This window comes from Cetorhinus maximus, unplaced genomic scaffold, assembly GCF_964194155.1.
Source record: "Cetorhinus maximus unplaced genomic scaffold, sCetMax3.hap1.1 HAP1_SCAFFOLD_366, whole genome shotgun sequence".
Lineage (NCBI taxonomy): Eukaryota > Metazoa > Chordata > Chondrichthyes > Lamniformes > Cetorhinidae > Cetorhinus > Cetorhinus maximus.
In genome coordinates this window covers 260,338-404,516 of record NW_027596312.1, presented here as the reverse complement: position 1 = coordinate 404,516, position 144,179 = coordinate 260,338, and the positions used below count along the sequence as shown (strand labels likewise).

The window sequence follows — 144,179 nt, the reverse complement described above, 5'->3', positions numbered from 1 at the left end:
GAGCTAAGGAGAGACTGACAAATGTATCATGGACACAAGAAAAAGGGAGTGTTAATGGCAGTGGTGAGGGCTGAAGAAGGTGCTGATAGTGGCATGAAAGTACGAAAGCAGAATGTGTGAATAGCAGAACAAGGGTCAGCACTCTGTGAAAGAACAACATGGAACGAGTAACAGATCGCACTTTTGGAGTTGGAGTGGTGTGGGGTCAGAGGGAGGTAGTTGGGAAAAAATAATTTAAAAGAGGATAAAAAGGGGGATGAAATAACGAATAAATGAATAAAAAATAAGTAAATAAAATACATTTTTATAAAGGGATTTTAAAAAGTGTGAAAATGGAGGAGAGAGTTCATGGTCTGAAGTTGTTCAACTCAATGTTAAGTCCAGAAGGCTGCAAAGTGCCTAAGCGGAAGATGAGTTGCTGCTCCTCCACTTTGCGTTGGGCTTCTTTAGAACAATGCAGCAGGCCAAGGACAGACATGTGGGCATGACAGCAGGATGGGGTGTTGAAATGGTAACCGACAGGAAGGCCTGGGTCATGCTTGTGGACAGATTGAAGGTGTTCTGCAAAGTGGTCACCCTGTCTGCGTTTGGTCTCCTCAATGTAATAGTTGCACATGTACAACTTCCTATTTCCAAAACCCACCAACTTAATCGATGCGGCTTCTCTGAAACTTTCAATGCAAATATTGATCCTTTATAAGGTGCCGTTCCCAGAACTATACACAGTCCTCCAGCTGTGACCTAACCAGGGCTTTGTATAGCTGTAGCAAACCTTTCCCTCTTTTCTATAACAGCCTCTGTAACAGGTTGTACAGCAAGAGGAATAAGATTGTATATATCGACTGAGAAAATGAGGAAATGCTTGATTGGAATAACTTTCGTTAAAAAATTAAATTCAAATCAACAGTTTAAGTACTTGTTTTCTTCAAAAACTATGTAATAATCATAGGTGCAATTCTTGGTGTCATTGGGTGAAGGAAACTATGGTAACGCTGCAGAATTTAGCAGACTGGGCACTGTAGAATCTCCTTCTCACCTTTCAATATCATTTTAATTAAATCAGTATTTTCAAAGTGAAATTGGAGAATGAGTTGAGAGGGGGAAATCGGGGTTATGCAGAGAAGGACGGAAAATCGGATGAATGAGGAGGCTCTTTGTAAAAAGCTTAGGCATAGAAAGGATGAGTGGAAGGTCCTCTTGCTGCGCTGCGCCATCTGATGATGACATTGTTGATCAGTCTGTCTCCAGCATTCCTAATGAGAACAGCCGAGTTCCATTTCTTCAAAACAAAGACCCAAAGTGCTGCTGCATGAAGTCACCGTTTAACTTTCCAGCCAGGTGCCTGCGCAGTTCAGAGGAGACAAGTAACATCCCAGATTTATCTGTAACTCAGGAAATTGAAGCGAGGGAAACTCAAGAAAATTACAATCGCCAGGGAAGTGATACCGAGTAAATTGTTGGAGGTGTGGGTTCACAAACCCTCGGATCCTGATGGACTTTATCGTAGCATCTTAAAAGAAGTGACGAGTGAGATATTTGATGTATTCGTTTTAATTTTCCAAATTCCCTATATTTGGGCAAGATTCCATGAGATTGGAAAACAGCAAATGTAATACGTTGGCTCAAAAAGTGAGAGAGACAGGAAACATGAAACTGCGGGGCAGTCAGTTTAACATCTGTCAGAAGGAAAAGGTTCGATGCTATTTTTAGTGACGTTATGGCAGGACACATTAAAAAGTTCAAGGTAATCAGGCAGAGTCAACATGGTTTTGTTAAAGGAAAATCGTCTTTGACCAATTTGTTAGAGTTCTTTGAACTAGCATATATTATGGATAATGGAGTACTGGTGGATGTGCTGTACTTAGGTTTCCAGAAAGCATTTGATAAAGTGACACATCAAGTATTTTTTGTGGAAAGTAAATGTTCATAGTGGAGGGGGTAATAGATTGGAATGGATAGAAGATTGGCTAGCTAACAGGAAGCAGAGATTAAGAAAAATGACTCACTTTCTTGTTGGCAGGATCAGTGGTATGTCAGAGGGATCAGTGCTGGGGCTTCGGATTTTTACAATGTGTATAGATGAGTTGGATGAATGGCCCAAGGAATGGTTGCTAAATATGCTGACGACAGAAAGATAGTTGGAAAAGTAATTTGTGGAGTTGACATAAGGACATAAAAAGGGACATAGATAGATTAAGTGAATGGATAAAGATCTGGTAAATGGAATATAATGTGGGCAAATGTGAAATTGTCCATTTTGGCAGGAAGAATGAAAAAGTATATTATCTAAATGGTGAAAGATTGCCGGGCTCTGAGATGTAATGGTTAGCATGCAAAAACAGAGTAAATAATTAGGAAAGCAAATAGAATGGTATTGTCGCTGGACTAATAATCAAGGGAGCCAGGGTAACACTCCGGGTTCGAATCCCAAACAGCCCTTCTCTTCCTCTTTCATTCCCACACTCTGCCTCTGTGTTTGTCGTCGACTGTGATATTTCCGCTGTAATTGGTGAAACGAGTGTGGATTGCTGTAAAAACCCGCCTTGTTCACTAATGCCCTTTAGGGAAGGAAATCTTACCTCGTCTGGGCACACGTGACTCCAGGCCCACAGCACTGTGGTTGACTCTTAAAATACCCCCTGAAATGACCACTCAATCGTAACAAAGACACATAAAAGGAATGAACGGACTACCCAGTATTTGACCAAGGCACTGGAAGCGACAATGGCAATATCAGCCCTGTCGACCCTGCAAAGTACTCCTTACTAACATCTGCCTGACAGACTAGTCAAGCAAACAGCCTGACATATGGAATCGTACCTTACAGATAATGCCTCAGACACCACCATCTCTGGGTATATCCTGTCCCACCGAGGACAGGCCCAGCAGAGGTGGCAGCACAGTCGGGAGGGAATTGCCCTGGGAGTCCTCAATGTTGATTCCAGACCACATTAAGTCTCCTGGAAAGAAGTCAAATGTGGGCAAGGAAAGCCTCGTGTTGATTAGCACGTATCATCTTCCCTCAGCTGATGAATCAGTGCTCCTCCATGTTGAACACCATTTGAAGGTGGCAAGGGTGCACAATGTATTCTGGGTGGGAGACTTCAATGTCCATCGCCAAGCATGGCTCGGTTGTGCCAATACTGACCGAGCTGGCTTAGTCCTAAATAACATAGCTGCTAGACTGGGTCTACAGCAAGTGGTGAGCGAAAAACATACTTGACCTCATCCTCACCAACCTGCCTGCCTCAGATGCATCTGACCATAACAGTATTGACAGGGGTGACTGCTGCACAGTCATTGCGGAGACGAAGTCCCCGTCTTCACATTAACAATGTCCTCCATCGTGTTGTGTGGCACTACCACCATGCTAAATGGGATAGATTTCGAATAGATCTAGACTCGGAATCCAGGAGACACTGTGGGCCATTGTACTTGAACATAATCTGTAACCTGGCACTGCATATCCCCCATTGTACTTGAACATAATCTGTAACCTGGCCCTGCATATCCCCCTCTGTACCATCCCCAGCAAGCCAGGGGATCAACCCTGGTTCAGTGAAGAGTGCAGGAGGCCATGTCAGGAGCAGCACCAGGCATACCTAAACATGAGGTGTCAACCTGGTGAAGATACAACAAAGGGCTACTTGCATGCCAAACAGCATAAGAAGCAAATGATGGACAGGGCTAAGTGATCCCACAACCAATGAATCGGATCTAAGCTCTGAAGTCCTGTGACAATCAGTCGAGAATGGTGGTGGACAATTAAACGACTCACTGGAAATGGAGGTTCCACAAATATCCCCAAACTCAATGATGGGGGAGCCCTGTACATCAGTGGAAAAGATAAGGCATTTGCCAAAATCTTCAGCCAGAAGTGCCGAGTGGATGGTCCATCGGCATCCCCCAGAGGTCCCCAGCATCACAGATGCCAGTCTTCAGCCAATTCGATTCACCCCACATGATATAAAGAAGCGACTGAAGGCACTGGGTACTTCAAAGGCTATGGACACTGACAATATTCTGGCAATAGTACTGAAAACTTGTTCTCCAGAACTTACCGCGCCCTTAGCCAAGCTGTTCCAGTAGAGCTATAACACTGGCATCTAACTGGCTATGTGGAAAATTGCCCAGGAATGTCCTGTACACAAAAAGCAAGACAAATCTTACTCAGCCAATTACCGCCCCATCAGTTTACTCTCTGCCATCAGTAAAGTAATGGAAGGGGTCACTGACAGTGCTATTAAGCAGCACTTACTTAGCCATAACCTGCTCACTGATGCCCGGTTTGGGTTCCGCCAGGGCCACTCAGCTCCTGATCTCATTATAGCCTTAGTTCAAACATGGACAAAAGAGCTGAACTCCAGAGGTGAGGTGAGAGTGACTGCCCTTCACATCAATGCAACATTTGGCCGAGTGTGGCATCAAGGAGCCCTAGCAAAACTGGAGTCAATGGGAATCTGGGGGGAATACTCTCCACTATTTGGTGTCATGCCGAGCACAAAGGAAGATGGTTGTGCTTGTTCGAGGTCAGTCATCTCAGCTCCAGGACATCACTGCAGGAGTTCCTCAGGGTAGTGTCCTCAGCCCAACCATCTTCAGCTACTCCATCAATGACTTTCCGCCCATCATAAGGTCAGAAGTGGGGATGTTCGCTGATGATTGCACAATGTTTAGCACCATTCGCGACTCCTCAGTTACTGAAGCAGTCTATGTCCAAATGCAGCAAAGCCTGGATAGTATCCAGGCTTGGGATGACGAGAGGCAGATAACATTCGTGCCACACAAGTATCAGGTAATGACCATCTCCATCAAGAGAGAATTCATTCATCGCCGCTTGATGTTCAAGGCATTACCACCACTGAATCCCCCAGTGTCAATATCCTCGTTGTTACCATTGACCAGAAACTGAACTGGACTAGCCATATAAATACTGTAGCTACAAGAACAGGTCAGAGGCTAGGAATCATGCGATGTGTAACTCATCTCCTAACTCTCGCAAAGCCATCTACAAGGCATAAGTCAGATGTGTGATGGAATACTCTCCACTTGCCTTGCTGAGTGCAGCACCCACAACACTCAAGGAGCTTGAGACCATCCAGGACAAAGCAGCCCAATTGATTGGCACCGCATCCAAAAACAATCACTCCCTCCTCCACCGACGCACCGTAGCAGCATTGTAAATGCACTGCAGGAATTCACCAAGGCTCCTTAGGCAGCACCTTCCAAACCCACGACCGTAACCATCCATAAGGACAGGGGCAGCAGGTTGATGGGAACGACACCACCTGGAAGTTCTTTGCCAAGTCACTTACCATCCTGACTTGCAAATATATTGCCATTCCTTCACTGTCGCTGGGTCAAAATCCTGGAACTCCTTTTCTAACAGCACTGTGGGTGTACCTACACTACACAGACTGCAGCGGTTTAAGAAGGCAGTTCACCACTACTTCTCAAGGACAACTAGGGATGGGCAATAAATGCTGGCCTAGCCAGCGATGCCCACACCCCGAGAATGGATAAAACAAAGAAAAATATCAGCATGAAAGATATAACAAGAGATTGGCCCTTTCTATGTATATCCTACAACAACAACTTATATTTATAAAGCACCTTTAACCAAATGAAACGTCACAAGGCACTCCCCAGGAGCATTATATAACAAAGTGTGACACCGAGCCACATATTCAGTCAGATGACTAAAAGCTCGGTCAAAGGGGGAGACTTTAAGAACTGTCTTAAAGTAGGAAAGTATCGACTTCATGTTCCAGCTAACAGCAATGGTGCTTCTCATTAGTGAAGAAGTCACCTGTGTTCAAGTTTAACAAGACATTTAGTCGGAGAAATTTTTCTCTGGTGAAGAGATCGGGAATGAAAAAAAAGCCAAATGTCCAGTTTATTGGTAGTTTCCCTGATGACAACTGACCAGGAATCGGCGCTTCCATTGGACCAACAGCGAAGAGGGTGGAGGGTTTTGGAAATTGAAAGTTACACATGAGCAGTTTGTGGGACTATTTCACCTCACTGTCAATTTCATCTTCCAGCTCACAGATACCGTTATTTTCATTGGCTGAAGAAGTCGTTTGTGTTGAACCTAAACAGGCAGTTTTGTGGTTTAAGAGATTTGAGATGGAACAAAAAGAGGCAAAGGCAGCATAGGTAAACCAGCTTGATAAATGTTTTGGTCGCTTCCCTGATGGTCTAGTGGTTAGAATTTAGCGCTTTCACTGCTGCGGCCCGGGTTCGATTCCTGGTCAAAGAATGAAGGTTTGTGGATTTCGAGAAATTGTTGAAGCAAGTATTGATAACTTATTGATTGAAAATATTTAGCAGCTCTGCCAGAAGCAGAAGAGTGAGAGTATCGCCTCGGAGCTGGAAAAATCACACATGGAACAAGTGGAGAACACAGAGGCGGAGTGAGGGAATAGCTGAAGAGTAGGGCTGTTTGTGAAGCACTGACCAGAGATGTTGGTGCGAGGCAAAATATGGGTGGGAGAAGGACAAATGTTGCTCCCTACTGATTGTACCGTCACAACTATCACTCCTAATCAATCACCCTGCTCTTTGAAAGCAGCACGAATGGCCTCTTTCTTTGCTCTAACTTTTTATAATTTTATGTTTCCCAACAACATGTGTCATTCTGACATTCATTAACCCACTCGAGCGAGATGTACTTTCTTACCTTGTATTCGGCTCTTAACAAACCAAAACACGGAGAAAATTCAGCGAAATTTTTTGTCATTTCTAGTACCAGGTTTGTCACAAGACTAACTGAAAGACACGTGAATGGTGCCAATTCCTCACTGGAGTTCACCACGTCCAAAGAGCACTGTTACCATCAGCCTGTTATGTACCTTCTTGCAGTGCATCTGCTGAACAATGTAAGCTTATCACAGCTCTGTTTTCTTCACATTGAAACACAGTGTGAAAATATGAACAATTTCAAAGCTGAACAACGTACTAGAACGTGCTCGTACAACGTACAAACGGACTAGAAGGAGAGTGTGACTGTGGATAATAGGCACTGTGGACATTCCTGTAATCAGAATCTGGGAGGATCAGGTAGCTGAGATCCTGGTGACTGTTTACCCTGCAAGATTGTCTGCAAACCTATCGCCTTGCATCTTATTTTCCCACGAACTGACTCTGTCTGCATCCAGCAGCTAATTGACCTGGGAGCTGGACACGAGACAGGGACAGAAGCAGAAAGAGATGCGACATGAAAGTGCTTTGAATTTGATGTCTGCCAGTTGCTTTCAATGGTGAATGCCTGCCTTGCAGCGATTAGTTGGAGTTTTTTCCCCTTTTTGAAAGAAGCAAGATTTTAAAAGTCCCACAGCACCCAGCGTAGGGCTCAAACCAACGACCCTGAGATTAAGAGTCACGTGTTCTACCAACTGAGCTAGCTGGGCAAGTGATCAAGGTCCGCTTCATATCCCAACACACATGGAGACACTTGTTGCTTTCAACCTGATACCTCAGCTTGTTCCGAATATCAATGTGTGTAAGGTAACCACCCTACAAAAGCCCCAAGGTTGCAATGCATTCCTCTCAATCATTAATAACATCATTCACATCTTCCACTTCTTAGCTGCACCTCCTTCCAAACATTGTGATCCATTTTCCTCAGGATTTGTTCCTGGATTTAATATTTATCTGCTTTATGAACTCATTTTGAAATCAGATTATCTTCAACATCCACAACAATTGAACTGCAAACCTGACGGACAAACAATAGAAAACAAGTAACTCAGTCAGACAAATCCCATGGCGCTCATTTTCAGATCTTCAACAGTCAGATTTTCAATACAATGAAGGAATTTTACAGTGAAAAGAAATGGAAAGGTTGTGCGATTTTTATTTGTGACTCACTCACTCGGGTATTCTGTAAATGATGCTCGGAGGTTTAGTGACCGGGATATAATCTACCTGCGTTTTCCTGAGCCTGTGCTCGGTGTATTGGGAGGTTTGGCCCCGGTTGAAGTATCTGGCGTCCCAGGGATGGGCAGTAACCCGCTGATTGAAGCTGCAGTCGCCGCTTTCTGCTGGCAGCGGGTGATTGGAGAGTGCGGGGCCGGAATATTGCTGCTTTTCCCTGTCTCACTCACTGTGGAGCTGAGGATGAGGGAATTGTTGATAGATTTGTCTGAAACCAATAATTTCTTTCATTTCTACTGGGTTAGATGAAGGTACATAGTTCGTACAAATCTTTTCTCACTATATTTGACAGAAAAATAATATTTTTCAAAAAGCTGTTTGTGTGGGAGCTCACTGGACAACAGTAGATCTGGAACCGTTTTGGGGATATTATCTTGTAGCCAACGTACCCAATGACAACCCTGAACTGCGTGACAAAGAATGCTGATGGGATGGGGGGGTGGGGGAAACAGTAAAGTCTTCACTGCTGGATGGTCTTGAATCACCAACCTTTCAGTTAACAAGAAAACACACTGACCAATTGTGCCTCAGAGACTTATATAAGTTCAGTCTACAAGGTATCCTAACCAGGGTGTCAGTGAGTCAAATCTTCAGATTGCCACTACCCAGATGACTATCACTCTCTCTCAATCTTGCGCTTCCAAAATAAAGGTTGGGTCATTCATTGTGAACACATGGAAACAGTCTGATCCCACCCACTGCAGGCACATCCATGTCACCGGGAACCAGCTCTCCTACAACCGGTGCCATCTCCCTTCGAGCCTTTCGTTGTCTTGTCTGTTACCAAGTATTCTGATTGTCCCGAAGCCGATATTAGGTCTGAATTCCTGATGTGCAGTAAGGAGAATCATTTAAATGTCTCAGATCAGTTAATTTCACTGATAACATCAGAGTCAATGTTCCATCGTCTTAAAGAAGGGAAAAGTACCTTGACTGTCTCTGCTCAGTCGGGCTGTTCACCCTTAATTCTCTGATTCCATTCCTCAAAGCGGATTTTCATTTTCTCCTTGAGTTCCCTGACCACATCTGGCAGCATCTTTGATCTGAGAGGCATAATTTATAGTTCAGATGTGATGCAGTTCCGATGAAAGTTTACAGACCTGAAATGAAAAATATGTTTATCTCTCCACAGAGGCTACCAGGTCTGCTGAGAATGCCAATATTTTCTGTTTTTATATCAGGTGACCAGCATCTGCAATATGTTGCTTTTCTTTACCTGATTAGTGAAACATACAAGATTCTGAGGGTACCTGGCAGGGCGGATGTTGAGAGGATGTTACCTCTTGTGGGAGAATCTAGAACTCGGGGTCACTTTTTAAATATAAGCCGTCACCCATTTAAAACAGAGAGGCAAAGATTTTTTTCTCTCAGAGAGTCGTGAGCTTTTGGAACTGTCTTCCTGAAAAGACTATGGAAGCAGAGCCTTTAAATATTTTTAAGGCAGAGATGGATATATTATTGGTAAGCAAGGGGGTGATAGGTTATCGAGGATAGACGGGGGTACAGATTTCAGGTTACTGTCAGGTCAGCCATGATCTTATTAAATGACGGAGCAGGCTTGAGGAGCCTAATGGCCTACTCCTGCTCCTTGTTCTTATATAGTGCTAAGGATGTGGAACCCATTACCAGTAGATTTCGAGATCCATGTCTGAGCTGAAAACGTGCAGGTAAGCTCACACTGTAAACAGATTGTTCACCAGGTGGAAATGGAAAGGGATTCGCCCAATCATCCCAATTACTGACACAGCAAAACAGTCTCGCCGGTGTTATGACTGATGCAGTTGGTAAAGCAGAGTTATTTGAAATTCCCAAAGGGAAACCTTAAACAACTGTCACAACCTATAATTTTAAGTGCTATGTTTGAGATGCGACCCTAAATTCAGGAATCAGACCACCAGCTCTCGAAGTTTTACATTAAACAAAATGAAACATTTTATTAATTTACACAGATTAAAATATATATACACATGGCTACAAATTATTACTCTCAGAACTTTTAACAAATTCCCAAACTAATCCCCATTAAGGCAACAGGAACCCTTAGACTTAGCCAGACACCAGGCAAAGCATTTTCGCCGTACAAATTCAAAATGAAGTTCTTTTCATTTGTTCCTTGTGGAGTCAACTGGAGGCTTGCAGCTGCCTTTTGATCTGACATTGCCCCTGTTCTGCACACCCAAAATGGTTATCTTGTTATACCTACTATCACTGATTGAATGCTAATTCTCATTTTCCCACCAGTCTCTTTGAACACCACCTTTTAAAAATGAAAGCCCTTTCATAATACCAATTTTATTAAAAATATAAATATATTGCTAGGTAGCTGCTAGTAGGTATCCGTTTTCACTCTACTTCTTGAATGCTCTATTAAAAAATGCAAATGCACATTATTTCTCTGATATCTCAAAACTAGCACACATCAAAGCACCCAGGCTAGCTGGCCTTAATCCAAATAAGACTCACCCACAGACTAAGCCTCTATTTTAAAAGAAAAGTATTTTCCAAAATATTATGTACATTAGCAGCTTCATGACACCGGTGAGAGGCCATTCAGATACTTCACGTGAGCAAAGGGCTTTATTCAGTTTGCCCACATGTTAACACTCCATCTTTAAAGGTTCGAAGGATTTGATCCACAATCAGAGGATTGTTAGTGGCAAAGGATGGTTTAAAAGCCACCAACTCACCCCATCTGCTGAGATTCCGCCGAGTTCAGATCTAACTCTAGGGGGTTGTTCTGCTGTTCATTACACCCAGGAGAGAATTATGGTGGAGCCCAGAGTAATTTGGTAGCTGTATCAATTGATTCAACAATTTGATGCCTTTCCCCAATGGAACCCATCGTATCTGATTACATGACAGAGGTTTCTATCCGACATTTTCGCCCTTCAATGGCGGAGCGACCACCCAGCATTCGCTGCGGGACAGAATGTGCCCTATTCTCACGAGAAAAGTTCCTTGCACATGCGCATTGTTGTATGTGCTTGGAGCGTGCGCAATGCGGTCTGTTTCATTAGCGTGCGCAGTGCTGGTCTGAGACTGAAGCTGCTCAGAGCGGGAGAGGGAATGTCGAGTGGAGCAAACTAACAGAGTTAGTGGGTGTGTGAGGAGGAATGGAGCCAGCGGAGTGGGCAGGGAGGCTTCATAAAGACACAGTGCAGGTTGAAGACCCCAAATAACAAGGTACGGGGTTTGCGGTTGCAGGGAACGGACCGAAAAAGTCTGTTTTTTTCTCTTTTGCCAGGCCCGGGTTAACGGCCGCCATGTTTATAGGGAGAGGGGGGGTGCAATGTGCAGCAGGGCGCTTGCGCGGTCATCCTGATCCAGGTTGCAGGAGGAGAGAATGTTGTGAATTTCTATCCTGGACTGACAGGGATGGATTTTGGAAACTCCTTTTACAGGGGGTTAGAAGGGGAGGATTTACACACAGCAAACTTAGACCAAGAGAAATATTTGTCTCTTAATTTATGTCCTGGATTGACAGTGATGGATTGTTTGTAAACTCCTTTTTCACAGAATCACTGAATCACACAGTGCTGAAGAGGCCCTTCGGCCCATCGAGTCTGCACCGACACGTGAGAAACACCTGACCTACCTCCCTAATCCCATTTTCCAATACTTGGCCTATGGCCTTGAATGTTATGACGTGCCAACTGCTCATCCAGGTACTTTTTAATGGATTGAGGCAACCCGCCTCCACCACCCTCCCAGGCAGTGCATTCCAGACCATCACCAGCCTCTGGGTAAAAAAGTTTTTCCTCACATTCCCCCTAAACCTCCTGCCCCTCACTTTGAACTTATGTCCCCTTGTGACAGACCCTTCAACTAAGGGGAACAGCTGCTCCCTATCCACCCTGTCCATGCCCTTCATAATCTAATACACCTCAATCAGGTCGCCCCTCAGTCTTCTCTGCTCCAAAGAAAACAACCCAAGACTATCCAACCTCTCTTCACAACTTAAATGTTCCATCCCAGGCAACATCCTGGTATATTAAATGGGAAGGATTTGCGGATTGGAAACAGAAACAAAACTTCACATTAAGATCTGACAGAATGACGTGATTCATCAGAACTTGATATTATCGGCCTCGAATTGTAAGCATTGAGTTCCAGGTCATTGCCACTCGCTGTGTAAAATTTTTTCCTCATATGCTCCCTGTAGATCTTGACCCAAATCTTAAATTTGTAATCCCTTAAATCTGTGTTCATGTAATCCTTTTATGATCAGATACTGTGAACAGCCTTTCTTTAACTACCCTATCTAAACCTATCATAATCTTGTACACCTCTATCAAATCTCCCCTCAATCTACTTTTCTCCAAGGAGAACAACCCCAGTTTCTCCAAAGTAATCTTACAACATCCCTCATCCCATTCTGGTAAATCTCCTCTGCCCCCTCTCAAGGACCCTCACATCCTTCATAATGTGTGGTGATCACTGGTTTGTACAGACCCGGATGTTCTGTGCCCGTGTGTATGACATCATCACACATCGACAGTTACACTGTGACATCATCACACACCGACAGTTACACGGTGACATCACCCCGCTCCCCGGGTATTTCCTCAACTGGGAGATTTTTCTCTGACTCCAGTGCTTCTGATATCTTTCCAGCTGCAGGCTCCAGCAGGAGAGTTTAACATTGCAAACTCTGAATTTATTTCAGAGCTGAATGTTTTTGACCATTTATCTACAATCTAGACTTTTGTGCAGTGCTCTGTTATCTGTAAGAGGTTTCATGCCTCAGGGGCTGGTGTGACTTCTTTACTGTGGATCTAAATCCATGTTCATCCATTCCTCCATTTCACCTCTGCCCCCCGATCACTTCTCTGCCATTGTCTAACTTCCTCTGTCTCTAGTTATGGGTGTATTTTAGTTCCATTTAGGATTTTACTGTTACTTCTGCCGACAGTGTCTAAAGGAAGTTTCCATCGCTCCCCAAACCTGACCATGTGCTGCTGTCTTCCCAGCTTTACCTTCCCATCTTTCATAGTCAGGAATTGTTTTTCTCGCACTATAATCCATTTCTCTTCCACTTCTGAGCTTCTGTTGACCATCAAATTCTGTATAATTGTTATTCTCTGTAATTCATTCTGCATGGCCTGAAATGTTAGCTCTGTTTCTCTCTCCACAGATACCAGCAAATATTGCCAATCCCCAGTTGCCTGTGGAGAAGATGATGTTTGACCTTCTTGAACCGCTGCAGTCCGTGTGCAGAAGGTGCTCCCACAATGATGTTAGGTAAGGAGTTACAGGTTATTCACCCAGCGATGAGGAAGGAACATTGATATACATCCAAATCAACAACAATAATTTGTATTTATATCACACTTTCAATGTAAGACAATATTCCAAGGCATTTCACAGAAATGTTGCAAAGCAAGGTTTAACACTGAGCAACATAAGGAGATATTAGGGCAGGTGACCAAAAGCTTGGTCAAATGGATCGGTTTTAAGGAGCATCTTAAAGGGGAGAAAGAGAAGTGGAGAAGTTTAGGGAGGAAATTCCAGAGCTTGTGGCCAAGGCAAATGAAAGAATGGTCACCAATGGTGGAGCGATTAAAATCAGGAATTCTCAGGAGGCCGGAATTAGAGGAGCTGAGATACCTCAGAGGGTTGTGAGGCTGGATTACAGAGATAGGGAGGGTCAGACCCTGGAGAGATTTGAAAATACGGATGAGAAATTTAAAATTTTGCTTCTTATCCTGGAGCCTTTGTAGGTCAGTGAACACAGGAGTGATGGGTGAACAAGACTTGGTGTGAGTAAGCGCATGGGTAGCAGAGTTTTGGATGGCCTTAAGATTACAGGGAGATTGAATGTGGGAGGCCGGCCGGGAGTGCGTTAGGATAGTTAAGTCTCGAGGTAACAAAGGAATGGATGAGAGTTTCAGCAGCAGATGAGCTGAGACTGGGGTGGAGTCGGGCGATGTTACTGAGTTGGAAATAGGCGGTATTGATTATGATGTGGATATGTAGTTGGAAGCTCATCTTGGGGTGAAATATTTCACCATGGTTGTGAACAGTCTAGTTCAGCCTCAGACAGTTGTCAGGAGAGGGATGGAGTCGGTGGATAGGGAGTGGAGTTTGTAGCGGGGACTGAAGATAATGGCTTCAATCTTCTCAATATTTAAATGGAGGAAATTTCTGTACATCCAGTACTGGATGTCAGACAAGCCAGGATGGTGTGTGACTTGGAGAAGAACTTGGAGGTGATGGTCTTCACATACACCTGTTACCCTGGTCCTTCTAGGTAGTGGAGGTTGAGGGTTTGGGAAGTTTTGTCAAAGTTCTGGTTTAGTTGTAGAACCTCTCCTCATCCCCTACCACTCCCACTCCCCTTCTCTCTCTGCCTCTCCCACTCCCCTTCTCTCTCTGCCTCTCCCACTCCCCTTCTCTCTCTGCCTCTCCAACTCCCCTTCTCTCCCTGCCTCTCCCACTCCCCTTCTCTCTCTGCCTCTCCCACTCCCCTTCTCTCTCTGCCTCTCCCACTCCCCTTCTCTCTCTGCCTGTCCCACTCCCCTTCTCTCTCTGCCTCTCCCACTCCTTCTCTCTCTGCCTCTCCCAATCCCCTTCTCTCTCTGCCTCTCCCACTCCCCTTCTCTCTCTGCCTCTCCCACTCTCTCCCTGCCTCTCCCTCTCCCCTTCTCTCCCTGCCTCTCCCACTCCCCTTCTCTCCCTGCCTCTCCCAATCCCCTTCTCTCTCTGCCTCTCCCACTCCCCTTCTCTCTCTGCCTCTCCCACTCCCCTTCTATCCCTGCCTCTCCCACTCCCCTTCTCTCCCTGCCTCTTCCACTCCCCTTCTCTCCCTGCTTCTCCCAATCCCCTTCTCTCTCTGTCACATAGAATTCTCTAGCCCAGCGAGTTGTGGATGCTCCATCATTGAATATATTTCAGGCTGAGATGGGGAGATTTTTGGTCTCTCAGGGAGTCGAGGGCTATGGGGAGTGGGCGGGAAAGTGCAGTTGATACCCAAATGCAGCCACGATCATATTGAATGGTGGAGCAGGCTCGACGGGGTGTCAGGACTTCTCTTGATCACTACTTATGCTCCTAAAAGAGACCAGAGTCTTGCACAGGCCCAGACCGGGTGGCAGGTTCCCTTCCCCGAAGGACATTAGTGAACCAGTTGGGTTTTTATGACAATCCAGCAGTTTTCATGGTCACTTTTTCCTCGTGCCGGCCCCACAAATTCCCAGATTCATTCAGCTCAATTTCACAACCTGCCTTTGTGTTTTTGTGGGTTCTCTCTCACTCCCTTTTTTCTGTTTTAAATCAATTCCACAGGGAATTAGAAGGGGAGGATTTGCAGTCGGGAAACTGAAACCAAACATCACATCAGGATCTGACGGAGTCGCCCTATTGAACATGGACGGACAAAGCACCGTTCACAGTGGGGAGATACCGTGGAAATGTGGGGATTGTGGAATGGGATTCAGATTCCCGTCTGAGCTGGAAACTCATCGACGCAGTCACACTGGGGAGAGACCGTTCATCTGCTTCGTATGTGGGAAAGGATTCGCTCGATCGTCCAGCCTGCTGACACACCAGCGAATTCACACTGGGGAGAAGCCATTCACCTGCCCCGATTGTGGGAGTGGATTTACGCGATCATCAGGGCTGGTACAACACCAGCGAGTTCACACAGGGGAGAGACCATTCACCTGTTCACAGTGTGGGAAGGGATTCACTCGGTCAACCAACCTGCTGAGACACCAGTGAGTTCACGCTGACAAGAGACCTTTTAAATGTCCAGACTGCGGGAAGTGCTACAAAAGTTCCGGGAACCTGATGTCCCATCAACGTGTTCACACTGATGAGAGACCATTCAGGTGCTCTCACTGTGGGACTGGGTTCAGGGAATTATCTCAACTCACTGTACACCAGCGAATTCACACTGGAGAGAGACCGTTCACCTGCTCCAAGTGTGGGAAGGGATTCACTCGATCATCCAGCCTGCAGAGACACCAGCAAGTTCACAAGTAACTCAGAACATTGAGTGGATTTTGCTGTTAGTCACATCCAGGACTGAACCATGTACATTGGAGTCTGTTTCTGCTGATGTTAGTAAATTTCAGCCCAGTTATAGGTGTTAATATTAAAAAAGTATATCATATGATAAAGTCAAATAAATCAGCTTTGTATAAAATACAGTGAGTTGAGTCTTTTTAGTGGCTCTAACACAAGTTAGTTCATTTTGAAGGACCCTCCCTCTCCCCTGCCTCCTCCACCCTCACCTCCAACAAGTGTGAGGAGCTCATGGAGCTTCTTTGTCACTAAGATTGAGACAATCCGATCAGCTGCCTCTGCTGCTTCCCTCCCTCCCACTAGCCCACCGGGCCAAACTGTCTCTAAAGTTCCCCTTGTCTGAACCCTGAACCCACATCTTTCTCCAGATTCTCTCCCATCTCCCCTCATGTCCTCTCAGCGCTCATCTTGTCCATGAGACCCACCACCTGCCCCATCGATCCTATTCCCACTAAACTGCTGATCATCTAATTTCTCCATGTAGCTGATATTGTTAATGGTTCTCTCTCTCTCCTGGGACTGTCCCTCTTCACCTTTCAATGCATCGTCATCACCCATCTGAAAAAAACAATCTCTGATCCCCCATTGTTTTCACAAACCACTGACCCATCTCCAACCTCCCTTTCCTCTCTAAAGTCCTTGTACTTGGTGTCCCCCAAGGATCTATCCTTGGCCCCTCCTATTTCTCATCTACATGCTGCCACTCGGTGACATCATCCAAAAGCACCGTGTTAGTTTTCATATGTGCACTGACAACACCCAGCTCTACCTCACCACCATCCCTGTCCATTCCTCCACTGTTACTAAATGATCAAACTGCTTATCCCACATCCAGCACTGGATGAGCAGAAATTTCCTCCAATTAAAAATTGGGAAGACCAAAGCCATTGTCTTTGGTCACCACTACAAATTCTGTTCCCTAACTACCGAGTCCATCCCTCTCCCTGGGAACTGTCTGAGGCTGAACCACACTGTTCACAATCTTGGTGTCTTATTTGACTCCAAGATGAGTTTCTGACCACATATCCGCACCATCACTAACACCAGATATTTCAATCTCCATAACGTCGCCTGTCTCCACCCCACCCCCAGCTCATCTGCTGCTCAAACTCTCATCCATGTCTGTGATACCTTTAGACTTGATGATTCCAATACGTTCCTGGCCGGGCTCTCACATTCACCCCATCCCCACACGGAATCATGAGATCATCCAAAACTCTGTGCCTGTGTGTTCTCACCTCAAATCCCGTTCACCCATCACCCCTGTGCTCATTGACCCACATTGGCTCTTGGTCAAGCAATGCCTCCATTTTAAAATTGCATACTTGTTTCAAATCCCTCCATGGCCTCATCCCTCTCTAATCTCCAGTACTACAACCCTCCTAGATTTCAGCACTCATCCTCCTGGCCTCTTTGGCATCCCTGACTTTAATTACTTCACCATTGATGGCCGTGCCTGGTGTGAAGCTTTGAAATTCTCTCCCTCAACTTCTCCACCCCTCCACCTCTCTCTCCTGATTAAAGATGTTGGTTAAAATCTACCTCTTCAATCACGGCTTTGTCCATTGACCCTGATATCTCCCTATGTGACTTGTCAGTTTTTTCTTTCGGAAACTTTTCTGAAGCACCTTGGGATGTTTTATATAAGTTGTTCCTGTTTCAGAACAACCTGTTTGTGCACAGCAAGATTCCACAAACAGCAATCAGACTAACTGATTAATCTAGTTTTTTTGGTGGTGTTAGTTAAAGCACGAATGTTGGTCCCACTGCACCAGGAGAACTCCCCTGTGGACAGGATGTGGAGTTGTTGAGCTCTCCTGAGCTGAGAGTGGAGCTGATTGAGCTGTCGGGCCTGCAGTGTACCTTGAAGAACCGTTGTCTGGGATCTTACCTCTTAATTCACTGACTCCCAGCTGTAGTTATTTCTGCAGTTAAATAGTTAACTTTGAATATCAATCCCAAGTTAAACTTTTAGCAAAATCTGCAACTTTAAATCAGCTGTAAAAGAGAAAGATAATTCATGCTAATGCATTTGGGGAGGGCAAACAAAGCTGGAGAATACACAATAAACAGGAGAATATTGGGAGGGGTAGAGGAAGTGAGAGACCTCGGAGTCCATGTCCACAGGTCCCTGAAGGTGGCAGGACAGGTGGATCAGGTGGTAAAGAAAGCATATATTTATCAGAACTCACCATACACCAGCACATTCACACTGGGGAGAGGCCATTCACCTGTACGGAGTGTGGGAAGGGATTCACTCAGTTATCCACCCTGCTGAGACACAAACAAACTCACACTGAGGGGAGGCCATTCAGCTGCTCCGAGTGTGGGAAAAGATTCGGCCATTTGAACAACCTTGTAAGACACCAGCGAGTTCACACTGGGGAGAAGTTGTTCAGCTGCTCCGAGTGTGGGAAGCGATTTACTCAGTCATCCCACCTACAGACACATCAACAAATTCACACTGATGAAAGACCTCTTAAATGCCCAGACTGTGAGAAGTGCTTTAAAAGTTCCAGTGAACTGATGCACCATGAACGTGTTCACACTGACGAGAGACCGTTCAGGTGCTCTCACTGTGGGTCTGGGTTCAGGTGGTCATCTCAACTCACTGTACACCAGCGAATTCACACTGGAGAGAGGCCGTTCAGCTACTCCGTGTGGGAAGGGATTCACTCAGTCGCTAACCTGCTGAGACACCAGCAAGTTCACAATTAACAAGTGATTGGATTTTGCTGTGAATCACATCCAGGTCTGAACCATGTTGATTGGGGTCTGTTTCTGCTGATGTTAATAAACTCCAGCCCAGTTATAGGGGTTTATATTCTGTATAAAAATCAGATGAATCAGATTTGTGTTAAACACATGGTGTATTGAGTCTTTTTTAATATTGCTAACACAAATCAGTTCCTTTTGAACATAGGAACATGTCTCAGTACATTGGAGCAGTAATGAACAAACACAGGGGAATATTGGATACAGAGTCAAAACAACATTATATTATTTTTCCATGTGACCTGTCTCAGAATTCTCTCATCAAACAGACCATCAACATGAGAGGAGTTGACATTTTCAGTCATTCCAAGAGGAAATTCGAGGCTGTAATTATCCACTGATGTTGTTCTGAAATTTTACAACCTCCCACTGTCACCAAAGCTGGCAATAGACAGCTCATTGTTCTAATTGTGTTGTAGCCTCTGTCCCAGATGTTGTTCGTTGGAGATTTAATGTTCAGAGAAAGGGGTGAGATTGGATGGTCAAAACCGCTCACAGGCTATGGAGGGTGATGTTGACTTGAATGTGCCAAAATCAGTGTTCTCCATAGGCACCAATACTTTATCCCCAGTATTAGTCACTTTGGTTGGTGTTGTCCACCTGATAGGACAGGATGTGTCCTCACGTGTCTGTTTGTATGAGGGCGGGTGTATCACTGAGTGCGGAAGTGTGTGTAAATGTGTGTGGGTGTGGAGAGGATTTCTGAGTGTGTGAGACAGACAGAGAATGCGTGTGTGTAGGTCTCTGTGTGTGGTTGTCTGTGCTGCTTCTCATTAGCTATAACACAAACCTCCCTCTCCAAGCAGACAACAAGGCTCCTGAGAATCCCATCCAGTGATGTGAATGGTACGATTCGGAGATTTTTCATCCAGGGTGAAACCACAGGCTGACTGTGTGCTGTGTAAAACCTGACATCTACACAACCAGGCCCCACTTCTCCTGGAGCAACATGAACTGCTTTCAAGATCCATTCCTTTCCCATCACCATTATTCTCAGATAGTTCACAAATTCCTTGTGTACATCATCCTCCAACACGCCTATGGTTTCCACTTTAAATATTTCCATCGGTCTTTTTCACAGAAAGCAATGCGATTGCTGCTATCACAGGAATCAGTTCTGAAATACTGTCCCTCTGATCATTAGGCTCCCTGGAGTAATACACTGATCCCGATCTTCCCACCTAACACAAATCCATATCCCCATCTGAGTTCCAGATTTTAATGTGATTGTCTAACATAGAAAACATATATCATTTAACCCATTTAAACCTGAGTCAGCACACCCGCTCCACACACACTACAAGAGGTTGTCTTGAGATCAGTTGTTCCTTTGTAATCTGGGTTGTTCTGAATGATGACAATATGAACCTTCTTCCTAACCTGTCCTAAACCTTGAAAGGGGGGAATGCGTCATTAACACATAGATGCTTCAAGTTACTAATTCTGCTTAGCCTGTCTGACATAATTAATTTAGGACTAACAGAAGGATTAGGGTATGGTCGAATGGACAGATCTTTATAAGGGGGCATAAGGGGACTTCTTGCTAATGTCGGGATTACAAGGTTAGACATTATTTTTACATTCATTTTTTTAACAATTTGCTGATTTTTGATGGAAAGGGAGACAGTGAGAAGGAGCTAGAAAGGCAAGGAGGTCAGAGGAAGTGCACTTGTGGTGTGGGGTGGGAGGGGAATAACAGAGGAACCAGCTATGGGTGCAGACCATTTCTACATAGGCATGAATGTACAGGATCGAAATTATAAACAAAGGCACACGGTTCATTCTGTAATCATCATCAATGCTGTAATGTCTACAAAATACTCCAAACGTACGGGAGAAACTTGTATCGATGAGATGTCTTTGGGGCTCTCCTGTATCCCCATATTTGTCGTTAATGTTGCTTTTCCATCACACAGCTGACTCATGTCGAGTGTCTTAGATTCTCCACAACACCCTTCTGTCGGTTCATTCACTGAAACCAGGGACTCTCCTTGTTCTAACGGTGACATTCCCTGTCTGCCCGGTTATTTCTTGAAGTCAGTCAGCCCTTGAATTGTTTGTACATTGTTTCATCATGTCCCACCCAGCTGGCCACCAGTGCAGAGGCATTGGAGGAGGATGGTTTGGTCCACGTTGTTAGAGGCTGTGGACAGGCCAAGAAGGACAATGAGGGAGTTTTCCTTTGTCACATTCACATCGGGTATCATTGGTGACTTTGGGAAGAGCTATTTCGTTACCGTGACAGGGACAGAGATCTTATTGGAGGGATTTAAACATGGAGTTCTGGGAAATGTGGACATGGATTATGTAGGTGATCAGGACTTTGGAGAGTGAAAGGAGGTTGGAACTGGAGCAGGAGTTTAATAGGATAGTGGGGTCAAGTGTTGGTTTTATTGAGGACAGGTGATGATGGCAGATTTGAAGGAGAGATGGGCAGTAACAGGAGAGAACCGTTAATCTCAGTGAACATGGGGAAAATGGGTGATCAGCAGTTTAGCGGGAATAGGGTCGATGGAGCAGGAGGTGGGTCTCATGGACAAAGTGAGCTCTGAGAGGGCAGGAAGGGGAGATGGGAGAGAAACTGGAGAAAGATGTGGGTTCAGAGCTCGGACATGGGGGATCTTTAGAGAAAGTTTGTCCCGGTGGGCTAGTGGAAGGGAAGAAAGCAGCAGAGGCAACTGATTGGATTGTCTCAATCTTAGTGACAAAGAAGCTCCATGAGCTCCTCACACTTGTTGCTGGAGGTGAGGATGGAGGAGACAGGGGAGAGGGAGAGCCCATCGAAAGGAACTAATGTCTTAGGGATAGTAAAAAGATTCAACATCTTCTATTTAATAGAAAGCTTAATGATTTTATTTTTATCCAGAACATTAACACCTATAACTGGGCTGGAGTTTACGAACATCAGCAGAAACAGACCCCAGTGAAACATGGTTCAGTTGCAAAACTCAATCACTGTAGTTACTCGTGAACTCGCTGGTGTCTCAGCAGGTTGGATGACTGAGTGAAACCTTTCCCACACTCAAAGCAGGTGAATGGTCTCTCCCCAGTGTGAACTTGCTGGTGTCTCAGAGGGTTGGATGATTGAGTAAATCCCTTCTCACACACGGAGCAGGTGAAAGGCCTCTCCCCAGTGTGAACTCGCTGGTGTGAAATAAGATTAGTTAGTCGCCTGAACCCAGTCCCACAGTGAGAGCACCTGAACGGTCTCTCGTCAGTGTGAACACGTTGATGGGACACCAGGTCCCCGGAATTTTTATAGCACTTCCCGCAGTCTGGACATTGAAAAGGTCTCTCCTCACTGTGAACTCGCTGGTGAGTCAACAGATGGGATGAATCAGTGAATCCCTTCCCACATTCTGAACAGGTGAAATGCCTCTCTCCAGTGTGACCATGCTGGTGTCTCAGCAGGTTGGATGACTGAGTGAATCCCTTCCCACACTTGGAACAGATAAATGGCTTCTCCCCAGTGTGAATTCGTTGGTGCACAGTCAGATGAGATGATCGCCTGAACCCGGTCCCACAGTGAGAGCAGCTGAACGGTCTCTCGTCAGTGTGAACACGTTGATGGGACATCAGTTCCCAGGAACTTTTGTAGCACTTCCCGCAGTCCAAGCATTTAAAAGGTCTCTCGTCAGTGTGAACTCGCTGGTGTTTCAGTAGGTAGGATGAACGAGTGAATCCCTTCCCACAGTCGGAGCAGATGAACGGTCTCTCTGCTGTTTGACTGCACTGATGTCTTTCCATTCAATTGAATCCCTTCCCACAGTCCCCACACTTCCACGGTTTCTCCCTGTTGGGACTGTATTTATGTCCTGCCAGATTGGATGATTGGCTGAAGCCTTGTCAACACACACAACACGTGTACGGTTTCTCCCCACTGTGAACGGTGCTTTTTCCTTCCATGTTCAAAATCCGATGACATTCAGGTTATGATAAACTGTGCAACTCCATCAGATCCTGATGTGATGTTTGGTTTCAGTTTCCTGACTGCAAATCCTCTCCTTCTAATAACCTGTGGAATTGATTTAAAACAGAAAGAGGGAGTGAGAGAGAACCCACAAAGGCAGGTTGTGAAACTGAGCTGAATGGATCTGGGAATTTGTGGGGCCGGCACGAGGAAAAAGTGATCACGCAAGATGCTGGATTGTCACAAAAACTCAACTGGTTCACTAAGGTCCACCAGAGAAAGGACCTTCTACACAGTCTGTGCCCATAAATTTCAAAATTGTGCCTGAACACTAAGGTCTAGGTCATAGGAGCAGGAGTCCTAACACTGACTCCTGGGGAAATCCACTTTCAACCTTCCTCCATTCTGAAAAATCATTACTCTCTGTTTCCTGTCACTCAGTTAATTTTGTACCCATGTTGCTGCTGCCCATTTTGTTCTATGAGCTATAACTTTGCTCACAAGTCTGTTATGTGGCACTTTACCTAATGCCATTTGGAAGACCATGTACACCACATTAACAGCATTACCCTCATCAACCACACTGTTAACTCTTGAAAAACCTTAAGCAAATTAGTTCAACATGATTTTCCCTTAACAAACTTGTGCTGGCTTTCATGAATTAGCCCACATTTGCTTAAGTGACTATTAATTTTGCCCAGAATTATCACTCGCAAGGCTAAACTGACTGGTCTGGAAGTTGCTGGGCTTATCATTACACACTTTTTGAACAAAGGTGTATGATTTGCAATTCTCCTGTCCTCTGTCACCACACATGGGTCTGAAGAAGATTGGAATAATATGGTCAGTGTCTCTACAATTTCCACTCTGAATTCCCTCAGTATCCTTGGATACATCTCATCCAATCCTGGTGCCTTGTCAACTTTATCAGGCAGCCTATATAATACCTTCTCCTTATCAATATTAAACACCACAAGTGTTTGAACTCCCTCCTCTTTAACCATGACCTGTGCAGCATCATCTTCTTTGGTAAAGACAGATGCCAAATATTCATTTATACCTCATCCATACCCCCTGTCCTAATGGGTAAATCACCTTTGCATAAATCCCTAATCAGCCCCTGTCTCCTTTTACCGGCCTGTTACTAGGTATCAGCCAGAGAAAGCGTTTTGATTTCCTTCCATGTTAGCTGCCAGTCTCTTCTCATACTCTCTCTTTGCTTCTCTTACTTTCTTTTTCCAATTTCTCTCTGAATATTCTTTCTTTATCCTGTCTCTCGGTTGTATTAGCCACCTGATATCTCTGTTAGCAGACTTATTCATCTTCATCTTAATCTCTTCTCTTATTTAGTGAGCTGTGGATATGTTAGCCACACCTTCCTCATTTGTAAGAATATGTCATTACTATGTCTGATCTGTTTCCTCTTTAAGGCAGCCCATTCCTCAATTACAGTTTCTCCTGCCAACCTTTGATTCCACTTTACTGGGTCAGATCCATTCTCACCCTATTGAAGTTGGCTTTCCCCAGTTAACTATTCTTTCTCCTACAAGTAATCTTTGCCCACAGACAGACAGGCCAACTGTTTACCTTCCAGATTTAAAGGCCGATGATATTCAGGTCCTCACGAATCGAGTGACTCTGCCAGATCTGAATTGATATTCGATTTGAGTTTCCCATCTGTCAACCCTCCTCTTCTAAGATCCAGTATCAGAAATTTACAAAAACACTAACCGTCAGTCGAAGATAGAAATTGAGAAGAGACAAACATTTCTCTTGGTTTGAGTTTGCTGTGTGTAAATCCTTCCCATTTAACCCCCTGGAAAAGGAGTTTCCAAAATCCATCCCTGTCAGTCCAGGATAGAAATGCGCAACATCGTCTCCTCCTGCTACCTGGACAAGGATGGCCGCGCATGCGCCCTGCTGCACATTGCCCCTGTGAAGATGGCGGTTGTTAACTCGGGCCTGTCTCCGAGAGGAGACGCGGGTCAGAATTGTCTCCTCTCCATTCGGTGTAACCGCAGGACCGGTAGCTTCTTATTCAAGATATCAGACCTTCACAGGGTCTTCATGAAGCCTCCCCACCCACTCCGCCGCCTCCATCCCTCCCCCACTCACCGGCTCCTTTTACTCGCCTGTGTTCGCCATTTCTCAGCGACTTCCACCAGCTCCAGCTACAGATGGTACTGCGCATGCTCCAGTCAGAGTTCGCAATGCGCATGTACCAGTCACTGTCAGCTACTGCGCCTGCGCGAGGATCGCCTGACGTGAGCATACATCACATTCTTCCCCCCACTCAATCCTGGGTAAACGTACCGCCATTGAAAGGCCTTTTCTGATAAGATAATTATGTTTTATGATCCGATGATGATTGGCGCCATAGGGCCAATATATAAAATTATTAATATTGATATGGCAACCATAGTGCACGGCCCCTCCACCATAGTTCTGTCCTTGGTGTAATTAACAACAGAACAAACCCTGACAGTTAGATCTGAACTCACTGGACTCTCAGCAGCGGCGCAGACAAGTGATTTTTCTTCCCATATTATGACTACTGAAACTCTGTCTTGTCAGCTGGAATGTAGCAATTGTGGATCTAATCCTTTGACCTTCTAAAACTGGAGTGTTAGCAGGTGGGCAGTGAGCAAAGGGTTGCACACATGAAGTATCTGAATGGTCTCCCACAGGTATGACTGTGCTGCTGTGTCAGAAAATGGAATAACGAGGTGAATCCATTTCCACATTCAGCTGGTGTGATTTCATGGTGTGATTTTGCAACATGAGGTTCAGCTCACACTGGGATCTCAAACCCTTCTCAGAATGTGCTCTGCATTCTCAACCACAGTTAGAGAAAGGTGGTGCTGTAAATCTGAAATAAAAAAACAAAATATTGGAATTTTGAGCAGATCTGGCAGTGTCTGTGGAGAGTGAAAGATGTATTTAAATTTCAAGGCTGTGACTTTCCATCAGAACTGCACTGCATCAGTGAGCAGACCTGAAAACTTAACTCTATTTCTCAATTCACAGATTCTCTTGGATGTGCTGAGTATTTCCATGATTTTCTGCTTTTATCTCTGATTGAAGAAGTTGCATATGAATTGTGCATTAGATTTATTGATGACTAAGGTATATTTATTCTCAACAATCTCCAAGTGGAAAACTCTTCCATTTGTCTACCCTGTCAACCCCTTTCATTATCTTAAAGGCCTTAGTCAAGTCATCCCTCACTTTCTTTTCCAGAGAAAAACTTTTCAATCTGTTAAATCTTTGTGAATTTGACATATTTTCCAATTCTGGCATCATTCCAGTAAATCTTTTTTGCACCATCCCCAGTGCTTCGCTCCTTCCTATAATATGGAGGCAGAGCTAATCTGAGCATCAAAGTCACATTATCCCAAATTCCTGTATGTTGTAAGGATCATTATGGCTTCGGGAGAGGGGACTGTGATTTCGAGCTGTTATTCACCACCCCCTGTTTCAGCCATTCTCCCATTAGCTGAAAATAAGATTAGATGAAATGAGCAGACCTAATGAGCCGGTCTGTGACATAATGAATCAATTACAAAGTTGTCTCTCAGCCTTACAGTGAAGCAGAGGGTATTTTTCATTCTAAATTTGCTAATTATACCATTAAGAATACCTGTCAGAGAATGACTAGATTTCAGCATGGGGTCAGTGTAAAGCTCATTTAACATGATTACCAAGCAGCGAAGAGGTGAATTTGTAATTCACATGCACCTTGTTTGTGCATTTCCCAGATTAATAGTTGCACTGAGTCTGTTGTTCTCTATCTTGATATGTTCAAGGTGGAAATCCATAAATATTTGGGCACTAAGGGATATGGTGATAGGATGGGAAAGTGGAGTTGAGCTGGAAGAACATTTAATGGTGGAGCAGGCTCAAGGGGCCTTTTGGTCCAACCCTGCTCATATTGCTTGTGTTCTTATGAAAATCACTGTGAATCATTTCCATTCAAGCACAGCAGATGCAGCAGCACCCGTCCACCTCCTCCCTTCCCTCATTCCAGGGCCCAAAACACTTTCCAAGGGACACAGTGATTTACTGGTACTTCTTGCTATTCAGTATTGTCTATTCACTGACCACAGTGCAGTTTTCTCTACATTGAGGAGATTAAATCCCAATTGGGTAACTGCTTTGTGGAACATCACCTTTCAGTCTCCAAGTGTGACCCTGAGGTTCTGGTCATTTATCAGGTTAGTCTCCACCCACTCCCACTCTGACCTCGGCCTCCTGCACTGTTCCAATGAAGCTCAATGGAAGCTCAAGAAACAGCAGCCCATCTTTCATTGGACACTTTACATCCTTCTGGACTCAACCTTCATTTTGACAATTTCAAATCATAACCACTGCTCCCATTTTTTCTGACAGTAGGGTCTGGTAATGGTTCTTCTTTTACCATTTATCCCTCCTCTGGGCCTGTCTGTTGTTTATCCACTTGTCCCATTAGTTTATTTCCTTGTCTCATTATCACCCAATGCTGCCTTGCACCATCATCCCCTTTGTCATTTAATCACGGGTTCAGGCTCGGACAAGGAGAATCTTTAGAGATAGTTTGTCCCGGTGGGCTAGTGGAAGGGAGGGAAGCAGCAGAGGCAGCTGATCGGAATGTCTCAATCTTAGTGACAAAGAAGCTCCATGAGCTCCTCACACTTGTTGTTGGAGGTGAGGATGGAGGAGACAGGGGAGAGGGAGAGCCCTTCAAAAGGAACTAACTTGTGCTAGAAATATCAAAACGACTCAACTATTCATCACGAAGCTGATTTATTCCAATTTTATACAGAATCTGTAACTGGGCTGGAGTTTATTAACATCAAAAAGGAACTAACTTGTTAAAAATAGTAAAAGGTTCAACGCATTGTGTTTAACACAATGCTGATTTATTTGACTTTTATCTAAGTGGGCTGGAGTTTATTAGTGTCTACAGAAACACACTATAATGAACATACTTCAGTCCTGAATGTTATTAAGAGCAAAATCCCATCACGACAGTTACTTGTGAACTTGCTGGTGTCTCAGCAGGCCGGATGACTGACTGAATCCCTTCCCACATTCAGAGCAGGTAAATGGCCTCTCTCCAGTGTGAACTCTCTGGTGACTCAGCAGGATGGATGACTGACTGAATCCCTTCCCACATTCAGAGCAGGTAAATGGCCTCTCTCCAGTGTGAATTCTCTGGTGTCTTAGCCGGTTGGATGAACAACTGAATCCCTTCCCACATTCAGAGCAGGTAAATGGCCTCTCTCCAGTGTGAATTCTCCGGTGCAGCAGCAGGTTGGATGACTGAATGAATCCCTTCCCACATTCGGAACAGGTAAATGGCCTCTCTCCAGTGTGAATTCTCTGGTGTCTTAGCCGGTTGGATGAACAACTGAATCCCTTCCCACATTCGGAGCAGGAAAATGGCTTCTCTCCAGTGTGAACTCTCTGGTGCAGCAGCAGGTTGGATGACTGAATGAATCCCTTCCCACACCTGGAACAGGTGAACGGTCTCTCTCCAGTGTGGACTCGCTGGTGTGCCATGAGTTCAGATGATCGTCTGAACCCAGTCCCACGGTGAGAGCACCTGAACGGTCTCTCATCAGTGTGAACATGTTGATGGGACTTTAGTTCCACAGAACTTTTGAAGCACGTCTCACACTGTGGGCATTTAAAATGTCTCTCATCTGTGTTAACTCGCTGGTGTCCCATGAGGTTGGCTAATTGAGTGAATCCCTTCCCATGCTCAGAGCAAGTGAATGGTCTCTCCCCAGTGTGAGTGCACCAATGAGTTCCCAGTTCCAATGGGGATTTGAATCTCTTCCCACAGTCCCCACATTTCCATGGTTTCTCTCCATTGTGACTGCATTTATGCTCCGTCAGGTCAGATGATCGGCTGAAGCCTCGTCCACACACAGAACACGTGTACGGTGTCTCCCCATTGTGAACAGTGCTTTTTTCTTCCATGTTCAAAATCTGAAGATACTCAGTTTAAGATGAATTAGGCGACTCCATCAAATCCGGATGTGATGTTTGGTTTCAGTTTCCCAACTGCAAATCCTCCCCTTCTAATACCCTGTGGAATTGATTTAAAACAGAAAAAGGGGAGTGAGAGAACACCCACAAAAACACAAAGGCAGGTTGTGAAACTGAGCTGAATGAATCTGGGAATTTGTGGGGCCGGCACTGGGAAAAAGTGACCATGAAAACTGCTGGATTGTGATAAAAACCCAACAGGTTCACTAAAGTCCATCAGGGGAGGGAACCTGCCACCCGGTCTGGGCCAACACAAGACTCTGGACTCCATAAGAACATACAAAATAGGAACAAGAGAAGTCCTAACACCCCATCGAGCCTGCTCCACCATTCAATACAATCGTGGCTGAATTTGGGTTTCAACTCCACTTTCCCACCCACTTCCCATATCCCTCGACTCCCTGAGAGATCGAAAATCTCTCCATCTCAGCCGGAAATATATTCAATGATGGAGCATCCAGAACTCGCTGGGCTGGAGAATTCAATGTGACAGAGAGAGTAAGAGAGAGAGGAGTGGGAGAGACAGAGAGAGAAGGTTACTAAACAAAGCACAGGATGTCAATAAACAAAATTCAAGTGCATGGGATTGGGGTAATATCCTGTTATAGATTGAGAATTGGTGAACAGACAGAAAACAGAGAGTCGGAATAAATGTCTCATTCTCAGGATGACAGGCAGTTATTTGTGGGATACTGCAAGGATCAGTGCTTGGCCCACAGCCATTCACAAACTATACAAATGATTTGAAGGCACTCATTTAAGCAGCACCTAAATTTTCACATTCTCTTCCTTGTTTTCCTCCATGGTTGTGATCATTCCTATCTCTGTAACCTCCTCCAGCCTCACAATACCCCCCGAGATATCTGCTCTCTCCGAATTCGAGAATTACTGATTTTAATAATTCCATCATTGGTTGCCATTCTGTCAGTTTCCAAGACTCTAGAATTGCCTTCCTAAATCTCTCTGCCTCTCTACCTCATTTGCATCCTTTAAAATATTCCTTCAGACCGACCTCTTTGACCAAATTATTGGCCACCTGCCCGAGTATCTCCTTGGTTTCTAACATTTCTGTGAAATGTCTTGGTAAACTATATAACAATAAATGTGTGATATAAACACAAATTGATATTTCTCCAAATCAACAACAACAATGTCCCTTCCTCATCACTGGGTGAATAACCTGTAGCTCCTTACCTAACAGCATTGTGCGAGCACCTTCACCACACGGACTTAATTAGTAATGGGTTGAAAGGTTATGGGGTGAGGGAGGTAAATTGGAGTTGAGGCCAAAATGAGATCAGCCATGATCGTAATGAATGGCGGGGCAGGCTCGAGGGGCTGAATTGCCCACTCCTGCTCCTAGTTCTTATGTTCAAGGATCTATGGACATGCACACCGAGGGTCTGTACTTCCCAGGTCCTACCATTCATCATATACTCCCTTGCCTAGCTAGTCCTCCAGAAATGCATCACCTCACACTTTTTGGGATTAAATTCCATTTTCCAGTGTTCTGCCCATCTGACCAGCCCATCTATATTGTCCTGTAGTCTAAGGGTTTCCTCCTCGCTATTTACCACACTAGTGATTTTTTTGTGTTACCTGTGAACTTACTGATCATACCTCCTACATTCATGTCTACATCATTAATGTCCACTAAAAACAAGAAGGGATCCAGCACCCAACCCTGCAGTACGCCACTGGACACAGGCTTCCAGTCACAAAACCAACCTTTGACCATCGCCCTCTGCCTCCTGACACTGAGCAAATTCTGGATCCAATTTGCCAAAATGTCCTGGATCACATGGGCTCTTACCTTCTGGACCTGTCTCCCATGCCAGACCTTGTCAAAAGCCTTAGAGAATTCCATGTGGACTATATCAATTGAACTACCCGCATCTACACACCTCGTCACCTTCTCGAAAAATTCAATCAAATTTGTTAGACATGATCTCTCACTGACAAAGCCATGCTGACTACCCTTGATTAGTTCTTGCCTCTCCACGTGGGGATTAATTCTGTCCCTCAGAACATTTACAAAGGTTTCCCTACCACTGATGTTGGACTCGCTGGCCTATTAACTCCCTGGTTTATCCCTACCATTCTTCTTTAATAATGGTACCACATTAGCTGTCCTCTGGTACTTCTCTTGTGACCAGAGAGGATTTGAAAATTAATGTCAGGGCCCCTGCAATCTCCTCCCTTGCCTCCCACAGCACCTGGGATACATTTCATCTGGGCCTGGGGATTAATACACTTTTAAGGCCCAATAAAACCGCTAATACCTCCTCCCTCTCAATACTCATTTGTTCAAGTATATCACAGTCCCCTTCCCTGATATCTATATCTACATCATCCTTCTGTATAGTTACTCCAGATGCAAAGTACTCATTTAAAACCTCATCTACATCTTCCAGCTCCTCACACAGATTGCCATTTTGGTCCCTGATGGGCCCTAATCTTTCCCTGGTTATCCTCTTTCCCTGAATATACTTATAAAATGCCTTTGGATTTTAACTTATTTCACCCAGCTGTGTTTTTCATGCCCCCTCTTCGCCTTCCTAATTTCTTTTTTAAGTAACCCCCTGCACTTTCTCTATCCATCAAGGGCTCCTGCTGTTTTGAGCCCTCGGTATGTACCATAAGCTTCCCATTTCTCCCCCCTTATCTAATCCTGTCAATTCCTCAACATCCCGGTTTCTCTGGACTTGTTGGTCCTTTGTGGGAAAATGTTGGTCCTGCACACTATTTCCTTTTTGAATGACTCCCACTGCTCTGATGTTGATTTTCCTACAAGTAGCTGCTCCCAGTCCACTTTGGCCAGGTCCTGTCTTATCATATTGAAATTGGTCTTCCCCCAATTCAAAACCCTTATTTTCGATCCATCTTCGTCCTTTTCAATAACTACTTAAATCTAACGGAGTTATGGTCATTATTACTGAACTGCTTCCCCACTGACACTTCTCCAACTTGCCCAGTTTTGTTCTCTAAAAGAAGGTCCAGCACATCTCTTGTAGGACTTTCTATGTGCTGGCTTAAAAATCTCTCCTGGATACATTTGAAGAATTCAGCCCCCTCAAAGTTTTCACACTTGGTCTATCCCAGTTAATATTGGGGAAGTTGAAATCCCCGACTATTATTACTCTATTATTTTGACACTTCTGAGATTTGCCTACATATCTGCCCTTCTATCTCTCCCTGACTGTTTGGGGGTCTATAGTATGCTCCCAACAATGTGATTGCCCCCTTTTTGTTTTTAAGTTCTACCTATACAGCCTGATTTAACAGCAGCTCACACTTACACTGAAGATGTTCAAGGTAAAATATTGTCTTTCCCTTTTACCGTATTCCAGTGCCGTGCCAGGGTATACAATTCCGTTCGCATGGATTTAAGCAAAAAGAAATTCTAACATACCGCAAGATTCCCCACACCTTTTAAAGCACTTCTCACACTCTGGTCATTTAAAAGGTCTGTTGTCAGTGTGAATGTGGTGTCCCAGGTGGGATGATGTCCTGAAGCTCTTACCACACTGTGAGCAACTGAACAGCCTCTCGCCAGTGAGAATTCAATGTGTTTCAGCAGGTCAGTCCAAAGAGACAAATATTTCTCTAGGTTTGAGTTTGCTGTGTGTAAATCCTCCCCTTCTAACCCCCTGTAAAAGGAGTTTCCAAACACTCGGTGTAAACTGAGCTCCGGGAGTTTCTAATCCGGGTTTGGAGTCCTACACCGGGTGTGTGTGAACCCTCCCAGTCCACCCTCCGGCTCCATTCCTCTCCTGCACTCGACTCTTTCTCACCTGCTGGACTTTAAATTCCACCGCAACAAAAACAAAAATACCTGGAAAAACTCAGCAGGTCTGACAGCATCTGCGGAGAGGAACACAGTTAACGTCTCGAGTCCATATGACTCTTCAACAGAACTAAGTAAAAATAGAAGAGAGGTGAAATATAAGCTGGTTTAAGGGCGGGGGGACAAGTCGAGCTGGATAGAGGGCCAGTGATAGGTGGAGATAACCAAAAGATGTCACAGACAAAGGGCAAAGAGGTGTTGAAGGTGGTGATATTATCTAAGGAATGTGCTAATTAAGGGTAGAAAGCAGGACGAGCAAGGTACAGAGAGCCCTAGTGGGGGTGGGGTGAAGGGATTGAAATAGGTTAAAAGGTAGAGATAAAACAATGGATGGAAATACATTTAAAAATAATGGAAATAGGAGGGAAAAGAAAAATCTATATCAATTATTGGGGGAAAAAAAATCCACCGTCTTCATCCCAGTCCCGCGCCCACACTGCGCATGCTCCACTCCCAGCAGGCTCCGCCCCTCTCACTCCGAATGGCTGGAGGACCAGTTGCTCCCGCTCGGTCATCCAATCCCGCCCCTTCTTCCTATTGGTCCGGAGCTGCCACCAGTCATTTGCAGTCGGAACATGCGCAGTCCGTGGAGACAGGCGGTAAGTGAACTCAGTGTGAGCGGATTTAAAATGCGGGTTTAGCAATGACCGAATGCGGATACAGAACTGAAAATAAACCCGTGAACAGAGATAGGGCCGGCGGATGAATTTGGAAGCTTCATAAACTCACGGTACCGGCCCCAATCCCTCAATAAGAATCCACTATCCCCGGGTTTGCTCGGCGCTGCGGGAGAAAGGCCCGAGTTAACGGCCGCCATCTTTATAGGGGCAATGTGGAGATTGGCGCCTGCGCGGCCGCCATCTTGATGGGTCAATGTGCTACAGGGCGCATGCGCAGCCGCCATCCTCACGGGGACAATGAGCAACAGCCCGAGGGAGACGTTCATAAAATGTGTGTTCACCAGGAGTTTTAGATCAGCAACAATAGAATTATAAACCCACAGTCACTCAGCAGTACAGAATTTAAGTATTGCTGAGAAAAGGAGACATATTGCTGATATTTCATGTTGCACTCCTCTGGACAGATGCAAAAAACACAAATTTCTGAGCGAATAACAATTTGTGCCGCACAAGGAAAGGGTGTTGACTGGTTGGCCAGTCAGCTCTGATTGGTCAAGGCATTACCATGGAGAATTCACCAAAGAGCTATCATCCTCCATGCTTTTGTTTAATTCAACAAACAGCCCCATCCCTGGACATGCACCTTCTGTCTGCAGTGGACAGTTCCCTGTGTATGAATATATGTAGCTTCTAGCAAGCAAAAGTAAGCCACATATTGAGCCCGACTTATAATCTTTGAAATTTGATGTTCTTGCGTCTGTCCTGATGAGTACAAGAGAAAAGGTTTCAATAGAATGTCTCTTTTTTTAGCAATACTCAAGTGTCTTAAAGGGGGAAAATGTGGGAGACAGAGGGAGAGGTGTAGGGAGAGAATTTCAGAATTTGGGAACGAGGGAACTTAATGCTGGAGCGATTAAAATGGAGAATGTACAAGCTATCAGAATTGGAACAGTGCAGATATCTCAGAGGGTTGTAGGGCTGGAGGAGATTACAGAGAAAGGGAGGGGCGAGGCCACGGAGGGATTTGAAAAGAAGGATGAGAATTTTAAAATCAAGCTGTTGCTTGACCGGGATCCAAGACAGGTCAGGAAGCAAATGGGTGACAGAGGAACAGGACTTGCTATGAGTGAAAACGTGGACAGCAGACTTTTGGATGGCTTCACGTTTACGGAGAGGAGAATGTGGGAGACCAGCCAGGAGTGTGTTGGGATAGTCATTCAAGTCTGGAGGTAACAACGGCAGTGATGAGGGTTTCAGCAGCAGATGCACTGTGACGGGGTGAGGGCGGGTGATGTTACAGAGGCGATCTTAGTGACGGCACCGATATGAGGTCAGAGCCTGATCTTGAGATCAAATGTAACACCGAGGTTATCAACAGACTGGTTTAATCTCAGACTGTTCCCAGGGAGAAGGATGGAGTTGGTATCTAGGGAATGGAGATTGGAGCAGGGACTGAAAACAGTGTCTTCAGTCTTCTCAGTGTTTAATTGGAGTTAATTAGTCATCAGGAAGAGAAGCAGTAACCAGAATGGACCATGAGACTGATCCCAGGTTTAACTTAGTTAGAGAGGGAGAGAAGGAACGAAGGAAACCCAGGGAGGTTTGGAGAAACCATCTTCACAATCGCTCATTAAATCTCCACACAGTAAGTTTTGGACACAAGGTTAATGTCTGCTATTCTGTAAGGTCGGTCAGGGGGTTTCAGATTAATGTCTTGTCACGAGTAATGACTGAAGTGAATGATGAAACATATTGTTATCTTCAGTTGGACAAATTTGTAACAAAGATACAGGAAGAATTATCCAAAATTCTGTTTGGCTTCAGCACAGGGAGGAGGGAGAGTGTGGGACGGGAATTTGCAGCTTTGGGAGAAGGAGACAGGAAATAATGTTCAAAGAAATGAGAATTGTCTGCTCTGAATTTCTGTCCTGTTCTTATAGTGATCACTTTTGTAAACTCCTTTTACAGGGTATCGGAAGGGGAGGATTTACAGAGGGGGAACTCAAACCAAACATCACATCAAGATCTGACAGAGTCACTCGATTCATCAGGACCTGAATATTATTGTCTTTGAATGTCGAACGAGAAATATTTGTCTGTTCTGTCTGTGGGAAAAGATTTCAAACATCAGTGAGTCTGGAAAAGCACCGAGACACATACACCCCTCAATGAGAGTGTCCCAGTGAACTGACAGTGGAAAGAGCCTTAACCAGTTACACAGCCTGAAATAACATCACACCATTCACAGCAGGGGGACATTGTACACGTGTTCTATGTGTGGACAAGGATTCAACTGATCATCAAACCTGGAGAGACACAGGGACACCTGCACAATGGAGAAACCGTGGAAATGTGAGGACTGTGGGAAAGGATTCAGTTACCCATCCCAGCTGGAAATCCATCGACACAGTCACACTGGGGAGAGGCCGTTCACCTGCTCCGAGTGTGGGAAGGGATTCACTCTGTCAGCCAACCTGCGAACACACCAGCGAATTCACACTGAGGAGAGACCATTCACCTGCTCTGAGTGTGGGAAGGGATTCACTCAGTCATCTGAGCTGCTGAGACACCAGCAGCTACACACTGGAGAGAGGCTGTTCACCGGCTCCGAGTGTAGGAAGAGTTTCAATCAGTCATCCCAACTGCTGATACACCAGCGGCTTCACAATGGGGAGAGGCCGTTCACCTGCTCTGAGTGTGGGAAGGGTTTCACTCAGCCATCCCACTTGCAAACACACCAGCGGTTTCACAATAGGGAGAGACCATTCACCTGCTCCGAGTGTGGAAAGGAATTCACTCAGTCATTCCACCTGCGAATACACCTGCGGTTTCACACTAGAGAGAGACCATTCACCTGCTCTGAGTGTGGGAAGGGATTCACTCAGCCATCCGGCCTGCTGAGACACCAATGGTTTCATACTGGGGAAAGACCATTCACCTGCTCCGTGTGTGGGAAAGGATTCACTCAGTCATCCCACTTGCGAATACACCAGCGAATTCACACTGGAGAGAGACCATAAGAACATATGGAATAGGAACGGGAGCAGACCATTTGGCCTCTCAAGTTTGCTGTGCCATTCAATAAGATCATGGCTGATCTTCTTGTCTTTGAATTTCCACATTCCCATCTAACCTCGATAACTTTTGATTCCCTTGCCAAACAAGAATCTATCTACCTCTGTCCTAAAAATATTCAATGACCCCACCTCCACCGCCTTCTGAGGCAGAGAGTTCCCATTCGCACATCCCTCTGAGAGAAAAATTTCTCCTTATCTCTGTCCTAAAAGGGCGACCCCCTAATTTTGAAACGGTGCCCCCTAGTTCTGGACTCACCCACAAGAGGAAACATCCTTTCCACATCCACCTTGTCAAGGCCATTCAGGATCCTGTATACTTCAATCAAATCACTCCTCCCTCTTCTAAACTCCAGTGGAAACAAGCCCAGTCTGTCCAACCTTTCCTCATAAGACAGCCTATTCATTCCAGGTAACAATCTAGTGAACATCCTTTGAACCGCCTCCAATGCATTTATATCCTTCCTTAAATAAGGAGACCAAAACTGCACACAGTATTCCAGGTGCAGTCCTGTATAAGTGAAGCATAACATCCTTACTTTTATGTTCAACCCCTCTCGTAACAAAGGATAGCATTCCATTAGCCTTATTAATTACTTTCTGTACCTGCATACAAACTTTTTGTGACTCATTTACTAGAACACCTAGGTCCCTCTGCACCTCAGAATTATGCAGCCATTCTCCATTTAAGCAATACTCTGCTTTTTTGTTCTTCCTGCCAAAGTGACTAACTTCACATTTTCCCACATTTCACTCCATTTGCCAGATCTTTGGCCACTCATTCAACCTATCTACATCCATCTGCAACCTCCTCATGTCCTCTTCACAACATACTTTTCTACCTACCTTTGTGCCATCTGCCAATTTCGCTACCACGTCTTCACTCCCCTCAAATAAGTCATTGATGTAAATCATAAAAAGTTCGAGGCCCGAGCACAGACCCCTGTGGGACTCCATTCATCACATCCTGCCAATCAGAAAAAGACCCATTTACACACACTCTCTGCTTTCTGCCAGCCAGCCAATCTCCTATCCATGCTAATAAGTTACCCCCTACACCATGCACTTTTATTTTCCATAATAATCTTTGATGTGGCACCTTCTCAAATGCCTTCTGGAAATCCAAGTCCAGTACGTCTACAGGCTCCACTTTATCCACAGCGCATGTTACTCCTTCAAAAAAAACTCAAATCAATTGGTTAAACATGATTTTCCTTTCATAAAACCATGCTGACTCTTCCCAATTGCCTTGAGCTTTTCTAAGTGCCCAGCTATAACCTCCTTAATGATTGATTCTGATAACTTCCCCCCGACAGACATCAAGCTAACTGGCCTATAGTTTCCTGTTTTCTGCCTCCCTCCCTTCTTGAATAGAGGGGTTATATTTGCTGCTTTCCAATCTGACAGAACCTTTCCAGAATTGAGCGAGTTTTGGAAAATTAACACCAGTGCACCAACTACCGCATTAGCTGCCTCTTTTAAGACCCTAGGATGTAGTTCATTGGGTCCCAGAGACTTGACATCGGCAGCTCCTTCAATTTGCTCAGTACCATTTCCCCAGTGATTTCAATTTCACCAAGTTCCTTTCTCCTGTCACCTTCTGATTTGCAGCTTTTACTGGAATGTTTTTTGTATCCTCTATATTGAACACAGAAGCAAAATATTATTCATTTCTTCCACCATTTCCTTAACTACTATTAACTCCCCACTGTCACCCTCTAGAGGACCAACACTCACTTTGCTCACTCTTTTCCTTTTTAAGCACCTGTAGAAACACTTGCTCTCCATTTTTACATTTCTAGCAAACTTCCTCTCACACTCTAATTTCTTTCTCCTGATTAACCTTTCAGCCATTTTCGACTGTTCTTTAATTTCTGTCCAATCATCTGTCCTGCTGCTCATCTTTGCAGAGTTGTATGCTTTTTCCTTCAGCTGATGCTTTCCTTAACTTCTTTAGTTAACCACAGATGATGGGTCCTCCCTTTATAATTTTTCTTTATGGTCGGGATGTACTCATTCTGAATACTTTGAAATATCCCTTTAAATGTCTGCCACTGCTTCTCGATTGATCTATCCTCTAGCTTAGTTTCCCAGTTCACTTCAGCTAGCTCAGCTTTCATCCCCACATAGTTGCCCTTATTTAAGTTTAAGATACTAGTCTTTGACCCACTCTTCTCCCTTTCAAACTGGATGTAAAATTCAACCATATTGTGCTCGTTGCTACCTAGCAGTGCCCTTACTCTGAGGTCATTAATTAATCCTGTTACATTACACAATACCACGTCAAATATAACCTGCTCTCTGATTGGTTCCTGAACATGCTGCTCTAAGAAACTATCTCAAAAGCATTCTAAGAACTCCTCATCCAGGCTATTACTGCCAATCTGATACTTCCAGTTATTGTGTAGATTAAAATCACCCATGATTATTGCCGTCCCTTTATCACAAGCACACAATATTTTCTCTTGAATACTTTGTCCTACTCTATGGCTGCTGTTTGGGGCCCGTCAACCACTCCTGGTAATGACTATTTTTCCCCTACTAATCCTCATCTGCACCCAAACCGATTCTACATCCTGATCTCCTGATCCAAGGTCATCTCTAACTATTGCACCAATGCCCTCTTTGATTAACAATGCAACCCCGCCACCTTTACCCAGCTTCCTATTCTCCTTGAATGTCATGTACCCCTCAATATTAAGGACCCAATCTTAGTTGTCCTGCAGCCACGTCTCCATAATTATAATCAGATCATATTTATTTACTTCTGTGTGGGTCATCAATTCATTTACTTTGTTTTGAATGCTACGTGCATTCAGATAGAGAGCCTTCAGTCTTGTCTTTTTGTTACCGTTGTAACATCTAGTCTTGATTGTTGATTTATTCTTAGGTTTTTTCTCTAAGTCCTTTCCTGTCATTCTCTAACCTCATTTCTCATGTTACTATTTGGCTCTCCTGTCTTGACTCTACACCTTGAATTGCTACCTCTACCCAAACTTGATCCCTCACCGCTCTTGTTTAGTTTAAAGCCCTCTCTACTTCCCTAGCTATGCGATTTGCGAGGACACATCCCAGCACGGTTCAGGTGTAAACCGTCCCAACGGTACAGCCCCCACTGTCCCAGCACTGATACCAGTGCCCCACAAACCGGAACCCAGTTCTCTCACACCAGTCTTTGAGCCACGCATTGGTCTCTCTAATCTTATTTGCCCGATGCCAATTTGCAAGTGGCTCAGGTAATAATCCAGAGATTATTTGAGGTTCTGCTACATAATTTGGTACCTAGCTCCTTATACTGACTTTACAGAACCTCTTTCCTAGTTCTACCTATGTCATTGGTACGTACATGGACCACGACAACTGGATTCTCCCCCTCCCATTGCAAGTCCCTCTCCAGCCCTGAGCAGATGTCCTGAACCCTGGCACTGTGCAGGCAACACAGCCATCTGGACTCTCACTTTTTGCTGCAGAAAACAGTGTCAATGCCCTCGCTATACTTCCCCCTACTACCACTACATTCATTTTTGCTCCCCCTGTGTGAATGGCTTCCTGTACCACAGTGTCATGGCCAGCCAGCTCATCCACCTTGCACATTTCACTTTCATCCACACAGGTTGTGAGCACCTCAAACCTGTTTGACACTTGCAAAGTCTGAGGCCCCTCCACTCCTGCCTGCTCAGTCCCATTACCCGCCTCACTGACAGTCACATCCTCCTGTCCCTCACTGCTGATCAAACAGATGACCCTCTTCTAAGAGGTGTGACTGTCTTCTGGAACAAAGTATCCAGGTGTTTCTCCCCATCCCTTATGTTGCACAGTGTCTGCATTTCGGTTTCCAGATCAATAATCCTGATCCGGAATTCCTCAAGCTGCTTACACTTCCTGCAGACGTGTTTGTCATGAATCACCTTGATGTCCAAAAGCTCCCACATCTCACAGCTGCAACATAACCCCTGTCCTACCATTCTAACTTATGTTATTTAGTTAATTTACTTTAATTACTTTCTTCCCATGTATGCTACAATTTACTGTGTTTACTGAATGCTAGTACCCCTGACAACTAAAGATCAAATGCTTCTTAACTACAAGGGATGTGTATTAGATGTTTATTTAAGTAACTCTATTTTATTGCTTGTTTAAAATCTTTGTTGTTTTATTTGAATTTTAAAGTGTTCAAATTTTGGTTTATTATTGTAAAGTTATTTTTATTTATAGATCTACCTTAACTCGCCTGTCCTAAGCTGGTTTCTCACACACTGTCCCTTAGACTGAACACTTACCAACCACTCAACTTACCAGCTTCCTGTGACATCACAGTTGCCACTTTCCCCCCCACTCCTGCTGCCTCACAGCAGCTGCAACAGTGAAACAGCCCATTCCTCACTCAAATACCCGTCTGTGTTTATAGACGCTCCTCACTCAAATCCCCAGTCTGTATTTATAGGTGTTCCTCACTCAAATATCCCGTCTGTATTTATACACATTCCTCACTCAAATCCCCGGTCTGTATTTATAGACGCTCCTCACTCAAATCCCCCGTCTGTATTTATAGGCGTTCCTCACTCAAATCCCCCGTCTGTATTTATAGGCGTTCCTCAATCAAATCCCCCATCTGTATTTATAGACGTTCCTCACTCAAATATCCCGTCTGTGTTTATAGGCGCTCCACACTCAAATCCCCGCTCTGTATTTATAGACATTCCTCACTCAAACCCCCCGTCTGTATTTATAAACGTTCCTCACTCAAATCCCCAATCTGTACTTATAGACGTTCCTTACTCAAATGCCCCGTCTGTATTTATAGACGTTCCTTACTCAAATCCCCCGTCTGTTTTTATAGACACTCCTCACTCAAATCCCCGGTCTGTATTTATAGGCGCTCCTCACTCAAATCCCCGGTCTGTATTTATAGACGCTCCTCTCTCAAATCCCCGGTCTGTATTTATAGACACTCCTCTCTCAAATCCCCCGGCTGTATTTATAGACGCTCCTCATTCAAATCCCCGATCTGTATTTATAGGGGCTCCTCAGCTCCCCACTACCTCCCACAGGTCCGCTCCGCTCCAACTCCCAGCAAGGTGGAGGGATGGAGCCAGTGACTATGGAGTGGAGTTTGTAGCGAGGACTGAAGACAATGGCTTTAGTCTTCTCAATATTTAAATGGAGGAAATTTCTGTTAATCCAGTTCTCCCAGGATCCTTGGGTGCATCTCATTTGGCTCAGGTGACTTCACAACTTTAAAGTAAAAGCAAATTGTGGATGGTGGAATTCTGAAACAAAAGCAGAAAATGCTGGAAAAACTCAGTAGGCCTAACAGCATCTGTGGAGAGAGAACAAAACAGTGAGTCATACGGACTCGAAACATTAATTGTTTATTTTCATTCCACAGATGATGTCAGATCTGCTGAGTTTTTCCAGCAGCGAAGGAGGAGTGGGTGGGGCTGGATGACCGAATGGGAGCAGCTGCTCCTCCAGCCAATCAGACTGAATGAGGGGCGGGGCTGATCTCGGTTCTCCCTCATTGGCTGAAACTCTGCATCATTCTGAAAGCTGATTTGTCTCAAATTCCAGGAGAAAACTGGACCTTTCTGTTTGTGACTTTAAACAGATGAAACCCTGTGGGTGTGGAGCAGACATTTCAACATTTGTTACTGAAACGTGGGAACAGAATAAAACAACGTACAAACAATTCAAGGGCTCACTTCAAGGAATGACTAGCCAGGCAGGGAAAATCACCATTAGAACAAGTAGAATCCCTGGTTTCAATAAATGAACGGGCAGAAGGGTTAGGACAGGCTAGGGAGAAGGTTAATCCTGTCATCAGTCAGAACATCACATGGAAGCCCAGGCCTGGGAGAGGGGGATCCACCACAGGCATAGGAACAGGGGAACGAAAACAAAAAATGCCGGAAAAACACAGCAGGTCTGAAAGCATCTGCGGAGACAGAGACGGAGTTAATGTTTCGATTCCGTAAAACCCTTCTTCAGATCTAAAAGGAGGTAGAGATGTGGTGAAATATGTACTGATTAAGGGGGGTGAATTTGCCCAATCTCTCTTCATAAGACAGTCCCACCATCCCCGGAACAGGCCTGTGAACTTTCGCTGCACTCCCTCTATGGCAATAATATCCTTCTGAGGCAAGGTGACCAAAACTGCACACATTACTCCAGGTGCGGTCTAAACAAGTTTCTAAACAATTAAAGCAAGACTTTACTATTCCTGTACTCAAATCCTCTTGTGGCAAAAGCTATCATTCCCCGAGCCTTCCAAATCGCTTGCTGCATCTGCATGTTAGCCTTCAGCGACTTATGGACAAGGACACCCAGGTCCCTTTGTACATCTACACTTTCTCATTTCTTATCATTTAGGAAATACTCTGAACGTCAGTTCCTTCTGCCATTTTTCCACAATATATTCCATCTGCCATGTTCTTGCCCACTCACTAAGTCAAATCCTCCCATAGCTGCTTTACATCTACCTCACAACACATTCCCACCTCGCTTTGTATCATTTGCGAACTTGGAAGGATTACATTTGGTCCCCACATCCATATCATTAATATATATTGTGATCAACTGGGACCCATTTACTGATCCTTGTGGTAACCCACTAATCACAGCCTACCAACACGAGAATTACCACTTTATTCCTACTCTCTGTTTTCTGCCTGTTCACCAATCCTTAATCCATGCCATTGTATTGGCTCCTATCCCATGTGGGTTTATTTTGCTAATTAATATGTCAGGTCCCGGTGACTTATCAACTTTCAGTCCAATTCTTACTGATATTAATTACCTTCATCTCCTTATTCTCCCTACTCCCTTGGATCTCTAAACCTGGGAGATTTCTTGTATCTTCCCCGGTGAAGGCAGACTCAGAATTATCATTTAGCTTCTCTGTCCTTTCTCTATTCCCCAACTCTGCATGAATGGACCCTCATTTGCCTAAAGCAGCTCTTAGAGTCTGTTTTTATCTTTTCTCTAGATTGCATTCATATGCTATTCTCCCTCTCTTTACCAGTTTCCTGGTCTTCTTTTGTTGTATCTTAAACGCCTCCCAATCCTTAGGTTTACTCCCACTTCTGGCAACTTTATGAGCCTTATCTTTAAATCTTATACCATCCTTAACTTCCTTTGTCAGCCACGGTTGACTGACTTTTTGGGGGTTCTGCACCTTGAAGGAAGGTGTATGTGCTGTAAGCTATTTAATAATTCTTTGAAGACTATCCATTGCCTCTGTACATTTTAATGTATTTTCACATTCTATCTCAGCCAATTTCTCCCACACGCCTTCATAATTTCCTTTATTCAACTTTAACACCCTTGCTTCAGAGTGAACTACCTCATTTTCAAACATAGTATAAAACACTATAATATTGTGTTCACTCGCCCCTCAAGGTTCTTTTACAACAAGATTATTAGTTAAAAACAAAAAGCTAAAAGCTACTGCGGATGCTGGAAATCCAAAACAAAATAAAAACAGAATTACCTGGAAAAACTCAGCAAGTCTGGCAGCATCGGCGGAGAAGAAATCAGTCAACGTTTCGAGCCCTCATGGCCCTTCAGCAGAACTGAAGCATAGTTTCAACAAGGGAGAAATATAAATTGGTTTAAGGTGGGTGGGGGGGAAGAGACACATTGAGGGTGTGGTGTGAGCAGATAATCAAAAGATGTCAGAGACAAAAGGGTCAAAGAGGTGTTGAAGGTGGCGGTCTTTGTCTGAGAAAAGTGCTAATTAAGAATGCAAGACAGGATATTCAAAGTACAGCTCTAGTGGGGGTGGGGTGGAAAGACTAAAGGTTTTAGTTTTAGATTTAAAAATAATGGAAATAGGTGGGGAAAGAAGAATCTATATAAATTATTGAAAAAAAAGGCGGGTGGAGGGGGGGAAAAGAAACGGGGTGGGGATGGGGGGAGGGGGAGTTTAAGATCTAAAGTTGTTGAATTCAATATTCAGCCCAGAAGGCTGTAAAGTGCCTAGTCGGAAGATGAGGTGCTGTTCCTCCAGTTTGCGTTGGGCTTCACTGGAACAATGCAGCAAGCCAAGGACAGACATGTGGGCAAGAGAACAGGGTGGAGTGTTAAAATGGCAAGCGACAGGGAGGTTTGGGTCTTTCTTGCGGACAGACCGCAGGTGTTCCGCAAAATGGTCGCCCAGTTTGCGTTTGGTCTCTCCAATGTAGAGGAGACCGCATTGGGAGCAACGAATGCAGTAGACTAAGTTAGGGGAAATGCAAGTGAAATGCTGCTTCACTTGAAAGGAGTGTTTGGGCCCTTGGACGGTGAGGAGAGAGGAAGTGAAGGGGCAGGTGTTGCATCTTCTGCGTGGGCATGGGGAGGTGCCATAAGTGGGGGTTGAGGAGTAGGGGGTGATGGAGGAGTGGACCAGGGTGTCCCGGAGGGAACGATCCCTACGGAATGCCGTCAAGGGGGGTGAAGGGAAGATGTGTTTGGTGGTGGCATCATGCTGGAGTTGGCGGAAATGGCAGAGGATGATCCTTTGAATGCGGAGGCTGGTGGGGTGATAAGTGAGGACAAGGGGGACCCTATCATGTTTCTGGGAAGGAGGAGAAGGCGTGAGGGAGGATGCGCGGGATATGGGCCGGACACGGTTGAGGGCCCTGTCAACGACCGTGGATGGAAAACCTCGGTTAAGGAAGAAGGAGGACATGTCAGAGGAGCTGTTTTTGAAGGTAGCGTCATCAGAACAGATGCGACGGAGGCGAAGGAACTGAGAGAATGGGATGGAGTCTTTACAGGAAGCGGGGTGTGAGGAGCTGTAGTCGAGGTAGCTGTGGGAGTCGGTAGGCTTGTAATGGATATTGGTGGACAGTCTATCATCAGAAATTGAGACAGAGAGGTCAAGGAAGGGAAGAGAAGTGTCAGAGATGGACCATGTGAAGATGATGGAGGGGTGGAGATTGGAAGCAAAATTAATAAATTTTTCCAGGTCCCGACGAGAGCATGAAGCAGCACCGAAGTAATCATCGATGTACCGGAGAAAGAGTTGTGGGAGGGGGCCGGAGTAGGACTGGAACAAGGAATGTTCCACATACCCCATAAAGAGACAGGCATAGCTGGGGCCCACGCGGGTACCCATAGCCACACCTTTTATTTGGAGGAAGTGAGAGGAGTTAAAGGAGAAATTGTTCAGTGTGAGAACAAGTTCAGCCAGACGGAGGAGAGTAGTGGTGGATGGGGATTGTTGGGGCCTCTGTTCAAGGAAGAAGCTAAGGGCCCTCAGACCATCCTGGTGGGGGATGGAGGTGTAGAGGGATTGGACATCCATGGTGAAGAGGAAGCGGTTGGGGCCAGGGAACTGGAAATTGTTGATGTGACGTAAGGTGTCAGAGGAATCACGGATGTAGGTGGGAAGGGACTGGACAAGGGGAGAGAGAAGGGAGTCAAGATAACGAGAAATGAGTTCCGTGGGGCAGGAACAGGCTGACACGATCGGTCTGCCAGGACAGTTCTGTTGGTGGATTTTGGGTAGGAGGTAGAAGCGGGCCGTCCGAGGTTGGGCGACTATCAAGTTGGAAGCTGTGGGAGGAAGATCTCCAGAGGAGATGAGGTCAGTGACAGTCCTGGAAACAATGGCTTGATGTTCTGTGGTGGGGTCATGGTCCAGGGAGAGGTAGGAGGAAACGTCTGCGAGTTGACGCTCAGCCTCCGCGAGGTAGAGGTCAATGCGCCAGACAACAACAGTACCACCCTTGTCAGCGGGTTTGATGACAATGTTGGGGTTGGACCTGAGAGAACGGAGTGCAGTGAGTTCAGAGAGAGACAGATTAGAATGGGTGAGAGGAGCAGAGAAATTGAGACGGCTAATGTCACGCCGACAGTTCTCAATGAAAAGATCAAGAGAAGGTAAGAATTCAGAGGGAGGGGTCCAAGTGGAGGGAGAATATTGGAGGTGGGTAAAAGGATCCGTTGAACGGGGAGAGGACTCCTGCCCAAAGAAGTGAGCACGGAGACGAAGACGGCGGAAGAAGAGTTCAGCATCATGCCGAGCCCGAAATTCATTGAGATGAGGGCGTAAGGGTATGAAACTAAGTCCTTTGCTGAGCACTGAACGTTCAGCATCGGAGAGGGGAAGGTCAGGGGGTATAGTGAATACGCGGCTGGGGCTGGGATTGGAAGATGGGGTGAGGACGGAGGGACAAGCAGGGGTGGAGGGTCCCCGATGGGTGTTGGAGTCGATGAGTTGTTGGAGCTTGCGTTCCTTAGCACTTGAGAGAAAGAGAAAAAGTTTCTTGTTGAGGCGACGGATGAGGCGAAGAATAAAATGAAACTGGGGGCACGCGCAGCTTTGAAAAAGGGTGCGGCGGTGCTGCTGGAGGGAGAGGTCGAGTGTGTTCACATGGCGGCGCATGGCACTGAGTGTGGATCTCAGAATGCGACGGGAACAGCAGTCCGAGAAACGTTTTATGTCCCGGAGATACCTGTAATCCTGGGTGGGTTCGAAACAAGAGGGATGGAATTTCAGTTGAAATCCACGTGGGGTGAGTCGGAGACGGAGACAGTCACTGACACCATATCTCCTTTCTCAGTGACTGTCTCCGTCTCCGACTCACCCCACGTGGATTTCAACTGAAATTCCATCCCTCTTGTTTCGAACCCACCCAGGATTACAGGTATCTCCGGGACATAAAACGTTTCTCGGACTGCTGTTCCCGTCGCATTCTGAGATCCACACTCAGTGCCATGCGCCGCCATGTGAACACACTCGACCTCTCCCTCCAGCAGCACCGCCGCACCCTTTTTCAAAGCTGCGCGTGCCCCCAGTTTCATTTTATTCTTCGCCTCATCCGTCGCCTCAACAAGAAACTTTTTCTCTTTCTCTCAAGTGCTAAGGAACGCAAGCTCCAACAACTCATCGACTCCAACACCCATCGGGGACCCTCCACCCCTGCTTGTCCCTCCGTCCTCACCCCATCTTCCAATCCCAGCCCCAGCCGCGTATTCACTATACCCCCTGACCTTCCCCTCTCCGATGCTGAACGTTCAGTGCTCAGCAAAGGACTTAGTTTCATACCCTTACGCCCTCATCTCAATGAATTTCGGGCTCGGCATGATGCTGAACTCTTCTTCCGCCGTCTTCGTCTCCGTGCTCACTTCTTTGGGCAGGAGTCCTCTCCCCGTTCAACGGATCCTTTTACCCACCTCCAATATTCTCCCTCCACTTGGACCCCTCCCTCTGGATTCTTACCTTCTCTTGATCTTTTCATTGAGAACTGTCGGCGTGACATTAGCCGTCTCAATTTCTCTGCTCCTCTCACCCATTCTAATCTGTCTCTCTCTGAACTCACTGCACTCCGTTCTCTCAGGTCCAACCCCAACATTGTCATCAAACCCGCTGACAAGGGTGGTACTGTTGTTGTCTGGCGCATTGACCTCTACCTCGCGGAGGCTGAGCGTCAACTCGCAGACGTTTCCTCCTACCTCTCCCTGGACCATGACCCCACCACAGAACATCAAGCCATTGTTTCCAGGACTGTCACTGACCTCATCTCCTCTGGAGATCTTCCTCCCACAGCTTCCAACTTGATAGTCGCCCAACCTCGGACGGCCCGCTTCTACCTCCTACCCAAAATCCACCAACAGAACTGTCCTGGCAGACCGATCGTGTCAGCCTGTTCCTGCCCCACGGAACTCATTTCTCGTTATTTTGACTCCCTTCTCTCTCCCCTTGTCCAGTCCCTTCCCACCTACATCCGTGATTCCTCTGACACCTTACGTCACATCAACAATTTCCAGTTCCCTGGCCCCAACCGCTTCCTCTTCACCATGGATGTCCAATCCCTCTACACCTCCATCCCCCACCAGGATGGTCTGAGGGCCCTTAGCTTCTTCCTTGAACAGAGGCCCCAACAATCCCCATCCACCACTACTCTCCTCCGTCTGGCTGAACTTGTTCTCACACTGAACAATTTCTCCTTTAACTCCTCTCACTTCCTCCAAATAAAAGGTGTGGCTATGGGTACCCGCGTGGGCCCCAGCTATGCCTGTCTCTTTATGGGGTATGTGGAACATTCCTTGTTCCAGTCCTACTCCGGCCCCCTCCCACAACTCTTTCTCCGGTACATCGATGATTACTTCGGTGCTGCTTCATGCTCTCGTCGGGACCTGGAAAAATTTATTAATTTTGCTTCCAATCTCCACCCCTCCATCATCTTCACATGGTCCATCTCTGACACTTCTCTTCCCTTCCTTGACCTCTCTGTCTCAATTTCTGATGATAGACTGTCCACCAATATCCATTACAAGCCTACCGACTCCCACAGCTACCTCGACTACAGCTCCTCACACCCCGCTTCCTGTAAAGACTCCATCCCATTCTCTCAGTTCCTTCGCCTCCGTCGCATCTGTTCTGATGACGCTACCTTCAAAAACAGCTCCTCTGACATGTCCTCCTTCTTCCTTAACCGAGGTTTTCCATCCACGGTCGTTGACAGGGCCCTCAACCGTGTCCGGCCCATATCCCGCGCATCCTCCCTCACGCCTTCTCCTCCTTCCCAGAAACATGATAGGGTCCCCCTTGTCCTCACTTATCACCCCACCAGCCTCCGCATTCAAAGGATCATCCTCTGCCATTTCCGCCAACTCCAGCATGATGCCACCACCAAACACATCTTCCCTTCACCCCCCTTGACGGCATTCCGTAGGGATCGTTCCCTCCGGGACACCCTGGTCCACTCCTCCATCACCCCCTACTCCTCAACCCCCACTTATGGCACCTCCCCATGCCCACGCAGAAGATGCAACACCTGCCCCTTCACTTCCTCTCTCCTCACCGTCCAAGGGCCCAAACACTCCTTTCAAGTGAAGCAGCATTTCACTTGCATTTCCCCTAACTTAGTCTACTGCATTCGTTGCTCCCAATGCGGTCTCCTCTACATTGGAGAGACCAAACGCAAACTGGGCGACCATTTTGCGGAACACCTGCGGTCTGTCCGCAAGAAAGACCCAAACCTCCCTGTCGCTTGCCATTTTAACACTCCACCCTGTTCTCTTGCCCACATGTCTGTCCTTGGCTTGCTGCATTGTTCCAGTGAAGCCCAACGCAAACTGGAGGAACAGCACCTCATCTTCCGACTAGGCACTTTACAGCCTTCTGGGCTGAATATTGAATTCAACAACTTTAGATCTTAAACTCCCCCTCCCCCCATCCCCACCCCGTTTCTTTTCCCCCCCTCCACCCGCCTTTTTTTTCAATAATTTATATAGATTCTTCTTTCCCCACCTATTTCCATTATTTTTAAATCTAAAACTAAAACCTTTAGTCTTTCCACCCCACCCCCACTAGAGCTGTACTTTGAATATCCTGTCTTGCATTCTTAATTAGCACTTTTCTCAGACAAAGACCGCCACCTTCAACACCTCTTTGACCCTTTTGTCTCTGACATCTTTTGATTATCTGCTCACACCACACCCTCAATGTGTCTCTTCCCCCCCACCCACCTTAAACCAATTTATATTTCTCCCTTGTTGAAACTATGCTTCAGTTCTGCTGAAGGGCCATGAGGGCTCGAAACGTTGACTGATTTCTTCTCCGCCGATGCTGCCAGACTTGCTGAGTTTTTCCAAGATTATTAGTTAGTCCTTTTTCATTACATAATGCTAGATCTAAAATAGCCTGTCCTCGAGTCGGCTCCTCAACATACTGCTCTAGAAAACCGTCCCCAACATACTCCAGAAATTCATCTTCCACTGCATCAGTGCTCAATTGGTTTATCCAGTGTACATGTAGATTGAAGTCATCCATGATCAATGTATACCCTATGCTACATGCTTCTGTCATCTCCTGATTAATACATTACTATTACCATTACTATCTGGCAGGCTATGAATAACTCCAACAAATGTCTGCTGCCTTTTGCTAATGCTTAGCTCCACCCAAACAGATTCCACATTGTTCTTCCAAACTGAGATCTCCTTTACTAATGCACTGATCTCATCCCTTATTATCAGCACAACTCCACCTCCTTGTCTGCCTTTACTAAACTTCCAGTATCCATGAATATTCAGTTCCCAGTTTTTGTCACCATGCAGCCATGTTTCCATAATGGCAATAATATCTTACCCCTATAATATCTTACTATTTGTGCCTTTTGATCATCGATTGAGAATGCTGTGCGCAGTCAGAAAGAGTGCCTTTAATTTTCCCTTTTTAACATAATTCTGCATTCGAAGCAGACTCAATGCTCTGCTTTGTTTCTCCTGCCTTGTAGCCTCACTACTACTTCCTGTTACCCATTTTACTTCCTTCTAATTTTACACTTAAAGTAAGGAGGACTAGTAGAATAAATTAACAGTAACTTCACTTTGCGACACTTCTCCTAACTTTACCTTACTTTGGTTTACTTTATGACTCTATTTCACTTTGACTTGATTTAATGTTACTGCCCTATTGTTGGTGTTCCTTACTGAAATACAGGCAGCTACTTCTTTATAAATGTTATGTTTTTTTTTCTAGTTTTAAGCTATTTAAACACAATCCCTAACAGCAACTTCTCACCAACCAAGTTTTCCTGTGATGTCGCCCTTGGGTTTATTTTCAAACTCAGCCCGCTGCCCGATCGGAGGTGTTCCTCACAGGTCTGGCTGTCTCCTCTCCAAGAAGGTGAGACACGCCGGGAAGGACCAGAAGAGAAAGTTTACCTGTGTCGCAGCCACATAGGATCTCACTTGTGGCTTTGATAAGAACTGTTTTCGAACTGAGGCAGGGCAGAGGGATTCAAACAGGGAGTTCTCGGAAAAATGGACACAGTTTTGGGAGATTACAAAATGTTTAAGGATTTTTGAAAGGAAAGAGAGGCTGGAGATGTGGCGACAGCATGCAAAGATGGAAGAGTGAAGGGCTTGTTTTTATTTAAGGATGTTATAATGATGGAAGGTTTAAAGGAGACCGGAACAGTATCTGAAAAGAAAGAACCATTGACAATGACGGCAAACATGGGGAAGTTGGATGGTCAGTAGTTTAGTGGGAAGAGGGTCGATGGAGCAGTTGGTGCACACAGAAGGCATGAGAGGAGATGGGAGAGAAACTGGTAAAAGATGTGTTCTCTCATTAAAACTTACCTCTTTGACCAAGCTGTTGATCATGTGCCCCAATATCTCCTCATGTGCTTCAGTGTTAAATATTCCGGTATAATATTCCCGTGAAATACTTTGGAACGTTCTATTCTAATCAGTGTGCTACATAAATGCAATTGTTGTTGTTGATTTGGACATTTATCATCGCTGAGTGAAAATCCTGTAACTCCTTACCAAACAGCATTGTTGGAACACCTTCACCACAGTGACTGCAGCGATTCAGGAAGAAGGCCCACCAACACCTGACTAACAGACAACTGGGGATTGACGATATCTGCTGGTCTTGTTAGTGACACCAAATACCAAGAAACGAGTTAACAAAAAATCTCGGAAAAAAAGGCACTGTAGAAATACTTGTTACTAAAGCAACACTCTTAAATTGAACGGACGTTTGTCACTCTGTTCTACCACAGGATCTACCTCCTTTAACAGCCTTAAACACTGGAAATTGCTGGGCCAGACTGGGTTGCAAAGTGCTCGGGGTTAACCCCAGCAGCTTCTCCTCCAATTCCACTCCAGCTCAAAATTGATGCAACAAAAAAGACCCCCATTCAACACCCACCCTAATTTAAACCGGCTCCTAATTGGTCTGCCTGTGTTTCCAGACGCGGCTGCATGAAACAATAAAACAAAAGCAAAGCTCTGCAAGACTGGAACTGAAATTAAGAGCTAAACTGTTTTAAATATCCAGCAGGTCAGGCAGCATGAACAGATTAAGAAACAGAAGTAGGGGCTCAGGTCGCTGACCTGCCTTCAGGCTGCACGATAACTCTCGGCGATGGCCGTCGACTAATGGCGGGCAATGTTCCCACAATGCAATGCGCCCCAGAAACCGCTCTATCTAAAAGTTGTTAATTTCCTGTTGGAAGGTCGGTAGCTGCAATCGGCAGGTGGCAACTATGGCGCCGGGAGAGTCAAGGAGATGAAGAACTGCAGCAAAATACAGGAGGACGATCACCCGCCATTATTACAGAACAATAAGCCGCGCATCTGCGCTTGCGCACCCACACCAGGGCCGGGACTAACAACTGTCCCGCATCCAGAATCACCGGGACCTGCAGCCTGGAACTGGGAGTGGGAGAAGCGGGAAGAATGAGGAGAAACAATATAATCCAACACTCACAGCAACCTCCAATCCACCTCCATTCCCGGGATAGTGAGACAGAGTTTAGAAACACTCACCAACACGATTCCAGTCAAACTTCCACGAGGAAAGGGGAAGCCGTGACTGTGCCTGCTCTGATATAGCCCAGACCTGTCACTCAAACCCCTCAACTCCGCCCAGTTCACAGCTCAACCTACCAGCTTGCAGCTTCCTGCACCTTGACCCCGCCCGGCCCAGGTTTGGGACAGTCCAAGGTGAGTCCTTCGTGTGACCAGGACAGTGGGGGAGGGGTGACCTCCCGCCCTGTGCTTTGTCCCAAATGGTTCCATCTCCACCTCCCCCAAGGCCCACTAAACACTGCATGCAAACGGCTGATGGACCTTGGGGATCCTCACTGACCTGCACAGGTACATTATGCTGCTCCCCACCCCCGATACACTCTGTAAATAAGTTGTTTTTCTTTATTTCTGCTGCCCCTTCACGTAAACATCTTGTTTCATACAAGTTTTGTTTAAGACTTGTTCAATCTTGTTTAATTGCAGGGCTGTGGGGCAAAGGCAGGGACGTGGCATTAGGTAAATTGTCCCTTCAGGGGGCAAATACAGACACGATTGGCTGAACGGCCTCCTTCTTTGCTGTAACCATTCTATGATTCTCTGACTTGTCCCTATCCCGTTGCTCCATTCAAATTATTCCCAACTTCTGCTATTGTCCCTGGATCCCTGTTTAATCAAGTAATTCCTCCCCTTTCCCCTGCTCACCCTGTGCAGTGTGTGTTAGACATCCTCCGGACACCTCCCCCCACCACCATCCCGGCGCCATCCACCATCAGCAGACTTCTGCTTGTCTGGTTTTAGTTTATATTTACAGAATTGCAGGATTTAGCTTCAAACTCGCCTTAATTGAATTCAGTAAAACTGAAATATTTTGTCCCACACAACAGGATAGATTATTTTGTTTAAAGTCAGAGCGAAAAATGCAGTTACTGTCCTCAATTAAAGAAGCTCTTCATTTTATTCCGCACCGGACCAGCATCTAAAACAGTGAACATTATCCCCCAGACCGGAATACAATACAGTGAACATTATCCCCCCCAGTCCCGAATATAAAACAGTGAACATTATCCCCCAGACCCGAATTTAAAACAGTGAACATTATCATCCCAGGACCCAATATAAACAGTGAACATTCTCCCTCAGACCCAAATATAATGAGACTGGAGTTTCATGAGACCGAGACTTCTGTTATCGATGTGGCAAATTAATTTGGGACAATCTCTATCTTTACAAACTTTCACAGTCTACAATCTCGACATGAATCTGAAAATGCTGGAATTCCTCAGCAGGTCAGGCCTTCATCTGTGGCAAGAGAAACAGAGTTAACGTGACAGCTCTGTGACCTTTCATCTGACCTGAGAATATATAGAAATGTAACAGTTCATAATCAGATCAAAAGGAGACGCTTTATAGACTTCGGGAATCAAAATTTGAGTTCAACAATTTTCTATCATAATCTCTGCCCTCATTTGTTCCTTATTTCTTTGAGTCCTAGTTTTCCTTTCTTATTTCTCTCATTTTCTTCACATTGTATTCAGACTGTTGCTATCGTGCCATTCACACCTAATCTAGAAGCAGCTTTTGTGCTTTTATTAGTCCCATTACCACTCCCTTTGACCTTGCATCATGAAACCTTTTGTCAGTTAATCTTTCCCGCCCTGCAGCCTTTCTTAGACCTTTCCTTCTGTTCCTCTTCCATCTCCCCCGTTTCAATGGCTCACAGACCTGAAAAGTTAATTGTGTTTCTCTCTCTACAGATTCTTCCAGACCTGCTGAGTGTTTCCAGTTTTTAATCTTTTCATTTCATGTTTTAAGCATTGCAGTAATTTTCGTTTCTCCATTCCAAGCACTCTACCTGACATTATTAATAATTCAATTCAGTTACTCATAAATTAATTTATCTGTACTTTATGTCTTGAAAACTGATTATTTATTGAGCTATTTATCAGTTATCAGTGTCTTTAAATGTTAGAATTTCACAACTCCTTACATTTTCCCCACACTTCCTGGCACTAATATTAAATCCTTAGTGATCTTAAATGGAAGGGTCAGCCCAGCATTGACAGACCAGTCAGTTTAACCTCTGTGTGGGAAAGCATTTAGAAGCGGCAATTCAGGTCGAAATTAGGTCACTTGTACAACTTGTTCAGGACAATCGTGTTGAACTAAATTTCTTGAGTTTTTGATAAGGTAACAGAGAATGTTGACGAGGGTAACACGGTTGATGTGCACATGAACTGCTAAACGACATTTGATACAGTGCCAAGTAACAGGCTTGTCAGCAGAGTTAAAATCCATGGGGCAGAGGCAGCACTGGCTGTGTGACAGGCAACAACATGCATGGTGAACGGCTGCTTTTTCAAATTGAGGAAAAGTATACAGTGGGATCACAAGGGGTCGGTAGTCAGACTACTGATTTCTTGATATATATTAATGACCTAGACTTGTGTGTGCAGGGCTGCATTTCAAAATTTGCAAACAACACCAATTTTTCAATTTGTGTTTACAGTGGGGAGGATGGTGATAAACCTCAAGAGGACACAGACAAGATGGTGGAATGGGCAGACAGGTGGCAGATAAAATTTCATTCAGAGAGGGGTGAAGTTATTCATTTCGGTAGGAAGAACAAGGAGAGGCAATATAAAATAAAGGATACAATTGTAAACGGAGCAGCGTAATCTGGGGCTATATGTGCACAAATCATTGAAGATGGCGGGGCAGGCTGAGAAATTAGTGAATAAAACATGTGGAATCCTGGGCTTTATGAATACGGGAATAAAGTACAAAATCAACCAAGTTAGAATGAACCTGAACAAAACACTGGTTTGGACCCAACTGCAGTATTCTGTCCAATTCTGAGCTTTACGAAGAATGTGAGAGTGTGGAGGAAAGATTTACGAGAGATCGGAACTTCAATTAGGCGAGGTGAAGTAGTTTGTTATCCTTGGAAGGGGAACCGTTCTCTTGCATCTTTTCTGGATCCTCTGTCTTCACTTCCTTCCGAAATTGTAGCCATTCAGTGGCGGTGGTGTTAAAAACTTTCTTTCATGTAATGTGGGCAGGGACAGCATTTGTTGCCCTTGAAGCAAGTGCTTGCCACACCATTTCAGAGGGTTATTAAGAGTAACCACATTTCAGTGTTGATCTGGAGTCACATGTCAGACCAGGTAAGGACGGCAGATTTCCTTCCCAAAAGGACATTAGTGAACCTGGTGGGTTTTTATGACAATCGACAATGGCTGAATTGTCGCCCTTATTGAGACTCGCTTTCAATTCCAGATTTAATAATTGATTTTAAATCCCGCCAGCTGCTGTGGTGGGATTTGAACCCCTGTCCCCAAAGCATCAAGCTGGTTTTCTGGATTATTAGTCCAATAACATTCCCATTGTGGCACCGTCTCCCCCAATATATATTTTTATTTATTTGTAGCCAACAGTTTAGTATTTGTCAGTATTTTGTTCCATGTGGTTTCTATTCTGCGTTTCAGACAGTTTCATGTGCGGCCTTCTTGTGGATGTAACAGTGAGTGAGTCCATGGGCCATTTACATATTCAGGGTGAGAGGTGCTGATCCTCAACCTCTGGCGATACTTCAACCTCACAATCCTAATCTCTGGCTGCCCAGTGTAAAGTGGGTGGGTGGCGGGGTTGGGGGGGGGGGGGGGGGGGTGGTGGTGTTGGTGGGTGTGGATAGATCAGAGAATCTTCTCCTGTAACGGTTCATGGGCCTATTTAACACAGGGATTTCTAGATCCAGGATGGGTCTGGTCACACTGGCTGCCGACCTCTCTTCCGTGGTCTTGTCCGTGTCCGGGTGTCCCTGGTGAGGGAACTTGCAGTGTCCACCAGTACGCTTGATACCTCCCACAACCGGTGGGCACCTCAGGGTACAGAGTGTCTCATAGACATTGGAAACAACATTCTGGCTTACTTAGGAAGGTTCCCTTTGCTTTTGTTGGGACTTTGTTGCTGATCTGAATTTCTTTCAGTTTGATTGGACCACATGTTTGGGTGAAGAATGTACCAAAGAAACTCGAATTTTCTGTTTTGAATTTCTATCCTGTATTTACGATGAAGATTTTTGTAAACTCCTTTACAGGGTACAAGAGAGAGATGATTTGCAGATAGGAAACTCAAACCAAATATCACATCAAGATCTGACAGTGTCACTCGATTCACCAGGAAACATAGAAAATAGGAGCAGCCTGCTCCACCACTCATTATGATCATGGCGGATCATCCAACTCAATAGCCTCCTCCCGCCTTCTCCCCATATCCTTTGATTCCTTTCGCTCCAAGAGATATTTGTAACTCCTTCTTGAAAACATTCAAGATTTTGGCCTCAACTACTTTCTGTGGTAGCGAATTCCACAGGCTCACCACTCTCTGGGTGAAGAAACTTCTCATCTCAGTCCTAAATGGTCTACCCCATATCCTCAAACTGTGCCCCCTGGTTCTGGAATCCCCCACCATCGGGAACATCCTTCTGCATATAGGTTTCTATGAGATCCCGCCTCATTCTTCTGAACTCCAGTGAATATAATCCTAACCAACTCCAACTCTCCTCATGTGTCAGTCCTGCCATCCCAGAAATCAGTCTGGTAAACCTTCGCTGCACTCTCTCTATAGCAAGAACATCCTACCTCAGATAAGGAGACTAAAACTGCACACAATATTCCAAGTGTGGTCTCACCAAGGCCCCGTTTAATTGCAGCAAGACATCCCTGCTCCTGTGCTTGAATGCTTTCACTATGAAGGCCAACATACCATTTGCCTTCTTTACCACCTGCTGCACCTGCATGCTTACCTTCAGCAACTGGTGTACGAGGACACCCAGGTATCGTTGCACATTCCCCTCTCTCAATTTATAGCCATTCAGATAATAATATTCCTTCCTGTTTTTGCTACCAAAGTGGATAACCTCACATTTATCCACATTATACTGCATCTGCCATGCATTTACCTACTCATTCAGATTGTCCAAATCACACTGAAGCATCTCTGCATCCTCCTCACAGCTTACCCTCCCACCCAGCTTTGTGTATCTGCAAATCTGGAGATATTACATTTAGTTCCCTCATCTAAATCATTGATATATATGGTGAATAACTGGGGTCCCAGTAACTATCCCTGCGCTACCCCACTAGTCACTGCCTGCCTGCCATTTGGAAAAAGACCCAGTTATTCCTACTCTTTGTTTCCTGTCTGCCAACCAGTTTTCTGTACCTTTAAATACACTATCTCCAATCCTATGTGCTCTAATTTTACACGCTAATCTGTTATGTGGGACTTTGTTGAAAGCCTTCTGAAAGTCCAAATAAACCACATCCACTGGCTCCCCCTCATCAACTCTACTCGTTACATCCTCGAAAAATTCCAGTAGATTTGTCAAGCATGATTTCCCTTTCATAAATCCATGCTGACTCTGTCCGATTCTGCCACTTTATTTTTCCAAGTGCTCAGCTATTAAATCTTTTATAATGGACTCTAGAATTTTCCGCACAACTGACGTCAGGCTGACTGGTCTATAATTCCCGTCGTTGGACCTGAATATCATTGATCTTTGACTATGAAGGAGAAATATTTGTCTCTTCTGTCTGTGGGAAAAGATTTCAAACATCAGTGTGACTGGGAAAGCACCGAGACACAGACACGCCCGACTGAGAGTGCTCCAGTGAACTGACTGTGGAAAGAGCTTTAACCTGTTACACTATCTGAAAAAAACATCTCACCATTCACAGCGGGGAGAAACTGTGCAAGTGTTCTGTGTGTGGACAAGGATTCAACTGATCATCCAACATGGAGAGACATGGGGACACTGACACCATGGAGAAACCGTGGAAATGTGGGGACTGTGGGTTAGGATTCAGATCCCCATCTGTGCTGGAAACTCATCAGCGCACTTACACTGGGGAGAGGCCTTTCATCTGCTCCGAGTGTGGGAAGGGATTCAATCTCGTAAACCACCTCACTTCACCTCAACCTTTTCGCTCAGACATGAGACCTTTTAAATGTTGCGTCTCTGAGAAGAGCTTTAAAAGCAAAAGGAATCTGCTGATACACCAGCGAGTTCACATGCAGGAGAGGCCGTTCACCTGCACTGACTGTGGGAAGGGATTCACTCAGATAAGTACCCTCACTTCACATCAACTTGTTCACTCTGACAAGAAACCTTTTAAATGTTCTGACTGTGAAAAGTGCTTTAAAAGCAGAAAGATTCTGCTGACACACCAGCAAGTTCACACTGGACAGAAACCATTCAACTGCTCCAAACGTGGGAAGAGGTTCACTCAACTAACCCAGCTCACTTCACATCAACGTGTTCACTCTGAAAAGAGACCTTTTAAATGTGCTGACTGTGTGAAAAGCTATAAAAGCAAAATGGGTCTGCTGACACACCAGCGGGTTCACACTGGAGAGAGGCCTTTCACTTGCTCCATGTGTGGGAAGGGATTCATTCATCCATCTCTCCAGCTGACACACCAGCGAGTTCACACTGGAGAAAGGCCATTGACCTGGTCCGTGTGTGGGAAGGGATTCATTCATCCATCTCTCCAGCTGAAACACCAGCGAGTTCACACTGGAGAGAGACTGTTCACCTGCTCCGTGTGTGGGAAGGGATTCAGTCATTTATCCACCCTGCAGACACACCAGTGTATTCACAAGTGACTCCCGGGGTTGGATTCTGTTGTTATTGCTGCTGTTAATTACATCCAGGACTGAACCATGCCCTTTCCGACAGTTGGGGTTTGTTTCTGCTGATGTTAATAATCCCTGTAACTGGGCTGGAGTTTAATATCCTGGATAAAGGTTAAATCAGTCAGCTTTGTGTCAAACATTGTCGACATATTAGTCGAGGCATTGAATGCAAGAGCAGGGAGGTTATGATGGAGCAGTATAAAGCATTAGTTAGGCCACATTTGATGTACTCTGTGCAGTTCTGTTTGCCGCACTATAGGAAGGATGTGATTGCACTGGAGAGGGTGCACAGGAGATTCACTCAGGATGTTGCCTGGGCTGGAGAGTTTCAGCTATGAAGAGAGACTAGATAGGCTGGGGTTGTTTTCCTTGGAGCAGAGAAGGCTGAGGGGGTACCTGATAGAGGTGTACAAAATTATGAGGGGCATAGATAGGGCGGATAGGAAGACATTTTTCTCTTTAGTGGAGTGGTCAATACTCAGGGGGGCATAGATTTGAGTTAAGGGGCAGAAGGTTTAGAGGGGATTTGAGGATTTTCTTTTCACCCAGAGGGTGGGGTCTATCTGGAACCTGCCGGTGAAGCCTACATCCCATGAATGAATTTTAAAAGAAAGACAACGCTTTCATCCCAGAAATCAACTGAGTGAACCTTCCCTGAAATGCTTCTAATACGACTCTATCCATCCTCAAGATTACCCATAACTATGTTATCATAAGGTGCGAACGGTATGAGCTGGAACTTGGTATTTTTTATTTTTCAATCCATTTGCTAACAGAATCTGCCCCTCCCATCCCCAGATTCAGACAATGATTAACTGAGACTCAGTCTCTAATGGCGGCCTTAAAAGTGGATAAATCCCCAGGCCCAGGTGAAATGTTGGACTCAGTGCCTGAGGGAGTGGTAGAGGCAGGAACCCTCACAACAGTTAAGAAGTATTTAGATGAACACTTGAAACACCACAGCTTACAGGGCTACGGGCCAAGTGGTGGAAGATGGATGAGAGTAGATGGGCTTTGATGACGACCACTGCAGGAATTCACCAAGGCTCCTTCGACAGCACCATCCAAACCCATGATCACTACCATCTAGAAGGATAAGGGCAGCAGATAGATGGGAACACAATCACCTGGAAATTCCCATCCAAGTCACTCATCATCCTGAAAGGGAAATATATTGCCATTCCTTCACTGTCGTTGGTTCAAAATCCTACAAGTCCCTTCCTAACAGCATTGTGGGTGTAGCTACACCACATGGACTGCAGTGGTTCAAGAAGGCAGTTCATCACCACCTTCTCAAGCGGAACTAGCGGTGGGCAATAAATGCTGGCCCAGCCAGCGAAGCCCATATCCCATGAATGAAGAAGAAAAAACAGGGCATGAGTGATTATTGTGGCCAGTAGAATGAAACAACGTTTTAAATTATCAATACAGTAAGACCTATTCCAGATAAAAATTGTCTCTCAAACATTCAGGAAAGAATTAAACACCTTGAACATATCAAAGTGAGTCAAATTAATTTGAAGAAGGAAATAGAATCTGGATTTAGAAAATATCCACGAAGAGGATGTAGGTTAACAGAGAGCTGAAGAACGTTTAAAGTCTGTGCATAAACGTTTGTTTGAACCAGATGTAATTACAACATGTCAATAATTTAGAATTGTGTGGGATGATCAGCAGTTGGGGAGGATGAATCTAAGTCGATAGTTATCACATTTTAGCGGAAAAGTTTTGACATTTATTCTTGGTGGCAGCTCAAGTGTTTGTGTTGCTGATTCTGATCATTCTAGTAGCTTTAGTATGTTATCTACAGTTTGTCATCAAGAAATTAGGAAAACAAGCTCGTAGCTTAGAAATAGTGAGGTTAGTCAGAAATCAGTTGTGAGAAGTCAGAAAGGATATTCCCTTCTCAAGGTGGAGAGATCTGTGAGAAATAACTGTCTAATTAATCTTATAAAATCTTCAGAAATTTAATGAACATTACAGAAATAGTTCTCTCTCTCTCTCTTCCTTGTATAGGAAGAAAGATTCCTGGGTTGATTAACATAGGACAACGTACCCTTATAATAACTCATCGGGATGGTCTCAGTAGTTATGGGATGGAATTTGTAGTGGTGATTGAAGACAATGGCTTTTGTCTTCAATTTTTAATTGGAGGAAATTTCTGCTCATCCAGTACTGGATGTGGGATAAGCAGTTTGATAATTTAGTAACAGTGGAGGAATGGAGAGGGATGGTGGTGAGGTAGAGCTGGGCGTTGTCAGTGTACATGTGTAAAGTAACACGGTGCTTTTGGATGACGTCACCTAGTGGTAGCATGGAGATGGGAAATAGGAGGGGGCAAAGAGACATCCTGTTTTTAGGATGGGTCAGGATGGTGGATTAAAAGGTGAGAGGGACATTACCAGAAGAGAGAGACAAATTTGTGAATAATATCAGCTAACATGGAGAAGTTGGGTTATCAGTAGATCAGTGAGAGTGGGGTCAGTACAGCAGAAAGTGATTCTCATGGACAAGATGAGCACTGAGAGGGCATTAGGGGAGATGGGAGAGAATCTGGAGAAAATGTGGATTCAGGGTTCAGACAGTTTGTCCCGGTGGGCAAGTGGAAGGGAGGGAAGCAGCAGAGGCAGCTGATCGGATTGTCTCAATCTTAGTGAAAAGGAAGCTCCATGGGCAGAATTTTGCCCTTGGCGTGCGGGCTCGGTGGGGGCGAGTGGGGCAGTCAGGAAGCCACCCGCTGCCTGCAATCAGGCCCGGAAGGCAATTTCATACTGGGGGCCAATTAAGGCCTGCGCTGTGTGAAACGTGAGCAGCAGTGCTCAGTGCTGCCTGTGCGGGCGGGGGGTGGAGTGCGAGCTGGGCGAGTGTGACCTTTGTGCATGCACGTGAGACCGAGCTACATAATCTCCCTGAGGCAGAGAGCTGTCTCAGAGAGATGGATTGATTTGAAAAAGAAATTAAAGATTTTATACAGGTTATGAAACATGTCCCCTCATATCACTCTGTCACCTGAGCAGGGACATGTTTTTAATTAATAAGATAAAAGCAAAATACTGTAGAGCAGTACTGCTTCAAGGTAGGCATTCCTGGAAGAGAGTGGCAGTGAATTAAATAAGATAAAAGCAAAATACTGCAAAATACTTTTGCAAAAAAGCAAAACTCTGTTTGTCTCTCCAGAGATGCTGTCAGACCTGCTAAATTTTTCCAGCATTTTCTATTTTTGTTTCATGCTTTTAATTCAAGTGTAAAATTTGATTTGCTTCAGGTGACCTCGTCCCGCCTGTGGATGAGGTTTCCTGAAAAAGGTGGTCAGACCACTGATTTCTTGATATATATTAATGATCTAGACTTGTGTGTGCAGGGCTGCATTTCAAAATTTGAAAATAACACCAAATTTTCAAGTTGTGTTTACAGTGGGGAGGATGGTGATAAACCTCAAGAAGACACAGACAAGATGGTGGAATGGGCAGACAGGTGACAGATAAAATTTCATTCAGAGAGGTGTGAAGTGATTCATTTCGGTAGGAAGTACAAGGAGAGGCAATATAAAATAAAGGATACAATTGTAAAAGTGGCAGCGTAATCTGGGTCCATATGTGCACATTGAAGATGGCGGGGCAGGCTGAGAAAGCAGTGAATAAAGCATGTGGAATCCTGGGCTTTATGAATACGGGAATAAAGTACAAAATCAACCAAGTTAGAATGAACCTGAATAAAACACTGGTTTGGACCCAACTGCAGCATTGTGTCCAATTCTGAGCTTTAGGAAGAATGTGAGAGTGTGGAGGAAAGATTCACGAGAGATCGGAACTTCAATTAGGCGAGGTGAAGTTGGTTTGTTATCCTTGGAAGGGGAAGCGTTCTCTTGCATCTTTTCTGGACCCTCTGTCTTCACTTCCTTCCAAAATTGTAACCATTCAGTGGCGGTGATGTTAAAAACTTTCTTTCATGGAATGTGGGCAGGGACAGCATTTGTTGCCCTTGAAGCAAGTGCTTGCCACACCATTTCAGAGGGTTATTAAGAGTAACCACATTTCAGTGTGGATCTGGAGTCACATGTCAGACCAGGTAAGGACGGCAGATTTCCTCCCCAAAAGGACATTAGTGAACCAGGTGGGTTTTTAATGACAATCGGCAATGGCTGAATTGTCGCCCTTATTGAGACTCGCTTTCAATTCCAGATGTAATAATTGATTTTAAATCGCGCCAGCTGCTGTGGTGGGATTTGAACCCCTGTCCCCAGAGCATCAAGCTGGTTTTCTGGATTGTTAGTCCAGTAATATTCTCACTGTGGCACCGTCTCCCCCAATATATATTTGTATTTATTTGTAGCCAACAGTTGATTATTTGTCAGTATTTTGTTCCATGTGGTTTCTATTCTGAGTTTCAGACAGTTTCTGTGCCAAGTGGACGAGGTGTTTAAAGTTCATTCATTTGCCCCTTTTCCATCTCCATGTCCGGGAAAGACACAGAGAATAATGTCCCCTCATTAAGTATCTATTGACGAGACTGAGATGGACAATTCCGGCTCCCCATCTTTCTGGTGGATAATGGATGGTCTGTTACATTCAGGTTTCTCTATCATTTCATCTCTAATTTTATTGAGTTTTTATATATTTATTTTCCCTGAGACCCAGACCCAGGGTAACGGCCGCCATCCTGTTTCAGCAGGGAGCAGGGCGCATGCGTGGCCTTCTTGTGGATGTAACAGTGAGTGAGTCCATGGGACATTTACATATTCAGGGTGAGAGGTGCTGATCCTCAAACTCTGGCGATACTTCAGCCCCACAATCCTAATCTCTGGCTGCCCAGTGTAAAGGTGGGTGGGGGAGCGGGGTGGTGGGTTTGTTAAATCAGAGAATCTTCTCCTGTAACTGTTCATGGGCCTGTTTAACACAGGGATTTCTAGATCCAGGATGGGTCTGGTCACACTGGCTGCCGACCTCTCTTCCATGGTCTTGTCCGTGCCCGCGGGTCCCTGGTGAGGGAACATGCAGTATCCACCGGTACGCTTGATACCTCCCACAACCGGTGGGCACCTCAGGGTACAGAGTGTCTCGTAGACACTAGAAACAACATTCTGGTTTATTTAGGAAGGCTCCCTTTGCTTTTGCTGGGACTTTGTTGCTGATTTGAATTTCTTTCAGTTTGATTGGACCACATGTTTGGGTGAATAATGTACCAAAGAAACTCGAATTTTCTGCTTTGAATTTCTATCCTGTACATACAGTGAATATTTTTGTAAACTCCTTTTACAGGGTACAAGAGGGAGATGATTTGCAGATACGAAACTCAAACCAAACATCATATCAAGATCTGACAGAGTCACTCGATTCAGCAGGAAACATAGAAAATAGGAGCAGGAGTAGGCCATTCGGCCCTTCGAGCCTGCTCCACCATTCGTTATGATCATGGCTGATCATCCAACTCAATAACCTGCTCCCGCTTTCTCCCCATATCCTTTGATCCCTTTCGCTCCAAGAGCTATTTGTAACTCCTTCTTGAAAACATTCAAGGTTTTGGCCTCAACCACTTCCTGTGGTAGCGAATTCCATAGGCTCACCACTCTCTGGGTGAAGAAACTTCTCCTCATCTCAGTCCTAAATGGTCTACCCCATATCCTCAGACTGTGACCCCTGGTTCTGGACTCCCCCACCATCGGGAACATCCTTCCTGCATCTCCCCTGCCTGGTCCTGTGAGAATTTCTTAGATTTCTATGAGATCCCGCCTCATTCTCCTGCACTCCAGCGAATTTAATCCCAAGTAACTCCATCTCTCCTCTTATGTCAGTCCTGCCATCCCAGGAATCAGTCTGGTAAACCTTCGCTGCACTCTCTCTATAGCAAGAACATCCTACCTCAGATAAGGAGACTAAAACTGCACACAATATTCCAGGTATGATCTCACCAAGGCCCCGTATAATTGCAGCAAGACATCCCTGCTCCTGTGCTTGAATGCTTTCGCTATGAAGACCAACATACCATTTGCCTTCTTTACTGCCTGCTGCACCTGTATGCTTACCTTCACCAACTGGTGTACGAGGACACCCACGTCTCGTTGCACATTTCCCTCTCTCAATTTATAGCCATTTAGATAATAATATTCCTTCCTGTTTTTGCTACCAAAGTGGATAACCTCACATTTATCCAAATTATACTGCATCTGCCATGCATTTGCCTACTAACTCAGTTTGTCTAAATCACACTGAAGCATCTCTGCTCCCTCCTCACCGCTCACCTTCCCACCTATCTTTGTGTCATCTGCAAATTTGGAGATATTACATTTAATTCCCTCATCTAAATCATTGATATATATTGTGAAAAACTGGGGTCTCTGTACCTATCCCTGCGCTACCCCTCTAGTCACTGGCAGCCTGCCATTTGGAAAAAGACCCATTTATTCCTACTCTTTGTTTCCTGTCTGCCAACCAGTTTTCTATACCTCTCAATACACTACCTCCAATCCTATGTGCTCTAATTTTACATGCTGATCTCTTATGTGGGACTTTGTCGAAAGCCTTCTGAAAGTCCAAATAAACCACATCCACTGGCTCCCCCTCATCAACTCTACTAGTTTCATCCTCGAAACATTCCAGTAGATTTGTCAAGCATGATTTCCCTTTCATAAATCCACGCTGACTCTGTCCCATTCTGCCACTTTATTTTTCCAAGTACTCAGCTATTAAGTCTTTTATAATGGACTCTAGAATTTTCCTCATGACTGACGTCAGGCTGACTGGTCTACACCCCCGACGTTGGACCTGAATATCATTGATCTTTGACTGTGGAAGGAGAAATATTTGTCTTTTCTGTCTGTGGGAAAAGATTTCAAACGTCAGTGTGACTGGGAAAGCACCGAGACACAGACACGCCCGAGTGAGAGTGCTCCAGTGAACTGACTGTGGAAAGAGCTTTAACCTGTTACACTATCTGAAAAAAAACATCTCACCATTCACAGCGGGGAGAAACTGTGCAAGTGTTCTGTGTGTGGACAAGGATTCAACTGATCGTCCAACATGGAGAGACACGGGGACACTGACACCATGGAGAAACCGTGGAAATGTGGGGACTTTGGGAAGGGATTCAGATCCCCATCTGTGCTGGAAACTCATCAGCACTCTCACACTGGGGCGAAGCTTTTCATCTGCTCCGAGTGTGGGAAGGGATTCACTCTACTAACCCACCTCACTTCACATCAACTTGTTTGCTCAGACATGAGACCTTTTGAATGTTGCGACTATGAGAAGAGCTATAAAAGCAAAAGGAATCTGCTGATACACCAGCGAGTTCACACTGGGAAGAGGCCATTAACCTGCACTGACTGTGGGAAGGGTTTCACTCAGATCAGTACCCTCACTTCACATCAACTTGTTCAATCTGACAAGAGACCTTTTAAATGTTCTGACTGTGAAAAATGCTTCAAAAGCATAAAGATTCTGCTGACACACCAGCAAGTTCACACTGGGCAGAAACCATTCAACTGCTCCAAGTGTGGGAAGAAATTCACTCAACTAACCCAGTTCACTTCACATCAACGTGTTCACTCTGAAAAGAAACCTTTTAAACGTGCCGACTGTGTGAAAAGTTATAAAAGCAAAATGGGTTTGCTGACACACCAGCGAGTTCACACTGGAGAGAGGCCTTTCACTTGCTCTGTGTGTGGGAAGGGATTCATTCACCCATCCCTCCGGCTGACACACCAGCGAGTTGACACTGGAGAAAGGCCATTCACCTGCTCCGTGTGTGGGAAGGGATTCAGTCATTAATCCACCCTGCAGAAACACCAATGTATTCACAAGTGACTCCCGGGGTTGGATTCTGCTGTTATTGTAGCTGCAAATCACATCCAGGACTGAATCATGCTCTTTCCAACAGTTGGGGTTTGTTTCTGCTGATTTTAATAATACCTGTAACTGGGCTGGAGTTTAATATCCTGGATACAGGTTAAATCAATCAGCTTTGTGTCAAACATTATCGACATATTAGTCGAGGCATTGAATGCAAGAGCAGGGACGTTATTATGGAGCAGTATAAAGCATTAGTTAGGCCACATTTGATGTACTCTGGGCAGTGCTGTTTGCCACACTATAGGAAGGATGTGATTGCAATGGAGAGGGTGCACAGGAGATTCACTCAGGATGTTGCCTGGGCTGGAGAGTTTCAGCTATGAAGAGAGACTAGATAGGCTGGGGTTGTTTTCCTTGGAGCAGAGAAGGCTGAGGGATTAACTGATAGAGGTGTACAAAATTATGAGGGGCATAGATAGGGCGGATAGGAAGACATTTTTCTCTTTAGTGGAGTGGTCAATACTCAGGAGGGCATAGATTTAAGTTTAGAGGCAGAAGGTTTAGAGGGGATTTGAGGATTTTCTTTTCACCCAGAGGGTGGGGTCTATCTGGAACCTGCCGGTGAAGCCTACATCCCATGAATGAATTTTAAAAGAAAGACAACGCTTTCATCCCAGAAATCAACTGAGTGAACCTTCCCTGAAATGCTTCTAATACAACTCTATCCATCCTCAAGATTACCCGTAACTATGTTATCATAAGGTGCAAATGGTATGAGCTGGAACTTGGTATTTTTTATTTTTCAATCCATTTGCTAACAGAATCTGCCCCTCCCATCCCCAGATTCAGACAATGATTAACTGAGATTCAGTCTCTAATGGCGGCCTTAAAAGTGGAAAATCCCCAGGTCCAGGTGAAATGTGGGACTCAGTGCCTGAGGGAGTGGTAGAGGCAGGAACCCTCACAACACTTAAGAAGTATTTAGATGAACACTTGAAACACCACAGCTTACATGACTACGGGCCAAGTGGTGGAAAATGGATGAGAGCAGATGGGCTTTGATGATGACCACTGCAGGAATTCACCAAGGCTCCTTCAACAGCACCATCCAAACCCATGATCACTACCATCTAGAAGGATAAGGGCAGCAGATAGATGGGAACACAATCACCTGGAAATTCCCCTCCAAGTCACTCATCATCCTGAAAGGGAAATATACTGCCATTCCTTCACTGTCGTTGGTTCAAAATCCTACAAGTCCCTTCCTAACAGCATTGTGGGTGTAGCTACACCACATGGACTGCAGTGGTTCAAGAAGGCAGTTCATCACCACCTTCTCAAGCGGAACTAGCGGTGGGCAATAAATGCTGGCCCAGCCAGCAAAGCCCATATCCCATGAATGAAGAAGAAAAAACAGGGCATGAGAGATTATTGTGGCCAGTAGAATGAAACAACGTTTTAAATTATCAATACAGTAAGACCTATTCCAGATAAAAATTGTCTCTCAAACATTCAGGAAAGAATTAAACACCTTGAACATATCAAAGTGAGTCAAATTAATTTGAAGAAGGAAATAGAATCTGGATTTAGAAAATATCCACGAAGAGGATGTAGGTTAACAGAGAGCTGAAGAATCTTTAAAGTCCGTGCATGAACTTCTGTTTGAACCAGATGTAATTACAACATGTCAATAATTTAGAATTGTGTGGGATGATCAGCAGATGGGGAGGATGAATCTAAGTCGATAGTTATTACATTTTAGTGGAAAAGTTTTGACATTTATTCTTGGTGGCAGCTCAAGTGTTTGTGTTGCTGATTCTGATCATTCTAGTAGCTTTATTATGTAATCTACAGTTTGTCATCAAGAAATTAGGAAAACAAGCTCGTAGCTTAGAAATAGTGAGGTTAGTCAGAAATCAGTTGTGAGAAGTCAGAAAGGATATTCCCTTCTCAAGGTGGGGAGATCTGTGAGAAATAATTGTCTAATTAACTTTATAAAATCTTCAGAAATTTAATGAACATTACAGAAATAGTTCTCTCTCTCTTTTCCTTGTTTAGGATGAAAGATTCCTGGGTTGATAAACATAGGACAGCGTACCCTTATGATAACTCATCGGGATGGTCTCAGTAGTTATGGGATGGAATTTGTAGTGGTGATTGAAGACAACGGCTTTTGTCTTCAATTTTTAATTGGAGGAAATTTCTGCTCATCCAGTACTGGATGTGGGATAAGCAGTTTGATAATTTAGTAACAGTGGAGGAATGGAGAGGGATGGTGGTGAGGTAGAGCTGGGGGTTGTCAGTTTACATGTGTAAAGTAACACGGTGCTTTTGGATGACGTCACCTAGTGGTAGCATGGAGATGGGAAATAGGAGGGGGCAAAGAGACATCCTGTTTTTAGGATGGGTCAGGATGGTGGATTAAAAGGTGAGAGGGACAGTACCCGAAGAGAGTGAAATCTGTGAATAATATCAGCTAACATGGAGAAGTTGGGTGATCAGTAGATCAGTGAGAGTGGGGTCAGTACAGCAGAAAGTGAGTCTCATGGACAAGATGAGCACTGAGAGGGCATGAGGGGAGATGGGAGAGAAACTGGAGAAAATGTGGGTTCAGGGTTCAGACAGTTTGTCCCGGTGGGCTAGTGGAAGGGAGGGAAGCATCAGAGGCAGCTGATTGGATTTTCTCAATCTTAGTGACAAAGAAGCTCCATGGGCAGAATTTTGCCCTTGGCGTGCGGGCTTGGCGGGGGCGAGTGGGGCAGTCGGGAAGCTGACCGCTGCCTGCAATCAGGCCCGGAAGGCAATTTCATACTGGGGGCCAATTAAGGCCTGCGCTGTGTGAAACGTGAGCAGCAGTGCTCAGCGCTGCCTGTGCGGGCGGGGGGAGGAGTGCGAGCTGGGCGAGTGTGACCTTTGTGCATGCACGTGAGACCGAGCTACATAATCTCCCTGAGGCAGAGAGCTGTCTCAGGGAGATGGATTGACTTGAAAAAATATAGACATAAATATTTTTTACAGGTTATGAAACATGTCCCCTCACTGTCACGTGAGCAGGAATACGTTCTTAAATAATAAGATAAAAGCAAAATACTGCAGAGCAGCACTTCTTCAAGGTAGGCATTCCTGGAAGAGAGTGGCAGTGAATTAAATAAGATAAAAGCAAAATACTTTTGTAAAAAAGCAAAACTCTGTTTGTCTCTCCAGAGATGCTGTCAGACCTGCTAAGTTTTTCCAGCATTTTCTGTTTTTGTTTCCTGCTTTTAATTCAAGTGTAAAATTTGATTTGCTTCAGGTGACCTCGTCCCATCCGTGGATGAGGTTTCCTGAAAAAGGTAAAGGCCTCTTGGCCTTTTCGCCCGCCCGCCAACCATTAGGTTCGATGGGCAGCGTAAATTTGAATTTAATTAACTTCTTAGTGGCCTTACAGGTTTCTTAATTGTTCGTGAAATATTGCGGGACTGCGCGATGATGTCGGGACTCTCGCCCACCGTGCGTAATTTTCTGCCCCATGTGCTCCTCACACTTGTTGTTGGAGGTGAGGCTGGAGGAGACGGGGGTGAGGAAGACCCCTTCAAAGGGAGCTAACTTGTGTCTGAGAGATTAAAAACACTTGACACATGGTGAGTTTAACACAAAGATGATTTATTTGACTTTTATCCAGGATATTACTCCCTATAACTGACCTGGAGTTTATTAACATCAGCAGAAAGAGACCCCCATGAACATGGTTCTGTCCTGGATGTGATTTCACAACAACATCCAATCACTGTAGTTACTTGTGAACTTGCTGGTGTCTCTGTAAATGATATAAGCGAGTGAATCCCTTCCCACACCCGGAACATGTGAACGGCCTCTTCCCAGTGTAAACTCGCTGGTGTCTCAGCAGGTAGGATGACTGAGTGAATCCCTTCCCACACTCAGAGCAGGTGAACGGTCTCTCCCCAGTGTGAACTCGCTGGTGTACAGTGATTTGAGATGATCGCCTGAACCCAGTCCCACAGTGAGAGCACCTGAACGGTCTCTCGTCAGTGTGAACACGTTGATGGGACATCAGTTCCCCGGAACTTTTATAGCATTTCCCGCAATCTGGGCATTTAAAGGGTTGCTTGTCAGTGTGAACTCGCTGGTGTGTCAGCAGGTTGAATGAGGTGGTGAATCCCTTCCCACACTCAGAGCAGATGAACGGTCTCTCCCCAGTGTGAATTCGCTGGTGTTCAGTGAGTTGAGATGCTCACCTGAACCCAGCCCCACAGTGAGAGCACCTGAACGGTCTCTCGTCAGTGTGAACATGTTGATGGAACATCAGTTCCCCGGAACTTTTATAGCATTTTCCACACTCTGGACATTGAAAAGGCCTCTCCCCAGTGTGAACTCGCTGGTGTATCAGTAGATTGGATGAGGTAATGAAGCCCTTCCCACACTGGGAGCAGGTGAATGGCCTCTCCCCAGTGTGAATTCGCTGGTGTACAGTGAGATGAGATGAACGTCTGAACCCAGTCCCACAGTGAGAGCACCTGAACGGTCTCTCATAAGTGTGAACACGTTGATGCACGTTAGTTCCTCAGAACTTTTACAGCACTTCCCACAGTCTGAGCATTTAAAAGACCTCTTATCAGTGTGAACTCGCTGGTGCGTCTTCAGGCTGGATGACTGACTGAATCCTTTCCCACACTCGGAGCAGGTGAACGGCCTCTCCCCAGTGTGACTGCGGCGATGAGTTTCCAGCTCAGACGGGAATCTGAATCCCATCCCACAATCCCCACATTTCCACAGTTTCTCCCCACTCTGAGCGGTGCCTTTTCCTTCCATGTTCAAAATCCGATGATATTCATGTTACGGTAAATTGGGCGACACTGTCAAATGCTGATGTGATGTTAAGTTTCAGTTTCCCGACTGCAAATCCTCCTCTTCCAAAAACCTGTGAAACTGATTTAAAACAGAAAAAAGGGAGTGAGAGAGAACCCACAAAAACACAAAGGCAGGTTGTGAAATTGAGCTGAATGAATCTGGGAATTTGTGGGGCCGGCACTAGGAAAAAGTGACCATGAAAACTGCTGGATTGTCATAAAAACCCAACTGGTTCACTAATGTCCTTCAGGGAAGGGAACCTGCCACCCAGTCTGGGCCTACACAAGACTCTGGCCCACAAGGGAGGAGAGGGAGAGAGAGGTGGGAGAGGCAGCGGGTGAAGGAATACCTACAACACAACAAGAACTTTGACAAAGTCTCCAGAAACCTCAACCTCCACCACCGAAAGGACCAGGGTAGCAGGTGTTTGCGAACACCATCACCTCCAAGATCCCCTCCAAGTCACACACTGTCCTGACTTGTCTGGATGAACAGAAATTTCCTCCATTTCAATATTGGGAAGACTGAAGCCATTGTCTTCAGTCCCCACTACAAACTCCACTCCCTGACCACTGGCTCCATCCCTCTCCCTGACAATTGTCTGAGGCTGAATCAGATATTCATAGGGACATAGGAGCAGGAATAGGCCATTCAGACCGTTGAGCCTGCTCCAACATTCAATCTGATCAAAGTCCTTTCCCACACTCTCCATATATCCCTGTATGTAATTGCTCAACCTGTCATCCATTCCTTTGTTCCGTCTAGACTTAACTATCCGAACACACTTCCGGCCGGCCTCCCACATTCAGCTTCCCTGTAATCCAAAACTCTGCTTACTCACACCAAGCCTTGTTCACCCATCACCCCTGTATTAACCGACTTACAAAGCCTCTGGGTTAAGGAGCACCTCAATTTTAAATTTCACATCCTAGTTTTCAAATCCCTCCATGGTCTCTCCCTCCCTACCTCTGTAATATCCTCCAGCCTCACAGCCCTCCGAGATAACTGCACTTCTCTAATTCCGACCTGCTCAGTGTTCCTGATTTTAACTGCTCCACCTTTTGTGTCTCCGCCAGCAGTTGCCAAGGCCACAAGCTCTGGAATATCCCCCTTAAACCTCTCTACCTCACTTTCCTCCTTTAAGATAATCCATAAAACCTACATCTTTCAGTGAATTTTTGTGCATCTGCCCTGATATCTCTTCAGGTGGCTCAGTATCAAATGTTGCTTTCTAACACTCCTGTGAAACACCTTGGTACATTCCATTACACAATAGAATTAATTCATTACCATTTTAGGGTGGGCAGAATCTGTTGGTCAACTTAGGCGCTAAAGTGGAAGAGAGATGGACTATAGCGCAGGATAAACAACTCCTGAAAGATACTGTGGGAAGATAAAGCTGGGGAGCCAGCAGCACATGGTCAGGGGATGGGCAGCAGTGGAAACCTCATTTAGACACATTTGGCAGAAGGAACATGAAAATCCTAAACATAGTTAAAATACATCCATTATTAGGGACAGAGAAAGTTAGACAATGGCAGAGAGGTGATCAGGGAGAGCAGAGGATGAAACAGAGCAATAGATGGACATGGATTTAGATCCATAGTAAAGGAGTCACGCCAGCCCCAGACCATGAAATCTCTCATAGATAACAGAGAACAGCACTAAAAGCCCTAAACTGTTGATGAATAATCAAAAATACTCAACTCTGAAATAATTACAGTTTTTAAATTTAAAATCTCCTGCTGGATCCCGCAGCTGGAAAGATATCAGAAGCACTGGAGTCAGAGAAAAATCTCCCAGTTGAGGAAATACCCGGGGAGCGGGGTGATGTCACCGTGTAATTGTCGATGTGTGATGATGTCACAGTGTAATTGTCGGTGTGTGATGATGTCATAGGCACGAACACAGAACATCCGGGTCTGTGCAAACCAGTGATCACCACACATTGTGAAAGACGTGAGGGTCCTTGAGAAAGTGCAGAGGAGATTTACCAGGGTCAGGGATGAGGGATTTTAGTTGTAAGGTTAGTTTGGAGAAACTGGGGTTGTTCTCCTTGGAGTAAAGTGGATTGAGGGGAGATTTGATGGAGATGTATAAGTTTATGATAGGTTGAGATAAGAAACATGAAGATGTTCACATTAGTTGATCATAAAAGGTTTACGGATACAGACTTAAGATTTGAGGCAAAATCTATAAGGGGGATGTGAGGAACAAACTTTACACAGTGAGTGATTGAGTGATCCGGAACTCAGTGCTTACACTCAGAGGCCGATAATATTCAGGTCCTGATGAATCAAGTGACTCTGTCAGCTCTTGATGTGATGTTTGGTTTGAGTTTCCCGTCTACAAATCCTTCCCATTGAACATCCTGTAAAAAGAGTATTAAAAAACTCTGTCACTGTCAGTCTAGGATAGAAATTGCGAAGAGACAAATATTTCTCTTTGTTTGCGTTTGCTTTGTATAAATCCTCCCCTTCTAACTGTAACAGGAGTTTCCAAAATCCATCCCTGTCAGTCCAGGATACACAAAATTCTCTCCTCCTGCTACATTGACGAGGATGACCGCGCATGCGCCCTGCTGCACAGCCGCTGCCCCCGGGCCGAGCAGAGGGAGAGACCCAGACATTTCCGGTCTGTTCACCGCAAATGCGGGACCGGTAGTTTTATATTAAGGCTCTGCGGCCTGTACCAAGTGTTTATGAAGCATCCCTGCCCACTCCGCTGGCTCCATTCCTCCCGCCCACCTACTAACTCTGTTATTCTGCTGCAGTCGCCATTTTCTCACCAGGTCGCCGGCTCCGGTCACGGGACAGCACTGCGCATGCTCAGATAGGCGACTCCAATGCGCGGGTGCCAATTACGCTTCGCTGTGCGCATGCGAAAGGCCTTGGCGTTCTGGGTAGAACACCTTCTGTCCCGCTCTGAATGCTGGGTGAATGGTCCGCCATTCGAGAGCGATATTCTTGCATGTAAAATTATGTTTCATGTTGCGATGATGATCGGACGCTTGGAGAGAAAATTTAAAATTATTAATTCGATTAATAGAACAGTAAAAGTACACGGGCCATGGTACAAAGTACCATAGTTCTGTCCTGGGTGTAATTAACAACGGAACAAACCCCAACAGTCCAAGGTGAATTCACTGGATTCTCAGCAGTCCGGGTGAAGAAGTGATTTTTCCTTCCATACGCCGAGCATTTAAACTCTGCTTTGTCATTCAGAACGTGACTGTTGCGAATTAAATCCTTTGAACTTTTAAAGCTGGATTGTTAACAGGTGGCCAAACTGAGAAAATCCCTTCACAGAGTTTTCTCCAACAGATGTGACTGCTACTGTGTCAACTATTAAAGTGACACTTCAATTAAACCTCATTGGCTACAATACTGCCAGTGCGCAAAGCTAATGGAGTTTCCCCAGACAAGCGGTGGTCTAGCAAACGCAAACTGTTCACACTTGTGGTGAGCAAAATGAATTGATTTCAGCGCATTGTACATTCTCGCCTGGGATTGAGTTTATCAGTTATAGCTCATTTTCTACAATTATATTAGCAGATTGAAACATTATTTATCTGCTGGAATGTTGAAATGAGAAGGAAAGGCTGATGGGATGGGAGTATGCTAATCCTCCCTCTGATACCTTGTGAAGTGAAATGATGCCCTTTCTACAAGGAGCACGTGTCCAAGCTTCCCAGAGGGTAGTTTAAACGGTTGTGTTAACCCACTCTAACATAACTAATAGTAACACTACTTTGAACGTTATTTATAAATAATAATTTTAGGAAACTCTGGACACAGTAATGGCTCCTTATGCATTGTACCCAGTTCAGACTCAGTGAGGGGCAGTGGGAGCAGAGAGAAGAGAGTTTCCTGCTTCATGTTGACACATTATACCCAGTTCAGACTCAGTGAGGAGGAGTGGGAGCAGGGAGGAGAGAGTTTTCTGCTTGATGTTGACACATTATACCCAGTTCAGACTCAGTGAGGGGCAGTGGGAGCAGGGAGGAGAGATTTTTCTGCTTCATGTTGATACATTGTACCCAGTTCAGGCTCAGTGAGGAGGAGTGGGAGCAGGGACGAGAGAGTTTCCTGCTTCATGTTGATACATTGTTGGGAACTCGACAGAGCAGTTCTTATGAATCATGCAGCCTCAGCTGCTGATGCTGCTGAGTGCTTCCAGCTTTGTTTTTTTACTTTTAAATTTCATGATTCATCTTCTGCAATTATTATTTTTACAGATCTGTATTTCAATTGATCCCAGGCTTGTTTTCAATTTGTGATTAGTATTTTTTCTGTTTTGTGTATCCATGCACAGAATGTGAGACAGCATTTACTGCCAATCCCTACTTGCCCTTGAGAAGGTGGTAGTGAGCTGCCTTCTTGAACGGCTGCAGTACTTGTGGTGTAGGTACACCCACAATGTTGTAATTAGGATACAACCTTTCAGAGCCAATAATTAAACTTGGCTCAAATATATTAAGAGGAGAAATGAAAGCAAAATGTTACTTCAAAGGTACTGAAACATGATATTTATTCATGTGCTGATACAATTAATTGATTTATTAACCTGTGTGCGCTGCTCCACCTGTGCTTTCCAACCCATCTTTTGAAGACTCCAGCCGAGCAAAGAAAGCAATCAAATTTAAATCAGCAACCTCGAACTTTATATTCACCCCCTTTCAGAATCAGGTGATTTTTTTTGTGCTTCATACAATCCAAAGGAAAACATTTTATTAAATGGAAGTGACTTCCATCCCATCTGAACTGGATATTCGTAAGTATTGCGCACGTGTCCTCTGAAGGCTGCGGCACATTTGTAACATTTAACTGTTAAACTGGCCTCTGAGTTTAAGATCACTGCTGTAAATGGAGAAATCCAACTAAGATGATAGTTGTAACTGTTTGTAAATATCAGGCTCCAGGTCAGTAGCTGGAATTGTTTATTTTAGATTTTGTATGAGTAACACATTGTGACATTTGTTGTGTGATGTTTGATGTGTAACTTCTGGACGCTGGCTCCAATACTTTAAGCATATTTGTGAAGTTAAATGCTGGTCTGTTTTATAATGATTGGTGCACTAACCACCTAGTGTTCGTTTTCTTATTTTGAATGCAAAGTTGCGGCTGTTTTCAGGATGAGCTGTCTTTCTAGAGCCGGGACATCCGTACGAGTAATCCAGAGGCCCAGGCTCATGCTCTGAGGACACAGGTTCAAATCCCATCACGGCAGCTGGTGGAATTTAAATTCAATTAATAAATCTGTAATCACAAGCAATGAGACTATCATCAGTTTTCGTAAAAACACATCTGATTACTTATGTCTTTAGGGAAGGAAATTTGCCATCCTCACCTGATCTGGCCTACATGTGACTGATAAATAACAATAAATAAGATAAGCAAAATAAATAAAATAAGAACTAGAAAAAATGTGCTAAGTAACTGATTTCCTGGTGGTAATTTAACCTGGAATCATCATGGGTGACATTAATAATTAACACATTCCCATGACATCTCAGTTTACCAAAGTCTGTCCCAATGATGTGAATGATAAATGGGTTCTCACAATAGTGGGAGGCGAATTTATTAGTGAAGCTTCATCTACTGTACCCAATATTTCATGCTGCCTTTTATCCATTGATGCGTTTTTGACATCTAAAAGTTTCAGAAATATTACCAAACAGAAACAGACTGTCACCTCCAACAAGTCTATGTTTAAATTCCCCAAAAGAATTAGTCCTAATCTCACAGACCCGCTAATCTGCCACGGTCTTTCTCCCCTTGTCATTCCATCAACTTTTTAACATGTTCTCCTATGTTGCCCTGGTCTCTGCTTCCATCACTGACTCTGTCACTACATTTCATAGTCTCCATGGGGAAAACAACTCATCCAGCTCAGGAATAGAGCCCAAATGTTCAAGTATTTCTCCCTCGCTGTACTTCCACACACGAGGCAGAATGCCACTGACTGAGCTGGATCCTTTCTGTCCCCTCAGCTCCAATCCTACCCTGTGGAGCAGACCAACAACAATTTTCACTGATTGACATTTAATCCAATAAAACATCGCAAAGCAATTCACAGGAGCATTCCCAAAGTTTGATCGTGACCCACCCAGAAGGAGATATTAGGATGGGTGGCCAGGAACGTGGTAAAAAAGGTAGGTTTTAAGGAGCATCTTAAAGGAGTGGAGAGAGAGTGGTCAGAGGTGGAGAGTTTGAGGGAGTGAATTTGGAGCCTCGGCAGCTGAAAGTGAATGAGGGATGAAAATTAGATGAGAGCTTAATAGTGAATTGACTCTAAGTTTCTGAAATGGTCTGATCCATTTTTCAGAAGTGAGTCAAATTGCGGAGTCACAGGAAAGTATAACAAAGGAGGAGATGGTTTGACCCACTGTGCCTACAAGGGCAGTGCAACCAGTCCCACTTCCCCACCCTTTCCCCACACAGAAGGCGGTTTGACCCACTGTGCCTACAAGGGCAGTGCAGCCAGTCCCACTTCCCCACCCTTTCCCCACACAGAAGGCGGTTTGACCCATTGTGTCTGCAAGAGCTGTGCAACCAGTCCCACTTCCCCACCCTTTCCCCACACAGAAGGCGGCTTGACCCACTGTGCATGCAAGAGCTGTGCAACCAGTCCCGCATCCGCACCCTTTCCCCACACAGAAGGCGGCTTGACCCACTGTGTCTGCAAGAGCTGTGCAACCAGTCCCACATCCGCACCCTTTCCCCACACAGAAGGCGGTTTGACCCACTGTGTCTGCAAGGGCAGTGAAACCAGTCCCACTTCCCCACCCATTCCCCACAATGCTGCAGATATTCCTCCTTCTCGTCTTCCCTTTTCAAGGCTGCAATTCATTCTGTTTGCATCATTCCATTTGGCAGTGATTTCCAATAAATCACTTTCAATTTTAAATAAAACATCTTATTGCCTCTGGTACTTCGGATACTCATCTTAAATCGGTGCCATCTGGTTATCGACCCTTCATCCATTTGAAGAAGTTTCTCTTTAATTTCTCTGTCTGAACCTTTCATGATTTTAATCAGCTTAATCACAATTCCTGTTTTTCCTTCTCGGCTTACAGAAAAACAACCTCAGGTTCTTCAGTCTATGAACTAAACTGTACTTCCTCATTTCTGAATTTGAACGTGGGTTTGTATCGTCACAACCACGTTTTCTCCATGTCCCATTTGGGGGTAAAAACAAGATATTTTTTAGCTGAAGAGTTAATGGATAACAGCAGCATTGGCAAATTTTAGGGATTATTTTCTGGCAGTGAAAGAACACATATAAAAGCCTGGAACTGTGCAGCAGTCAATATCCAAGGGTGGAAAAAGAGAACATGTTTGGCTGTTCTCGATCTTCCGTCCTCTCATACAATTGTTTCATGTAGTAACTAATTACACCACTGAAACATGTACCAACGTGAGTTGCAAGATACCCTAAAGCTGGTATTAACAAGCTGAAGATTCAGATTGTTGCCACAATAATTGCAGTTGTCCTCATTCCGTTTCTGTTACTGATGGACAGTGATAAGATGCAAGGCACAAGGAATAAACTGACTAAAGGGATGATGCTGCGAGGCTAAATGTGGGTGGTAAAAGGATAGGTTTTTCTGCTTGATGTTCAAACCGGCAGAAATATCACTCCTGATCAAACAATCACAGCAGCTATTTCAAAGCAGCATGCCAAACCGAGAAGTGTAACTTCCTATAAATTTATATTTCCCAACAGCATGGTTGTTTTTTCACGCTCATTCTGCCATTTTATAATCCAATCCAGCGAAATATATTTTCTTACCTTGTATCCTGTTCGTTTGAAGTCAAGACATAGAACAAATTCAATGTGTTTTCTTGTCATTTCTCGAATGAGATTTTGGAACCAGGCTGGTTAAAGGACACTTTTATCGGTGCCAATCCTTCACTGTCTCTCACTGTTTAAAACAGGTACTGTTATCATCAGCCTGTTGTGTACCTTACATAAGAGAATAAGAACTAGGAGCAGGAGTAGGCAATTCAGCTCCTCGAGCCTGCGCCGCCATTCAATATGATCATGCCTGATCTCATTTCGGCCTCAACTCTAATTTCCCGCCCTCTCCTCATAACCTTTCAACCCGTTAAGAATTAAAAATCTGTCTATCTCCTCCTTAAATTTATTCAGCGCCCCGACGTCCACTGCACTCTGAGGTAGTGAATTCCACAGATTCACGACCCTTTGAGAAATGTAATTCCTCCTCAGTTCTGATTTAAATCTCCCGCCCCTTGGCCTCTCATTCTAGAATGCCCCAGAAGGAGAAGCATCCACTCCACATCTGCTTTGTCTATCCCCTTTAGCATCTTATATACCTCAATTAGATCCCCTCTTATCAGTGATGAATTTCTGCCATGTGTCACCTTGTCAGTTTCACAGGAGCTGCAGTGATGAGGTTGGTGGGTTTTGGAAATTGAAAGTTGTACATGAGCAGCTTGAACAGCAGGTCGAACAAGCGCCAGCTTAGATTGACAGAATCAATATAAATTGCTGTGAGGAAAACGGCAGGATAATGGAATTTGTTAAGTTGCTCTCCCACAGAGCTGGCACGGACACGATGGGCCCAATGTCCTCCTTCTTTGCTGCAGCCATATATGATTTTATACTAACAACATCATCCTGTGCACAGGGCCAGTGATCGTGGCCGAGTGGTGAAGGCGATGGAGCCCAAATCCACTGGGGTTTCCGACTTCTCATTATTCCTGGTTTTAACTCTGTGTCTACAGAGTTAATTATCGGATACATTGAATCAAATCGATCCAAACGCTCGGGAGTTTTCCAATTTCTGTTCATTCACGAAACTCGCAGTTGGAAATGGAACAAAAATGGAGCCAGGTTGGTGTGATGCTTGCTTTCTGGGTGTTTGTCTCTCCTTAGAGACAAACCCTTGTCCTCTGTCACTCTCTGTGTATATGCCTGTGTGTGTTCCTCTGTTTGTGTCAATGTGGTTCAGCTCCTCATTTTTACCATCCAAACATTATTCACCTTAGTTCTGCGGCTTCATATTAAGATGGTCCAAATGGAAAAATAACAGAGCAGTTTTCAACGATGCAAAAGGATATTTCTTTCTGTTTATTTTTGAGTGGAGAATTTTCAGCTACTAAATGCTGCATGTTACAAAGCGGAGGATGATTGAAGATTTCACATGATCTTATTAAGTAGCTGAGAATGCTCGAGGGGCCGAATGGCCTATTGCTGATCATAGGTTTGTATATTCTAATTCAGTGCCATTGCCAGTCAAGTTAATGGCTGTTTCTGCTCTGATTGTGATAGTGAGTGGCCGAGCGGACGAAGGTGCTGATCCAGGTACCTATGATTTGGGCTTTACCCCCGCGGTTGTTAAACTTTCTCATGGTTTGTTTTTGAGACGCTTCTAAAAAATCCTCTGCGCGGCCAGGGAATGGCTGATCTGTGTTGCATTTTGGTTTGGAGAATGGGGAGAGGCAGTCTAAGTTGGGTTAATGGCAGGGACTGAAAGTCTTTTTTCTCTGTTACTCCCTGTATCCATTCTATTATTTTATACAAACAACATATCAATTTCACTAAGTAGTTGTTGCCAACTGATTTCAACTGACGGTCTGCAGAATTAATTATCGGTTAGTTGGAATAAAAACTATCCAAATACCCCCTGTTTCTTATTTATGTTATCAGCAAACATTCACTAAATTCGCAATTGAAAATGGAAGAGTAATTGACCACTCCTGATCAACCAATCACAACTGCTCTTTGACAGCAGCACGCCAGGCCGAATGGCCTCTTTCTTTCCTGTAACTTTATATAACTTTATGTTCCCCAATACCACGGATGCTCTTTCCCGGTTATTCTTCCATATTATAACCCATCTATCGAAATGTACTTTATTACCTTGTGTCCTGTCCTCCTGAAGTCAAGACCCGGAATGAATTCAGTGAGAAGTTTTCTTGTCATTTGCAGCAGGAGATTTGGAGCCAGACCAGTTGAATGACAGTTTAAATGGTGCCAACCCTTCACTGCAGCTCATTGTGCTTTTGAGTGGAGATAATTTCTGTTTGTTACAAAGTGCAGGATGATCTGATTAACTAATGGAGCTGTCTCCAGATTCCGAATGGTCAATTCCTGCTCTGTTGCTTTTGTTCTATTTCAACACCAGTTAAGGAAATGATTAACAAACTTCAGCGATGTGGTAGCGTGGCCGAGTGGTCTAAGCCGCTGGATTAAGGCTCTAGTCTCACCGCTGCCAAATATTTAGCAGCCCCAGATAGACAAACAGATATCACGTCACGTTGAGTGTGCGGTGTTGTATTCTGACAGGAAGAACGAGGAGACGAAAGAAATATTGGTAAAGGCGGGATGTGGAATTATAGTTGCTGAGTTGCTCTTCCACAGGGTCGGCAAGTGAACGACCGTCTAATGTATCCGTCTCCGACTTTATACAAATAGCAATGATGTCAGAATCGGTCCTGTGTTCACGGCGGAGTGGATAAGGGGATGGGGCTGGAATCCTGTGGAGTCTCCTCACAGAGGTACAAATCCTACCGGCTCCAGTTCTCATCATTACTGATTTTGATAATATGCCAGTGGAATTAATTATTGGATAAATGGCATCAAAAACAGACAAACACTCCCATGGTTTCTTCTTTCCGTTGGTCTATGTGTGTCAATGTGGTTCAGTACCCAAGGGAATGGACATATTTTTAACAGAACAAACTTTATTCACTTTAGTTGTGCAACTTCAGATCAAAAACTATCAGGGTGAAAGGTACAAGAGGAACTTTTCTCGTTCTCTGTGTGCCCCATTACAACAACAGCTTATATTTAGATAGCGCCTTCAATGAAACCACCAAAGATGGTTCACAGGGTCATTATCTAACAGAGCCTGACACTGACACACATAAGGAGATGTTAGGCCAGATGACCAAAAGCTTGGTCAAAGAGGAAGGTTTTAAGAAGAGTCTTAAAGGAGGAAAGTGAGGTAGAGGCGGAGAGGTTTAGGGAGGGAATTCCAGAGCCTCGTTAAATGAAACCACGGTCACCAATGATGGAGCGATTCTGATTCAGAATGTACAAGAGGCCAGAATTAAAGGAGCACAGGCATCTCAGAGGCTTGTGGGGTTCGAGGAGATCACAGAGATAGTGAGGGGCGAGAGGAAGGAGGGAATTGAACACAAGGATAAGAAATTTTGAAGTAGATAAATTATTTGACCGGGAGCCAATGTCGGTCAGCGAGCAGAGGGGTGAGAGGGGAATGGGACTTCCTGTGAGTGAAGACACGGGCAGCAGTTTTGGATGACCTCAATTTACGGAGGGGAGAAAGTCCACTTACATTCCAGAACTGACATTCTGCTGGATCAGCACTGCCCTGTTTCCAAGACCAATATTAATCCTTTTATAAGGTGCGGTTCCCAGAACTATACACAGTCCTCCAGGTGTGATCTAACCAGGGCTTTGTATAGCTGCAGCAAAACTTTCCCTCTTTTCTATAACAGCCTCTGTCACAGGTTGTCTAGCACGGGGAGTTAAATTGTATATATTGACTGAGAAAAATGAGGAGATGCTTGGTCAGAATGAACTTCTTTCAAATATTCAATGTGATGTCAATTGCACAAATAAATATTTATTTTTATTTCGAAGACAACACATGAATCCCCAGTCCAACTCTCCGTGTCATTGAGTCAGGGAAGCTTTGTTAATTTTCACACACTGAGCATGGACACTGCAGAAGCTCCTGCACCTCCTTCAGCATTAGTTTTCTTAACTCAGAGTTTTCAAAAGGGGATTGGGTACTTATTTGAAATGGAAAAAAACCCTGCAGCTTTAAGAAGGAAGAGAATGATATTGGAACTAAGTGGATAGCTCTTTGAAGAAAGCACACACCCGATGGGTCGAATGGCCACCTGATGAGCTGTGTCAGTTTGCAATTAGATCAATTTCTCTGCAGCATTCCAAAATGTCCCATCCCAGTTCTATTCCTGTAAAACAGGATTTTGCAGTGCAGCAGGTCTACACAGTTTGAAATTCAATACAAGTCCCTTTGACTTTTTCTCACAAATTGTTTCTGTGGTGTAGTGACCTAGCCAGCAATGCCCACATCCCATAAATGAATAAAGAAACAAATAGTGATTATCACATTCGCTTCACATGTGCAAGGTCGCCAGCTCGAAAACTGGCAAAAATATTATCAAAACTGGATCATCTAATTATGAGAAGCTGCACAATTCCCGCTTGTTGGCAAATAATAGCCAAATACATTATCTCACAGCCATGTGACATTGGCACTTCCCCAGGCTTTGAATAAATTTCTCCAAAAGGCACGTTTATGAGAAAGAGAAAATAAATGAGACGAATTGCAGTGAGATAGTTCACACATGTGTGAAGTGTTGAATGACCTGCTGATGTGCTCTGTCATTTTATGATTCTAATGTCAGGTCATTTTTTCTGCCGCATGGTTATGTTTTTCAGCCGAATTGTACTTCCACAAAACAGGGTTTGGAAGCGCAGTAAGACTGCACGGTTTGATATTCTAAGTCAGTCCCTGTGGCTCTGCCCATTGTTTCTGTAGTGCAGTGGTTATCTCAATGCAAGGGAAAAACATTATCTCCCAGTTGTGTGGAGAAGTTGTATCGCTCCCATTCCTGTTTGTTGTTGAATGTGAACTGAATGCTGGATCTTGCAGCCACATTAGATTCGCTCTTCACCATTTCTGAAGATAACATTCAGCAAAATAAGATGTTTCCACTGGCAGCGGGTGATTGGAGAGTGTGGGGCTGGAATATTGTTACTTTTTCCTGTCTCACTCACCGTGGAGCTAAGGAAGAGGCGATTAATTGATGTGTTTGTTTCAACCAATAGCCTCATAGATCTCTATTGATTTAGATGGGGGTACATTATCGTTCATATTCTTTGTTATATCTGAAATGAATATCCATAAACAGAGCTTGGTGTGGGAACTCAATGGGCGACAGCCGAGTTTTCAACGTGAGGCTGGGGGATTTTTTTCTGGTTTCAGGGCCCCAGAACAAAGCAGAGCGTTAATGAGTGATGATGGGGAGAAAACAGTGGCAGTTTCGTCCCTGGGTTGTCTCGAACCACCAACCTTTCAGTTAACAGCCGAACGCGCTGACCAATTGCGCCACAGAGACTTAATAAAAGTACCTGCGCTCTGTAAGGTATCCTAAAGCAATGGCTCAGCGAGTGAAAGCTTCAGATTGCTGAAAAGCAATGACAATTATTCCCTATCAGTTTTACTCTTCCCAAATAAAGGGTGGGACATTCATTGTGAATACATGGAAACAGTCTGATCCCACCCACTGCAGACACATCCATGTCCCCAGGAACCAGCTCCCCTACAACTGTTGCCGTCTCCCTTCGAGCCTCTCGGTGTTTTTCTGTTACCAAGTATTATGATTGTCCCGAAGCCAATAATTCTAAAGGGGTTTCTCTGTTACACAGCGAGTGGTTAGGATCTGGAATGCACTACCTGACAGTGTGGGGGAGGCAGATTCAATCACGGATTTCAAAGGAGAATTGGACAGAAAATGCAGGTCTCCGGGGAAAACGCGGGGAAATGCAGGTTAGTTAGTTTCCAGAAGAGTAAGAGATCTCCCTTTTCCGATGGAGTTAAGGAGATTTTTTTTCCTCAGTGGGTCATTAGCCTGTGGACTTATTTTCATCAGAGGTTTGGTCATTGAATTTACACAAGGCTGAATTAGACAGATTTTTTTATAGACAAGGGGGTCGAAGGTTATGGGGGGCAGACAGGAAAGTGGAGTTGAGGCCACAACCAGATCAGCCATGACCTCAATGAATGGTGAAGCAGGGTCAAGGAGCTGAATGGCCTACTCCTGCCCCTGAGTCCTTTGTTCCTATGACCCGGGCTGAATGGCCTCCCCTTAGCTCTGATTCTCTGGCACGATGAGGTGCTCGAGGTGCAAAATGGTCAATCCCTGCTCCTGTTTGTTATGTTCTAATTTGGAGCAGTTACCACCCAAGGCAATGGTTAGTTTACCTTTGATAGTGGGAGCGTGACCTGGAAACTCATCGACGCAGTCACACTGGGGAGAGACCGTTCACCTGCTCCGAGTGCGGGAAGGGATTTACTCAGTTATCCACCCTGCTGAGACAGCAGCGAGTTCACAACGGGGAGAGACCATTCACCTGCTCCGAGTGTGAGAAGGGATTCACTCAGTTACACCACCTCCTGACACATCAACGAATTCACCATGGGGAGAGACCGTTCACCTGCTCCGAGTGTGGGAAGTGCTTCACTCAGTTACACCACCTCCTGACACATCAGCGAATTCACACTGGGGAGAGGCCTTTCAACTGCTCTGAGTGTGGGAAGGGATTCATCAGTGTATCTAACCTGCTGAGACACCAACAAACTCACACTGGGGAAATACCCTTCACCTGCTCAGAGTGTGGGAAGAGATTCACTCAGTTATCCAGCCTGCAGAGACACCAGCGAATACAAACTGGGGAGAGACCATTCACCTGCTCCGAGTGTGGTAAGGGATTCATTGATCCATCCATCCTGCTGAAACACCAGCGGGTTCACACTGGGGAGAAAACTTTTAAATGCCCAGACTGCGGGAAGTGCTTCAAAAGTTCCGGGAACCTGATGTCCCATCAACGTGTTCACACTGACGAGAGACCGTTCAGGTGCTCTCACTGTGGGACTGGGTTCAGATGGTCATCTGACCTTATGGTACACCAAAGAATTCACACTGGGGAGAGACCGTTCACCTGTATGGAGTGTGGGAAGGGATTGACTCGATCATCCAACCTGCTGAGGCACCAACACGTTCACAAGTAACTACAGTGATTGGGATTTGCTGATAATCACATCCAGGACTGAACTATATTCAATGGAGTCGGTTTCTATTGATCTTCATAAACTCCAGCCCAGTTATAGGGGGCCATTTGTATTTTTGAAGTGCTGTGTGTTAAATACAGTGTATTGAGTCTTTTTAGTACCTTTAACACAAGTTATTTCCTTTTGAAAGACTCTCCTTCTCCCCTGTCTCCTCCATCCACACCTCCAACAACAAGTGTGAGGAGCTCATGGAGCTTCTTTGTCACTAATATTGAGACAATCTGATCAGCTGCCTCTGCTGCTTCCCTCCCTTCCACTAGCCCACTGGACCAAAGATCCATCCTCTTGGGACAGGGGTGAATTGCATAGAATTTGCATCAGGAAGTGAATAAAATAGGTGCATTTCAGGGGGAAATGGATAGCTCTATGAGAAAGAAGGGAATAGATGATTACATTGATAGATTTAGCTGAGAAAAAATGGGAGGAGGCTCGAGTGGAGCGTAAACACCAGCATGGACTGATTGGGCTGAATGGCCTGGTTCTCTGCTGTATATCCCGTGACCTCCTGTGCAATCTAGTCTAAATCCATGGTATTATCTGTCTGGAAGCAGCATGGCATTAAACTGAAAACTAAAATCAAACTTTACCAGGCCATTGTCCTGACCACCCTGCTGTATGGAGCAGAATCCTGGGTCTGCTTTTGGAGCCACATCAAAGCTCTGGAACACTTCCAGCAAAGACACCCGAGGTCCATCCTGAGAATTAGATGGCAGGACAAAAATCAGAAACGAGATTCTCCAACACGCTGGGTTCAACAGCTTGGAGACCACCCTCCAGAAAATTCAGCTCCGATGGCCAGGCCATGTTCCCACATGGACAATCACAGAATTCCCAAGCTGATCTTCCATGGGGAACTGTCTCAGGGCAAACAACATCAAGGTGGTCAGTACAACCGATACAAGGACACCCTAAAAAAGAGCCTCACAAACTTCTGCATTGCAGACCGTCTCTCCTCGGAAAACACTGCAGTCGACCGGCCGAGTTCTGGTCACTACTTTATAGGAAGGATATGATTGCACTGGAGAGGGTGCGGAGGAGATTTACCAGGATACTGCCCGTGCTGGAGGGTCTGAGCTATGAGGAAATATTGGATAGGCTGGGGCTGTTTTCCCAAGAACAGCGAAGGGGACCTGATAGAGGTGTATAAGATTATGAGGGGCATAGTTGGGTGGATTGGAAGGCACTTTTTCCATTAGTAGAGGGGTCAATAACCGGGGGGCACAGATTTAAGGTAAGAGGTAGAAGGCTAAGAGGGGAGTTCAGGAGAATTGTTTTTTCACCCAGAGGGTGGTGGGAGTCTAGAACTCTCTGCCTGAAAGGGTGTAAATGATTGGGTGGTTGAGTCAGAAATTCTTGTAATATTTAAGAAGTATTTAATTACTCACTTGCATTGCCTTAGCCTCCAGAGCCATGGGCCAAGCGCTGGATAATGGGATTAGTTAGTCAGAACTTTGTGAGCAGCGTGGACACAATGGGCCGAATGACCTTCTTCTGTGTTCTAAACGTCTATGAGTGTATATGTGGAGGCAAGCACTGAAATTTGGTTCAGCGTGTTTCAAGGACCATCTACACCAAACTCAACATCCGACGTGCCCAGAGGAATGTCAGAGGTGGCACAGCTGCAGAAGTTAACCCAAGCACCACCAACAATAATATGAACGGTCAGTTCTGTGGATGTCCAGGTTGATCCCACACCGAACTCTTCAGTCAGGAGAGGACCCACAGGAAATGATTAAATCACTTACAGTTTGGGCCCTCGAACAATGAGGAGTCTACCCCAACATTATCCCTGTTCTCTGGATTGGGGAACTATACCCTGTCTGTATTACTGTGGTGCTGTTAATAAAGTCAGCGTGAGACAATCTATTGTTGTGAGCTTGATTATCTGGTGTCTGAATCCACAAGATTCACCATTTAGAGTCAACAAGATGAACGAGTAAACACACCACGGCCCAAAATACCAGCTCGATATTCCCATGAGAAAGTCTGTTATCTAACACCTCGAATAGACAGAACAGAGAAAGATCCCATCTGGAAGAAACCCTTGAATCATTTGTAAATATATTTCAAATGCTGACAGATTCCAGGTGTCAGTTTTTATCACATTGAAGTTAATGGAAGGTGAGAGCGCGGTTATTCTAGAACTATAAAAAACACTAGTTAGAGCACAGCTAGAGTACTGAGTCCAGTTGTAGTCAGCACATTACAGGAAGGATGTGATCACACTAGAGCAGGCGCAGAAGAGATTGACCGAGATGTTGGCAGGACTGGAGAATTTTAACTCTGAGGAAAGATTGGAGAGGCTGGGATTGTTTTCTTTGGGACAGGGGAGGAAGAGGGGAGATTTAATTGAGGTGTAAAAATTATGAGGGTCCCAGATAGGAAGGACCTATTTCATTTACAGAGGTCAGAACCAAGAGGATAGAGATTTAAAGTAATTAGTGGAAGGATTAGAGGGGAGTTCAATAATGCTTTTACCCAGAGGGTGGTGGGTCTTGGAACTCACTGACTGAAAGGGTGGTGGAGGCAGAGATACACAGATTTAAAAAGTACTGGGATATACACTGGATGTGCTGTAACCTACAGGATTACAGACCGAGAGCTGGGAAGCGGGATTAGACTGGATTGCTCATTTTCAGCCAGTACAGACATGATGGGCTGAATCGCCTCCTCTGTGCTATAATTTCTATGATTCTGTGGTGACAAGTGGTCCTCGTGTTTTTATCTGAGTCAGGCCTCAGCCCAGTCATTTGCCCCAAGTGTCGATATGATGGTTCAAGCGAAGAGATGCCGGATACCGGGAGCAGCAGGAACAATAAATAAAATCGAGGTGTCAGTAAATACTGATATAGTTTATTTGTATCTAGTTCCATTTTTATAAATTCTGCTGAATGTGGCCCTCACCCAGTGTCAGGATATTGGATCAGAGCCACAATGGAAAATGAATTTGACACCAGTGGGATAGACAATGTCAACCGGATCCTCAGTATCTCTGTAACCTCCTCCAGCCCCACAACCCTTCCTGTAAATACAAGGTGTTGTTCTTGGATTACACCCTGAGATAGACAATGTAATTATATTTTAACCTTTATTCTTCAAGTAAAGTATCTTCATTCAGGCTGTTCTCAAAGTTGTGCAAGATGAAACCAAACAGTGATTTATTTGTACTTCTTGCAGTTTAGTTCCTGTATTCACTGCTCACGATGTGATCTGCTCTACATTGGGAAGACCAAACACAGATTGGGTGATCACTTTGTGGAACAACCTCCGTTCAGTCTGTCAGCTTGACCCTGAGCTTCCGGTCACTTCTCATTTTAATTCTCCACCCCTCTCCCACTCTGACCTCTCTGTCCTTGGCCTCCTGCAGTGTTTCAATGAAGCTCAATGGGAGGTCGAGGAACAGCAGTTCATCTTTCAATTCGGCACTTTACAACCTTCCGGACTCAACATCGAGTTCAGCAATTTCTGCATCAACAGAGAGTTGTCAGGATCGGGAACATTCTACCTGAAAAGGTGCTGGAACCTGATTCTATCAGGAATTTTAAAAGGGAGTTGACAGGGATTTGGGATTGAGGAACTTACAGGGTTACAAATAGAAAGTGGGTGTGTGGGACTAAACACAACTGCTCTTTCAAAGAGGCAGCACAAGCACAAAGGGTTGAATGGCCTCCTTCTGTGCTCTCAGTTTCAATGATTCTAGGAGTTGGCCATTTAGCCCCTCGAGTCTGTCCCACTATGCAATCAGATCACGGCTGATCTGTGACCCTTTGTCTCCTGTCCCTTGATTTATACCTTGTGTTAGGAAGGATCTATCAACGCCAGATTGAAACTGAACATTGATCAAGCATGAACTGCTAATTCAGGAAGAGAATTCCAAACTTCTCCCAACTTTACCTGGAGAAGATTTTCCTAATCTCACTCCTGAAAGGTCTGGCTCTAAGTTTTAGACTATGTTCCTCAGTCCTGGATTCCCCAACCAATGGAAATTGTTCCCCTCTATCTACCACACCATTTCCAATTTATATCGTGAAAACTTCGAGAAAGTCCTCCTCAATCGTCTAAATTCCAGGGAATACAAACCTCACAGTGAGATGATGAATATTGGCAGAATGAATAGGGTACTCAATGGTACAGTCCTAAAGAGTGTGTAGGGACTGGGGGAACTGGGTGTTGATGTGGATACACATTTGAAGGCGAAAGGACATATTGATAGAACAGTTCGCAAAATAAATGAGATCGTGGGCTTCATAAGCAGATTTCATGTGTATAAACGCAGGGAAAATAAGCTGACCCGTTATAAAGCTCCGGTTAGGTCACAACAGGAGTATTGCATCCAGTTCGGGTCTCCACACTTTAGGAAAGGTGTGAGGGTCCTTGAGAGGTTGCGGAGGAGATTTACCAGAATGGTTCCAGGAAAAAGGGAATTCGGTTACAAAGTGAGATTGGAGAAGCTGAAGTTGTTCTTCTTGGAGTTACAGAGTTGAGGGGAGATTGGATAGAGGTGGACAAGATAGTGACAGGTTCAGATAAGGTGGACAAATAAAATGTTGTTTCCATCTGGTGATGGTACAAAGATTAGGGGGACACATATTGAAGGTTATGGGCAATAGATACAGGGCAAATGCAGGGAGGAATATTTTACACAACAAGTGGTAATAACCCAGAACTCACTGCCTACGAGCAGGCTGGAAGCAGACATGATCAATGCTTTAAAATGAAATTGGACCAGCATTTAAGAGAAATAAACATGCAGGGGGTTGAAGACACAGCGGGGCAATGAGACAGACTGGACAGCTCTACAGAGAGCTGGCATGGACTCAATGGGCTGAATGGCCTCTTTCTGTGCTGTAATTACTCTGATGCATTTGTTTGACCACTCCTCATAATTTAACGCTTGGTGTCCAGTTGTTATTCAGGTACATCTGCACTGCTCTCCCACTAAGGCCAATATAGTCTATCCTTCCTAAAGTGTGATGCCCAGAACTGAACACAGTATTCCTGTCCTGATGAAAGGTCATGTTGACTCGAAACATTAACTCTGTTTCTCTCCACAGATGCTGCCAGGCCTGCTGAGCACTTCCAGCATTTTTTATTTTTATTACAGTGGTTCAGGTGCAGTCTAACCAGGATTTTGAAAATGTTGGTGCTTTTCCCACACAATTATTTCTCTGGGTTTGAGTTTGCTGTGTGTAAATCGTCCCCTTCTAACCCCCTGTAAAAGCAGTTTCCAAACAGTCGGTGTAAACTGGGCTCCGGGAGTTTGTAATCCGGGTTTGGAGTCCTACACCGGGTGTTTGTGAATCCTCCCAGTCCACCCTCCGGCTCCATTTTTCTCCTGCAATCGGCCCATTCTCAGCCGCTGGACTTTCAATCCGACCGCCTTCATCCCGATTCCCACCCGCGTTGCGCATGCTCCAATTCAAACCCGGCCACGCCCCTCATTCACTCCGATTGGCCGGAAGAACAGCCGGTCCCGCTGGTCCTCCAGTCCCGCCCCCTGTCCCTATTGGTCCGGAGCTGCCGTCAATCATTATAAGCTGGAGCATGTGTAGACGTGAAATCAGGCGTGACGAGAGCTGTAGCGAGCGGATTTAAAATGCGGGGTTTACAATGACCGAGTGCGGACTGAGAGCTGGAAAAAAATACCCGTGAGAATAGATAGGGCTGGCGGGTGAGTTGGGAGGCTTTATGAATTCACGGTCTCTGTCCTAAACCCTCAATAAGGAACCATCCTTCCAACCACAGATTAGGCCATTTCTCCGGAAGTAGGCCCGAGTTAAAGGCCGCCAACTTTATAGGGGGCAAGGAGCAGCAGAGCGCATGTGCGGTCACCATCTTTATAGGGGCAAGGAGCAGCAGAGCGCATGTGCGGTCACCATCTTTATAGGGGGCAAGAAGCAGCAGAGCGCATGTGCGGTCACCATCTTTGTAAGTGGCAATGTCCAACAGGGTGCATGCGTGGGCGCCATTTTTACAGAGGTTGCAGACCCGGATGAATGACCCGCAGGAGTGACAATAAATCAGAGATCAGGGTAACAGTCAGAAACAACAACAACTTCTATTAACATCATACATCATCCCAGTGAGCTTCACAGGAAATCATAAAATAAAGTATAACATTCAGACACAGAAGGAGGTGACCAAAATACTTAAATAGTCGCTTGTTTGTACAGAATTTGATTATTAACGAAAAAAGAGACAAGCTGTCAAAGCTTTTCCTGTTGCACTCACCAGGACAGACGCAAGAATCCCAAATTTCAAAGGGAACCACAATTTATACTGCACGAGAAAAGGGTGCTGATTGGTTGTTGCCATGGACAATACAGCCAGGAGCTGAAATCCCCTCTGCTTTTGTTTAATTCCACAAAACACCCCTTGCCTGGACTTGTTCTTTCTGCCTGCAGAGGACAGGTCCCTGTGGATGAACATACGTAGCTTCTAGCAAGTGTACGTGAGACACATTACTAGCCTGACTGATAACTTTTGAAATTTGGTTTTCTTCCCTCTATCCTGATGAGTACAAGATAAAATGTTTTGACAGAATGTCTTTTTTTATTAATACTCAATTGTCTTAAAGGGGGAAAGTGTGGTAGACAAAGGGAGAGAATTTCAGAGCTTGGGGTCGAGGGAACTGAAGGCACGGACACTAATGGTGGAGCAATTAAAACAGGGACTGCTAGAATTAGAGCAGTGCAGATATTATAGAGGGTTGTGGGTCTGCAGGAGACACACAGAGAAGAGAGGAGGCCATTGGGGGATTTGAAAACAAGGATGAGATTTTTAAAATCGAGTTGTTCCTTAAACAGGAGCCAAGGAAGGTCAGGGAACGGGCCTAGCTGTGAGTGAAGACACAGACAGCAAAAATATGGATGTCTTCAAGGTTACAGAGGGTAGAATGTGGGAGACCAGCCAGGTGTGTGTTGGAATGGTCCGGTCTGGAGGTAAACATGGCCGTGATAAGGATTTCAGCAGCAGATGAGACACTCCTGAGACAGGGGTGAGGTCAGGTGATATTACGGAGGTGGAAACAGGCGATCTTAGTGATGGCACAGACATGAGGTCAGCAGCTCATTTCGAGATGAAATGTAACACCGAGGTTGTGAACAGACTGGTTTAATCTCAGACTGTTCCCAGGGAGAGGGATGGAGTTGGTATCTGGGAAATGGAGATTGGAGCAGGGACTGAAAACAGTGTCTTCAGTCTTCTCAGTATTTAATTGGAGTTAATTAGTCATCAGGAAGAGAAGCAGGAACCAGAATGGGCCATGAGACTGATCCCAGGTTTAACTTAGTTAGAGAGGGAGAGAAGGAAGGAAGGAAACTCTGGGACATTGGGAGAAACCACCTTCATAATCACTCATTAAATGTCCACACAATAAGTTTTGGACACAAGGTTAACATCTGCTATTCTGTATGATCAGTCAGGGGGTATCAGATTAATGTTTTGTTTCGAGTAATCACTGAAGTGAATGATCAGACATATTGTCAACTCCAGTTGGAGAAATTTGTTAAAAAGATACAGAAAGAATTGTCCAAAACTCTGTCTGGATTTCAGCACAGGGAGGAGGGAGAGTGTGTGGGACGGGGATTTGCAGCTTTGGAGGAACAAGAGAGGAAAAAATGTTCCATAGAAACTAGAATTGTCTGCTCTGAATTTATATCCTGTTCTTACAGTGATGACTTTTATAAATTCCTTTTACAGATAATTAGAAGGGGAGGATTTTCAGGCAGGAAACTCAAACCAAACATCACATCAAGATCTGACACAGTCACTCGATTCATCAGGACTTGAATATCATCACCTTTGAATGTGGATGGAGAAACGTTTGTCTGTTCTGTCTGTAGGGAAAGATTTCAAACATCAGTATGACTGGAAAAGCACCGAGACACACACACACACCCGAGTGAGAGTGTCCCACTGCACTGACTGGAAAGAGCTTTAACCAGTTACACAGCCTGAAATAACATCACACCATTCACAGTGGGGAGAAACTGTACACATGTTCTCTGTGTGGACGAGGCTTCAACTGATTAGCAAACTTGGAGAGACACAGGGACACCTGGACCATGGAGAAACCATGGAAATGTAAGGACTGTGAGAAAGGATTCAATTGTCCATCCAAACTGGAAATCCATCGACGCAGTCACACTGGGGAGCGGCCGTTCATCTGCAGGGTATGTGGGAAAGGATTCACTGGGTCCTCTGACCTGCTGAAGCACCAGCGAATTCACACTGAGGAGAGGCCATTCAGTTGTACTTCCTGTGAAAAGAGATTCAGCATTTCATCGAACCTCAAACGACACCAGCGAATTCACACTGGAGAGAGGCCTTTCACCTGCTCCAAGTGTGGGAAGGGATTCACTCAGTCATCAAGCCTGCTGAGACACCAGCGAATTCACACTGGAGAGAGACCATTCACCTGCTCTGTGTGTGGGAAGAAATTCACTCACTCATCCAACCTGCTGAGACACCAGCGAGTTCACACTGGGGAGAGACCATTCACCTGCTCCCAGTGTGGGAGGGGATCCACTCAGTTATCCACCCTGCTGAAACACCAGCGAATTCACACAAGGAGAGGCCGTTCAGCTGCACTTCCTGTGTAAAGAGATTCAGCCTTCATTCCACCTCAGTGTACATTAGTGAATTCACATTGGAGACAGGCCGTTCAACTGCTCCGAGTGTGGAATGGGATTCACTCATTTATCCAACCTGTTGAGACACTGGCGAGTTCACACTGGGGAGATGCTGTTCACCTTCTCCGAATGTAGGAAGGGATTCACTTGGTCATCCCACCTGCTCAGACAGCAGTGAGTTCACAAGTGACTGCAGAGGTTGGATTCTGCTGTTATTGCTGCTGTTAATCACATCCAGAACTGAACCATGTTCATTCTGACAGTTGTGGTTTGTTTCTATTGATGTTAATAATCCCTGTAACTGGGCTGAAGTTTAATATCTTGATGTCTGTTAAATAAATCAGTTTTGTTTCAAACTCTCAGAAAATCGAGTCCTTGATTTCTCCAGGATAAGAGGAGACTGATTGATGTCCTGTTGCCAACTGCTCCAATTTTGGATCTGGTCTCCTCTCTAACTCGAGATTCTTTCAATTCTCAGACCTTTGGTTACTCTCATGGAAACATCCCAGCTCCCCACACCTCCCAGAGAGCCTTGGGATCCAGGGAAGTATCAGTGTTAAAAACAGAAAATGCTGGAAATAACCAATACTTTTCCAAATGCCAATTGATTTTGTCCTGGATTATTGTCTCCAGCCTTTCCCCTCCATTAATGTGAAGCTGATTGTCCTGGAATTGCTGTGTTTTTGAACAGGGGTGTAACATTTACAATCTGTCAGTCCTTTGACACCACTACTGTATAAGGAGGATTGGAAGATTGTGACCAGAGCCTCCACAAGTTCCATGTGAAGGATGCTGTCTCTGACAGTGCAGCAGTCCCTCAGTGTCACCCTGGAGTGTCAGCCTAGATAATGTGCTCAGGTTTATTAATATTTCCTCTTGTTATTGATGTGGATCATTAAGAAACAATGGACTCTTATGATGTCATCCAGTCCCAGTGCGATGATGTCATCCAGTCCCAGTGCGATGATGTCATGAAGACTATTCAATACCAGCGGAGCCTTAGTGGTGAGAACAGTTTTGTTCGAGATGGCAGCAAGTCCATTACTGATAGATCAGCAAATGGAGTGAATGGGAAAGAAAGTGAGGTAGCTGATGAACATCAGGAATAGTGTTGTAAGTTATGAGGATGAGAAACATGTACAGTATATGTCCCCATCTCCCGACATTCTGCCCCCATCTCCCGACACTCTGCCCCATCTCCTGACACTCTGCCCCCATCTCCCGACACTCTGCCCCATCTCCCGACAGTCTGCCCCATCTCCCGACACTCTGCTCCTATCTCCTGACATGCTGCCCCATCTCCCGACACTCTGCCCCCATCTCCCGACACTCTGACCCCATCTCCCGACACTCTGCCCCCATCTCCCGACACTCTGCCCCATCTCCCGACACTCTGCCCCCATCTCCCGACACTCTGCCCCATCTCCCGACACTCTGCCCCATCTCCCGACACTCTGCCCCCATCTCCCGACACACTGCCCCCATCTCCCGACACTCTGCCCCTATCTCCCGACACTCTGCCCCCATCTCCCGACACTCTGCCCCCATCTCCCGACACTCTGCCCCATCTCCCAACACTCTGTTCCTATCTCCCAACACTCTGCCCCCATCTCCCGACACTCTGCCCCATCTCCCAACACTCTGTTCCTATCTCCCGACACTCTGCCCCCATCTCCCGACCCTCTGCCCCCATCTCCTGACACGCTGCCCCCATCTCCCAACACTCTGCCCCATCTCCCGACACTCTGCCCCCATCTCCCGACACGCTGCCCCCATCTCCCGACACTCTGCCCCATCTCCCGACACTCTGCCCCCATCTCCCGACACGCTGCCCCCATCTCCCGACACGCTGCCCCATCTCCCGACACTCTGCCCCCATCTCCCGACACTCTGCCCCATCTCCCAACACTCTGTTCCTATCTCCCAACACTCTGCCCCCATCTCCCGAGCAGCCTGTCTCTACCTCTGCTGAACCCACACAGGATGCACCAAGTTGAAACCAGAGGAAAGGACTGGGTGAGAAATTGTAATTCACCAAGGGTGTGCACATGGGGGTCTAACAAAATATTAAGTTTCCTGTATTTAGCAATGAAACTTAAAACGCATTGATTGGAACCACTTCCAGCTCTTGTCCATTCTGACATCCCGTGAGCCAGCTCACCCTCTCACTGGGTTCATGCTGAATGTCAATCCAGGCTGGGAGCCATTGGGTGGATGGGCAATGGGTGGATGAGTGGCTGAAGTAATGTTCAGTTCACAGGGAGGGGGATGGGGGAGGGGGGTTGGTGCTGGTGGTGGGAAGTGTTCATTCTGAAGGAGTCCCACCTGAAACAGTGACCACTAACTTATCACTTTCCAATGGTGATTGACCTGATGTTTATTTCTCCAGGTTTGTTCTGTTCAGTATTTCAGTATTTATATATTTTTGTTTTTGCTAAAACATGTTCTTGTTTTGACACTGAAACACAAAGGATTTTAACTCTGTTAAAATCAATCTCTATCGAGTACACAGGAGGACTCAACTGGTCCAAAATTCTTATGGTATCAATAAACCAAGATCCTACAAGATGTTTATTTGGGGAATTGTTTTTCTCTGAGACCCGGGACAGTCAAACTATGACCCAAAGTTCAGATTTCGGCTTTGAGCCTGGGCTATGGGGCCCACATACATGGAGCACCATTACCGGATGTCCTTCATCCCCAGTTTTAATCACTCCACCACTGGTGGCCGGGCCTTCAGCTGCCTGGACCCTAAGCTGTGGAATTTCCACCCTAAACCCCTCCACCTTTCTAATTCACTTTCCCCCTTTCAGACACTCCTTATAACCGACCTCTTTGACCAAGCATTTGGTCATCTGACCTAATATGTCCTTATGCCTCTGTGAAGCTTCTTGGGACAATGTATTACGTTAGAAACTCGATATAAATGTAAGTTGTTGCATTTGTTATTGTAATTCAGTCAGACCTGATCACTTATTGAGTCTGTATGAATGTAACTCAGATAGACACAGCTTGTGTTATAGTTCAGTGAGATCTGATCACTAACTGAGTGAGAGAGTCTGTATCAATGTAACTCAGATAGACACAGCTTGTTGGAACAGACCTGGGGAGAAAGAGGCTCTGAATTAATCACTGGATTTTCTGTTCTCCACAGTTGGGAAAAAAGATGATTCTTTCCAAACATCCAAATGACGAATCAAGTCATTAAAGATGATTTGTTGTTTTCAGCTGAATTATTTGGTAGAATTAGAGTGAAGGAGTGGGATTGACCCACAGGCTGATTCACCACTTTAAGGACAGGAAGAGAGAGAATCTGGAGAGGGGAAAAGAATTAGTAGGAGACTGGGCACTGAATCTGGAACAATGAGCAGAGAGGGGGAGGAGTGTGTGGGACAGGGATTTATAGATTTGGGGGAATGAAAGGAGAAAGAATAATCCATAGAAACTAGAATAGTCTGTTCCGAATTTCTATCCTGTACTGACATTGATGGCTTTTGTAAACTGTGTTTACATGGGATTAGAGGGAGAGGATTTTCAGATGGGAAACTCAAACCAAAAATCTTGCAAGATCTTACAGAATCACTGAATTCATAAATGATCAGCCTCTGATTATGGAAGGAAAAATGTTTGTCTGTTCTGTCTGTGGGGAAATATTTAAATCATCAGTGTGACTGGAAAATCACTGGGACACACACACGAGTTGGAATCGCATCTCAGGGTCAAACCTGACATCACGTGTGCAAAAAGTCAGGTTTACATTCAGACAGTTGTGAGGAAGAGGAATGGAGTTGGAAGCTCGGGAATGAAAACAATGGCTTTAGTCTTCCCAATACTTAATTGGAGGAAATTTCTGCACATTCACCACTGGACATCAGACAAACAGTCTGATAATTTAACAAAAGTGGAGAAGTGGAGAGAAGTGGTGGTGAGGTAGAGCTGGGCACTGTCAGTGTCCATGTGATAACTGACACTGTGTTTTCAGATGATGTCGTTGTGGGGAACATGTTGATGAGAAATAAGAGGAGGCTAAGGCTGGATCCTCTGGGGGACACCAGAGGTAACTGTGGGAGTGGGAAGGAAAGACATTCCAAGTAATTCTCTGGCTATGATTAGGAAGAGAAGAATGAAACCAGGAGAGAACAGCCCCACCAAGCTGGACGACAGTGGAGAGGTGTTGGAGCAGAATGGAGTGATCAACATTGTTAAAGACTGCAGATAGGTTGAAGCTTGTGTAAATCAGTCTAAATTTGAGAGATCTACATATACAGTTTTTAAAAAAGCATATTTTCAGGATTATTAAAAGTTTTATGAGCCATAAAATGTTTGTAGAGGAGAAAACACCTTTCTGGCTGTATATCACATCAATAGATTCTGTTGTCGATAACTGAAACCCTATTGTAGTGACTATTAAAATCTGCTTGTGTGTGTAATTGGCAGTCATTTATATGAAATATCCTGTACACGCAGAAATGGAATTTCAAGATTTTATTTAGTGAAGAATTATAGAGAGTTATAAAGAGAATTATTAAGAGTTAATTATACATGAGTCTAATTTACAATGTCGGCTTTACATTATATTAAGTTTCCATTGAGCTTAGAGCAAGTATTTAGCTGCTTGAAGTGCTGTCTGCACAATAATGATTGTCCAAACTGTCTGTCTGAAGCCTCCTTCCCCCTGCCCCACTCAACATCTCCTGTAACCCCCAGATTTTCACTCTAAGGTCACACCAAGTCTGAGTCATTAAAATGAGGCCTCACTGGGAAAGGTTTGGGAAATGCTGTATTAATAGACTCAGCACTTTGTGTTTAACACAAAGCTGTTTTATTTGCATTTTATCCACAACATTAACCCTTATATCTATCTGGAGTTTATTAACATCAGCAGAAACATACAGCAACGAACATGGTTCAGTCCTGGATGTGATTAACAGCAAAATCCACTTACTGTCGTTACTCATGAATTCGCTGGTGCATCAGCAGGTTGGGTGCCTGAGTGAATTTCTTTCCACATTCGAAGCAGGTGAACGGTCTCCCCCCGCAGTGTGAACTCGCTGGTGTCTGTGCAGTGTGGCTGACAGACTGAATTTGTTCCCACAGATGGAGCAGGTGAATGGTCTCTCCCCAGTGTGAACTCGTAGGTGTCTCTGTAGTGTGGATAACTGAGTGAATCTCTTCCCACACTTAGAGCAGGTGAATGGCCTCACACCAGTGTGAACTCGCTGGTGTGTTAGCAGTGTGGATGACTGAGTGAATCCCTTTCCACATTTGGAACAGGTGAACGGTCTCACCCTAGTGTGAATTCGCTGGTGTCCCAGCAGTGTGGATGACTGAGTGAATCCCTTCCCACACTCGGAGCAGGTGAATGGTCTCTCTCCAGTGTGAGTGTGCTTGTGTATAGTGAGTTGATAAGATTGCCTGAACCCAGCCCCACAGTGAGAGCACCTGAACGGTCTCTCATCAGTGTGAACACGTTGATGCGACATCAGTTCCTGGGAACTTTTATAGCACTTCCCACAGTCTGGACATTTAAAAGATCTCTCGTCAGTGTGAACTCACTGATGTGTCATTAGGTTCGCTGAATTAATGAATCCCTTCCCACACTTTGAGCAGGTGAATGGTCTCTCCCCAGTGTGAACTCGCTTGTGTGTCAACAGGGTGGATAACTGAGTGAATCCCTTCCTGCACATGGGGCAAGTGAATGGTCTCTCCCCAGTGTGAGTGCGTCGATGTGTTTCCAGCTCTGATGGGGATTTGAATTGTTTCCCACAGTCCTCACATTTCCAAGGTTTCTCCCGGTTGTGACTGCGCTTGTGTCTCGACAGGCCAGATGATTCGCCGAAGCCTCGTCCACACACAGAACACGTGTACGGTTTCTCCCCACTGTGAATGGTGCTTTTTCCTTCCATGTTCAAAATCCAATGATATTCAGGTTACGATAAATTGGGCGACTCCGTCAGATCCTGATGTGATGTTTGGTTTGAGTTTCCTGACTGCAAGTCCTCCCCTTTTAATACTCTGTGAAATTGATTTAAAACAGAAAAAAGGGAGTGAGAGGGAACCCACAAAAACATAAAGGCAGGTTGTGAAATTGAGCTGAATGAATCTGGGAATTTGTGGGTTTGGCACTAGGAAAAAGTGACCATGAAAACTGCTGGATTGTCATAAAAATCCAACTGGTTTACTAATGTCCCTCAGGGAAGGGAACCTGCCACCCAGTCTGGGCCTATAGATGACTGTGCCCTCCACAGGAGGAGAGAGAGACAGACAGGGGTTGGCGTTGGGGGTGGGAGGGAGAGGAGAGTGAGACAGAGATGAGTGAGACAGCATGAAAAGGAGAGGGATAAAAACAAAAAGTCTTGGAAAATCTCTGCAGGTCTGGCAGCATCTGTTGAGAGAAAAACAGAGTTAACGTTTCGAATCCGTATGACACTGTTTTGGATTTGGTGAAGTAGAGGGGATTTACATTTCTACAACTCGACCAGACCTTCCATAGAATCTCCCAAACCCTCAACCTCCACCACCTACATGGACCAGGGTAGCAGATGTATGTGAACATCATCATCTCCAAGTTGACTTGTCTGACATTCAGTACTGGATGAACAACATTTCCTGCATTTAAACACTGGGAAGAGTGAAGCCATTATCTTCCGTCTCCGCTACAAACTCCACTCTAGATCCACTGGCTCCCTGCAACTGTCTGAGGCCGAGCCAGTCTGTTGAAAAATCTGTGTCACATTTGACCCTGACATGAGCTTCCAACCACATATCCACATCATCACCAAGACCGCCTATTTCTACCTCAGTAACATCGCCCGACTCCAGCCCAGTCTCAGCTCATCTGCTGCTGAAACTCTCATCCATTCCTTTGTTCCCTCTAGACTTAACTATCCTAATGCACTCCTGGCCGGTCTCCCACATTCAGCCTCCCTGTAATCTTGAGGTCATCCAAAACTCTGCTACCCGTGTGCTTACTCACACCATGTCTTGTTCACTCATCACCCCTGTGCTCACTGACCACCAAAGACTCAGGGTTAAGAAACACCAAAATGTTAAATTCCTCTTCCATATTTTCAAATCCCTATCTATGGAATCTCCTCCAGTCTCACACCCCTTCAATATATCTGCGCTCCTCAAATTCCAGGCTCCTGGGCATTCCTGATTTTAATTGTCCCACATTCAGTGCCCCCACCTTCAGCTGCCAAGCCCATAAGCTCTGGAATTTCCCCCTAAACCTCTCAATACCTTTTTCCTCCTTTAGGATACTCCTTAAAACCTTTTGATTAAACATTCGCTCACCTGCGCTCATGTCTTGTTATGTGGCTCAGTGTCGAATGTTTCTTTATAACATTCCTATCAATCACTTTGGAGCTTCCTATTACACAAAATGTGCAATGTAAATACAGAGTGTTGTTGTTGATTTGGACATATATCACTGCCCCTTCATCATCACTGGGTGAATAACCTGTAACTCCTTACCAAGCAGCATTGTGGGAGCAGCTTCAACACACGGACTGCAGCGGTTCAAGAAAGTCAAACATCATCTTCTCCACAGGCAACTGGGGATTGGCAATATTTGCTGGTCTTGCTAGTGAAAGGACAGGGGAGGGACTAACTGATTTGCTCTTGCAGAGAGCCAGCATGGGCACAATGGACTGAATGGCCTCCGTCTGTATTGTAATCATTCAGTAATTCAGTGACTTGATGAGAAAGGACCTACACTGGAGGCCAGGGACCAACTTCTGTAACCAACACCCACCCTGATTCAAACCAGCTCTTAATTGGTCCGTCTGTGTTTCTAGACTCGGTTCTGTCAGCAACGCCTGCAATAAAATAATAGCAAAATACTGCAGCTGCTGGAAATCTGAAATCAATAGAGCAAATGCTGGAAATACTCAGCACATCAGGCAGTATCTGTGGAGTTAACATTTCAGGGTGTGCAGAATGAATTAGGGGGAATAAAAATGGTGCAGAATTTGTTGGTCAAAATAAGCACAGAAGTGGAATAGAAATGGACTGTAGCACAGGAAAAACAATTCCTGACTATGAGAGATACTGTGCGAAGGTAAAGCTGGGAAGACAGCAGCACATGGTCAGGGGATGGGCAGCAGTGGAAACTTCATTTAGTCACGGTCAGCAGGAGTAACAGTAAAATCCTAAACATAATTAAAATACACCCAGTATTAGAGACAGAGGGAATTAGACAATGGCAGAGAGGTGATCAGGGAGGGCAGAGGTGAAACAGAGCAATAGATGGACATGGATTCAGATCCACAGGAAAGGAGCCACAGAGATGAGAATAAAACTAAAAGCTCTAAATTGTAGATGAATGGTGAAAAATACTCAACTCTGAAACTATCTCACTGTTTTCAATCGGAAAATCTCCCAAAATCACAGGGTGTCCAGGGGGGACTGAGGGGGTCCAGGGTGAGACCCAGTTGGTCCAGGGGGAGAAGAAAGGGGTGCGGGGGGAGACTGAGGGGGTACAGGGGGAGATGTAGGGGGTCCGGGAGGAGTCGGATGGGGTCCAGGGAGAGACCGAGGGAGTCCGGGGGAGACTAAGGGGGTCCAGGGGGAGACTGAGGGGGTCCGGGAGGGACTGAGGGAGTCCGAGGGGAGAATAAGAGGGTCCAGGGTGAGAATGAGGGTGTTCGAGGGGGAGACTGAGGGTGTCCAGGGGGAGACTGAGGGTGTCCAGGGGCAGACTGAGGGTGTCCAGGGGGGAGACAGAGGGGGTCCAGGGGGAGACTGAGGGTGTTCGAGGGGGAGAATGAGGGTGTCCAGGGGGAGACTGAGGGGGTCCGGGGGGAGAATGAGATGGTCCAGGGGGAGACTAAGGGTGTCCAGGGGGAGACTAAGGGTGTCCAGGGGGAGACTAAGGGTGTCCGGGGGGAGGCTAAGGGTGTCCAGGGGGAGACTGAGGGGGTCCAGGGAGAGACTGAGGGTGACCAGGGGGAGACTAAGAGTGTCCAGGGGGAGACTAAGGGTGTCCAGGGTAAGACTGAGGTGTCCGAGGGGGAGACCAAGGGTCTCCAGGGGGAGACCAAGGGTGTCCAAGGGAGAAACCGAGGGGGTCCAGGGGGAGACCGAGGGTGTCTGAGGGGGAGACTAAGGGGGTCCGAGGTGGAGACCGAGGGTGTCCAGGGGGAGACTGAGGGGGTCCGAGGAGAGACTGAGGGTGTCCATGGGGAGACCAAGGGTGTCCAGGGGAGACTGAGGGTGTCCAGGGGGAGACTGAGGGTGTCCGGGGGAGACCGAGGGGGTCCAGGGGGAGACTGAGGGGGTCCAGGGGGAGACTGAGGGGGTCCAGGGGGAGACTGAAGGGGTCCAGGGGGAGACTGAGGGGGTCCCAGGGGATATTGAGGGTGTCCGGGGGGAGACCAAGGGTGTCTTGGGGGAGACCAAGGGTGTCCGGGAGGAGACCGAGGGGGTCTGGGGGGAGACCGAGGGGGACCAAGGGGAGACTGAGGTGTTCGAGGGGGAGACGGAGGGTGTCCAGGGGGAGACTGTGGGGTTCCAGGGGGAGACTGAGTGGGACCAGGTGGAGAATGAGGTTGTCTGTGGGGAGACCGAGGGGGTCCGAGGGGAGACCAAGGGAGTCCAGGGGGAGATGGAGGGTGTCCAGGGGGAGACTGAGGGGATCCGTGGGGAGACCGAGGGGGTCCGAGGGGAGACCAAGGGAGTCCAGGGGGAGACGGAGGGTGTCCAGGGGGAGACGGAAGGGGTCCGGGAGGAGACTCAGGGGGTCCGAGGGAGAATGAGGGTGTCCGGGTGGATGCTGAGGGTGTCCAGGGGAAGACAGAGGGGATCCGGGGGGAGATGGAGGGGGTTCGGGGGGAGACTGAGGAGGTCCGGGGGGAGACTGAGGGAGTCTGTGGGGAGACCGTGGGTGTCCGTGGGGAGACCGAGGGGGTCAGTGGGGACACTGAGGGGGTCCGGGGGGAGACCGAAGGGGTCCGGGGGGAGACTCATGGGATCCGAGGGGAGACTGAGGTGGTCCGGGGGGAGACTGAGGGTGTCCGAGGGGAGACTGAGGGGGTCCAGGGGGAGACTTAGGGTGTCCGAGGGGAGACTGAGGGGGTCCAGTGTGATACTGAGGGGGTCCGAGCGTAGTCTGAGGAGGTCTGAGGGGAGATTGAGGGTGTCCGAGGGGGAGACAGAGGGTGTCCAGTGGGATACTGAGGGTGTCCAGGGGGAGACTGAGGGTGTCCAGGGGGAGACTGAGGGTGTCCAGGGGGAGACTGAGGGGGACTAGTGGGAGACGGAGGGGGTCCAGGTGGAGACTGAGGGTGTCCAGGAGGAGACCGAGGGGATCCGCGGGGAGACTGAGGGTGTCCAGGGGGAGACTGATGGGGTCCAGGTGGAGACTGAGGGGGTCAGAGGGGAGACTGAGGGTGTCCAAGGGGGAGAATGAGGGTGTCCAGGGTGAGACCGAGGGTGTCCAGGGAGAGACCGAGGGTGTCCAGGGGGATACAGAGGGGGTCCAGGGGGAGACTGAATGGGTCCGTGGGGAGACTGAGGGTGTCCGAGGGGAGACTGAGGGGGTCCAGTGTGATACTGAGGGGGTTCGGGGGGAGACTGAGTGTGTCCGAGGGCAGACGGAGGTGGTCATGGGGGAGACCGAAGGGGTCCGCGGGGTGACTCAGGGGATCCGAAAGGGGACTGAGGGGGTCCGGGGTGAGACTGAGGGTGTCTAGGGGGAGACTGAGGGTGTCCAGGGGAAGACTGAGGAGGGTCCAGGGGGAGACCGAGGGGGGTCCAGGCGGAGACTGTGGATGTCCAGGGGGATACAGAGGGGGTCCAGGGGAAGACTGAGTGGGTCCGAGGGGAGACTAAGAGTGTCCGAGGGGAGACTGAGGGGGTCCAGGTGGAGACTGAGGGGGTCCAGGGGGAGACTGAGGGTGCCCAGAGGGAGAAAGAGGGAGTCCAGGGGGAGACTGTGGGGGGTCCAGGAGGAGACTGAGGGGGTCCGAAGAGAAACTGAGCGGGTGCAGGGGGAGACTGAGGGGGGTCCAGGCGGAGACTAAATGCGTCCAGGGGGTCACTGAGGGGTTCCGGGGGAACACTGAGCGGGTCCGGGGGAAGACTGATGGGGTCCAGGTGGAGACTGAGGGGGTCCAGTGGGAGACCGAGGGGGTCCATGGGGAGAACCAGGGGATCCGGGGGGAGACCAAGGGTGTCCAGGGGGAGACTGAGGGGGTGCAGGTGGAGAATGAGGGTGTCCGGGGGAGACCGAGGGGGTCCGAGGTGAGACTGAGGCTGTCCGTGGGGTGACCGAGGGGGTCCAGTGGGAGACGGAGGGGGTCCGGCGGGAGACTGAGGGGGTCCTGGGGAAGACTGAGGGGGTCCAGGTTGAGACCGAGCGGGTCTGGGGGGAGAGTGAGGGGGTCTGGGAGGAGACTGATGGGATTCCAGGTGTCAACAGAGGGGGTCCGAAGGGAGACTGAGGCTGTTCGAGGGGGAGACGGAGGGTGTCCATGGGGAGAATGAGGTTGTCCAGGGGGAGACCGAGGGTGTCCAAGAGGAGACTGAGGGTGTCCAGGGGGAGACTAAGGGTGTCCGGGGGGAGACTGAGGGTGTCCAGGAGGAGACCGAAGGGATCCGCGGGGAGACTGAGGATGTTCAGGGGGAGACTGATGGGGTCCAGGTGGAGACTGAGGGGGTCAGAGGGGAGACTGAGGGTGTCCAATCGGGACTGAGGGGGTCCGGGGGGAGACTGAGGGGGTCTATGGGGAGTCTGAGGGCGTCCAGGGGGAGAATGAGGGTGTCCAGGGTGAGACCGAGGGTGTCCAGGGAGAGACCGAGGGTGTCCAGGGGGATGCAGAGGGGTTCCAGGGGGAGACTGAGTGGGTCTGTGGGGAGACTGAGGGTGTCCGAGGGGAGACTGAGGGGGTCCAGTGTGATACTGAGGGGGTTCGGGGGGAGACTGAGTGTGTCCGAGGGCAGACGGAGGGGGTCCTGGGGGAGACCGAAGGGGTCCGCGGGGTGACTCAGGGGATCCGAAAGGGGACTGAGGTGGTCCGGGGTGAGACTGAGGGTGTCTAGGGGGAGTCTGAAGGTGTCCAGTGAAAGACTGAGGGGGGTCCAGCGGGAGACCGAGGGGGGTCCAGGCGGAGACTGTGGATGTCCAGGGGGATACAGAGGGGGTCCAGGGGGAGACTGAGTGGGTCCGAGGGGAGACTGAGAGTGTCCGAGGGGAGACTGAGGGGGTCCAGGTGGAGACTGAGGGGGTCCAGGGGGAGACTGAGGGTGCCCAGGGGGAGAAAGAGGGAGTCCAGGGGGAGACTGTGGGGGGTCCAGGAGGAGACTGAGGGGGTCCGAAGGGAAACTGAGCGGGTGCAGGGGGAGACTGAGTGGTGTCCAGGCGGAGACTAAATGCGTCCAGGGGGCCACTGAGGGGTTCCGGGGGGACACTGAGCGGGTCCGGGGGAAGACTGATGGGGTCCAGGTGGAGACTGAGGGGGTCCACGGGGAGAACCAGGGGATCCCTGGGGAGACCGAGGGTGTCCAGGGGGAGACTGAGGGGGTCCAGGTGGAGAGTGAGGGGGTCTAGGGGGAGAATGAGGGTGTCCAGGGGGAGACCGAGGGGGTCCAGGGGGAGACTGAGGGGGTCCGAGGTGAGTCTGAGGGTGTCCGAGGGGAGACTGAGGGGGTCCGTGGGGAGAACGAGGGGGTGCAGGGGGCGACTGAGTGGGGGGTCCAGGGGGAGACCGAGGGCGTCCAGGGGGAGACTGAGGGGGTTCGAGGAGAGACTGAGGGTTTCCAGGGGGAGACCGAGGGTGTTCGAGGTGGAGAATGAGGGGGTCCAGGGGGAGACCGAGGATGTTCGAGGGGGAGAATGGGATTGCCCGGGGGAGACTGAGGGTGTTCGAGGCGGAGAATGAGGGTGTCCAGGGGAGACTGAAGGGGTCCAGGAGGGGACCGAGGTAGGCCAGGTGGAGAAGGGAGGGGTCCGGGGGGGAGACTGAAGGGGTCCAGGGGGAGATGGAGGTGCTCCGAGGGGAGACTGATGGGGTCCTCGGAGAGACCGAGGGGGTCCGGGGGAGACTGAGGGAGTCCGAGGGGGCACTAAGGGGGACCAGGGGGAGACTGAGGGGTTCCAGGGTGAGACTGAGGGGTTCCAGGGGGAAACTGAGGTGGTCCAGGGGAGACTGAGTGTGTCCATGGGGTGACCGAGGTGTTCCAGTGGGAGACTGAGGTTGTCCAGTGGGGTGACAGAGGGGATCCAGGGGGAGACTGCGGTTGTCCATGGGGAGATGAGGGCTTCCAGGGATAGACTGAGGGTGACCAGGGGGAGACTAACGGTGTCCAGAGGGAGACTGATGGGGGTCCAGGGTGAGACTGAGGGTGTCCAGGGGGAGACTGAGAGGGTCCGAGCGGAGTCTGAGGAGGTCTGAAGGGAGATTGAGGGTGTCCGAGGGGGAGACCGAGGGTGTCCAGTGGGATACTGAGGGTGTCCAGGGGGAGACTGAGGGTGTCCAGGGGGAGACTGAGGGTGTCCAGGGTGAGACTGAGGGTGTCCAGGGGAAGACTGAGCGTGTCCGGGGGCAGACTGATGGGGTCCAGGGAGAGACCGAGCTGGTCCGGGGGGAGACTGAAGGGGTCGAGGGGGAGAATAAGGGGGAACAGGGGGAGACTCAGGGGTTCCAGGGGGAGGCTGAGGGGGTCCAGGGTGAGACTGAGGGTATCCGAGGGGAGACTGAGAGGGTCCAGGAGGAGACTGAGGGGGTCCAGGGGGAGACCGAGGGTGTCCAGGGGGAGACTGAGGGTGTCCAGGGGAGACTGAGAGGGTCCAGGGGGAGACTGAGGGGATCCAGTGGGTGACTGAGGGTACCCAGGGGGAGACTGAGGGTGTCCAGGGGGAGACTAAATATGTCCAGGGTGAGACTGAGGGTGTCCAGGGGGAGACTGAGGGTGTCCAGGGGGAGACTGAGGTGGTCCAGGGGGAGATTGAGTGTGTCCGGGGGGAGACTGAGGGGGTCCCAGTGGATACTGAGGGCGTCCAGGGGGAGACTGAGGGTGTCAAGGGGGAGACTGAGGGTGTCCGGGGGGAAGACCGAGGGAGACCAAGGGGAGACTGAGTGTGTCTGGGGGGAGACTGAGGGTGTCCAGGGGGAGACTGAGGTGTTCCGGGGAGAGACTGAGGGTGTCCAGGGGGAGACTGAGCGTGTCCAGGGGGAGACTGAGGGGGTCCGAGGAGAGACTGAGGGTGTCCAGGGGGAGACCGAAGCGGTGCAGGGGGAGACTGAGGGTGTCCAGTGGGAGACTGAGGGGGTCCAGGCGGAGACTGAGGGTATTCGAGGGGGAGAATGAGGGTGTCCAGGGGGATACTGAGGGTGTTCGAGGGTTAGAATGAGGGGGTCCATAGGCAGACTGAAGGGGCCCGCGGGAAGACTGAGGGTGTCCAGGGGGAGACAGAGGGTGTCCAGGGGTGAGACTGAGGGGATCTGAGGGGAGAACGAGGTGGTCCGGGGGGAGACTGATAGTTTCCAGGGGAAGACAGAGGGGGTCTGGGGGGAGACGGAGCGGGTCCAGGGGGAGACCGAGGGGGTCCAGGGGGAGACTGAGGGTCACCAGGGGGAGACAAATGATGTCCAGGGGGAGACTGAGGGGGACCAGGGTGAGACTGAGGGTATTCGAGGGGGAGAACGAGGGGGTCCATGGGGAGACTAAGGGGTCTGGGGGGAGACTGAGGGGGTGCCGGGGCAGCTGGATGGTGTCCGGGGGGATACAGAGGGGGTCCAGGGGGAGACTGAAGTTGTCCAGCGGGAGACAGAGGGTGTCCAGAAGGAGACCGATTGTCTCCAGGGAGTGACAGAGGGTGTCCAGGGGGAGACCGAGAGGGTCCGTGGGGAGACCGAGGGGGTCCGAGGGGAGACCGAGGGGGTCCGAGGGGAGACCGAGGGGTTCCAGGAGGATACCGATGGTGTTCAGGGGGAGCCCGAGGTGGTCCAGGGGGAGACCAAGGGTGTCCGAGGGGAGACCGTGGGGTCCAGGGGGAAACTGAGGGTGTCCAGGGGAGACTGAGGGGGTCCAGTGGGAGACTGAGGGTGTTCGAGGGGGAGAATGAGGGTGTCCAGGTGGAGACCGAGGTGGTCCAGGGGGAGACTGAGGGTGTCCAGGCGGAGACTGAGGGTGTTCGAGGGGGAGAATGAGGGGGTCAATAGGGAGACTGAAGGGTCCCGCGGGGAGACTGAGGGTGTCCAGGGGAGAGACCGAGGTGATCCGAGGGGAGACCGAGGTGGTCCGGGGGGAGACTGATAGTTTCCAGGGGAAGACAGAGGGGGTCCTGGGGGAGACGGAGGGGGTCCGGGGGGAGACTGAGGGAGTCCAGGGGGAGACCGAGGAAGTCCAGGGGGAGACTGAGGGTCACCTGGGGGAATCTGAGGGTCACCAGGGGGTGACTAATGGTGTCCAGGGGGAGACTGAGGGGGACCAGGGTGAGACTGAGGGTATTCGAGGGGGAGACTGAGGGTGTCCAGGGGAAGACTGAGAGTGTTCGAGGAGGAGAACGAGGGGGTCCATGGGGAGACTAAGGGGTCCGGGGGGAGACTGAGGGGGTCCAGGGGCAGATGGAGGGTGTCCGGGGAGAGACTAATGGGGTCCAGGGAGAGACCGAGGGGCTCCGGGGGGAGACTAAAGGGGTCCGAGGGGAGACTAAGGGGAACCAGGGGGAGACTGAGGGTGTCCATGGGGAGAATGAGGCTGTCCAGCGGGAGACAGAGGGTGTCCAGAAGGAGACCAATGGACTCCAGGGGGTGACAGAGGGTGTCCAGGGGGAGACCGAGAGGGTCCAAGGGGAGACCGAGGGGGTCCAGGGGGAGAGTAAGGCTGTACGAGGGGGAGACGGAAGCTGTCCATGGGGAGACTGAGCGTGTCCAGGGGGAGACTGCGGGGGTCCGGGGGGAGACTGAGGGGTGTTCAGTGGCAGACCAAGGGTGTCCAGGGGGAGACAGAGGGGGTCTAGGGGGAGATCGAGGGTGTTCAGGGTGAGACCGAGGGTTTCCAGTGGGAGACTGTGGGCGTTCGGGGGGAGACCGAGGGTGTCCCAGTGGAGACCGAGTGGGTCCAGGGGGAGACCGAGTGTGTCCAGGGGAGACCGAGGGTGTCCGGGGGGAGACTCAGGGGGTCTGGGGGAAGTCCGAGGGGGTCCCTGGGGAGACCGAGGGGATCCGAGGGGAGCCCGAGGGGGTCCAGGGGGAGACTGAGGGTGTCCGGGGGGAGACCGAGTGTGTCCGGGGGGAGACCGATGGTGTACGTGGGGAGACTCTGGGGGTCCGAGGGGAGACTGAGGGTGTCCGGCGGGAGACTGATAGTTTCCAGGGGAAGACAGAGTGGGTCCGGGGGGAGACAGAGGGGGTCCAGGGGGAGACCAAGGGCGTCCAGTGGGAGACCGAGTGGGTCCGGGGGGAGACCGAGGGGGTCCGAGGGGAGACCGAGGGTGTCCAGGGGGAGACTAAGGGTGTTCGAGGGGGAGAATGAGGGTGTCCATGGGGAGACTGAGGGTGACCAGGGGGAGACTGAGTGTGTTCAATGGGGAGAATGAGGGTGTCCTGGGGGAGACTTAGGGTGACCAGGGGGAGACTGAGGGTGACCAGGGGGAGACTGAGTGTGTTCAATGGGGAGAATGAGGGTGTCCTGGGGGAGACTTAGGGTGACCAGGGGGAGACTAAGGGTGTCCAGTGTGAGACTGAAGGTGTCCAAGGGGAGACCGAGGGGTTCCAGGGGGAGATGGAGGAGGTCCGGGGAGAGACCGTGGGGGTCCGGGGGGAGACCGAGGGGGTCTGAGGGGAGACCGAGTGGGACAGGGGGAGACCGAGTGTGTCCTGGGGGAGACCGAGGGTGTCCGGGGGGAGACCGAGGGGATCCGAGGTTGTCCGAGGGGAGACGGAGGGGGTTCCGGGGGGAGACTGAGGGGTTCCAGGGGGAGACTGAGGGGGTCCAGAGGGTGACTGAGGGTGTCCAGGGGGAGACTGAGGGTCACCAGGGGGAGACTAATGGTGTCCAGGGGGAGACTGAGGGTGTCCAGGGGAAGACTGAGCGTGTCCTGGGGGAGACTGATGGGGTCCAGGGAGAGACAGAGGGGCTCTGGGGGGAGACTGAAGGGGTCCGAGGGGAGACTAAGGGGGACCAGGGGGAGACTGAGGGTTTTTGAGGGGGAGACTGTGGGTGACCATGGGGAGACTAAGGGAGTCCGAGGGGAGACTGAGGGTTTCCGAGGGGAGACCGAGGGTCTCCAGAGGGAGACCAAGGGTGTCTGAGGGTGAGACCGAGGGGGTCCAGGGGGAGACCGAGGGTGTCTGACGGGGTGACTGAGGTGTCCGGGGGGAGACCGAGGGTGACCAGGGGGAGACTGAGGGGGTCCGAGGAGAGACTGAGGGGGTCCAGGTGGAGACCGAGGGGGTCCAGCGGGTGACTGAGGGTGTCCAGGGGGAGACCGAGGGGGTCCAGGGGGCGTCCTAGGGGGTCCAGGGGGAGACTGAAGGGGTCCAGGGGGAGACTGAGGGTGTCCAGGGGTAGACTGAGGGGGTCCGGTGGGAGACCGAGTGGGTCCGTGGGGAGATTGAGGGGGTCCAGGGGGAGACTGAGGGTGTCCAGGAGGGAGACAGAGGGGGTCCAGTCGGAGACTGAGGGTGTCAAGGGGTAGACTTAGGGGGTCGGGCGGGGAGAATGAGGTGGTCCAGGGGGAGACTGACGGTGTCCAGGGGGACACTGAGGGTGTCCAGGGGGCGTCCTAGGGGGTCCAGGGGGAGACTGAGGGGGTCCAGGGGAGAACGAGGGGGTCCAGGGGGAGATCATGGATGTCCGAGGGGGAGACCGAGGGAGTCCAGGGTGAGACCGAGGGTGTCTGAGTGGGAGACTGAGGGCGTCCGAGGGAGAGACTGAGGGGGTCCAGTGGGAGACTGAGGAAGTCCAGGGGGAGACTGCGGGTGTCCAGGGGGAGACCGAGGGTGTCCAGGGGGCATCCTAGGGGGTCCAGGGGGAGACCGTGGAGGTCCAGGGGGAGACTGAGGGTGTCCAGGGGGAACCTGAGGGTGTCCAGGGTGAGACTGAGGGTGTCCAGGGGGAGACTGACGGTGTCCAGGGGGAGACTGAGGGGGTCCTATCGGAGTCTGAGGAGGTCCGAGGGGAGACTGAGGGTGTCCTGGGGGGGACTGAGGGTGTCCGAGGGGGAGACCGAGGGTGCCCTGTGCGAGACTAAGTGTGTCCACTGGGGGACTGAGGAGTTCCGGGGAGAGACTAAGGGTGTCCAGTGGGAGACTGAGGGGGTCCGAGGAGAGACTGAGGGTGTCCAGCGGGAGATCGAGGGTGTTCGAGGGGGAGAATGAGGTTGTCCAGGGGAAGACTGAGCGTGTTCGAGGAGGAGAATGAGGGTTGCAGGGGTAGACTGAAGTGGTCCAGGGGGAGACCGAGGGGCTCCGGGGGGAGACTGAAGGGGTCCGAGGGGAGACTAAGGGGGGCCAGGGGGAGACTGAGGGTGTTCGAGGGAGAGACTGAGGGTGTCCAGGGAGAGACTGAGGGTGTCCAGGGGCAGAATAAGGGTGTCCAGGGGGGAGTCAGAGGTGGTCCATTGAGAGACTGAGGGTGTCCAGGGGGAGACTGAGGGTGACCAGGGGGAGACTAATGGAGTCCGAGGGGAGACTAAGGGGGACCAGGGGGAGACTGTGGGTGTTCGAGGGGGTGACAGAGGGTGTCCAGGGGAAGACTGAGGGTGTTCGAGGGGGAGAATAAGGGTGTCTATAGGGAGGCTGAGGGTGTCCAGGGTGAGACGGAGGGTCTCAGCAGGTCTGGCAGCATCGGTGGAGAAGAAAAGAGTTGACGTTTCAAGTCCACACGACCCTTCAACAGAACTGAGTGTAGTAAGGAGAGGGGTGAAATATAAGCTGGTTTAAGGTGGGGGCCGGGGGGAGAGAAGTTGAGGGTGGGGTGGTTGTAGGGACAAGCAAGCAGTGATAGGAGCAGATAATCAAAAGATGTCACAGACAAAAGGATCAAAGAGATGTTGAAGGTGGTGATATTATCTAAGAAAAGTGCTAATTAAGAATGGATGGCAGGACACTCAAGGTACAGCGCTAGTGGGGGTGGGGTGGAAAGACTGACAAGGTATTAGTTGTAGATTTAAAAATAATGGAAATAGGTGGGAAAAGAAAAATGTATATAAATTATTGAAAAAAACAAAAGGAAGGGCGAAGAAACGGGGTTGGGATTCGAGGAGGGAGTTTAAGATCTAGAGTTGTTGAATTCAATATTCAGCCCGGAAGGCTGTAAAGTGCCTACGCGGAAGATGAGGTACTGTTCCTCCAGTTTGCGTTGGGCTTCACTGGAACAATGCAGCAAGCCAAGGACAGACATGTGGGCAAGAGAGCAGGGTGGAGTGTTAAAATGGCAAGCGACAGGGAGGTTTGGGTCTTTCTTACGGAAAGACCGCAGGTGTTCTGCAAAGCGGTCGCCCAGTTTGCGTTTGGTCTCTCCAATGTAGAGGAGACCGCATTGGGAGCAACGACTGCAGTAGACTAAGTTAGGGGAAATGCAAGTGAAATGCTGCTTCACTTGAAAGGAGTGTTTGGGCCCTTGGACGGTGAGGAGAGAGGAAGTGAAGGGGCAGGTGTTGCATCTTCTGCGTGGGCATGGGGAGGTGCCATAGGTGGGGGTTGAGGAGTAGGGGGTGATGGAGGAGTGTACCAGGGTGCCCCGGAGGGAACGATCCCTACGGAATGCCACCAGGGGGGGTGAAGGGAAGATGTGTTTGGTGGTGGCATCATGCTGGAGTTGGGGGAAATGGCGGAGGATGATCCTTTGAATGCGGAGGCTGGTGGGGTGATAAGTGAGGACAAGGGGGACCCTATCATGTTTCTGGGAGGGAGGAGAAGGCGTGAGGGCGGATGCGCGGGAGATGGGCCGGACACGGTTGAGGACCCTGTCAATGACTGTGGGTGGTAAACCTCGGTTAAGGAAGAAGGAGGACATGTCAGAGGAACCGTTTTTGAAGGTAGCATCATCAGAACAGATGCGACGGAGGAGAAAGAACTGAGAGAATGGGATGGAGTCCTTACAGGAAGCGGGGTGTGAGGAGCTGTAGTCGAGGTAGCTGTGGGAGTCGGTAGGCTTGTAATGGATATTGATGGACAGTCTATCATCAGAAATTGAGACAGAGAGGTCACGGAAGGGAACGGAAGTGTCAGAGATGAACCATGTGAAAATGATGGAGGGGTGGAGATTGGAAGCAAAATTAATAAATTTTTCCAAGTCCAGACGAGAGCATGAAGCCGCACCGAAGTAATCATCGATGTACTGGAGAAAGAGTTGTGGGAGGGGGCCGGAGTAGGACTGGAACAAGGAATGTTCCACATACCCCATAAAGAGACAGGCATAGCTGGGGCCCATGCGGGTACCCATAGCCACACCTTTTATTTGCAGGAAGTGAGAGGAGTTAAAGGAGAAATTATTCAGTGTGAGAACAAGTTCAGCCAGACGGAGGAGAGTAGTGGTGGATGGGGATTGTTCGGGCCTCTGTTCAAGGAAGAAACTAAGGGCCCTCAAACCATCTTGGTGGGGGATGGAGGTGTAGAGGGATTGGACATCCATGGTGAAGAGGAAGCGGTTGGGGCCAGGGAACTGGAAATTGTTGATGTGACGTAAGGAGTCAGAGGAATCACGGATGTAGGTGGGAAGGGACTGGACAAGGGGAGAGAGAAGGGAGTCAAAATAACGAGAACTGAGTTCCGTGGGCAGGAACAGGCTGATACGATTGGTCTGCCGGGACAGTTCTGTTTATGGATTTTGGGTAGGAGGTAGAAGCGGGCTGTCTGAGGTTGGGCGACTATCAGGTTGGAAGCTGTGGGAGGAAGATCTCCAGAGGAGATGAGGTCAGTGACAGTCCTGGAAACAATGGCTTGATGTTCAGTGGTGGGGTCATGGTCCAGGGAGAGGTAGGAGGAAGTGTCTGCGAGTTGACACTCAGCCTCCGCGAGATAGAGGTCAGTGCGCCAGACAACAACAGCACCACCCTTGTCAGCGGGTTTGATGACAATGTTGGGGATGGACCTGAGAGAATGGAGTGCAGTAAGTTCAGAGAGACAGATTAGAATGGGTGAGAATAAATAAAAGTTGGTCACCAGGAAATCCAATGCCTAATTCAGAAGCAACGTCTTTAACCAGAGATAAAAGCAGAAAATGATGGAAATACTCAGAAAATCTGGGAATTTCTGTAAATTGAGAACCAGAATTATATTTTCAGGTCTTTCCACTGATCCTGTACAGTTCCGCTGACAAGTCACAGACCTGAAATGAAAACTATGGCTGTCCACAGACGCTACCAGACCTGTTTAGAATTCGAAAATGTTCCGTTTTTATTTCAGATTTACAGCATCGCTTTCCTTTTTTCTTCAGAAGAGAATGTAGAGCCCATTGCCGGAAGCATTAGAGGTCCAAGTCTGTGCTGGACACGCCTAGGTAAAGTCACACTGTGAAACCATCATTCAGCAGCTAATTATGGAAAAAGGTTTACTCGATCATCTGATTAGTTGACACAGCAGCTGTCACATCTGATGGAGAAAATTGACTGATTTCATGCATGGGAAGGCATTTACTCAGTTTTGCCACCAGTGAACAATCCAGCTATAAAAGTTCAAAGGATTTGCTCCGCAATAGGCGCATTCTTACTGACAAGACGGAGTTTAAATGTTTGGTGTATGGAAGGAGAAATCACTTCTTCACCTCACCTGCGAAGAATCCATATCTAACTGTAGGGGTTTGTTCTGTTGTTAATTACACCCAGGACAAAAGTATGGTAGAGGCCGATGCAATTTATTGTATCAATTAATTGTATAATTTAACTCATGACCATAAATCTGCAATTACCATCGGATCATAAAAATATATTGGATAATTAATTATATCCTCCCACCCAGCATTCAATGCGGGACAGAATGTGCCCTATCCGGAGCGCCATGGTCTTACGCATGCGCATTGAGGAGTCTGATTCGCACCTGCGCATTGCGGGCTCTTGGCTGAGCATGCGCAGTGCTGTCCCGTGACTGGAGCCGCAGAAAGTGGGTGAGAAAATGGCGACAGGAGCAGAATAACAGAGTTAGTGGGTGGGCGGGAGGAATGGAGCCAGCGGAGTGGGCAGGGAGATTTTATAAACACTTGGTGCAGGCCGCAGACCCTTAATAAGAAACTACAGGCCCCGCGTTTGCAGCGTACAGACCGGAAATGACTGGGCCTCTCCCTCTGCTTGGCCCGGGGGCGCGGCTGTGCAGCAGGGCGCATGCGCGGTCATCCTGGTCCAGGTAGCAGGAGGAAACAATGTTGTGAATATCCTGGACTGACAGGGATGGATTTTGGAAACTCCTTTTACAGGGGGTTAGAAGGGGAGGATTTACACACAGCAAACTCAAACCAAGAGAAATATTTCTCAATTTCTGCCCTGGACTGACAGTGATTGATTGTTTTGTAATCTTTTCATAGGATATAACTTGGGAATGATTTGCAGACGGGAAACCAAACATAAGATCAAGATCTGACAGACACACTGGATTCATCAACCTTTGAGAGTAAGTAATGAGTTTCAGGTCATTATCACTCATTGTGTAAAATTTTTGCTCACACCCCTCCTGTAAATCTTGCTTCATAACTTAAATCTGTGTCCCATAACCCTTTTATGATCAGATAATGTGAACAGCTTTTCTTTAACTACCTCATGTAAACCAATCATTAACTTGTATACCTCTATCAAATTTCCCCTCAGTCTACTTTGCTCCAAGGAGAACAACACCAGTTTTTCCAAACTAATCTAAAATCCTTCACCCGTTGAACCACTCTGATAATTCTCCTCCGCACCCTCTTAAGGACCCTCACATCCTTCATAATGTGTGGTGATCAGTGGTTTACACAAACCCAGATGTTCTGTGTCCATGTCTGTGATGTCATCACACATCGACAATTACACTGTGACATCAGCACACATCGATAATTACACTGTGACATCAGCACACACCGACAATTGCGCGGTGACATCACCGCACTCCAGGGTATTTCCTCAACTGGGAGATTTTTCTCTGACTTCAGTGCTTCTGATATCTTTCCAGCTACAGTCTCCGACAGGAGTTTCCAAAGCTGAAAAGAGTTAAATTGTTTCACAGGTGAGTAGTTTTGACAACTCATCTACAATTTGGAGCTTTTAGTTCTTTGTTATCTGTGTGAGGTCTGACAGCTCTGCAGCTGGTGTGACTCCTTTACTGTGGATCTGATTCTGTGTCCATCCATTGCTCTGTTTCACCTCTGCCCTCCCTGATCACCTCTCTGCTGTTTTCTAACTTTTTCTGTCTCAAATAGTGGGTGTATTTTAGCTCTGTTTAGTATTTTATGGTTACTTCTGCTAACTGCTGCCCTGACCATGTGCTGCTGACTTACCAGTTATAGCTTCCCACCATGTCTTTCATAGTCAGGAGTTGTTTTTCCTGTGCTATAGTCCATCTCACTTCTACCCCTGAGCTTATATTGATGATCAGATTCTGCATCATTTTTATTCCCTGTAGTTCATTCTGCACCCCTGAAATGTTAACTCTGTTTCTCTCTCCACAGATACTTCCTGACCTGCTGAGTATTTCCAGCATTTTCTCTTTTTATTTCAGATTTCCAGCAGCTGCAGTATTTTGCTATTATTTTATTGGCAGGCAAAGTTACTGAGGTGGAAATTGGCGATCTCAGTGATATGTAGTCAGAAGCTCAGCTTAGGGTGAAATATGACACTAAGACTGTGAACAGCCTGGCTCAGCCTCAAAGTTGTCAGAGAGATGGATGGCATTGATGGTCAGGGAGTGGAGTTTGTAGCAGGGACTGAAGACAATGGCTTCAATCTTCCCAATATTTAAATGGAGGAAATTTCTGTTCATCCAACACTGGATGTTAAACAAGTTAGGATGGTATGTGACTTGGAGGGGAACTTGGAGGTGATGGTGTTCACATACATCTACCCTGGTCCTTCTAGGGGGTGGAGGATGAGGGTTTGGGAGATGTTGGTAGAATTGCAGATGCATAAAGTCCCTTTCCTTCACCCCCTGCCTCTCCCATCTCCCTCTCTATTTCCCCCAGTAGATGCTGGTGTTTTGTATAGTCCCTGACCAGTTGGCAGGTTCCCTTCCCTGAGAGACATTAGTGAACCAGTTGGGTTTTTATAACAATCCAGCAGTTTTCATGGTCACTTTTTCCTGGTACTGGCCCCACAAATTACCAGATTCATTCAGCTCAATTTCACAACCTGTTTTTGTGATATTGTGGTTTCTCTCTCATTCACTTTTGTTTATTTAAACTATTTCCCCAGGATTTTCAATTGGGAAACCCAATGTTTCATCAGAATCTAACGGTGTCGCACAATCAGTCATAACCTGAATTTCATCGGATTTTGAACATGGAAGGAAAAAGCACCGTTCACCGTGGGGAGAAACCGTACATGTGTTCTCTGTGTGGACGAGGCTTCAGCCGATTATCTGGCCTGTCAAAACATAAATGCAGTTACAGTGGGGAGAAACCATGGAAATGTGGAGACTGTGGAAAAGGATTCAATTATCCATCCAGGCTGGATACTCACCAGCGCACACACACTGGGGAGAGGCCTTTCACTTGTTCTGTATGTATGAAGGGATTTATTGATTCATCCAACCTCCTGAGACACCAGCTCATTCACACTGAAGAGAGGCCGTTCACCTGCTCCGAGTGTGGAAAGGGATTCACTTGGGCATCCAGCCTGCTGAGGCACCAGCGAATTCACTCTGGGGGGATGCCATTTACCTGCTCCGAGTGTGGGAAGGGATTCATTCAGTTATCCAACCTGCTGACACACCAGAGAGTTCACACTGGGGAGAGGCCATTTACCTGCTCCGAGTGTGGGAAGGCATTCACTCAGTTATCCAACCTGCAGACACACCAGCGAGTTCACACTGGTGAGAGACCATTTACCTGCTCCGAGTGTGGGAAGGGATTCAGTCAGTCATCCACCCTGCTGAAACACCAGAGAGTTCACTCTGGGGAGAGACCGTTCACCTGCTCCGAGTGTGGGAAGAGATTCACTCAGTCATCAAACCTGCTGATACACCAGAGAGTTCACTCTGGAGAGAGGCCGTTCACCTGCTCCGAGTGCGGGAAGCGATTCACTCAGTTATCCAACCTGCTGACACACCTGCGAGTTCACACTGGGGAGAGACCATTTATCTGCTCCGAGTGTGAGAAGGGATTCGTTAATTTATCCGATCTGTTGAGACACCAGCGAATTCACACTGTGGAGAGACAGTTCACCTGCTCCCACTGTGGGAAGGGCTTCACACAGTCATCCCACTTGCTGAGACATCAGCGAATTCATACTGGAGAGAGGCCGTTCATCTGTCCTGTATGTGGGAAGGGATTCACTGTGTCCTCTGACCTCCTGAAGCACCAGCGAATTCACACTGAGGAGAGGCCGTTCAGCTGCTCCAAGTGTGGGAAGGGATTCACCTGGTCATCCCAACTGATGAGACACCAGCGAGTTCACAAATAACAAACAGGATGTTGCTGTTAATCACATCCAGGACTGAACCTTGTTCATTGTAGTCTGTTTCTGCTGATGTTAATAAACTCTAGCCCAGTTATTGGGGCTAATATTCTGGATAAGGACAAATAAAATATATTTGTGTTAAATATAGCATATTGAGTCTTGTTATTATCTCTAACACAAGTTAGTTTCTCTGGAAGGGCTCTCCCTCTCCCCTCTCTCCTCCATCCTCACCTCTAACAACAAGTGTAAGGAGCTCATGGAGCTTCTTTGTCACTAAGATTGAGACAATCCGATTAGCTGCCGCTGCTGCTTCCCTCCCTTCCACTAGCCCACTGGGACAAACTGCCTCTATAATGTTCCACCTTGTCCAAGCCGTGAACCCACATCTTTCATTAGCTTCTCCCCCATCTCCCTTCCTGCCCTCTCAGTGGTCATCTTGTCCATGAGACACACCTCCTGCTCCATCGACCCTATTCCCACTAAACTGCTGATCCCCCAACTTCCCCATGTTCACTGATATTGTTCACAGTACTCATTCTTCTGGTACTATCCCTCTCTCCTTCAAATCATCACACTTTCCTCAAAAAACAATTACTTAACTCTACTGTCCTTGCAAAGTATTGACCCATCTTCAATCCCCAGTTCCTCTCTGAACTCTTGAAAAGTGTTCACACCTCCCAAATCCGTCTCCATCTTTCCCAGAACTCCCTGTCTGAATCCCTCCCATCAGCTTTCTGCCCCGCAACTGCACTGAAACAGCTCAGATCAAAGCCACCAATGACATCCTATGTGACTGTGATAAAGGTAAACTATCTCTTCTCGACCTGCCTGCAGCCTTTGACAAGGTTGACCACACCATTATGCTCCAACACTTCTCCACTGTCGTCCAGCTGGGTGGGGCTGCTCTCTCCTGGTTCCATTCTTCTCTATCTAATCATAGTCAAAGAATCGCTTGGAATGTCTTCCCTTCCCACTCCCACAGTTACCTCTGGTGTCCCCAGAGGACCCAGCCTTGGCTTCCTTTTATTTCTCATCAACATTCTCCCCACAGCGACATCATCTGAAAACACAGTGTCAGTTATCATGTGTACACTGACAGTGCCCAGCTCTACCTCACCACCACCTCTCTCCACTTCTCCACTTTTGTTAAATTATCAGACTGTTTGTGGATGTGCAGAAATTTTCTCCAATTAAATTTTGGGAAGATAGAAGCCATTGTTTTCATTCCTGAGCTTCCAACTCCATTCTTTATCCTATTTCTATCAGGTCATCTCTTAGCCTTCTCTTTTCCAGAGAAAAGAGCTTCAGGGTGTTTAGCCTTTCCTGGCGATTATAATGTATCTCTTTTTGGAACATTTGTGAATGAATTTTTATTCCCCTTGGCCCTTGCGACGCCTGACAGCAGTTTCCAGTCTGTATGACCCTTCTTCAGAGGGCGTCTCTATTGGACAGAGCGGTTTCTTGGCCGCGGAGAATTGTGGGATTTTGAAAATGGGAAAAGAACGCACCATTCACAGTGTTCTGCATGTGGATGAGGTTTCAGCCGATCATCTGGCCTGGTCAAAACATAAATGCAGTCACAACTGAAAGCAGTTGTGCAAATGTTGACACTGGGAAGGGATTCATTTACCCATCGAAATTGGAAACTCATCGGAGCATTCACACTGGGGAGAGGCCATTGACCTGCTTAAAGTGTCAGAAGGGATTCACTCCGTTATCCCACCTGCAGACACACCAGCGAATTCTCACTGGGGAGAGGCCATTCATCTGCGCTGTGTGGAAAGAGATTCATTAATTTATCCAACCTGATTGCACATCAAAGAGAGCTTTTAAATTTCAAGACTGTGGGAAGTGCTTTACAAGTTCTCAGGAACTGATCCACCAGCAATGTATTCATACTGATGAGAGACCGTTCAGATGCCTTCTTTATGGGACTGGGTTCAGGCAATCATCCCACCTCTCTCTACACAAGCGCTCTCACGCTGGGGAGAGGCTGTACACCTGCACTGAGTGTGGAAAGATACGCATTCAGTCATCCCACCTGCCGAGACACCAACGAGTTCACAGCGAACTACAGTGATTGGATTTTGTTGTTAATAATATACAAGAATGAACTATACCCATTGGGGTCTGTTTCAGCTGATGTTAATAAACTCCAGCCCAGTTATAAGGTTAATATTCTGGACAAAGATCAAATAAATCAACATTCTGTCAAACACAGAGGATGTTGAATTTTTAAAAACATCTCTAACACAAGTTAGTCCTTGTTTTGGACTCTCCCTCTCCCCTGTCTACTGCATCAACACCTCCAACAAGTGTGAGGAGCTCATGGAGCTTCTTTGTCACTCAGATTGAGACAATCCGATCAGCTGCCTCTGCTGCTTCTCTCCCTCCCACGAGTACATCCTTGAACCCGACATCCTTGCAATTCTCATCCAATCTCCGACCACTCTTCCGACTCCAAAATCATGCTTAACTCCCAAATCCATGTACAATGGTCCTGGAACTTAGGGGTAAAATGACATTGTGAAAGGATTGTTCACCGGCTGATTTGTGACGTTCTTACTGACAAGACGGCGCTTAAATGTTCTGTGTATGAGAAGAAACAATAATTGTTCACACCGCCTACTGAGACTCCAGTGAGTTCACATCTAAATGTAGGGGATTTTACTGCAGTTATTTACACCCAGGACAGTTTTATGGCAGAGGACCCATGAACTTTGTTTGTCATACCAATTGACTGAATAATTTTATATATTGGTCTTGGGCTTCGTTCGTCATCGGATCACAAAACATAATTTTCTATTCAAAAAAACGACCTCTCAATGGCAGCCTGGTTACCCAGCCTTCAACAGGGGCCAGAATGTGCCCTATCCTCACAACAGCAGCTCCCTACACATGCGTATTAGGGTGTGTGCTTGGAGCATGCGCAGTGCGGCCCATTTCATGAGCTTGCGCAGTACTGGTCTGTGACGGAAGCTGCTCAGTGCGGGTGAGAGAATGTTGAGTGGAGCAAACTAACAGAGTTAGTGGGTGTGTGAGGAGAAATGGAGCCAGCGGAGTGGACAGGGAGGCTTCATAAAGACACAGTGTAGGCCGCAGACCCCAAATAACAAGGTACCGGTCTTGTGTTTGCAGAGAACGGGCCGAAAAATTCTGGATTTCTCCCTTCGCGAGGCCCGGGGTAACGGCCGCCATCTTTATAGGGGGCAATGTGCAGCAGGGCGCATGCGCGGTCATCCTGGTCCAGCTAGCAAGAGGAGAGAATGTTGTGCATTTCTATCCTGGACTGACAGGGATGGATTTTGGAAACTCCTTTTACAGGGGGTTAGAAGGGGAACATTTACAGACGGTTGAGATCTGACAGAGTCACTCAATTCATCAGGACCTGGATCATCCTTTTTTAATGCTCTGTACAAACCGTTTCCCAAACCTGCCATACTCAGTCCAGGATAGAAATTCAGGGCCTGGATTCTATCGGCCTCTGACTGTAAGCATTGAGTTCCAGGTCATTACCACTCATTGTGCAAACATTTCTTTCTCACATACCTCCTGTACATTTTACCCAAAATCTTAAATCTGCGACCCATAATCCTTTCACGATCTGCTACTGTGAACTGCTTTTCTTTACCTACTTTACGTAAACCTTTCATAATTTTGTGCACCTTTTGTTAAATCTTCCCTCCATCTACTTTGCTCCAAGGAGAACAATCCCAGTTTCTCCAATCTAACCTTGCAACTAAAATCCCTCATTCCTCGACCCATTCTGGTAAATCTCCTCTGCCGCCTCTCAAGGACCCTCCCATCCTTCATAATGTGTGGTGATCACTGGTTTGCACAGACCCAGATGTTCTGTGTTCGTGTGTGTGACATCATCACACATCGACAATTACACAGTGACATCATCACACATCGACAATTACACGGTGACATCACCCCGCTCCCCGGGTATTTCCTCAACTGGGAGATTTTTCTCTGACTCCAGTGCTTCTGATATCTTTCTAGCTGCAGGCTCCTGCAGGAGAGTTTAAAGTTGAAAACTGAAATTGTTTCAGAGTTGAGTGTTTTTGACCATTCATTTACATTTTGGAGCTTTTAGTTCTCTCCTCTGTTAGCTTTTAGAGGTTCCATCGCTCTGGGGCTAGTGTGGCTCCTTTACTGTGGATCTGAATCCATGTCCATCTTTTGCTCTGTTTCACCTCTGCCCTCCCTGATCACCTCTCTGCCTTTGTCTAACTTCCTCTGTCTCTAATACTGGATGCACTTTAGCTGTGTTTGGCACTTAACTGTTACTTCTGCTGATTGTGTCCAAACAAGGTTTCCACATCTACCCATCCCCTGACCAGCTGTCTTACCAGCTTTGTCTTCCCACAGTATCTTTCACAGTCAGGAATTGTTTTTCCTGTGCTATAGTCCATTTCTCTTCCACTTCTGAGCTTATATTGACCATCAAATTCTGCACCATTTTTATTCCCCCTAAATCATTCTGCACACCCTGAAATGTTAGCTCCACAGATATTGCCTGACCTGCTGAGTATTTCCAGCATTTTCTCTTTTTATTTCAGATTTCCAGCAGCTGCAGTATTTTGCTATTATTTTATTGCAGGCGTTGCTCACAGAACCGAGTCTAGAAACACAGACGGACCAATTAAGAGCCGGTTTGTATCAGGATGGGTGTTGGTTACAGAAGTTGGTCCCTGGCCTCCAGTGTAGGTCCTTTCTCATCAAGTCATAGAATCACTGAATGATTACAGTACAGACGGAGGCCATTCAGCTCATTGTGCCCATGCTGGCTCTCTGCAAGAGCACATTAGCCAGTCCCACTCCCCTGCCCTTTCACTAACCAGACCAGCAAATATTGCCGATCCCCAGTTGCCTGTGGAGAAGATGATGTATGACCTTCTTGAACCGCTGCAGTCCGTGTGGTGAAGGTGCTCCCACAATGCCGTTAGGTAAGGAGTTACAGGTTATTCACCCAGCGATGATGAAGGAACAGTGCTATATATCCAAATCAACAACAACAACTTGTGTTTAAATGGTGCCTTTAACTTAATAAAACTTTCCAAGGCATTTCAAAGAACAGCATGCGTTTAAAAAAAAGCATTAGAGATTAGGACTGTACAGTCAAAGCTCTCTGCTGTTGACTGAGTTCTGAATTGGCTGATTGATGGACACTGTAACCAGGTCAGTCTGAGTTTCCTCACGGTGAGTCTGCAGTGGTGACCTGAGCCTGAGGAGGATGAGAGATTAACCCTATGAAGACAGAGTAAAACAGAACAACTGCGCTTGCACAACGGCAGCAAACACAGCCTTTAAAATAAGGATGAGAATTTTATAATTTAGGTTCTCCTTAACCCGGAGCCTTTGTAGGTCAGTGAGCGCAGGGGTGATGGGTTAACAAGACTTGGTGCGAGTAGGCACATGGGCAGCAGAGTTTTGGATGACCTCAAGATTACAGGGAGATTGAATATGGGAGGTTGGCTGGAAGTGTGTTAGGATAGTTAGGTCTAGAGGTAACAGAGGAATGGATGAGAGTTTCAGCAGCAGATGCGCTGAGACTGGGGTGGAGTCGGGCGATGTTACTGAGGTGGAAATAGGTGGTCTTGGTGATGATGTGGATATGTGGTTGGAAGCTCATCTTGGGGTGAAATATTTCACCATGGTTGTGAACAGTCTGGTTCAGTCTCAGACAGTTGTCAGGAAGAGGGATGGAGTCGGTGGCTCGGGAGTGGAGTTTGTAGCGGGGGCTGAAGACATTGGCTTCATTCTTCTCAATATTTAAATAGCGGAAATTTCTGTTCATCCAGTACTGGATGTCAGACAAGTCAGGATGGTGTGTGACTTGGAGGGGAACTTGGAGGTGATGGTGTGTCACATACACCTGCTACCCTGGTCCTTCTAGGGGGTGGAGGTTGAGGGCTGGGGAGATTCTTTCTGAGTTCTCCTGCATCTCTCACTTCTCTCTCGCTTTTTCTCCCTCCTCCCCTAGAAGCCTGAATCTTGTGTAGGCCCAGACCGAGTGGCAGGTTCCCTTCCCTGAAGGACATTAGTGAACCAGTTGGGTTTTTATGACGATCCAGCAGTTTTCATGGTGACTTTTTCCTTGTGACGGCCCCACAAATTACCAGATTCATTCAGCTCAATTTCACAACCTGCCTTTGTGTTTTTGTGGGTTCTCTCTCACTCCGTTTTTTCTGTTTTAAATCAATTTCACAGTCTAATAGAAGGGGAAGGTTTGCTGTCAGGAAACTCACACCAAGACCTGAGAGAGTCACTTGATTCATCAGGACCTGAATATTTTCAGCCTTTGAACATGGAAGCAGAAAGTGCTGCTCACGCTGGGGAGAAACCGTGTAAGTGCGGGGACTGTGGGAAGGGATTCAATTACCCGTCTGACCTGAAAACTCATCGACGCAGTCACACTGGGGAGAGACCGTTCACCTGCTCCGAGTGTGGGAAGGGATTTATTAGTTCAACCAACTGCAGACACACCAGAGAGTTCACACCAGGGAGAGACCATTCACCTGCTCCGAGTGTGGGAAGGGATTTATTCCTTCAACGATCCTGCAGACACACCGCGAGTTCACAATGGGGAGAGACCATTCACCTGCTCAAAATGTGGCAAGGGATTCACTCGATCATTCGACCTGCTGACACACCAGCAAGTTCACACTGGGGAGAGACCGTACACCTGCTCTGAGTGTAGGAAGGGATTCACTAGGTCATCCCACCTATTGAGACATCATCTGGTTCACTCAGACCAGAGACAGTTTACATGCTCAGTCTGCGGGAATTGCTATAAAAGTTACCAGGACCTGAGCTTGCATCAACGTGTTCACACTGATGAGAGACCGTTCAGGTGCTCTCACTGCAGGACTAGGTTGAGGCGATCATCAGACCTCATTGTACATCAGCGCAGTCACACCGGGGAGAGGCCGTTCATCTGTTCCATGTGTGGGAAGGGATTCACTCAGTCATCCAACCTGCTGAGACACCAGCGAATTCACACTGGAGAAGGGGCTGCTCACTTGCCCTGACTGTAGGAAGGGATTCATTAATTGAACCTACCCACTGAAACATCACCGAGTTCACACTGGGGAGAGACCAGTCAGCTGGTCTGTGTTTGGAAAGTGATTCACTCAGTCATTTGTGCTGCTGAGACACCAGCGAGTTGACAGGTAACAGCAAAATCCAATTACTGTAGTTAATCACATCCTGGATGGAACCATGTTCATTGTGGTCTGTTTCTGCTGATGTTAATAAACTCCAGCCCTTTTATAGAGGCTAATATTATTGATACAAATCAATTAAATCAACTTGGTGTGAAATACAAGGTATGTTGAATCTTTTTAATATCTCCAATACTCTGCTTCTCCCCTGTCATCTCCATCCTCACCTCCAACAACAAGTGTGAGGAGCTCATGGAGCTTCTTTGTCACTAAGATTGAGACAATCCGATCAGCTGCCTCTGCTGCTTCCCTCCCTCCCACTAACCCACCGGGACAAACTGTTTCTAAGGTTCCTTCTCGTCTGAGCCCTGAACCCACATCTTTCTCCAGTTTCTCTCCCATCTCCCCTCATGTCCTCTCAGTGCTCATCTTGTCCATGAGGCCCTCCTTCTGCTCCCTTGACCTTATTCTTACTAAACTGCTGATTATCCAATTTCCCCATGTTAGCTGATATTGTTAATGTTTATCTCTCTCCTGGTAATGTCCCTCTCATCATCAAATCTATCATCATCACCCATCCTAAGAATAAACTCTTGACCTGACCATCTTTTCAAACTACCGCCCCATCTCCAACCTCCCTTTCCTCTCCAAAGTCCTTGTACTTTGTGTCCCCCAAGGATCTATCCTTGGCCCCTCCTATTTCTCATCTCCATGCTGCCACTCGGTGACATCATCAAAAAGCACCGTGTTAGTTTTCACATGTACACTGACAACGCCCAGCTCTACCTCACCACCATCCCTCTCCATTCCTCCACTGTTACTAAATTATCAAACTGCTTTTCGTGTATCCAATGCTGGATGAGCAGAAATTTCCTCCAATTAAAAATTGGGAAGACCAAAGCCATTGTCTTCGGTCACCACTACAAATTCTGTTCCCTAACTACCGAGTCCATCCCTCTCCCGGGGAACTGTCTGAGCTTGAACGACACTGTTCACAATCTCGATGTCTTATTTGACCCCAAGATGAGTTTCTGACCACATATCCGCACCATCACTAACACCAGATATTTCAGTCTCCATAACGTCGCCTGTCTCCACCCCACCCCCAGCTCATCTGCTGCTTAAACCCTCATCCATGTCCATGTTACCTTTAGACTTGACAATTCCAATACATTCCTGGCCGGCCCCTCACATTCACCCAACACCCACACAAAAATGTGAGATCATCCAAAACTCTGCTGTCCATGTGCTTTCTCACACCAAGTTCCATTCACTCATCACCCCTGTGCTTATTGACCTCAATTGGCTCCTGTTCAAGCAATGCCTCAATTTTAAAATTTGGAACCTTGTTTACAAATCCCTCAATGGCATCGTCCCTCCCAATCTCTGTAATCTCCAGTCGCACAACCCTCTGAGATATCTGTGCTATCTCATTCTGTACTCTTTAGCATCCCTGATTTTAATTACTCCACCATTGGTGGTCGTGCCTAGGTGCAAAGTTCCAGAATTTCCTCCCTAAACCTCTCCACCTCTCTCTCCTGATTAAAGAGATTTGTTAATATCTGCCTCTCCAATCAAGGTTCTGTCCATTGACCCGAATATCGACCCATGCCAGTCGATGTCAAATGTTTCTTTATAAAGTCCTGTGAAGCACCTTGGCACGTTTTGTTACATAAAAGATATTATATAAATACGTTGTTTCTGTTTCACCACAGCCAGTTTGTGCACAGTAAGATTCCACAAACAGCAATCAGACTAACTGATTAATCCAGTTTTATTTGGTGGTGTTAGTTAAAGCACGAATATTGGTCCCACTGCACCAGGAGAACTCCCCTATGGACAGGATGTGGAGTTGTTGAGCTCTCCTGAGCTGAGAGTGGAGCTGATTGAGCTGTCGGGCCTGCAGTGTAACTTGAAGAACCGCTGTCTGGGATCTTTCCTCTTAATTCACTGACTCCCAGCTGTAGTTGTTTCTGCAGTAAAATAGTTAACTTTGAATATCAATCCCAACTTAATCTTCGGAGCAAAATCTGCAACTTTAAATCAGCTGCAGAAGAGAAAGAAATTTCAATAGAGGAGGAGGAGGTCATGAAGGTGCGACAGTGGATGAGACTTTCTGGGTTTGAGCAGTTCAGCTGGAATTCCATCCTTGCCGGGTGTCTTGCCGCTTGCAAAGGAATCAATGGCCTTTTCGAGCTCAAGTGATGATGGTTCCTCGTCCAACTCAACCATGAAAGGAAGCTGCAGGAGAGAGTCAAGCGGAGACTGGGAGATGTCTGTCCGACAGGTGTACAGCTCACAGTCGTGTTCACCCCAGCGGGACATCGGTTTAATTCTGTCGCTGAGAACTTCAACATCTACTGATTTCAGGGGGACAACTTTGGTGATGGTCGGACCAAGCGCCCTCCTGATCCCATCACACACAGCACGTAGATTTCCATTGTCACAGGCAGTTTGGATTTCTTGACGTGGGCTGATCCAGTGTTTATTTGCACAGTATCTTCCTGTCTTTTACACAACTGTCTCAGCCAATTTCAAGTTACACAGTGCTCTAGCTGTTGGGTTTATGTTGTAATCAGGTAGGCTTTGCTTTTTGCTTCAATGACAGATTCATCTCTGCTGAGTAGGTCTCAAGCCAGTTTTTGTTGTGGGTTCCAGCTTTCCCAAATGTTGCTGCTGCTGGGTCAGAAATGATTGAACTCAGCGACTTCCAAGATTCAGCAATATCAACATTGATTGATGAAGCTTTCATTGATGAGCCTATAAAACACGACTTTTTTGTTTATGTTCCTTGATAATTAAATTTCACCAATATAAAATGCAATATAACAGTAGGGAAGTTTTACTGCAGCTGTACAGGGCCTTGGTGAGACCACATCTGGAATATTGTGTACAGCTGTGGTATCTTTATTAGAAACAGATATAATTGCATTGAAACAGTTCAGAGAAGGTTCACTCAACTCATCCCTGGGATGAGGGGCTTATCTTCTGAAGAAAATTTGACCTTCACCCATTGGAGTTTAGAAAAATGAGAGGTGATCATAATGAAACAGATAAGATCCTAAGGGGACAAAAAAAAAATGCTGCCAAATCTCAGCAGGTCTGACAGCATCTGTGGGGATAAAGACACAGTTAACGTTTCGACTCCGTATGACTCTTCTTCAAATCCTGAGGGGATTTGATAGGGTAGGTAGCAGGAGGATGATTCCACTTGTGAGAGACAGAACAAGCGGACACAGTTTAAGAATATGTGGTCTACCATTTAAGACGGAGTTGATAAGAAATGTTGTTCTCTCAAGGGGTCATTGTTATGTAGAATTATTTTCTACAGAAAGCAGTGGGGGCTGCGTCATTGAATGTATTCAGAGCTGAGTTAGACAGATTATTGATAAACAACAAAGTCAAGAGTTATGGGGGACAGACAGGAAAGTGGAGTTGATACCACAACTAGATCAGCCATGATCTAATTGAATGCTGTAACAAACCCGAAGGGCTGAATGGCCTCCCTCCTGCTCCTAAGTCTTATGTTCCTATATGTCTCTATAATGGAGATGTCACTGTGAGTAATGTGCAAGTCAGTAAGAATTGTCAGCAAGGATTAATCAGCACTTTCTAATTAGAAATGTTAATCAGTGGGACCTCTCAGACACTGAATTGTAGAGTTTGCACCAAAGATCAATTTAGGATTGAATTACAAGCCCATAATTTTATTGAAACTGAGTTCCTGTTGAGAATTCCTGAATTAAGGGGAGAGGTCACAGATGGTGCTTTCAAAAAAGGACAAAATGCAGTCCTGAAAATCAATGACATACCCAGACTATTAAACTCCAACCAGTTATAGGGTTGCTAACATCAACACAAACAGACCAAATACAGTCAGACTATCAGTCCTGCATGTGATTAAGACCAGCAATAACAGCAGAATCTAACTCCTACAGTCACTTGTGAACTTGCTGGACTCTCGGCAGCTGGATAACCAATGGAATCCCTTCTCACACACAGTGCAAGTGAATGGCCTCTCTCCAGTGTGAACTCGCTGGTGGGCTTTGAGGTTGCCTGAATACCTGAGCCTCTGTCTACAGGAAGTGCAGCTGAATGGCTGAATGAACTCAGTGTGAACTTGCTGGTGAGTTACTTGTAGCAGGATTCCTAGCCTCTCACCTGGACTTGTAGCCACAGTATTTATTTGGCTATTCCAGATCAGTCTCTGGTCAATGGTAACCCCCAGATTATTGATAGTGGTGGATTCAGTGATGGTAATGCCATTGAACATCAAGGGGCGATGGTTGGATTCTCTCTTGTTGGAGATGGTCATTGCCTAGCACTTGTCTGGCACGAATGTTACTTGCCACTTGTCAGCCCAAGCCTGGATATTGACCAGGTCTTGTTGCATTTGGACATGGACTGCTTCAGTATCTGAGGAGTCACGAATGGTGCTGAACATTGTGCAATCATCAGCGAACACCCCCACTTCTGACCTTATGATGGAAGGAAGGTCATTGATGAACTGGCTGAAGATGGTTGGGCTGAGGACACTACCCTGAGGAACTCCTGCAATGATATCCTGGAGCTGAGATGACTGACCTCCAACAACTACATTTTCTTTTGTGCTAGGTATGACTCCAACCAGCAGAGAGTTTTCCCCCTGAAGCCATTGACTCCAGTTTTGCTAGGGCTCTTTGATGCCACACTCGGTCAAATGCTGCATTGATGTCAAGGGCAGTAGCTCTCACCTCATCTCAGGAGTTCAGCTCTTTTCTCCATGTTTGAACCAATGCTGTAATGAGGACAGGAGCTGAGTGGCCCTGGTGGAACCCAAACTGAGCGTCAAAGAGCAGGTTATTGCTGAGCAAGTGCCACTTGATAGCACTATTGATGTCCCCTTTCTGGATGTGATAGGACTGCAAAACTTAGATCTGATCCATTGATTGTGGGGTGCCTAGCTTTGCTTATCACTTGCTGCTTATGCTGTTTGGCATGCAAGTAGTCCTGTGTTATAGTTTCACCAGCTTGACACCGCATTTTTAGGTACGCCTGGTGCTGCTCCTGCACTCTTCATGGAACCAGGGTTGATTCCGTGGCTTGACGGTAATGGTAGAGTGGGAGTTATGCCGGGCCATGAGGTTACAGATTGTGATTCAGTACATTGCTGCTGCCAATGATGGCCCACAGCACTTCATGGCTGCCCAGTCTGTTCGAAATCTATTCTATTTAGCATGGTGATAGTGCCACACAACACGATAGAGGGTATCCTCAATGTGAAGATGGGACTTCATCTCCACAAGGGCTGTGTGGTAGTTACTCTTACAGGTACTGTCATGGACAGATGCCTCTGCGGCAGGCAGGTTGATGACAATGTATGTTTTTCCCTCTTGTTGGTTCACTCAGCACCAGCTGCAGACCCAGTCTAGCAGCTATGTCCTTTCGGACTTGCCCAGCTCAGTGTGTAGTGGGGCTACCGAGCCACTCTTGGTGATGGACATTGAAGTCCCCCACCCAGAGTACATTCTGTGCCCTTGCCACCCTCAGCGCTTCCTCCAAGTGGTATTCAACATGGAGGAGCACTGATTCATCAGCTGAGGGAGTGTGGTACATGGGAATCAGCGGGAGGTTTCCTTGGCCATGTTTGACCTGATGCCACATGACTTCATGCGGTCCGGAGTCGATGTTGAGGACTCCCAGGGCAACTCCCTCCCGACTGTATGTCACTGTGCCACCACCTCTACTGGGTTTGTCCTGCCGCTGGGACAGGACATACCCAGGGATGGTGATGGGGAGTTAGAATGTGTTTGTGTTTCAGAGCATCTACTTTGGTTTAAAATCTCTTTCACAGGCAGAAGTTTGAAACGGTTTCTTATCAGAATGAACAGGTTGATGTGTAGTCAAGTGGGATGACTGAGTGAATCTCTCCCACACATGGAACAAATGAACAGTCTCTCCCCAGTGTGAGTGCACTGGTAGATACTGAGTTCACATGATCACCTGAACCCAGTCCCACAGCGAGAGCACCTGAATGGTCTCTTGTCAGTGTGAACATGTTGATAGCACGTCAGCTCCAGAGAACCTTTATAACACTTCCCACAATCCAGACGTTTAAAAGATCTTTGGTGAGTGTGAACTCACTGATGTGCCAACAGGTTACATGAATCAGTGAATCCCTCCCCACACATGGAGCAGGTGGATGACCTCTCCCCAGTGTGAACTCACTAGTGTTGCAGCAGGCTGGACAATCACCTGAGCCTCTACCTGCAGTGAGAGCAGGTGAATGGAGTGGAACTGGAGTGAATGCACTGGTGAAACATCAGTGAATGTGGGTTTTTAAAGCTCTTGATACATCTAAGCATTTAACCCTCTCTCTGCCGTCTGAACTTGCTGAGTATGTGGAGGCTGGATGGAGAAAGATGTGAGTTCGGGCTCAGACAAGGGGGGAGTTAAGAGACAGTTTGTCTTGGTGGGCTAGTGGAAGGGAGGGAAGCAGCAGAGGCAGCTGATCGGATTGTCTCAATCTTAGTGACAAAGAAGCTCCATGAGCTCCTCACACTTGTTGTTGGAGGTGAGGATGGAGGAGACGGGGAGAGGGAGAGCCCTTCAAAAGGAACTAACTTGTGTTAGCAATATTAAAGAGGCTCAACACTGTGTGTTTAAAACAAAACTTATTTATTTCACTTTTATTCATAATATTAACACCTATAATTGTGCTGGAGTTTATTAACATCAGCCGAAGCAGACCCCAATGAACATGGGGTTCAGTCCTGGATGTGAGTAAGAGCAAAATCCAATTACTGTTATTGCTTGTGAACTCGTTGGTGTGTCAGCAGGTGAGATGACTGAATGAATCTCTTCCCACACTTGGAGCAGGTGAATGGTCTCTTCCCAGTGTGAGTACGCTGATGTACAGTGAGGTGAGATGAATGCCTGAACCCAGCCCCACACTGAGAGCACTTGAATGGGCTCTTGTCAGTGTGAACACGTCGATGGGATATCAATTCCCTGGGACTTTTAAAGCAATTTCCACAGTCTGGGCATTTAAAAGGTCTCTCAGCAGTATGAACATGCTGGTGTCTCAGCAGGTTAAATGACTGGGTGAATCCTTTCCCACACTCGGAGCAGGAGAATGGTCTCTCCCCAGTGTGAGTTCGCTGGTGCACAGTGAGTTGAGATGGCCACCTGAACCCAGTCCCACACAGAGAGCACCTGAACGGTCTCTCATCAGTGTGAACACGTTGATGAGATATCAGCTCTCCGGAACTCTTAAAACACATTTCGCAGTCTGGACATTGAAAAGGTCTCTCCCCAGTGTGAACTCGCTGGTGTTTCTGTAGGGTGGATGAATCAGTGAATGCATTCCCACACTCAGGGCAGGCGAACTCTCCAGTGTGAACTCGCTGGTGTTTCGACAAGATAGATGAGGTAGTGAATCCCTTTCCGCACTCAGGGCAGGTAAATGGCCTCTCCCCAGCATGAAGTCGCTGGTGTTGCAGCAGGGTGGATGACCGAGTGAATCTCTTCCCACATTTGGAGCAGGTGAATGGTGTCTCCCCTGTGTGAACTTGCTGGTGTCTCAGCAGGTTGGATGATCGGGTAAATCCTTTCCCACACTTGGAGCAGTTGAACAGCCTCTCCCCAGTGTGAACTCGCTGGTGTGTCAGCAGGGTGGATGAGTGAATGAATCCCTTCCCACACTCAGAGCAGGTGAACGGCCTCTCCCCGGTGTGACTGCGCTGATGAATTTCCAGCTCCGAAGGGGTTCTGAATCCCTTCCCACAGTCCCCACATTTCCACGGTTTCCCCCTGCTGTGACTGTGCTTATGCCTCAACAGGCCAGATGATTCACTGAAGCCTTGTCCACACACAGAACACATGTACGGTTTCTCCCCACTGTGAACACTGCTTTTTCCTTCCATGTTCAAAATCCATTGATGTTCAGGATCTGATGAACGAAGTGACTCTGTCAGATTTGGTTGCTGTTTCCTGCCTCAAATTCCAGATCTTCAAAAATCCTGTAAAAAAAATCATCACTGTAGGTTCAGGATTAAATATTCATTAGAAACAAACATTACTCCTGGTTTGAGTTTGCTGTATGTAAGTCCCCCACTTCTAACCCCCTGTAAAAGGAGTTTCCAAAATCCATCCCTGTCAGTCCAGGATAGAAATGAACAACATTCTCTCCTCCTGCTACCTGGACTAGGATATCTGCGCATGCGCCCTGCTGCACATTGCCCCCTATAAAGATGGCGGCCGCTACCCCGGGCCTGAGACCTGAAGAGTCTCAGTTGTCGTTTTGGCGCAAACGCTGGACCGAAAGTTTCTAATTCGGGTCCGGAGGCCTGCACCGGGTGTTTATAAAGCCTCCGAGTCCACACTGACTCCATTTCTCTCCTGTACTCGGCTGTCACTCACCCTTTCCCGCCTCCTTCCTTCTTCACCTCCCGCACTCCCCGGTCTTCAGGTATAACGACACTGCGCCTGCGCGCCGCGTCACCTCGGGCCCCGCCCCTCCTTCACTCCGATTGGTTGGAGGACCAGCCACTCCCGCTCGGTCCTCCAGACACGCCCCTACTTCCTATTGGTCCGGATCTGCCGTCAATCAGCCGGGCATTGTGACGGTTACAGATGGTGAGAGCGGCCACAGACTCAGCCTGACTTGCTGATTCTTGGCAGCATTTTCTGTTTGGGAATTAGAGCTAGAGATGGATGGTCAGTTCCCCTCTGTCCGGGGGGGATTCACACTCATTTCCCTAGTGCACAGATTATCACCTTTACTTTACATGAGAAAGTCCCCGGTTCAATCCCGGCTGGAAGCTTTGTGTTCACAATTGTTACTGAGGAGGAATTAACAGTGAGTTTAGTTTCATATCGAACAGGGGGACAGTTATTGTCTCATTCTTTAAAATCCCCTTCTTCACCTTTAAACAGGGAACGATAAGTCAGAGAAAACTGATCCACTGTGACCCTGAAACAAGATACTGCAGATGCTGGAAATCCGAGCACAAAACAGAAAATGTGGGAAACTCTCAGCAGGTCAACAGTTTCTATGGAGAGGGAAACAGAGTGAATGTTTAAGATCGCTGGCATTTTATACAAAATGGAAGAATTTGGAGATGTAATAGTTTACAAACAAGTACAGAGTCAGGGAAAAGAGACGAGGAAAGGACAAACGGTCTTGTGATGGGATGGAAGGCCGGAGTGATTAAATGACAAAGGGGATGATGATACAACATTGGGTGATAATGAGACAAGTAAATAAACTAATGGGACATGAGGAGAAACAAAAGACAGGTCCAGAGGAGGGATAAATGGCAACAGCAGAACCGACTGTCTGAAAAAAATGGGAGTGGTGGCAATGATCTGAAATTGTTGAAATGAAGCTTGAGTCTAGGAGGTTGTGAAGCGTCTAATAAAAGATGAGCTGCTGTTTCCCAAGCTTCCACTGAGCTTCATTGGAACAGTGCAGGAGGCCGAGGACAGAGAGTTCAGACCAAAAGTGATTCCTAGAATTAAAACAGTAAATGAGCAGAAGCTCAGGATCACAATTGCAGACTGAATGGTGATGTTCCACAAAACAGTCACCCAATCGGGAATTAGTCTCCTCAGTGTAAAGGAGATCACATTGTGAGCAGTGAAAACACAATACTGAAAAGCAAGAAGTACAAGTAAATCACTGTGTCATCTGGAAAGTGTGTGGAAAATGCCCTGGAATGTGGGAAGGGAGGAGGTGACAATGAATCTGTTTCAATAAGTCTGTAACAGAGCAGTGCACTGTCATTCTGCTGTACCTTATATTTTAAAGGGAATTTTCAGATATTTTTTCTCACTATGTGCTTGGGTTGTGGATGAGAATATTTCACTCTTCTCTGTTGATCTTATCCAGGAGGGCTGCTGTGGTAAGAAAGACTCGGTCTGTAAGACACGGTCACTGTGAGACTGATAATGGATCATTTTTCTATCTAAGTTCAGTGAGATCTGATCACTTACTGAGTCAATCTGTGAAATTCTAACTCAAATAGCCACAATTACTGCAGGTGATTCTCTGGCTACAATGAGATCGATAAGAAAGGAATCAGGAGTGTGCAGTCCCACCCAGCTGGACACCAGTGGAGAGGCAATGGAGGAGGATGGTTTGGTCAATGGTGTCAAAGACTGCGGACAGGCCGAGAAAGAAATGAGGGAGAGTTTGGGTGATCAACAGTTTAGTGGGAATAGGGTCGATGGAGTAGGAGGTGGGTTTCATGGACAAGATGAGCACTGAGGGGAAATGGGAGAGAAACTGGATAAAGATGTGGGTTCAGGGCTCAGACAAAGGGAAACTTTAGAGACAGTTTGTCCCAGTGGGTTAATGAAAGGGAGGGAAGCAACAAAGGCAGCTGATCGGATTGTTTCAATCTTAGTGACAAAGAAGCTCCATGAGCTCCTCACACTTATTGTTGGAGGTGAGGATGGAGGAGAGAGGGAGAGCTCCTCAAAAGGAACTAACTTGTGTCAGAGATATTGAAAAGATTCATCACACTGTGTTAAACACCAAGCGGATTGATTTGAATTTTATCCAGAATATTAAAACCTATAACTGGGCTGGAGTTCATTAACATCAGCGAAAACAAACCCCAATGAATACAGTTCAGTCCTGGATGTGATTAACAGCAAAATCCCATCACTGTAGTTACTTGTGAACTCGCTGGTGTGTTGTCAGGTGGGGTAACTGACTGAAACTTTTCCTACACTCAGAGCAAGTGAATGGTTTCTCCTCAGTGTGAACTCGCTGGTGTGTCTGCAAGTTCGATGACTGAGTGAATCCCTTCCCACACTTGGAGCAGGTGAACGGCCTCTGCCTAGTGTGAACTCGCTGGTAGTCAGTGAGGTCATTTGATCGCCTGAACCCAGTCCCACAGTGAGAGCACCTGAACGGTCTCTCATCAATGTGAACACGTTGATAGAGCAGCAGGTCCCCGGAACTTTTATAACGCTTCCTGCAGTCTGGGCATTTAAAAGGTCTCTTGTCAGTGTGAACTTGTTGGTGTCTCAGCAGGGTGGATAACTGAGTGAATCCTGTCCCACACTTGCAGCATGTGAATGGTCTCTCTCCAGTGTCAACCCACTGGTGTGTCAGCAGGTTGGATGACCGATTAAATCCCTTCCCACATTCAAAGCAGGTGAATAGCCACTCCCCAGTGTGAATTCGCTGGTGTTCAGTGAGTTGAGATGATCGTATAAACCCAGTTCCACACTGAGAGCACCTGAACGGTCTCTCATCAGTGTGAACACGTTGATGGGACATCAGTTCCCCAGAACTTTTAAAGCTCTTCCCGCAGTCCAGACATTTGAAAGGTCTCTCCCCTGTGTGAACTCGCTGGTGTGTCAGCAGGTTGGGTGACTGAGTGAATCCCTCCCCACACTCAGAGCAGGTGAATGGCCTCTCCCCAGTGTGAACTCGCTGGTGTGTCAGCAGGTGGTATAACCGAGTGAATCCCTTCCCACACTCGGAGCAGGTGAACGGTCTCTCCCCAGTGTGACTGCGCCGATGAGTTTCCAGCTGAACTGGGTAATTAAATCCCTTCCCACAATCTCCACATTTCCACTGCTTCTCTGCTTTGTGATGGCATTTATGTTCCGACAGGTCAGATGATTGGCTGAAGCCTCGTCCACACACAGGACATGTGTACAGTTTCTCCCCACTGTGAACGGTGCTTTTTCCTTCCATGTTCAAAATCCGATAATGTTCAGGTTCCGATAAATTGGGCAATTTGACTCTGTCAGATCCTGATGTGATGTTTGGTTTGAGTTTCCCAACCACAAATTCTCTCCTTCTGATACCCTGTGAAATTGATTTGAAACAGAAAAAAAGGGAGTGAGAGAGAACCCACAAAAACACAAAGGCAGGTTGTGCAATTGAGCTGAATGAATCTGGGAATCTGTGGGGCCAGCACGAGGGAAAAGTGACCATGAAAACTGCTGGATTGTCATAAAAACCCAACTGGTTCACTAATGTCCTTCAGGGAAGGGAACCGGTCATGCTTCCTGGGTCTATACAAAATTCTGGCCTCTATTGGAGTAGAGAAAGAGAGAGATAGAGAGAGATGGGAGATGCAGGTGGTAAGCAAGATTTTGTATCACTGCAACTCGACCAGAACTTTTGATAGAATCTCCCAAACCATCAAACTCCTCCACCTAGAAGGGCCAGGGTAACAGGCGTATGTGAACACCATCACTTCCAAGTTCCCCTCCAAATCACACACCATCCTGACTTGTCTGACCTCCAGTACTGGATGAGGAGAAATTTCCTCCATTTAAAAATTGTGAAGACCGAAGTCATTGTCTTCAGTCCCCGCGACAAACTCCACTCCCTAGACACCGACTCCATCCCTCTCCCTGACAAGTGTCTGAGACTGAACCAGACTGTTCACAACCATGGTGAAATATTTCACCCCAAGATGAGCTTCCAAACAAAAATCCACATCTTCACCAAGACCGTCTATTTTCACTCAGTAACATCGCCGACTCAGCCCTCGTCTCAGCTCACCTGTCTTTTGAGGATGAGAGTTCCAAAGATTCACTACCCTCTAAGAGAAAAGCATTCCCCTTATCTCTGTCTTAAATGTGCGCCCCCTTATTTTTAATCAGTGACCCCCCCATTCTGAATTCTCCCTCAAGAGGAAATTTCCTCGCCACAACAATCCTGTCAAGGCCCCTCAGGATCTTAAAGGTTTGAATCAAGTCACATCTTCCCCTTCTAAACTCCAGTGGATACAAGCTTAACCTGTCCAATCTTTCCTCATAACACAATCCGCCCATTAGTATTAGTCTAGTAACCTTTTTCTAAGCAGCATCTAACACATTTACATGTTTCCTGAAATAAGGAGACCAGTACTGTACACAGTTCTCCAGATGTGGTCTCACCAGTGCCCTGTCCAACTGAAGCATAACCACTGTACTTTTGTTCTCAATTCCCCTCACAATGAAGGATAACATTCTATTAGCTTTCCTAATTACCCGTTGTACCTGCATACTAACCTTTTGTGATTCATGCACTAGGACACCCAGATCCCCCTGAATCTCAAGAGCTCTGCAATCTCTCACCATTTAGATATGTTTTTTTATTCTGCCTGCCAAGATGAACAATTCCACATTTGCCCACATTACACTCCATTTGCCAGATCTTTGCCACTCACTTAACCTATCTATGTCCCTTTGTAGCCTCCTTATGTCCTCTTCACAGCTTAATTTCCTACCTTTGTGTCATCAGCAAATTTAGCAACCATACCCTTGGTCCCTTCATCCAAGTCCTTTATATAAACTGTAAAAAGTTGAGGCTCCAGTACTAATCCCAGTGGCACACCATTCATTACATCTCACCAACCAGAAAAACACACATTTATGCCAACTCTGTTTCCTGTTAGCTAGCCAATCTTCTACCCATGCCGATATGTTACCCACTACACCATGAGCTTTTATTTTCCACAATAACCTTTGATGTGGAACCTTTATCAAATGCCTTCTGGAAATCTACATGCAGCACATCCAGCGATTGCCCTTCATCCACAGCACACATGACTCCAAAGAACTCCATTAAATTGGTTAAACATGATTTCCCTTTCACAAAACCATATTGACTCTGCCTGATTACCTTTAATTTTTCTTCATGCTCTGCTACAATGTCTTTAATAATAGCTTCTAACATTTTGCCTACAACAGACATTAAGCTAACTGGTCTGTAATTTCCTGCTTTCTGTCTCCCTCCCTTTTTGAATAAAGGAGTTACATTTGCTAATTTCCAATCTAATGGAACCTCCCTGAGTCTAGGGAATTTTAATAAATTAAAACCAATGCATCAACTATGTCACTAGCCACTTCTTTTAAGACCCTATGATGAAGTCCATCAGGAACCGGGGACTTGTCAGCCCACAGCTTCAACAATTTGCTCAGTACCACTTCACTGGTGATTGTAATTTTCTTGAGTTCCTCCCTCCCTTCCAGGTCCCGATTTACACCTATTTTTTGGGATGTTACTTTGATCCTATTTTCTGAAGACCAATGTAAATACCTGTTTAATTCATCTGCCAGCTCCTTATTTTCCATTATTAATTTGCAGACTCACTTTCTATAGGACCAATGCTCACTTTCATAACTCTTTTCATTTTTCAATGTCTATAGAACTTCTTTTCTTATCTTACTATCTGCCTTTATCTTGCTAGCTGGCTTTCACTCATACTCTAATTTTCCCATCATTATAAATCCCTTCATCATCCTTTGCAGTTTTAAAATATTCTCACCAATCTTCTGATCTGCCATCCATCTTTGCGCAATTTCCTTTAAGTTTGATATTATCTTTAACTTTCTGAGTTAACTACATGTGAGGGTCATCCCCTTGAAACTTTTCTCTCTTATTTGAATGTATCTATTTATTCTGTGTATTCTGAAATATCCCCTCAAATGTCTGCCACTGCATCTCCATTGGCCCATCCCCTTACCTAATTTGCCAGTTCACTTCCGCTAGCGCTATTGGAAAAACTTAGCAGGTCAGGCAGTATCTGTGGAGAGTGAAACAAAGAGTTAACATTTCAGGGTGTGCAGAATGAAATATGGGGAATAAAGATGGTGCAAAATCTGATGGGCCATCTAAGCTCAGAAGTGGAAGAGAAATGGACTATACCACAGGAAAAACAATTCCTGACTATGAAAGATACTGTGGGAAGATAAAGCTGGGAAGCCAGCAGCACATGGTCAGTGAATGGGCAGTGGTGGACACCTCATTGAGACAGTCAGCAGGATTAACAGTAAAATCCTAAACACAGCTAAACTACACACAATATTAGAGACAGAGGAAGTTAGACAATGGTACAGAGGTGATCAGGGAGGGCAGAGGCGAAACAGAGCAATGGATGGTCATGGGTTCAGATCCACAGGAAAGGACTCACACCAGCCCCAGAGCAATGGAACCTCTCACAGAAACAGAGCTCAGAACTAAAAACTCGAAATTGTGGATGAATGGTACTTTGAAATACTCGCTTCTGAAACAATTTCACCATTTTTAAATTTAAAATCTCCTGCTGGAGCCTGCAGCTGGAAAGATATCATCAGCACTGGAGTCAGAGAAAAATCTCCTAGTTGAGGAAATACCCGGGGGGGCGGGGTGATGTCACCGTGTAATTGTCGATGTGTGATGATGTCACAGACACACACACAGAACATCTGGGTCTGTGCAAAGCAGTGATCACCACACATTATGAAGGATGTGAGGATCCTGAGGTTTATATGAGCCAGTTAAAGGCTGTTTCCATAAACTAATCGTAAAATGATGCAGGGACACAGTTTAAAGATTTTGGGCAAGATCTACCGGAGAGATATGAGGAAGAAATTTTACACAGTGAGTGCTAATGACCTAGAACATATTGCTTACACTCAGAGGCTGATAATATCCAGGTGCTGATGAATCGAGTGATTCCATCAGACTTTGAGGTGATGTTTGGTTTGAATTTCCTATCTGCAAAACCTCATCTTCTAACATCCTATACATGGAGTACTAAAAATCCATTCCTGTCAGTCTAGGGTAGAAATTGAGAAGAGAAACATTTCTCCTGGTCTGAGTTTGCTGTGTGTAAATCCTCCCGTTCTAACCCCCTGTAAAAGGAGTTTCCAAAATCCATCCCTGTCAGTCCTGGACAGAAATTAACATTCTCTCCTCCTGCTACCGGGACCAGGATGACCGCGCATGCGCCCTGCTGCACATTGCTCCCTATAAAGATGGCGGCCGTTACCCCGGGCCTGGCGAAGGGAGAAATCCAGATTTTTATCGGCCTGTTCTCTGCAAATACAAGACCGGTACCTTGTTATTTGGGATCTGCGGCCTGCACTGTGTCTTTATGAAGCCTCCCTGCCCACTCCGCTGGCTCCATTCCTCCTCACACACCCACTAACTCTGTTAGTTTCCTCCATTCGACATTCACTCAGGCTCTCTGAGCAGCTTCAGTCACAGACCAGCACTGCGCATGCTCGTGAAACAGACCGCAATGCGCATGCTCCAAAGACTAGTCGATGAACGCATGCGCATCGAGCTTCTCTAGTAAAGATAGGGCACATTCTGAGCCGCAGCGAATGCTGGGTGTCCGCTCCGCCATTGAACGTCGATATATAGAATCAAAATCTATGTCCTCTGATCAGAATACGATG

At 46.8% G+C, this 144,179-nt stretch overlaps 2 protein-coding genes, 1 non-coding gene and 3 pseudogenes across 3 annotated transcripts; 2 read left to right on the top strand and 4 right to left on the bottom strand.

Annotated features, from left to right (window-relative positions):
- Window positions 1–27,658: 27,658 nt before the first annotated feature.
- On the bottom strand, window positions 27,659–33,345 carry LOC144673448 (uncharacterized). Its single transcript, XM_078535281.1, has 2 exons — window positions 33,190–33,345; window positions 27,659–28,465 (listed from the first exon to the last, which is right to left on the bottom strand). The coding sequence occupies exons 1-2, from the start codon at window positions 33,343–33,345 to the stop codon at window positions 27,659–27,661; spliced, it is 963 nt and encodes a 320-aa protein (XP_078391407.1).
- A 30,686-nt stretch (window positions 33,346–64,031) lies between these two features.
- LOC144673447 (uncharacterized) lies at window positions 64,032–71,774 on the bottom strand (annotated as a pseudogene).
- A 13,107-nt stretch (window positions 71,775–84,881) lies between these two features.
- trnan-guu (transfer RNA asparagine (anticodon GUU)) lies at window positions 84,882–84,955 on the bottom strand. The gene has a single exon. It is a non-coding gene; the product is annotated as a tRNA-Asn (tRNA).
- Window positions 84,956–85,380: 425 nt separating this feature from the next.
- LOC144673446 (uncharacterized) lies at window positions 85,381–120,852 on the top strand (annotated as a pseudogene).
- Window positions 120,853–127,162: 6,310 nt separating this feature from the next.
- Window positions 127,163–130,813, top strand: LOC144673441 (uncharacterized; annotated as a pseudogene).
- A 3,877-nt stretch (window positions 130,814–134,690) lies between these two features.
- Window positions 134,691–143,954, bottom strand: LOC144673440 (uncharacterized). The gene is made up of 6 exons (XM_078535277.1): window positions 143,836–143,954; window positions 139,126–139,827; window positions 138,036–138,052; window positions 135,239–135,989; window positions 135,099–135,160; window positions 134,691–134,933 (listed from the first exon to the last, which is right to left on the bottom strand). Exons 2-6 carry the CDS (start codon window positions 139,711–139,713, stop codon window positions 134,804–134,806), a joined length of 1,548 nt encoding a protein of 515 aa, XP_078391403.1. The 5' UTR covers window positions 139,714–139,827; window positions 143,836–143,954; the 3' UTR covers window positions 134,691–134,803.
- Window positions 143,955–144,179: the final 225 nt, after the last annotated feature.

Bases quoted from the DNA above. Each gene is read 5' to 3' on its own strand.
- LOC144673448 (XM_078535281.1), bottom strand. From the start codon at position 33,345: ATGGCGGCCGTTAACTCGGGCCTTTCTCCCGCAGCGCCGAGCAAACCC. The intron at 28,466-33,189 runs GTATCCGCATTC...GACTGTGGGAAG, and splicing joins ACGGGTTTATTTTCAGTTCT to AGATTCAAATCCCCATTGGA.
- LOC144673440 (XM_078535277.1), bottom strand. From the start codon at position 139,713: ATGGAAGGAAAAAGCACCGTTCACAGTGGGGAGAAACTGTACACATGT. The intron at 135,161-135,238 runs GTTCACACTGAT...CTCACTGTGCAC, and splicing joins AGCTGATATCTCATCAACGT to CAGCGAACTCACACTGGGGA. The intron at 134,934-135,098 runs GTCATTTAACCT...GGCTGGGTTCAG, and splicing joins TGTGGGAAAGGATTCACCCA to GCATTCATCTCACCTCACTG.